Source organism: Lynx rufus, unplaced genomic scaffold (assembly GCF_022079265.1).
Source record: "Lynx rufus isolate CCGP_SWC_20201006 ecotype Redwood Valley unplaced genomic scaffold, mLynRuf1.p SCAF_10, whole genome shotgun sequence".
NCBI classification, from domain to species: Eukaryota; Metazoa; Chordata; class Mammalia; order Carnivora; family Felidae; genus Lynx; species Lynx rufus.
In genome coordinates this window covers 87522992-87660570 of record NW_025814824.1, presented here as the reverse complement: position 1 = coordinate 87660570, position 137579 = coordinate 87522992, and the positions used below count along the sequence as shown (strand labels likewise).

At 57.1% G+C, this 137579-nt stretch overlaps 5 protein-coding genes and 2 long non-coding RNA genes across 9 annotated transcripts; 4 read left to right on the top strand and 3 right to left on the bottom strand.

Annotated features, from left to right (window-relative positions):
* Positions 1-25341: 25341 nt before the first annotated feature.
* IER5L (immediate early response 5 like) lies at positions 25342-28069 on the top strand. Its single transcript, XM_047070740.1, has one exon. It carries the CDS (start codon positions 25536-25538, stop codon positions 26754-26756), a length of 1221 nt encoding a protein of 406 aa, XP_046926696.1. The 5' UTR covers positions 25342-25535; the 3' UTR covers positions 26757-28069.
* An 18862-nt stretch (positions 28070-46931) lies between these two features.
* Positions 46932-77382, bottom strand: PTPA (protein phosphatase 2 phosphatase activator). Its single transcript, XM_047070723.1, has 10 exons — positions 77095-77382; positions 71735-71832; positions 68135-68221; positions 63416-63541; positions 61523-61640; positions 59545-59644; positions 58556-58680; positions 57439-57539; positions 52506-52613; positions 46932-48454 (listed from the first exon to the last, which is right to left on the bottom strand). The coding sequence occupies exons 1-10, from the start codon at positions 77123-77125 to the stop codon at positions 48377-48379; spliced, it is 972 nt and encodes a 323-aa protein (XP_046926679.1). The 5' UTR covers positions 77126-77382; the 3' UTR covers positions 46932-48376.
* Positions 61680-64198, top strand: LOC124505013 (uncharacterized). Its single transcript, XR_006960556.1, has 3 exons — positions 61680-61936; positions 63019-63291; positions 64002-64198. It is a non-coding gene; the product is annotated as an uncharacterized LOC124505013 (long non-coding RNA).
* Positions 77383-77816: 434 nt separating the features above from the next.
* Positions 77817-91267, top strand: CRAT (carnitine O-acetyltransferase). 2 transcript variants are annotated; one of them, XM_047070710.1, is made up of 15 exons: positions 77817-78059; positions 79628-79766; positions 80461-80724; positions 83212-83330; positions 84533-84586; positions 85095-85260; positions 85628-85802; positions 86521-86699; positions 87216-87316; positions 87712-87831; positions 88017-88139; positions 88243-88378; positions 88759-88821; positions 89582-89719; positions 90369-91267. In XM_047070710.1, exons 2-15 carry the CDS (start codon positions 79740-79742, stop codon positions 90582-90584), a joined length of 1881 nt encoding a protein of 626 aa, XP_046926666.1. In that variant the 5' UTR covers positions 77817-78059; positions 79628-79739; the 3' UTR covers positions 90585-91267. The 2 variants fall into 2 exon arrangements, with proteins under 2 accessions (XP_046926666.1, XP_046926656.1); XM_047070700.1 differs by lacking the exon at positions 79628-79766.
* A 3940-nt stretch (positions 91268-95207) lies between these two features.
* Positions 95208-104357, bottom strand: DOLPP1 (dolichyldiphosphatase 1). Of its 2 annotated transcripts, XM_047070688.1 has the most exons (8): positions 104282-104357; positions 100724-100824; positions 100424-100508; positions 100236-100335; positions 99907-100005; positions 99226-99354; positions 98701-98790; positions 95208-96705 (listed from the first exon to the last, which is right to left on the bottom strand). In XM_047070688.1, the coding sequence occupies exons 1-8, from the start codon at positions 104355-104357 to the stop codon at positions 96669-96671; spliced, it is 717 nt and encodes a 238-aa protein (XP_046926644.1). In that variant the 3' UTR covers positions 95208-96668. The 2 variants fall into 2 exon arrangements, with proteins under 2 accessions (XP_046926644.1, XP_046926649.1); XM_047070693.1 differs by lacking the exon at positions 99226-99354.
* A 4954-nt stretch (positions 104358-109311) lies between these two features.
* On the bottom strand, positions 109312-136737 carry MIGA2 (mitoguardin 2). Its single transcript, XM_047070676.1, has 16 exons — positions 136665-136737; positions 133711-133950; positions 132889-133099; positions 130409-130521; positions 129138-129255; positions 128603-128739; positions 122220-122337; positions 120165-120265; positions 119450-119565; positions 118202-118274; positions 117922-118008; positions 113818-113916; positions 113374-113508; positions 112342-112395; positions 111474-111590; positions 109312-111248 (listed from the first exon to the last, which is right to left on the bottom strand). The coding sequence occupies exons 2-16, from the start codon at positions 133804-133806 to the stop codon at positions 111042-111044; spliced, it is 1782 nt and encodes a 593-aa protein (XP_046926632.1). The 5' UTR covers positions 133807-133950; positions 136665-136737; the 3' UTR covers positions 109312-111041.
* Positions 111145-112876, top strand: LOC124504973 (uncharacterized). The gene is made up of 3 exons (XR_006960554.1): positions 111145-111230; positions 111362-111451; positions 112586-112876. It is a non-coding gene; the product is annotated as an uncharacterized LOC124504973 (long non-coding RNA).
* Positions 136738-137579: the final 842 nt, after the last annotated feature.

Sequence of the window (137579 nt, the reverse complement as noted above, 5' to 3'; positions counted from 1 at the left end):
CCGTGGCTTGCCATATTTCTCTCCCTCTCTTATAGGTCTGCAGGTCAGTGGGGCTGGACCGGCTTCATTCTGTGGGTCGGCCTGATTTAGCTCCAGGCCACAGGTCAGATTCAAGTCAAGTCCATGGGTGTCTCCTTCTAGAATCATCAGCCTGGACCCTTTGTGCCTCGTAGCAGCACAGGCAGAAGCTTAAGCAGGCAGGCCAAAAACCCAACCGTATTTCAAGCCAACGCTCTTGTCACATCCACTAATATCAATTTGACCCGAGCAAGTCACATGGCCAAGCCCTCACTCAGGTCAGCGGGCTAGGGAAATATAACCTGCCTATGCCAGAGGGAGGCACTGCAAAGTCACGTAGCAAAGAGCATGGGTGTGTAATTCTATTACAGGAGAGAATGAAGATTTAAAAAATAATATCCAGTCGGGGCGCCTGGGTGGCTCAGTCAGTTAAGTGTCTGACTCTTGATCTCGGCTCAGGTCATGATCTCACGGTTTGTGACATCGAGCCCCACGTGGGGATCCGTGCCGACAGCTCAGAGCCTGGAGCCTACTTCGGATTCTGTGTCTCCCTCTCTCTCTGCCCCTCCCCTGCTCACGCCCTGTCTCTCTCTCAAAAAGTAAACATTAAAAAGAAATTTAAACACACACACACACACACACACACACACACACAGAAAAACGAGGCTATTATGCCTGGTTTCGAAACCCCCCACACCTGTGAAGTTGTCTAACCGAAATCAGCGAGCCCAAACCTGGACCGGCCTCTAGACCCACACGGCAAGTTATGGGAAATACAAGCACAGAAACAGGTTAGGATACACGGTGGGGACGGTGGGGACACAGTCAGCAAAATCCAGCCTGAGGGAGACTCTCCAGGACAAACAGATTGCAAGGAAAAACAAAAACAAAAACAAAAACAAAACACGGGGTCGAGGAACCTATTTAAGAAGTGACTGAAAACGCTCACCAATCTCAATGTGTGGCCCTTAATTTAGATTCTGGTTCAAATGAAAATAATTCTGCCTGAGTGCATGTTGTATATATGTCGTATACATCGTAAACACATAAATACAATTATAGCTTAAATGTCCGGTGTGTGAATACACTAAATACTGTGTTAAAAAGATATGTGTTCGTATTTTAAATATAAGCTGAGGCCGTTGGAAATTTTATGCCACCACCTATGCGTCCCACATATGTAATTACGTGTGAAACATATTTATACTTAAAAGAAATGCAGCGATATTGATTTGGCTGTTGTCGGTATTGTAGCTTATGCGTTCCATTTTGAAAGGCCCTTATCTCTAGAGCCGCACGCTGAAGTATTTCCAGATAAAAAATACATATATAACATCGGGGAGTTGCTTCAAAGTAAATAGGGGCCGGAAGCAGCGGGAACAGAGGTGAAGTGAGCCCGACCACGTGGGAGGGCTAGCACCCCTGGGTGACGGGCACCCGGGTTCATGGTACTATTCTCTCCGTTTTTGGTGAAGTGCCTGGAAAGTTCCATCCTGAGAAGTGAACGCGGAAGAACTCTCATCCTGGAAAAAGCGGAGAAAGGGTTGGGTTTTTCTCCCCGATTCTTTTGTGCTAAAACACACATCACGTGAAAAGTGCCATCCTAACCACTGGCAAATGCACACACAGTTCAGGGGCGGTAAGTACGTTCCCACTGTTGGGTAACCGTCCCCACCATCCGTCTCCAGAACTCTTCTTCCCTTCTTGCAACACTGAAACTCTGTCCCCATCAACCCCTGGCAACTGCCATTCTGCCTTCTATCTCTAAGCATCTGGTGACCCCGGGTACCCCCATACGGGTGGAATCACACCGTATTTGTTCTTTTGGGACTGGCTTATCTCACTTAGCATAATGTCCTCAGGGCTCATCCTGAGAACGCAGCCAGAGTCAGAATCCCCTTCCTTTTGAAGCCTGAATAATATTCCCTTTGTCTGGACAGGCCAAGCACCTTTTGTTTGTCCGTTTGCCCATCATTGATTCCTGGGGCCGTTCCCACATTTGGATTCTTGTGGATAATGCTGCTGCGAACATGTTTTTGAAAGTTTCTCTGATCATTGCCGGGGGGGGGGGGGGGGGGGGGGGAGGGGGAGGGGCAATCTTTCCAAATCAGAAGTGGGGCGGGGCGCCCGGGGTGGGGGTGGGGGGCTCAGTCGACGGAGTGTCTGACTTCGGCTCAGGTCATGATCTCGCAGTTGATGGGTTCGAGCCCCGCGTCGGGCTCTGTGCCGACAGCTCAGAGCCCGCTTCGGATCCTCTGTCCCCCTCTCGCTGCCCCTCCCCCTGCTCGTTCTCTCTCTCTGTGTCTCTAAATAAAGAAATAAATAGATAAACGAGCAAACTTTATGAAACAAAAAATAAAAAAAGAAATAGGACCTCATGGCCTATCGTTCCTGCCACGTGCACAATGAAATGTATCGAGCACCTGCTAAAATGCCAGGCACCACGCTACACGCGTGGATACCACAGCGAACAAGACGGACACGCCCTTGGTCCTAGTGAAGCCGCCTGTCCTGAGGAGCCTGACGGGTCAGGGGGCCTTCGGGGCAGGGGGACGGGGCACACAGGGTCAAGCCCACGTTCTCAGGGGCTCTGGCGGGGGACAGTGCTCGCCAAGGGGTCCCAAGTTCACCCGCCGAGCAAAGGGCAACAGCAGAACCGTTCAAGGTCATCGTCCCGCGCCCATCCAGGAAGCGAGCCCCTCTTCCCCGCTACCCGTCCCTCCCAGAGGCCCCTCCTCTGAACACTGGAACCGGGGCGGTCGGCTGTCAGCCCCACCAGCCCAGGGGTCACCTCTGCTGTAACAGGTGATAAGCCCGCAAGCAAACTTCTGGGGCGAGCAGGGGTGTCCCTCTCTCCTCATTTTTGTATTCAGTGCCCAGGAAACGAGGTGGTTCTTGAAGAGGTGAGTGAAGTGCAGGCCCAGAGGGGCCCCAATCCCCACTGAAAGGGGGCACCTGGGCCGACCCATGGAGGGCGCAAGATGAGGGTGGCCACGGTGCAGAGCGAGGCTGAGCCCCAGAAAAAGGACTGAGAGGTGGGCAGGGCCAGAGAATGAAGAGCCTGTTGGCAAAGGAGAAGAGTCTAGATTCTACCCAAGGGCAATAGGGAGCCATTGAAGCCTGTTCAGCAAGAGAGACCTGAGCAGATAATGCCCTCCGAGCGTCCATCACTCTGGCTGCCTGGGCAAAGATGGGAAGTGGGGGACGGGCAGGCTGGAGGGCGGCAGAGGGGTTGGAGGGGCCACAGCCATCGGCCGAGTCTCCAGTCCCGTCTTGGGAACCGCCTACAGGGCAAGCCCCCTCCCCCCCACACCCTGGAAACTCCAGAACTCTCCAGGGCTTTGTCTTTGGCCTCCACCCCAATAACGCAGGGCCCCCGAAGAACCCACGTGGGCCCGAGCAGTTAAGAACTTGGGACAGAAGTCAGAGACCTGCTGGGCCACTCGGTGTCTGCAAAGCCTTAAGAAGGTTGTCATGTCTCGGGCCTCAGTTTCCTCACCTGTGAAATGGAGATAACACACACACACACACACACACACACACACACACACACTTCCCCTACAGGGAGGAGAAGAGAGCCAAGGAGAAAATCAACATCAAGTGCTAGCACGGTGCTTGCTGGGCAGATGTGGACGGTGGATTATCAGTAGGAGTAAGGAATACTATTACTACCGATGGCCCAACAGTCCCTAAAATCCCCACCTCCCCAGACCGCAGGGTTCAAATATCCCTGGTCCTCTCTACCTGCCTTTTTCCGACCCCTTCTGCTCTATTCTCTAACCAGTGAAACCCTGCCTGTGCCTCAAAGCCCTGCAGAAAGGTCGCCTCCTCCGAAAAGCCCGCCAGGATTCCTCCTCCCCACAACACGGAAATTCGCACACCCATAGCCCGCCCGCGCTCCCCTCTGTGGCAGCTCCCAGTTTCTCCTGCGGCAAAAGGTTTGTGTCACCCTGTCACCTCCCCCTCCCACTGGGAGGGCTGAGGTTCTAGAACAGAGGATGGGTATGGAGCGAGAGTTGAGCAACTGTGGGACGCAAGGGTGGAAGATGGACAGATAAGCGGGTGGAACATGGTTTCTGCATTAGTTAGAACTAGTGTGAAGTATAGAAACCAACTCAACATGCCACGAGCCGAAGCAGAGGGGCGGGCGCAGGCATGGCTGGATCCAGGCGTTCCAACAGTGTCATCTCTCCTTCTATCTCTCTGCACTGCTCTCCACCGTGTTGGTTTCATCTCGGCGGCCCGGCCAGGCCTTATCCCCTACCAGCCTAGACTGCCGGCAGAAAGAGAGCCTCACTTTCCCAGGACTGCATCGCGCTGTGGCGCCTTGGGTCACATGACGGCACCCGCCAAGCCCTCTGGCCAGGAAGATGGCCAGGCCTGGATCACACGCTCATCCACAACGGAGGACGGGGAACCACGTGACCTAGGCACTAAGGAAGAGGGCCGGGGTGGGGGGCGGCTGGGCAGGTGTGAACAACAGCTTCCCCCCACCCACCATGTTCCCAGTCTCAGCCCCGGAGGCGGTTCTGCAGGCGGGGTCTGAGGGAGCGAAAACCCGCCGCGTTCGGGGAATGTGAAGGGTGGACAGGGGGCCCTCGTCAGAGGAAGCCAGCAAGTAAACACATCACTAGGAGCCACACCACTGTCAGAGCCAGAGCAGATGGCCCACAGAAGGCGTCCGCGGAGGAGGCCGGCCCCGCCACCGGGGGTGGTCAGGGAGGGCTGTCCGGAAAAGGAGATGCCTCGGCCTTGTCTCCCAAGCCTCCTCCCCCAGGGCTACCTGACCCCCGGCCCCCTCCCTGGGCAGCATCCCAGATCCAGCAAAAAGAGACCTGATTCTGGGAGGGGGGTTTCCGTTGGCGCAGGAGGGAAGGGCACCACAGCCCACGGCAGATAAGGAGCCTCGAAGGGGCGTCACCTGCCCAGGTTCATACAGTAAGACTGAGCTGGGACTGAACGCTGGGCCTGGGTGCTCCCAGAGCTGGGTCCCCAGAGCTTTGCTGCTTCCTTTCCACTCTAGAGCTGGGTGCAGACAATTCCCATTCCCACTGGGGAAGGGATCTCTGAGGGACAAGTATCACCCTTGTCCTTCCCCGCCCCTCTTCGTGGCCCCACACACCCTAAGTCTGTTTGTTGTTGTTGTTTTAAATATTTATTTATCTATTTTGAGAGAGAGAGAGGGGGGGCGGGGAGAGAGAGAATCCCAAGCAGTCTCTAGGCTTAGCACGGAGCCTGACGTAGGACTCGATCTCACGACTGTGGAGGTCATGACCTGAGTCAGACGCTCAACCAACTGAGCCACCCGGGCGTCCCTCGAACTAGATACTTTTTTTTTTTAATGTTTTTTTAACGTTTATTCATTTTGTGAGAGACAGAGAGAGACAGAGCGTGAGCGGGGGAGGGGCAGAGAGAGAGGGAGACACAGAATGTGAAGGAGGTTCCAGGCTCTGAGCTGCCCCCACAGAGCCGGACGTGGGGCTCGAAGCCACGAACCGCGAGATCATGGCCGGAGCCCAAATCAGATGCTTAACCGGCTGAGCCACCCAGGCGCCCCTTCCCTGTTCCTTATGAATCAAAGACAAACCACAGCGAGCCAGGCCTCTGATCTGGGGAGCGCGCCCACACCGAGAGGGTGCCATCCTTGCTCAGAGCACAGGCACCTGATGCTTCCGACGGGGCCTGAGGCCTTCATTCCTGCCGAGCTTCCTCAAGTGTCCCCAAACACTCCCCAGAAGTCTAAGGACCCAGCGTGCCAGGCAGAAAGCCTGGGTTCCTGGCAGGGAGGACGGTCGAGTGGGCTGAAAACAATTTGCCAAGGTTACCGTGGAAGCAAAGCCCAGGTGCTGTCGGCCTTGAGGCCTGGGCTTCCTGCTTTTCTCCTACATGTGACCAGAGCCCGAGAACACGTCCCTCGGAGTCTCCTGGCCACTGTGTCAGAGCACGAAAACAAGACCAGCAACCCAGTTAGACCTCGCTTTCGACAATAGAGCTCCAATCATGGCCGCCCCCACCCCCAGGCAACTCACCGGGCCTTTGGGCCCCCAACATCTGGCCTGAATCCTTCCTGCTTCTGCCACATCTGGAAGGGGGGGGGGAGGGTGTGAACATGACCCTCCCTGATTTCCCAGGGCTGGCTCCCGACAGTTGAAGAGGCTGAGTAAGAAAAGGCTTTTCTTGGATCTCACATAGAGGCTCTTTCAGCAGAAATCTGCCAAGAGCCTCGGTTTCCCCTCTAAGTAACAAGGATGCCGAACCTTCCCCCATTCCCCCCTCCCTGCCCGGTTCCTGGGACAGCCCTAGGACACCCAGGGGCCTACTCTTGCTGCAGCCCTGCCCTGGGATACCCCCTGCCCCTAGGGAAAAGCCAGGACCTGGAAAGAGGACCCGGGATGGGGCCCTGAGCCCTAGCCAAGCTTGGGCTAGCCAGCCTGCCCCGAGAAATTCACACATTCATCTGAGATCAAACAGACACTCCTCTCTATGGTTCCAGCTCCTTCAGATGCCCACGCTTGCCTCACCGAATTCTCACACCGGCCCCTTCCCCCATTGTTCTCTGCCTTCCAGACCCCCCTCTCTTGCTTCTCCAAAAGCTCCAAGTCCCCTTCCCGCCCCAGAGCCCTCCCCGATGCTGTTCCCTGGGACTGGAACGCCCTTCCCTGCTCCAGACCTGGCCAACCCAGGTCGAGTCTGTCCTGTGGAAGCCTTGCCCATACCTGGGGCCTCGTTCAGACCCCTGTGCCGCCCTCCCCACCACTCTGTTGGGGTCGTCCGATGTGTTACTGATGGTTGAACGTCTGTGATTCCTCGTTCCCACCCACCCTGACCCTTAGCACTGTGTACCCAATGGGCCAGACACACAGTCGACAATAAGTGCTGGGCCAACAGAGAATGGAAAGGTTTCCGCAAGATCACGGGTTTTAAAGCGGGCGGGGTGAGGACGCCGCCGGGGGCTGAGGTTAGCGAGTGGAGGGTGGGTGAGTCAAGGCTGGGGCAGGCGCCCGGCCCCGCCCCTTAAAGGGCCCTGGAGAACGCTACGGAGCCGTCCCAGGATCCCCGGCGTCGTGAGGGTTAATCGAAAGGGCCTTCCACGCATGGGGACCCGACACGGGAGGGGGACCTGCGCTCCCCGACAACAGCGCGCCCGCGGGCTCCCAGCTGCTCTGCGCACGTCCGCGCCCGCGGGGGCGCGCCTCGGGCCGAGGGGCTGAACTACAACTCCCATGATGCTGCGCTCCGCCGCGGGCCCGGGCGGAGCGAGCGCCGGCGGCACCGCCCCTCGAGGCCTCTGGGAGCTGTAGTTCTCCCCGGAGGGGAGCGGCCTGGGGACTGGGGCGTCCAGCCCCTTCTCGCGGGGGAAGTGGGGAGACCACGCAGCTGATTAGTAGGGAGAGGCTGAGAGCGCTGGCTCCCTGCTGGCCCGGCTGGGGCCCCTGCCCCTCCAGCCTCTGCCTCCCTCCGCCTTATTTCATCGCAACAGCTACTCAATTCCGTGAGCACCTACTATGTGCTGGGCCCAGTGTTAATCTCTGGCAGGGCAGAGTTGGAGACCGACATGGCTCCTGTCTTTGCTGGCGCCCAGTCCAAGCGGGGAGGCAGACACGGGACGTTTAATTGCACAAATACTCAATTACTTGTGTTAGATCCAGTGGAGTACATCGTGAGGCTGTAGTAGCGGGGGCTACCGGGAGGGTGGTGGTGACTATTTTCTGAGCCCAAGACAGACACAGAGAGTAGACAATGGACTGGAATTTTTGAAATTCAGAGGGTGAATTTCATGGGTGGGGTGAGAAAAGCCAGACCCGTCCCTGCCAACCTCTTCATCATCCCCAAGAAGAAACTGTCCCGGAAAGATGAGGGGACTTGCCCCCACACACATGCCTCTCGCCCAGCCTTGTGCGCAGTGGGTATGAGGAACAGTTCCAGGCCCAAAGACATCTAATGCCCCGAGCCCTCCCTCTGTGTGGCAGAGCCCAGCCCTTACCCTGGCGAAGGTCTTCACCTCCCTCGGCCTGTTTCCCCATCAACGAACCTCGCGGAGTGATTCTAGCAGAAACACCAAAGATGATGGATATGCCACCAGCGCTTTACCAGTAGGAGAGGTGCCAGTGTGAGTCACTCTCCGTTCTGTGCCCCAATGTGATGCTGTGGGACAGCCAGGAGCCATCTGTGGACCGCCGCCGGGCGCCAGCCGGGGGGACAGGCTGCCAGGGCTGGAGGTGCGCAAAGGAGAAGGACCCTAGGGAGGGGAGGCCCTTCTCTGAGGAGCTGGGGTTTGACCTGAGCCCCGAGGGTGAGGACAACCCAGTCAAGTCTCCAAGGCAAGCCTGGAATGTGTCTCCCTCGGTGACGTGTCACAGGTGCTGTTTAAATAGCAGAGCTTCAGCTCTCATCTGACCCTGTCACCTCTCCCGTAAAGTCACCCATGGCTCCTGCCAGCCATCCAGGTGACGTCCACCGTCCTTAGCCTGACCCTTGCCCACTCTTTGGCCTTCCATTTCAGAATTCACCAAGCCCTTCCCTCCAAGGGGTCTTGGCAGGCCTTTGGCCAGAGCTATGGATCGGCAACCCAAAGGCGTTCCGACGCCTTCTGCCTTTCTTCCCTCTGCTATAGAGACAAGAAAAACTTTAAGCTGCATTTCCTCAGCTTCGATTGCAGTTCGAGGTGGCCATGTGACCCGGCTCTAGCCAATGGGAGTGAACAGAAGTCCCTGGGGAACAATCCCCTTTCTGAATAAAGAGATGGGAGTCTGGCAGGAAGGGGCCTTTTCCATCCTTTGCTCGTTGGCCTTTTGTGCTTTCCCTCCTTTCTGCCTGGGACACAGACACGAGGCCTGGAGGTTTGGCAGCCATGTTATGGTTATGAGGTAGCGATGTGAAGATAGCGAAAAGGAAGACAGAAAGAGCCAGTGTGCCCGGGGGCATCTGTAAGCCACCACCCCTACCCCTTATGGCTCACCTCAGGCTTATTGCTAAGTCAAAACCCCTCATCTATTTAGGCTGCTGTAGTAGACTTTTTGTACTTGCGATAAACACCACGCCGATGACACACAACCCTGCACGAGTGGCCCCTGCTTCGTGCTTATTTTATTCAACTCCTTGAAGCTTACTGTACTCCCGTCTGTCTCCTGGCCCCTTGTAGTTCTTTGACCGGGTGGAACTCATTCCTGCCCCAGGACCTTTGCACTGCCCCCATCTACCCATGGCTGGCTCCTCCCATCATCCAGGTCTCAGCGCGAAGGCCACCTCCTTTGAAAGGCCTTCCCTGCCCACTGCACAATCTGAGGGAGTCTCCCACGTGACCCGCCCTATTTTTACCACGATTCCTTATTGCTAGCTGATACCCTCCCTTCATATTCGTTTCCTCACTTGCTCATGATACGGAACGCGAGCTTCATGGAAGGGGGTCGGGATTGTTGCCTGTATTACTTGCCCCTCTATCCCCAGCGCCTGGCACATAGTAGGCCATTCACTGAAGGTTTGTTGGGTTCATGAATTAAGTACCTAAGCCATGCTGCTGTCTCTAGCCGGTGTGCTCTCTCTCCCTCTTTACCGGGGCACTGGAAATTCCCACTCCGGCCTTAGAGGCGCCTCCTCCCAGGAAAGCCTTCGTGGTACTCCTGACCTTGGTCGGGTCTGGATCCCGTACCCCTGACTTTCGGCGTGCCTCCTCCGCTTCCTTTCACTCATAACTGCAGGGTCGTTGACGTCTTCGTCCGTTAGACGCCATGGCCCGCCCCAGGACATAAAGTCCGAGAAGGCAGAAGTTGTCTCCTGGGTTCGATGTCCCAGCCTACGAGATCTTGGTCTCGAGGGCAGGGAGGGCTGAAGTTCCCCCCCCCCCCACCCCCCTGCTGCAAGTAAAGCAGAATCAAAGCAGCGGGCCGGGTTCAGATCTGCCTTGTTCTGAACAAAGGGGCAGCTGGTGCTTCTGCCCAGACAGGCACCTGCATCAGCAACGCTCAGCAGAGCCGGCCTGGCCGCACAGCCCAAGGGGCCTCAGGACCCGTCCTCGGCAAGGTTTCGCCCCTTGCCTCCAGCCGGGGGCTCCTTCCGCGCCCTCCCCCCCCCCCCCCCAACAGCAGCCCAAACCCTCAACCCTCGCGTGGAATTTTTCGTCTTCAAAGCACTTTTATAAACATGAGCTCATTAGCGGAGCAGCCCCTTGACACCGGGAGGCTGCTCCCTGGGTGTCTTCTGAGTCATAGCGCCAGAGTTTACCGACAAAAACAAGTTTTTCCCATAGAGCGAATGCGGCGCCACAGCCAAGATCACTGTGTCTCAGAAAAAAAAAAAAAAAAAAAAAAGGAAGAAGGAGAGACACGCTGCCTCTGGCGAGAACCAGCTGAGCGCTGGGCCTGGTGTCGGCTCCAAGAACCAGGAGAGCCGAGGGGGGCCGCGCTCAGGGCGCATGCCAGCGGGAGCTTCTGTCCCCCCCCACCCCTGCTAAAACCCGAGCCCTCCTGGGGGAGAAGGTGCTGGAGCGTGCCCCCAGCAGCCTGGCCCTACCTCTGCCTCTCCCCCTCCCCTCCCCTCCCATCCCCACCCCCCCACGCACACAGCCGCAGCCCAGCGAGCCGGTGACCGCCGCCTCCTAATAAAGGGGACGTGGCCTCGGCCATCTGGTACAGAGGGTGGCTGCTTTGGGACTGGACGACCAGAGTTCAACTCCCAGATCTGCCACTTATAGCCCAGGGAGCCTGGGCGAGCTCACCCGAGGCTCTGTTTTCTCCTCCGAAGGATGGGGCCGCTCCGGCCCCACCTCTCCCGGGGTCGTGAGATGGGGTGTGACGAACACCTGTTCTCAGCAAAGGGTGCAGTTTCCGACCCCGTCTGGTCCTGGGGGCTCACGCCAAGGGGCTTCGCGCGCAGAGCCTACCGCAAAAGTGCGGGCTGTCGCCTTCTCCCCGAGACAGGGCCTGCTCTCCGCCCCCCAGCCCCCGGCCCCGGCCTCCGCGTCCCACCCCAGCTCGTGTCCGGGGCAGGCATTTAAGGCAGGCCCAAACCGCACGCCCGGGAAACAGCACACGAGCCGCCACCAAAGCTAGACTGGCTCACGGTACAAACCCTGGGAACCCGGCTGTGTAGCAATCCCTCCTCTCTGTCCCAACACGTGCGGAGTGGCCCTACTGTGCGCCGGACACTGCCTCCGAGGATGGTGAAAGAGCGCTGAGGGCCTCGCCGGAACACCTCCCGGCTGCTTCCTCCTTCATACTAGAGTGAAAAGGTTGGAATGTGTGTGGCCCTCGACCGTGGGCTCCGTGAGGACAGAGACCCTGTTCAGCAGGTGAGCACACGGCTGGCCAGCTGGGTGTCCGTTCCACCCCCTTCTTCCCTCCTTACGGAAACCCGGTTTTGTTCAAGGAGGCAGACAAGGACCTCGCAGCGTCCTTTGTAGGAATGAGGAGTCTCCTGCTTGGAACACCCGGGAGATCAGTTGTCTTTCTGCTAAAAAAGAGAAACTCGCCTGGCAGGGGCCTTCTGTCCTCCGCTCTTCGCTTTTCTCCAGGCTTCATCTTAACTTCCCTGCCTGGAATGCTGTCATGATGCCTGGAGGTGAAGCAGCCATTTTGTGGCATGAGGATGAACGCCCCGTGCTAGGGACGGTGGAGCAGGAAGCCAGAAGGACGTCTCGAGAGGCGGCCCCCGCTCTGACTGCATCCCACAGGACTGCACTTAAAGCCATCACAGTCGGGTGTCTGTGCCGAGCAGCTAACAGCAAATCCTGACTCATCACCGGGCCACCTGGGAGACTCGAGGCGCTCCGCGGAAGGGCCGGCGCAGGGCGGCTGCTTGAGAAACGTGAGTGAGCGGCCCAGTGAATGGACGCACGAGGCCGACCAGACCCCTGAGGTGCCCAGCACCTGGCCCGACCACATCTACACTGCCAACACGGAAGCAGGGAGCGCCGGACAATCCCATCAGATTGAGGAGGCCCGGGTTCCCGGCCAGCCTCCCTTGGGCCCCGGCGTGTGACCCCGAGCAAGTTCCTACCCTTCTCTGGGCCCCAGGGGTTTCCTATCTGAAAAAGTAATGTGTGGGGCTGTGGGTGGGTCTGCAAGACCCTCCCCCCCCCAACTCGCCGCCCCCCCGTGCCTCTTCTTCCTTTCTGTTCCGGTGAGGGAGGAAGGGGGCCCCTCCCACCTTCAAATCCAAACTCCACAGAGGGGGGCAATGAAAGAAGCGTCTGTGGGGTTGGTGGCTAACTGGGAGGGGCTGGCCTTGACGGAGCTGGCCCCTCCACCCCCGCCCCCGTGCCAAACGCCATGCATCATCCCATTGAATTGTCACACCGCCCTGTGAACCAACCAGATGCACTACAATCCCTATTGTACAAATGAGAAAACTGAGGCCCGGGGGTTAAACAGCTTGACCTACCTTGCAGGGGGAGCCTGAGGCAGGGCCAGGACTCTCAGGCTGGAGGGATGAGGCGGGACAGGACCCTCATCCCCAGTTATGGGGGCGGTCGGGGGGGAACTGACAAGATGTGACGTCATTTTTCCCAAGGTTCCGGGAGAAAAGTTCAGCAGGCAGTCCCAGAACTGGACCTCCGGTCTTTCTGCCCCCAAAGCAGGTGCCCCTGACCACCGCACCACCCTGCCGGGAGGAGCTGGCCACGGAGGGCAGGACAGAAGATTCGACAGACAGATTCCCAGTGGGAACCCGAGCCATGCAATGTTTGCTCAGCAGAGATGCTCAGACCCGTGGGGACAAAGAGACGTGAATGGCTCTGCTGGGGACATTTTGAAGGGGTGGGGCAGGGGGACAGGCTCGTATTGCGGGCAGGAGCTCTGGGCCCTTGCTCCACTGTGCTCTCTGCACGTGGGGGGGAGGCCTGTTTCCGCCATCAGACCATGAGCTCTTCTAGAGTCTTCCTTGGGACGTAGCACAGGCCAGGGCCCGGGGGGAGGGAGAAAGGCTGAATGAAATGCAGCAGCGTCCCCGAGAGCGTCTCGGGGTGATCCCGGGAATGACAGCAAGAGCTCTCACAGGGTCCTAGCGTGGCTTCCTCCCTGATTGGTCCTCACCTTTTCCCAACTCTCCCACTTTTTCCGCCTTCCCCTCGCCATCCGGCACCAGGCTGCCCCCAGAGGCAGAAAGTGCTGGCTGGGAAAGAGTCAGTGTGACCTCACCCTCTCTCCCAAGATCCTGCGTGATTAAGGAGCCCTCAAGTGCTTCCAAGGCACAGCCAGGCTTGAAAGCCTCTGACTTAACCTGCACGGGTCTCAGTTTCCTTATCTGGAAAATGGGGGGGCGGGGTGAAAGCGCCCCCACCCCACCTCCCCGACTCCTCCATCACCCCCCCGCCCGCACCCAAAGCTGTGAAACCAGTGAGATGGTGCCTGGGTGTGTTTAGCACAGGCGAAGAGCCCTCCAAATAAACGATGGCAACCAGTAAGCGGCCACGGCAATGAGGCAATGGCCCTGACCTCTCCGTAGCCCAGGAAAGCACCCAGGAGACTCTGCAAGAAACGGAGGATCAGTTTACTTGTGACAAGCAACACTGTGACCAGAGAGTTGCCCCGTGTCCCCCAGATCATTTTTAACATGCAAATTTTGCCAACAAAGAGGAGAGCCTCATGCCGTCATCAGGAGAGGGGAAAGCAGACAAGTGAATAGACCAGAAAGCCCCACATCAGCCACCTCCAACCACCCCCAAACATGCCCAGCAGGAGTCAAGTATTAATTAACCGCTTCTTCCACTTGGACCGCCTATTGGCAGGATCCCTTCGTGTTTGTTGTAACAAACGCGCCTTAGGAGCCAGCCGACAAAACCAAGTCTTCAGAGGAGCCCAGAGTCACCGACAGAACAAGACATCCGGCTGGGGAGGACCTTGGGGAGTTTTCTCTTAAAACAAATGCACCCAGTTGTCAGTTATCTGTACGATACCGAGGAGTGGGGTGGGGGTGGAGTACATTGACCAGGATTGTTGTGAGTACTTCCGGGTATTCAGAACTGTCCAAGACTTGCCCTCTCGAAAACGATAATCCCCCAGAACATTCAACTAACGATCGTGGTATTTGGGCACAAAGACAATTTCAACAAGTTCCGAAGTAAAACACATTCTCGACACAGAGAAATGAAATTTTAAATTACTAGCTAGAGGGTACTGTTTTGATCTGACTTGGTGGGAATTTGAAAACTCTATTCCAAACAAACTCTCGAGATAGAGAGGGAATTCAGAAGGAAGTTATATACTACTTAGACCTTTCATACTTTTTGGACATTAGATCAAATGAGAGCTCTGAAAACTAAAACTTATCAGGGTGCAACCAAAGCAATGCTCAAAGGAAAATTCATATCCATAAATATACGTAAAAGGTTCCTAAGAAAGAGGTTCCTTTAAAAAAAAAAAAAGTGACTTGGGGCACCTGAGTGGCTCGGTTGGTTGTGTCCAACGTCAGCTCAGGTCACGGTCTCACGGTTCGTGAGTTTGAGCCCTGCGCCAGGCTCTGTGCTGCAGCTCAGAGACTGGAGCCTGCTTCGGATTCTGTGTCTGCCTCTCTCTGCCCCTCCCCTGCTCCTACTTCCTCTCTCTCTCTCTCTCTCTCTCAAAAATACATAAACATTGGGGCGCCTGGGTGGCTCAGTCGGTTAAGCATCAGACTCTTGATTTCAGCTCAGGTCATGATCTTGGCGGTTTGTGAGTTTGAGCCCCACATCTGGCTCTGTGCACACAGGGCAGAACCTGCTTAGGATTCTCTCTGTCCCTCTCTCTCTGCCCGTTCCCCACTCACACTCTCTCTCTCTCTCTCTCACAAATAAACATATATATATATATATGTGTGTGTGTGTGTGTGTGTGTGTGTGTGTGTGTGTACACACACACACACACACACATATATATACATTAAATAATATAAATATATATATACATTAAAAAAATTAAGTGACTTATTCATCAAGCAGCCTCAGTAAAGTGAGAAACTTCCGTCTAGTTGTCTTGCCAAGTTTCCTTAAAGCTCATAAAACAGGAAGTATGCTAATATACGCTTTTCTCTCCAAAAACTCTCCATCTCCAGCCTTGAGTATAGTGATGAACTTCCAGGAGTAGCAGAGATATGTAGGTACGCTCTGGGTTCACCGTCTCCAGTCGGCAAGGAAAGCAAGCTAGACAAAGTCCGTGATGCCTACGGAAAACCCTCACCCCCAAGTCTGTTCTCATGAGTGGCTGCCTTTGCCTAAAGTTTCCAGGTACGCACTGGATAAGGAGTATAAGGAGGCCAAAGTTCTCGGCCTTGGTGTTTCCATTCATCAGCTGTGTGACTTTAATCAATCAAGTCACTTAATATTTCGGTAGTAGTCAGCTTTTGCCATAATGATGCCATAACACAAACAGCCACAAGCTCTCGGAGACTTCCTATGCATGCAATTATTCTCACACTCACTGGTCTATAGGTCAACCGCAATTTTGACTGCTCTAGTCTGGGCTCTATCAGGTAGTTCGGCTTCAGGTTGTGGGTCAGCTGAACTTGGTCCCAGGCTGTGGGTTGGGTTCAAGTCTGTTCCCTGTGTCTCCACATTCTTTCGGGATGAGAAACTAAATGGGATATATTTTGTCATAACACATCACAAAGGTGCAGGATGTGCATGGCAAAGACAGGCCGGATCTCCTGATGTCTCCTCTCAAACATGAAGTCTCCGCTCCCCACAGTATCTGGCCAAGGCCAAAGTCAGTGGAGCAAGGAAATCTCTTCTGCCCCGAGGAGGAGGGGATTGAATAATTGCTGAACAATGACTCAACCTACCCTACTTTCCCAGCCTCGGTTGTCTTGTCTATAAAATGAGGTTGACGAAAACTCCTACCTCGTAGGGACAGAAGTCCGGAGCTCTGTTCTAACACCCGAATCCTGCACTGGTTGGCATTGGACTTGGGTTATGTCCCACTGCTGCCCGGTGGGGGGATGGGGCTGCCGGTCCTGAAGCTGGGACCGGGGCCCACGCCACCCAAACCACAGGGCTGTTCCTTGAGGGAGCAGAGCTGGAACCTGTATAGAGGAGTTCACCACAAAGCCCCCTACCAGTGCCCCACGTGTTCTTGTCAACAAATCTGACGGCACTAGTGTTCCCAGCTGCCTTTTCGACTTCAATGGTATCTGAGTCCCTCTGGCCTGATGCTCGGGTGGTGGGCGTCCTCGTCCAGAGCCCTGGAGAGACGGAGAGTCTCCTACAGAGACTTCTACAGAGTCTCTTCACCGTTTGGTCTCAGGACAAGCCCCCAGGCAGTCCAGCCTCATCTTCAACATCACGGGGCAGCCAAAGGCAGGAGAGTCGAGTCGTGAAAATATTTGGATTCCGGGGAAGAAAAAAACGCGGGCGCAAACCCTGCTCTGCCGTTTTCTGACTAAATTTAAGCAAAGCAGGTAAGCTCTTTGCACCTCAGCTCCCTCATCTGGAAAGCCAGGCTGATGACTATATCCTGTGGGCGTCTGCACAGAATGGCAGAAAGATGATTCAGAATACGGGTTCTGGAAGGGGGCGGCATGGGGCTGGAACCGCGGTTCTTCTGATGAGGGGTTCTAGAAAAGGCTTGGTCTTTCCATCTGTAAAATGGGGCTGCCTGATGGGGTGCGCAAAGCCCCACGATGTCAACCACCAAGGGCGGTGCCTACACACACTCAGTTCTCAACAAAGAACGGTCCCCCTCCCCTCTCCACGGTCCCCACAAGATCACATTGTCTGCCTTCATCAACATGGGGACAGAACCAGTCACCAAATGTGGAATGATGGAATATATTGTACGAGGTGCTTTGTAAATGGTAACGGGTCCAAGGAGTAAAATACCCAGATTTTGTCAAGTCTAACATACGTGCAGATTTCAGAGATATAAGATACGGGGTGGGGAATGGAATAGATTCATTCGGCGTCTGGTATTACAGGTGAGAAGTCAGCTTGTGGTTTCACGGCAGTAAATGTTGTCTGATGTCGTTACCTTGGGGTAGCCTCGTCTTCGGAGAATACGCATACCGTTGGAGAACACGCTGTCCCTTCTCCTTCTCTCATGTCCTGTAAAGGGTTTAGCACATAGCAGATACTCAACCCGTATCTGTTGAAAGAGTGAATCAATCTATCCCTCCGTTCATCAAAGAACCAATGAATGAATCAACAGTGCTGCTTATTGGGGTGCCTGGGTGGCTCAGTCAGTTAAGCCCCTAACTCTTGATTTCAGCTCAGCTCATGAACTCTCGGTTGGTGAGATCGAGCCCCACGTCAGACTGTGCGCTGTTAGCACGAAACCTGCTTGGGATTCTCTCCCCCGCCTCTGCCCTTCCCCCACTTGTTCTCTCTCTCTCTCTCTCTCTCTCTCTCTCTCTCTCTCTCTCTCAAAATAAATAAATACAAGCATTAGAAAGCCCACACTGGGGGCGTTTGGGTGGCTCAGGCGCTTGAGCATCCAACTCCAGCTCACATCATGATCTCACGGTTCATGAGTTCGAGCCCCGCATCAGGCTCATGGCTGTCAGCACAGAGCCCGCTTCGGATCCTCTGTCCCCCACTCTCTCTCTGCCCGTCCCCTGCTTGTGCTGTCTCTCTCAAAAATAAATAAAACATTAAAAAAAAAAAAAAGTCCGTGCTGCCTGTTGTTTCCTTCTCAAGGGGGACTTCCCTGCTAGACTAATATTCACATCTTCACATCTGAGACATGCGACGCTAACACACTTGTTCACAAGGATCCTTCCACACAGGCAATGGCCGTTCAGGGAACAAACACTAATTGGACATCTATTACTTTTGGACACTAAGCTGCCAAGCACAGAAACCTACGTCCCTGCCCTCCGCTTACAGTCCAGAGCGGGAGACAGACACGCATGTTAAGGAAATAAATAAACATTTTCTTGGTAGCTGCGGGATGCGTGATCCACGAACTGGTCAAAGCTCCCCTTTAGCTTTCGGTCAAGGAAGTGACAGAGCTGTTCCTTCCCTGAACCTCTCTACCCGCCTGCCGAGCGCATGGGAGGACCACATTTCCCAGCCTCCCTTGCAGCTAGGTGGTGTCACGTGACGCCATCTTGGCCAATGGGAGGGAGGAACGGCAATTCAGCCTTTGCTCTAAAACATCCTGCGGCGCCCTGCGCATACTAGCTCCTACCACCTACCTCAGTCTGGGAACGCTGATGGCCAAAAAATAAAAATTAGGGGAAAGAACCTAAACAGAACCCTTGGATGGTGGGAACCACACAACGGGAGGAGGCTGGAGCCGGAGGAAAGCCGTATGACCCACCCCGGGCCGCAACAGGAGAAAGAAACTCGTATTGGGCCAAGCCTCTTGAGATTTCGGGGATGAGTTCTTCCTGCAGTGGAGCATAGCCCGACCCCGAGCACTGAAAACCAGTGAAATCAAGCTGAAAACATGAACCGAAACAGCATGCAAGGTTCACGCGTCCACACGGACGATCACGAGCCTCAGCTCTCAAAGTCCTGGCGGCCACCCTCTTCCTCCTGCCAGGTGCTTCCACGGGTGTTGGGTCCTGAGGCCAGAAGTGTGACTCTGGGTGGCTCGTTTAGCCCGTGTGTGTGTGTGTGTGTGTGTGTGTGTGTGTGTGTGCGCGCGCGCGCGCGCGCCCAAGGTGGAGGGGACAGGCAGGTGAAGGAAAGGAAAAGAGTGGGCTTTACAGGACCAGTGTGTATCCTGCCCCCTACTCCTCCACTCATTGGTGAGAGCACCCTGCTCAGAAGCTTCTGGTCTCTGTGCCTCTGTTTCCCCAACTGTATGACAAAGGTGATGCTGGCACCTGGGTCCCCAAGTGGCTAGGTGAATTCACCGACGACATGGCTGCTGAGGGTCCTGCCGGACGCCTTCTCACCAGCACAAGGTCCAAAACTGAAATCCTATTTAGCCCCGTGTTTTAAAGACTTAAAAAATAAAAAGGGGCTCGGGAGATGAATTGAGGACAGATGATCGGTACTCACTGGGTGTCTCTCCCTCCCACACTCTCTTCACACTCACACACTCACACACACACACATGCTTGAGAAATGATTTTTTTTTTTGAGAAATGCTCTCAAAACAAAAACAAAAACTCTGCTTTGTTCCGCGTAAGCAGCATTAAAAATTCACCAGTTGTGGGAAGCAGGAGGGGCCCGAGTGCGGCCTGAGCTCGGCACAGATTGCCGGAGAGTTTGAACCAGTGATGCAACCCGCGGGGAGGCCACCCGACAGAGGGCTGGGGTCTTGGGGACCCTCTGCCCAGGGAGCCTGTGAGGCTGCTCACGCTTCCCTCCCTCCAGTCCCCGCCACAAAGCCTCGGTTACTTCCTTTATCACCCTCATTGCAACCTTGTTTATTTATCTGCTGGTTTATTTCGTGTTGGCTTCCCATCTGGCCTGGAATGTAAGTAAGGTCCATGAGCGTGGGGACTGCCGTGGTTCTAGGAGCTGAGGCAGAGCCTGGCACACAGTAGGCGCTTAATATTTGTGAAAGAACAAAAAGGCAAGTCAATAAATGAGCAAACGGATGAATGCAGAAGAGAGCAAGGGCGAGGCGCAGCCGGTGAATGATGAGTGGATGAATGGATGAGTACAGCCTTTCCCCAGCTCGGGCCGAGGCCGGAACCCATGCAGGGACCAGGGAATGGGTGGCGCCAGAATGTCATTTCTCTGGGTCTCAGTTGCCTCAACTGTACAATGGGGATTATAGGAATACCCACCTCATTAGCTTGTTCAGAGGCTTAATGAAAAAACATCCGTGTTAAACATAGTTCGGTGTTTGGCACAACCAGCCACAGTTTTATTCGCCCAGTGGGGACGTGGAGGAGGAGGCAGGCACTACATACCCTAGCTCCCACCACTCAGATGCAAATAATAATAATAATAATAATAATAATAATAATAATAATATTGGAAGATTCAGTTCCTAAGATCCAAGGAGTTTCTCAGTCCTTAGAAACTCCCAGCTGAGCCCGGTGAGGGGACAAAGGTCTGTACTAAGTGAGTTATAAAAACAACTCCCGGCCAGGAACCACTGAGCCGCCCCCCACCCACCCACCCACACGCACACACCCGCCCAGGGCTGGCCCAGGATTAACTCTGGCCTGCCCAGCTTGCTTAGTTTCTGGCAGGATTTTGAGAAAAGAGGAAAGGGGGAAGGGGGACGTCTCCCATTCCATTTCAATACGAATCCCCTCCAGTCTTCAAAGCACGCTGGCGTCACTTGCTGCTCACAGTACCTCCCGGAGGAAGGTGACAAGGGAGGAAACAGAGCCCCAAGAGAGGTGACGCACGTTACCTAGGGATAAGAGGCCGGTCTGGCGCCAGCACCCGTGTCTCCTGACCCCTCAAGCCCCGCTCTGGCAGCTAGACCACCCCAGATGTCCAAAGCCGAACACACACTCCATGCACATCCCAGCAGGTTTGCCATAAAGGCTCCCAGCTGAGCCCTTGGCAGACATCACTAATCAATTGGGGCGCATGCCAAATCCCTTCCAACCCAGAGCTCCAGGCAGACACTACCAATCAATTGGAATTGGCCTGGGAGATTAAGAGCATCCTCAGCTCTGCTCCAGGCTGTACGTGAGGTGCCCGGTGTTCTCCCCAGGGCTTAGCACAGCGCCTGCACGCTGGCCAGCATTTAGTCCGTGCTTACTGAGCGAATGAATGAATGAACGAACGAACGAACGGACATCCAGCCAGTGCCAGGTGCTTGGGCGGAGACCCTAGGTGAAGAGATCACATCTACCCTCTCTGCACCTTCCATCGGTGAGTACAGAATTTGTTCCAAAGGCCAATAAATCCCAAAGTGGTAGCAGGGGTCGCCATTCCTCTCCTGCCGTTCCACTCGTGGTGCTCCCCACTTCCCCAGAGCCCTGGGATTAGAGTCACTTCTTCTTTCTGGTGTGTGACCCCGGGGAAGTCACCCAAGCTCTCCGTGCCTCAGTTGCTCCCTCCATAAAAGGGGGTTATAACCAAGCCCGCCTCAAAGGCTGTGGGGACTCAAGGATATCACCACGGAAAGCTCCAGGCCCAGCGTCTGACACAAAGCAAGAGCTCTGAAGAGCCAAGCTTCCATCAGTCTCCCTCATCACACTTAAGGACCCTGAAGCCAGGGCCACGATGTCTTTCTAGGCACCGAGCCTGATGCTCAGGACCGTGCTGGGCAAACGCTGACGTTGGCGGGCCACTAACATCCACTGGGGACGATGGCAGGGTGCAGATTCTGTGGGGCAGGAGTTGGGGGGCTGTCTGGGTTCCGGGACCCCAGCCGAGCTCCCCAGTACCCACCAACCACAGAACGGCCCTCTCGGGATGCAGCACGGAGCTCCCACGTCCAAGCGTCACTAGCTCCTTGGCCTCCAAGAGGACTCGCCAGTGACCCCTTCGGTCAGCAGCATCTGGCCACCTTCTCTGCCACTTCCTGCAGTCCCCAGTCTCAGTCCCCACGGGGCAATACACACTCCAAGTCTCGGAGACAGTGAGCTGGGGCAGGAGGTGGGGCATCTGGGTTCGCCCCCCCCCCCAGGCTGACACCCTCAGCACATCCCTCCTCCTCTCTGGACCTCAGTTTACCCACGTGGAAATCAGAAGTGAGGGCAGCCTGGTCTCTAGGGCCCTTCCAACCGTAATGGTGCCTTCTGTATACTAACATTCATTGATCGACTTAGTCCACAAGCATTTATTGAGTGCCTACTGTGTGCCACATCCTGTGCTAGGATCTGAGCTGTTCTCTGCTGGAAGGCCCCTCCCCATCCTTGGCCTCCAAGGCCCTGTCCCTCTTCCTATCACAGACTTATCACACTGTTTATCGTGTTCGCTTCCCTCTGAGTCGTGGCCTCCTGAAGACAGGATCACATCTTGTCCCCTTGCCCACTTGCTGGGATTCCAGAGAACGGTTGTGGAAGTAACTCTTGGGGAAATGAACAAATTAATGAATACATGAATTCTAAATCTCCACCCCACCCAACACACCACCTTCAGTTAAGCTTTTTGCCTTTTCATTCCTTTTCCCTAAGTCAAATCCCTAGGAACCCACCAGACAAATCCCACTGCTGACCGGGAACCTTCCTAGCCACGTCTCCCTCCTGCGATCTGGGTGACCAGAAGGTGCCCACAAGCCACATGTGGTACTCTCAAGATGTTAACTGCTCCTGGTGGGGGGGGGGGGAGCTGACACCGCTGGCGGGGGAGGGGCGGCTGATGGGAGCTCAGGTCCCGATGGGTTCTGTGCCCTGCCCCTCACTGTCCCAACAGACACTCAGTAAATATTTAGGCATTAATTAACTTCCTCCAGGGAGCGGTGACTCAGTGCCAGATGCAACCTCTAGGGGGAAAGGTGAGCGCCCCAACCCTTCTCAGGGGCCCAGACAAGTAAGGCCAGCTCTCCATCCTAAGAAGGCTTGTCTCAATCCAATCTGCCCTCCTGCATGGGATGCAGGTCTGAGGGCCCCTCCTCCCCACACGGGGGCACGCGCATGCTCATACACACAGGTGCACACTCACTGCCCTAAACGGTCGGTCTATGGTACTCTGCTCAGAACCATCGTACATCCGAACAGAAGCCTTGCGTGCGAGCCATCCATTCTACAAACATTTGTGAATCCCTACTGTGTGCCCCCCAAGCTTCACTGCTCCCAGGGGCGTCAAATAACTCAGCTGTTCCGTTGCCTCCTTCAGCAACGCTTTCCTTACAACAGCTGTGGCAACCCCCCACCCCGCTTCCCAGGCCACCCCCCGAAAAGACCAAGGGTTTTCATTAATAAGCTTAGACAACTGCTTTGCTCTCCCCACAAGCCCATCTCGATTCTTGAGGAGGAGAGGAAACCAAATGAGTGTGGGCCCCAGACAAGAGGGCCCAAAGAATGGGGTCACACCGATGGGTTGACCACCTTGTAGCTGACCCCCCAGGAGGGCAAGAGCCTTAGCAGAGCTCAAACTCACTTTGGGGCAGGGGCAAGTGGGGGACTGGGAAGTGAGGAGGGGAACCGGCCAAGGTGAGGGGCCTAGCCCCTGCCCCCAGCCTGCGGCTAGAGAACCCACCTCCCAGAAGCATGTTGTGGGCCACCAGCCCCGAGACTGGCTGTGACTGATGAGCTGAAGCTGGAACAGATATTTGCTTCTTTGTGACTCCTGCAGGCACTGGTCTCAGAGCAGTTGGCAGGAAAGTGGTGGGTGTCCATCACATCAAGGTCATGTTCACTGTGTATCGAGCCTCAGGACTGGACTCAGAACCACCCAGGGCAGAAGCCAGCAGCTGATTTCGAAGCACCTGGAGTTAAGTTCCAGTCCTACAAACAGACCTGGGTTCAAATCCTGCCTCTACCCTGTCTTGGCCGTGCGATGTGACCTTGAGCAAGTCACCTAAACTCTCTTAGTTTCCTCCAATAAATTCCGGGCAAGGACAGAAGGCAGGCCTGAAATTCGCATTAAAAATCCATTCTTAGACTCTTGCAACAGGCCAGACGCCGTGGATTCCAGACCTGACTGTTGCACATCGAGGCCTCACAGCCATAAATTCAGGTAGGACCTCCTGCCTCCCTCCACATGCTCGTGATGTCGCAAAGGCGAACTCGAAAAGTAAATAAATGAAGCTTCTGTGTGTCTTTAAAACGGGCCCTAGGGAAATGAGAGGCAATGGATTTTTATTCCTACAGGTACTTCTCATGGACAAGTTCCACTCCTGCGTGACCCTGTCGCCAAACCATCTATCTCTTCCATAGAATGCAAGTAAGATGCCGCTTCTCTGCGGTCACCCTAAAATGTCGCCGTGGCTTCTCTGGGTGGGGGTGGGGAGAGCTGCTACTGGGTGAAGGGCTTGGACCAGACTGAGCACAGAAAGGACAAGAGTGCTGGATCTGTTGAGACCTCGGGCAAGTCCCGCCCACTGTCACTGCCAAGTTCCTTCCCCTGAAAAATGGAGTAAGTGCTCCTTAACTCCGTTTTCACCCTTGATGCTTGGCACTGGGTAGATGCTGAAAAGTGTTTGTGGAAACAAATCTGGAGGATGCTTAAGGCTGACAGGAGGCCCAGAAACTCGAGAATGGACTGGCTGAGTCTCTTCACTCCCACCAAGGGGCAAAATGGGTGCTGAGGACAACGGGCCCAAGGAAAGAGGGCACTCAGAAGAAATCCCGAGGAAGGAGGCCAACTCAAGGGCCTTCTCCTCAAGCAAACCTCCTGGACCCGCGCCCCCCACCCCCACCAACTGGAGTAGCAGCCACCGCCCCCTTCACACCTACCAGTCCAGATGCAGGGCCCCCAGAGATGGCGATCCTGTCCCTCTGTTCTGTTTGTCTCCATCCCCAGCTGGGAGGGGGTGGCCCATGGATGGTTCAGGGCAAAAGGGGAAAGGACATCAATGAAAAGTTAGGTTGGCAAGTTCCAGGGCCCTTGGTACCCGCCTTCCGTCTGGAGCTCACAGACCTGGCATAAATCCTAGCTTTGCACACTGGGGGGCTGTGGGACTACACTCAGGTCCCTCCTCTGCTGGCAGTCACAGTGAGGGATTCTGGGTGTTTCTGGCAAGGGGCTGCCCCACACTAGGCACATAATAATGGTCCTCATTGTCATTATTATTATTTAGGAAGGAAAGGAAAGGTTACAGAACCCGCGATAAGGACACTCCGGTGATAAGGAGTGGCTCAGAAGGCCCGTGAACCTCAGCTGGTTCCGAGGCCATGGGCTCTCTGGGACCAAGATTCACCATGTCTTGGGTTTTCCCACCAGACAAATGGGGAAGACAGCGTTTCCCCGAGTGTCTCCTGAGACCCCTGGGCCAAAAAGTCAGGGAGTCGGGCCCAATGTTTTCTGCGGTTGAGGCACCTCCAAACCTCTCTCCCGTGAGGGTCCCCAAGGTCAGGCCGGCGGCCCCACTGGTCTCCTGCGAAGGCCTGGATCCCGCGGGTCACCCGGGGTCGGCAGGTGAGAAAGGAGGTGCCGCGTGGCCGGGAGTGGGGACTTGCGCGCACCTGCCGCAGGTGAGGCCCAGCCATGCGGAAGGGGGAGGAGCCGTCGTCGCAGCACTCAGGTGAGCCGACCCCCGGCTCCCAGGAGCTAGGCCGAGGGCGGCCGCGGGCTCCAGCGTGGCGGCTACGAGGCGACCCATAGTGTACACAGCGGCCCCAGCGGCTCCGAGTCCCACGCGGCTCGGCAGCCCCGGGAGAACATTCGAGGCAGCGGCGGCGTTGGAGGCCCGGGGTCCGTTCGGTATTTGAATAGCACAAAGGAACCGCCTTGGTCTGATTGGCCAGCCGAGTGGCCCCGGGGCGGGCAGCGCCTGTCACTCGGGAGGCTCTGGCTGCTCCTATTGGCTCGTCAGGTGTGGGGCGGGGCCCTAACGCCCGGCTAAATAGCTGGGGCCGGGGCCGGCCGAGGCTCATTGCTTTGGCGCCGAGCGGGGAGCACGAGCCTGCGGGTGGCGCGCGGCGCATGGTGGCGGCTCCTCTCGGAGCGCAGCCGACCCGCTGACCCGGGCTCCGTTTCCCCTACCCGGCGCGCCCCGGCGGCCGGCTGGAGGCCGAGACAGCAGCAGCCTTAACAGCAGCAGCGGCCGCGGCTGCTCCGCCGCCACCGTCTCCGCGGGAGCATGGAGTGCGCCCTGGACGCCCAGAGCCTGATCAGCATCTCCCTGCGCAAGATCCACAGCTCCCGGACCCAGCGCGGCGGCATCAAGCTGCACAAGAACCTCCTGGTGTCCTACGTGCTCCGCAACGCGCGCCAGCTCTACCTGAGCGAGCGCTACGCCGAGCTCTACCGGCGCCAGCAGCAGCAACAGCAGCAGCAACAGCAGCAGCCGCCCCACCACCAGCACCAGCACCTCGCGTACGCGGCGCCCGGCATGCCGGCCAGCGCGGCCGACTTCGGCCCGCTCCAACTTGGCGGCGGCGGGGACGCGGAGGCGCGCGAGCCGGCCGCCCGGCACCAGCTGCACCAGCTCCACCAGCTCCACCAGCTGCACCTCCAGCAGCAGCTGCACCAGCACCAGCACCCGGCGCCCAGGGGCTGCGCGGCGGCGGCGGCCGGGGCGCCCGCGGGCGGCGCGGGGGCGCTCTCGGAGCTGCCCGGGTGCGCCGCGCTCCAGCCGCCGCACGGCGCGCCCCACCGCGGGCAGCCCTTGGAGCCGCTGCAGCCGGGTCCTGCGCCGCTGCCGCCGCCCGCGCCCGCCGCGCTCTGCCCGCGGGACCCTCGCGCCTCGGCCGCCTGCTCCGCGCCCTCCGCGCCCCCAGCGGCCGCCCCTCAGGCCGCTGCTGGCGCCTCCCCGCCCGCCTCCCCGGCCCCCGCCTCCTCCCCCGGCTTCTACCGGGGCGCGTACCCGGCCCCCTCGGACTTCGGCGTGCACTGCAGCAGCCAGACCACCGTGCTGGACCTGGACACTCACGTGGTGACCACGGTGGAGAACGGCTACTTGCACCAGGACTGCTGCGCCTCCGCCCACTGCCCCTGCTGTGGCCAGGGCGCCCCAGGACCCGGCCTGGCGTCCGCCGCCGGCTGCAAGCGCAAGTATTACCCTGGCCAGGAGGAGGACGAAGACGACGAGGAGGACGCTGGCGACCTGGGAGCCGAGCCCCCCGGGGGCGCCCCGTTCGCCCCCTGCAAGCGCGCCCGCTTCGAGGACTTCTGCCCGGACTCGTCCCCGGACGCGTCCAACATCTCAAACTTGATCTCCATCTTTGGCTCGGGCTTCTCGGGGCTGGTGAGCCGACAGCCGGACTCCTCGGAGCAGCCGCCGCCGCTCAACGGGCAGCTGTGCGCCAAGCAGGCGCTCGCCAGCCTCGGCGCCTGGACTCGAGCCATTGTCGCCTTCTAGGGACCCCCGAGGGCACGGGGACCCGGGGCCCCGCGGGGCTGGGGCCAGACAAAGACTCGGCCAAGGGGCGAGAGGAGGGAACGAACGGGGCGCCTGGCCACCCGGGGCTGAGCTGAGGGCGAGCAGGGGGAGGCGGCTGATGTTTTATAAATTGTAAAATAAAAAAAAAAAAAAAAGAAAGAAAAGAAATCTATGATCTTGGACTTTATTTTTGCAGAGAGAAAAAGCGCCTATTTAAGTATGCTTTGTGTTTCTCCTACTCTTTTTTTTCTTTTTATTGTAGTGATTGCAGTGGTGTTTAGCGAGGAGCCAGCCACGTGAGGGAGGGCTGCTGCCCGGAGGAGGTGCCGGGCAGCCGGGGGCGAGGCAGGGCGCCCGGGCCGCCAGGGCGCGCCGGGGGCGCAGCGCAGGAGGGCGCGGGGCCCGGGACGCCGATTCCAATCAGTTGTCAGACCCGGGAAGCCCGGCGCTCGGTTCTCCCGAGTCCCTCCATGGGGTGAGGAATGGGTCTTGTGAAATCCTGAGCAAAAACAAAGGCAAACTCTCTATCTCCGAAAGGGACGTTTGGGTCACATTTCCTCTCCGGGGGCGGCCTCCAAAGTTCTCAAAATGAGAAGGCAGAAATGAAAACACTTCAACTTTTTTTTTTTTTCTTTCCCGGGGCGGGTGTCTTGAACCCCTCCTCTCCCCGCCCCTCTGGCTCCGCTCTCTTCCCCTCCTCCACCCGTCTCCCGGACTCGGGGGGTGGCGCCCGGCACCCCGACACTCCCGGACACCGTTTGGGGAAGGGGTGGGGGGCGGGCACGGCGGACTACATTTCCCATCATGCCCAGCACTGCGGTCCTCACTAAACAAAAAAGGAAGTCGATTCCTTCACCTGGATCCCCGGCGGCCCCGAGGGAGGGAGGGGCCGGGACCGCCGACTGCGTTGGAGACTTTTCACTAAGTTCCCGGTCAGATGTGGTGTTTGTGTGTGTGCTTCTAAGTTGCACTGTCCTAGTTCAGGCTTCGGTTGCATTTCATGAAACCAGCATTGTTCGAGGCTGTGAGAACCCTGTCCTGTGTCTTCAGCTCGATAGATTTTGTTTAATTTAAAGCCTTTTGTTGTAAAAAGGTGGGGTTCATCTGCAGCCCCTCTGGTTCTCTGCCATCAGCTCCATGTGGACCCCAAAACAAGTTGCCAACCCTTCCTTTCTTGGCCCTTCTCCCTCATTCTTCTGTATTTTTGTGCATACTGAATTGTATATCACCGGGTAAAACTGTTCAGATGATTTGTTTAAATTTATAATCTTAATAAAAAGCCGATTATAGAGGATGGTGGTGTCTTGTTTTCAGATCGGCCCGGAGGTGGAGGGGAGGACAGAGGGAGGTAGGGAGAGACCCCTACCCCCATGCAAATCCCAGCTCTCCGGGGCCTGGGCGGGCGGGATCTGCCCACATCCGCAGGGCCGGGGGTGGGAGAGGGATTGGAAGTGCGGGATGTTGGTTGCTGGGGATGTTAGGGCTGCGCGCCTCCCCGGCCGCCTTCCCCAAAGGGCCCTGCCCCCCCCCCCCCACGGGAACGGCCGCCCCCCGGGGTCTCCCGCAGGAAGCGGAGCCTGCCTTCAACACATTTCCTGCCCGGCCTGGAGCGCGGGGCCTGGTCGGCCTCAAGTCTAAGCCCTCTGCGGCCGGGGAAAGCAGCCTAGGGACCCTGGGGGGGGGCTTTCTGGGCCACCCACACTCCCCGCCCCGCGCCTCCGCCCGCTCGTCCGCACGTCTCGGGCTGCAACTTGGGGAAGTTTTTTCCTTTTCCCTTTTTTTTTTTTTTTTTTTTTTAAGTTGAGTTTGTTATCACTGCTCGGTGCCACTTGGTGGTGTGCTGGCGGCGTCTCCCTCCCTCCTCGCGCCCCTCCCCTCTCCCTCCCGCCTCCCTCCCCCCCGCCTCTCTTCCCTCCCCAGTGGATGGAGGCAGGAAGGCTCCAGGCGCGCTCTCCCCTCTGACCACCTACGGAATGACCTCAGAGTGGGAGAATGTGCCAAGGCCCCGAGGAAGCTCGCGTTCTCCCCACTGGAACCAAATTCACATCTGGAGCCGCGGCTCCGGCCCGGGGGCGCGCGGGGGTGGTTCCAGCTTTACAAATAGGGGATAGGAAAGAAAGACTGAGAAAAAGAAAAAAAAAAGCCAAGTGGCAGCTTGCTGTTTGTTTGACAGTGTCTCTCGGTGTCCCTCGGGCTGCTCTCCCCAGTGCTCTCGCGCTCGCTCTCTCACCCCTGCGCTCCCCTTTCCTGCGCAAGCCACCCCTCCGGACGACTGGCGCCCCCACCCCCCCCCCCCCCGCCCCCTGCTTCACGCCTCCAGCAGCGACTGGAGGGGCTGCGGCCAAGAGGCCCCACCCCAGCCTCTGAGAGGAGGACGCACGGCAGTCCCAGGGGCCCTCTCGGCTTCGGGTCCCCGTGTCGCGCGAGGCGAAGTTCTCGGGGACACTCCAGAGCGCGGGGGGCCGCGAAGGTCTGCGATGGGGGCGGGGGAAGAGAGAGACTACGGAGGCGTGAGTTACGGGGAGGAACGGCACCTCCACCCCAGCCCCCCCCCCCACCCACCCAGGGCTGTTTTCTCGGCCTCCCACGGGAAGAGTCTGGAGCTGCTGGGGAGGGGGAACAGTGCGTCTCCCCGCTCCCCATTTTCTCCCTGCTGCACAGGGAAGTACCAGGAAAGCTGTTTGATGCACGGTTTTGCTTCAATCCACCAAGCCAGTTGCCAGAGCTCCCCCTAGCGCCACTTCCCGGGCGCTGCAGCGGCTGCGGCTGGGAGTGGGCGAGGCACAGCCGCCAGCGGCCGGGCCGCCGGGGGGCGGGGGGCTGCTCGGCGCCCACCTGGGGCTCAGCGCCCGGGCCCGGAGGCAGTCCCGGCTGGAACGGGAGCCCCGGGCCGCGGGCGTCGCCACTCCGGGCCCGCGTCGAGGAGGGGGCACGTGGTCCAGTCGCCTTTGTTGGGAGCGCGGACCTGGGCACGGGAAGGGACCAGCCAAGGGGCTTGGGATCCCGCCCCCGCCCCCCCACGCCCCATCCGTCGCCCGGAGGCCTACGGCAGAGGAGTGCGGCTGGTAAGCTGCCAAACAAGAGCTGTGGACCCAACCGGATCCCGGGACCAGCGTTCCCCTCCCTTTTTGCCAGGTTTTCTGAGCTTCAGCAGTGCCAGGAGCCTCAAGCACATGGGGTTCTAACTGGTGGAGGGAGGCGAATGGAGGGCTCTGAGAACCCCCAGAAGGGAGGTACCCTTCCCCCCCCCCCTTATTTTTTCAGGACTCAGGCATCCACGCAAAGGGTTAATGCCCCGAGCATAATAGGCAGTGACCCAAAACACAACCCACCCGGCGATCTACATCTCACGCTAAGATATTCCTTACAAAACAGTTGCACTTGCTACTATGCTGCCCAACACGCGGGGGTGCGGGGGGGGGACCACACCCGGCCACACTGTCCCCAACACAAGAGCTCTAAGCAGCATCTTCACTCAAACCCCCAGGGTACTGCACAGCACGCAGCATGCCCACCCAGAACATCCTGAGAGACTAATATTCCCGTGCGTAGCACAGACTGAAAGGCTGGGGGGCTGTGGAGGATGCCCGGTTATGACAGTCCCCGGGAAGGGGGAAGGGGGCAGGCAGGCAGTCCATCCAGAAGTCCACAGACCCAGATCCACAGACAAGCCCCTCTTTCTCCAGCAAAAAAAAAGGCCAAGACAGACCCCACAAGAGCCCCCAGGCAGGAGTCGGGGTGCTGCTTGGGGAGGTAGGGAGACCCAGGGAGTGATGGGGTGGGGGGCTTCCAGAGCACAGCAGCTCTGGACGCCAGAACTCCAGCAAACCTCTCGCTCATTCCCCTAGGTCCCCCACCACCACCACCACCACATGCAAACACACACACACACTTCCCCCAGCTCCTAGAACACCGCAGATCCTGCTGCCCTTGATACGTGGCGTAGGGTTGAGCCAGGCTCCAAGCGGCGCTCCCAGCAACATAGAGCTGCTGGGATGACAGTCCAGATCCTCAGGGAGCTCCAGGCTGCCCTCCAGAGAAGCCAGGGGCTGGGGATGCCCAGGGTTCCCAAGAGAGCCACTGTGCAGGGTGCTGAGATCTGAGTGCTTTTATGGGGAGTATGCATCCGTGTGTGTGTGTGTGTGTGTGTGTGGGTGTGTGTGTGTGTGTGTGTGTCCTGTGACTTTCTTCTCTGCACTTGAGATTCCCACTCCCCGACTACAGACCCACTTCTCACTACAGCTATAGACGGCAGCTGCTGGTTTCCCATCTCCCAGCTTTGCCACCCGACCGAGACTGTCCTCTTACTGTCATATCCCAAGCCTGTGTTCTGTCCCCAACCTGGGGCCAGGGTAGGAGGGTGGTTGGTAGCCCCCACGGGAAGCTCCTGGGCAGACAAGGGGCGCTCTTCTCAAGGAGGGTGGTACCCGGTGACAGACCAGAGGTGTCCAGAGAGAGGGGCTACAAGCCAAGCTAAAGGAAGCTTTTAGCTGTGGGACTTGGGAAGACCCAGGACACAGGCATGGCTGCTTCAGGGCTTGGTGACTAAGTGCAGCCAACACAGCCCTGAGGATGGAACATTCTCCTTGCTCCTAGCTCCCAGCCAGGATAAGGAGGCTCCAGGGCCATCTGGGGCCTCCCAGGTTTGCCACTCGGGGAACCCCCAGGGGAAGGGAGGCTGCAGCCCCCAGGGCAGGGGGGCAGGGTTCTCCCAGCAGGCTCCGCGGCAGGGATAGTGACATGGGCCACCGTTGTGGGGCTGAGGGCAGCGAACAACCAGCCGCAAGGAGGCCGAACTGGAAGAACTTCCAGTGCCTTCCAGGCACTCCCAGATACCACTGCAAAGGCTTTGAGGGGAAGCTGGGGTGATGAAGGGGTCTGGCCAGTAGGGATGGAGGGGGAAGGGCCATGCTGAGGTTATGGTACCCACCTTCAGACACAGACACGCAGCTGGTGGGGTCTGGGGACATCGTCGTCAGGGGGCGGGGTACAGGTAACATGATCTTTTCTCACATGCAGGTGAAAAAAAAGGCTGACTAGAGGCTCTAAAATACTTAAGTGATTATTACTAGGTGCGGACTTTACAGACAAGCTTTGTTTGATCCTTCATACATTTCTAGATTTTCCAGATTTTCTGCAATGAGCACGTATCACTTTCATATACTTAGAAGAAAAAACTAACACTACACGTGTCGGAGAAAAATGTGACGTGACAGGTGCCGTAATCGATGTACGGACGGCATGCTACGGAGCAGAGCGGGGGGAGCCGCTGTATTCAGCCTGTCTGAGCCAGGCTCCCCCCTGACAAACAGAACACGCACCAAAAAGCCTTGATTCACCAGAATTCGCCCTCCTGCGCTCTGTCTTTGTTAAAAGAAGCCTGAGACAAAAAACGACAGCTCATCTCGAGGATGTTGTTGAAGAGGCCTTCTGGAGGGAGCCTTGTTAATTCTCACCTCTGACCCCTGGCCCAGCTCCACCCCGTCCTACCCATCAATCATCACCGAATGATTCGCTCAGAGTTGCTAGATTACCTGGAGAGGAGGGTTGTAAGAGGCAAATGTGCTTGAGAAACGTTTGCAGCAACTTAGGCCAAAGAGCACTGGACCAGGAGTCTGGAGACCGAGGGGCAGGCTCTGGGTCAGCCACAGGCTTACCTTGAGACCTGGGCTGAGTCGCTCTCCTAGCAAGCCCACATTCCCTCACCTGTAGGGATAGAGTTAAGAGGAGGGGAGTAGGGGCGCCTGGGTTGAGGCAACTTAACTTAGTCGGTTAAGTGTCCGACTTCGGCTCAGGTAGGTCATGATGTCGCGGTTCCCGAGTTCGAGCCCCACGTCGGGCTCTGTGCTAACAGCTCAGAGCCTGGAGCCTGCTTCCGATCCTGTGTCTCCCTCTCTCTCTGCCGCTCCCCTGCTCGTACTCTGTGTCTCTCTTTCTCTCAAAAGTAAATAAGACATTAAAAAAATTAAAAAAAAAAAAAACCACAGCCACCTATAAGCACGGTCATCTGCCTGTTTCACTCATTCATTCAAAAAATCCATGCATTCAGTCATTCAAATATATATCGAGTACCTATAGGTGCCAGGCAGTGAAGACACAGCCGAGAACAAGACAGACAAGGGCCCTGTCCTCATGGAGCTTACATTCCAGTAGGGGAGACAGACAAGAAGCAACGAAACCAATAAACATTAAGTTACATGTTACAGAAAAATAAAACAGGGCCAGACGGGACTAGGGAGAAGGGGGCGTGGCACCACTTCCGAGTTGGTGTGACATTTGCGCTGAGACCCAGACGGGTCAGCTGGATTAGTCAGTATAGGAGAGGCTCTGCGGTGGTAACAAATCAATCCCCAAATCTCGGAGATTTGGCACAACGAAGATGGATGTCCTGACCCTGCAAAATCCCGCTAAACTGACGATTCTCCGAAGGCTGCTGTCCTCCACGAGGCGACTCAGTGATTCAGGAGTACAGAGTCCCGCAAGGGCCCTTCATCACCTCAGTCAGGAAGCGATTCCCCTCGGGGCGCCTGGGTGGCTCAGTCCGCTAACGGACCCACTTCGGCTCAGGTCGTGATCTCCTGGTTCGCAGGTTCAAGCCCCGCGTCGGGCTCCGTGCAGAGCCCGCTTCGGATCCTCTGTCTCCCTCTCTCTCCGCCCCGCCCCCGCTTGCACTCTTTCCCTCTCTCTTTCAAAAATAAATAAAAAACATTAAAAAAAAAAAAAAAAAAAAGGAAGTGATCTCCCTCACCTATACTCACAGCCAATTGGCCAGGATTAGTCGCACGAACTTGCCTAACCGCCAGGGGCCCGGCAAGGGCAGTGCTCTTGGGGGCCTCGGAAGGAAACGCAAGGCACAGGTGGTGGGGCACTAGAAGTCTCTACCACAGCAGCCGGACAAACGACAGCGGAAGAGCAGTCCGGGAGGCAGCAGCAGCACAAAGATACACAGGAGCTACTTCGGTGTGTGGGAGGCCCAGGAAGACAGCTCGCATGGCCGAGGCAGAGGGCAAGGGGGTCAGTGGCAAGAAATGGGACCAGAAAAGAAGGCAGGGACGGGAGGATGCGGTTATGACCCACGAAGGAACTTGGAGACGTGTCTGGCACCCAGCAAGCACCCGAGAAATGGTATGATTACTGGCGTAGGAACTTCCTCCCTTTCCCCAGGTCAGTGGGGGGAGGGGCAGAGGGAGGAGATAAACCAGTACAACCACAGTCCGGGTCAGTTTCCCTGGTCGCGCCGGGCAGGCTGAGGCTCCAGGCCAGTTGGAGCTCTGTCCCCCCTCCTAATGGATTGAGCCCCACAGACGCAGGCATCCAAGGACCCTCAGCAAAGAGGGACGGTGGCAGGGTTGTCCCAGGGCCGCATGAGTGTTCCTTGTGTGACATCCCCTCCCTGGAAGTTGTAATACCAGATGAGCAAAGGTGGACCAGCACACCTAAGGCCTGGCAACCGAGGGCTTCCCGAGGCCACCCCCACTGGGGACGCCCGTCCGGAGCCCAGCCTTGTGGTTCCAGTTCAGCCTCCAGAGCCACACGGGCCGGAGTGCAAACTGGGTTCTGTCACTTTCTAGGGAACAACAGGCTCTTTACTTCCCCTCTCCAAGTCTCTAGTCCCCTGTCCACAAAATGAGGATGTGCATGAGAACCCACCTGTGCAGTGAGCCTTCTAGAACACCTCACCTGGTACACATAGGTCCCCGATAAGCAAGAGTTTTGATATTGTCACCACTCAGCTCTGCGCAGATAATAAGCTTTCACTGTAAGACGCAGGACAGGCTTTACACGGACTCTTCTGACTCCGAACGAAATTGACGATCAAAGAATTCCGATGATGTATCTTTTTCCAGAGAGACCCACACTGAGATCTTTTTAACTCTGAGGCCAGGGAAGGAGGGCAGAGAGGGTGCCCCATACACTTTAAACTTTGTTGGATTTTGTGTGCGTGTGTCTTTCCATGATCGGCAGTCGTGTTTTCAAATATGCTAGTCTCCAGGAAGGTGCCTAAGTATCTTCAAGGTCTGGCTATACCCGACAGTCAACATTTACCCAAGGTGTGTTTAACAATTTCATTCAGGATGTATGCTTGGTGACTGAATGAATGGATGGATGGATGAGTGGATGGGCTATCCGTCCCATTCATTTTATTTTTTTTTTCAAAAAAAAATTTTTAATGTTTATTTTTGAGGGAGAGAGACAGAGAGACAGAACATGAGCGGAGGAGGGGCAGAGAGAAGGAGACACAGCATCTGAAGTAGGATTCAGGCTCTGAGCTCTCAGCACAGAGCCCAATTCAGGCTTCAAACTCACAGACCTTGAGATCATGACCCGAGCGAAGTCAGATACTTAACCGACTAAGCCACCCAGGCGCCCTTATTTTTAATTTTTTTTATGTTTATTTATTTATTTTGAGAGAGAGAGAGAGAGAGAGAGAGAGCACAAGTTGGGGAGGGGCAGAGAGAGAGAGAGACAGAAAATTCCAAGCAGGCTCCATTCTGTCAGCAAAGAGCCCAATGCGGGGCTCGATCCCACAACCTGTGAGATCATGACCTGAGCTGAAATCAATCATCTGAGGCTTAACCCACTGAGCCACCCAGGCGCCCCCTAAGGGGTGGTTTAAAGGGAAAATAGTTGGTGAGAGATGGCCTGCCTTCTCCTAGCCAGGCCCTTCCCACCCCCAGTCTCCTCCATCTCTAACCCCTCCCCCTCTTGCCCCCACCCCAGTCATTTCCTGAAGTTTCTTGAACATTCCCATGCACCCTTCCCAGGTTTATTCCCCCCCCCCCACGTCCAGTCACCCTCCAGGACACCACACACACACACACACACACACACACGCGAGCACGCACACACAACCCAGGGTGGAACTTGAGGCTCTCCTTCTACACCCACATCAACCAGCCTGGGGAATGCTGGGAAGACTGAGGAATAAAGCCTCCCTTTCTCCCGAGAAAGAACTGGAGTTCTGAGACAGATAAAGGACCTGGCTGAGAACAGAAGAGGTCCTCGTGGGGAAGGCAGTCAGATCTCTGGCCTGCAGACATTCCGAATGGATGGACATCCCGTCTCTCCTTGGCCTCTCCTTCAGTTTGCTCTGGGGCGTGGGCAAGATGGCCACCGGCCAGGCCCAGCTTCACAGGCCTGTGACCAGTGTGGTCACACAGGGCCTCACGTTCAAAGGACCCCATGCTTGGGGTTTAACGCTCTGCAGCTGCTGTCTTGAAATCCATAACCATTTGTCTTTGAATCTGTGTTTTGTAAGTGACATCTGATGGGACAATGGAGCACGCGCCAAGAACTTGGAGCTTCAAGCCATGTGCTGTCCTGCCTCCTGCCACCTCCCTGCCTCCCCGGGACAGGTTCTCAGCTCCCCCTTATCCCCTGGCACCGTGGCCCCGCCTGGCCTCCCCCTCCACTGACGCCCTCCACCCTGGGTACAGGCACAGGGAGGGTGGGGGTCAGGTATCGGGGGTGTGCCAGCGGCCATCACTGCCCAGGATTGGCAGCATGCACTTGGGGTGGCAGGGTGCCTGGGAGGGTCTGCAGTATCCCCAAGCCCAATAGCACTCCCTGAAGCAGCTTTGTGTGGTCAAGGATCTTCTTCCTCCTCCTGTAGCCCTCCCGGGACTGCCTTGTGTTTGTCTTCTCTGGCCAGCTCAAGGCACCCTGGGGGACAAGCCACGAAATAAAAAATTGTATACTTTTGGCGATTCTGCACAGGAACGAAACGCTCTGGTTTTGCATTTAAAACCGCTATTGCACAATATGGAGATGAATGGTAAAATTCATGCTAGTCATTTAAAATTTTTATTTTTCTTTACTTAGAATGACATAAAGCAGCAAACAGAAGACACCGTGACAAGTTGGGAGAGAGTCTGTAGAAGTAAAAGCGTTCTATGTACTTTCAATGGCACTTTTTCCCGCTTTTCTGGCAAAGGGCCCCGCATTTGGCTGGGCCCTACAAGGACACAGCTGGCCCTGCCACTAGCGTCCCCAGGACAACACCGTCCCAGAAGCCCGGCACAAGGGGCAGCTACCCAATAGCTCCAACAGGAAGTACCACGGATCGCACTCACCTGCACAGCCTGGGTCACATGCTCATTTCTGAGCCAATCACAGCAGATGAGGAGGCAGGAGCCCTCTGATTGGTCAGGTCTGGGCATGTGTCCATCCCTAAGACTAGGGGATTGGTCAGCCCACCTCAGTGCCTCCCAAGGGGTGCTCCATGGGGAAGAGGGATTCCATTCCCAGGGGAATGTGGGGGGACTGTCCAGCCACCAACCCCTCCTCCCCTCAACGCTGTCCTTCCTCTACACACTCCTTATGCTTAGTTTAAAAGAGAGAACAGGGGCAGCTGGCTGGCTCAGTGGGCAGAGTGTGTGACTCGATCTCGGGACTGTGAGTTCGAACCCCACTTTGGGTGGAGAGATTACTTAAAAAACAATTTTGACGGTGCCTGGGTGGCTCAGGCGTTTGAGCGTCTGACTTCGGCTCAGGTCACGATCTCAGGGTTTGTGAGTTCAAGCCCCGCATCAGGCTCTGTGCTGACAGCTCAGAGCCTGGAGCCTGCTTCAGATTCTGTGTCTCCCTCTCTCTCTCTGCTCATCCCCTGCTTGCACTCTGTCTCTCTCTCTCTCTCTCTCTCTCTCTCTCTCAAAAATAAACATTTTTTAAATTAAAAAAACTGAATTTTGGGGGGGGGGACCTGGTTGGCTCAGTCAGTTCAGCATCTGACTCTTGATCTTGGATCAGGTCATGATCTCATGGCTCATGGGTTCGAGCCCCAAGTCAGGCACACACTGTCCCTGTGGAGCCTGCTTGGGATTCTTTCTTTCTCTCTCTCTCTCTTTCTGCCCCTCCCCAGCTCACTCTCTGTCTCTGTCTCTCTCCCTCCCTCTCTCAAAATAAATAAACTTTAAAAAAAAAAAAAAAGGGCTTACTCTGGCCTGCTGCCCCTCCAACTTCCCCCCCACCACCACCACCACACTGCCCTTGCTCTCAGTCCCTTGAACTCATTGGCTCCTGCATCTGGAGAGAACAGAGCCTCACACACGGAAGGTGCTCAATAAACTTCCATTGGCTCAACGGCCCCACTTCCTGTGGATCAGGCAGGCATGGGGAAGGCGGCTGTGAATGAACCCTGGCCTCCATCAATGAAACAGAGGAGGCCCAGGGGTGGGGTGGGGGAGGCCTCAGATGTGGAGAGGCAAGTGGGCGGTCTGTTTCCAGGAGGGGCTTCAGTGCCAGGACGGACACTTGCCCTGCGATGCAGGGTGGCATCTCTGTATTACCAAAAGCAGGGCAGCTCTCGCTCGGTGTCTTTCCTTCCCGCTTTGCCGCTCTGCCCTTTGGGATCTCCCTGAAACCCAGCCTACTCAAGGCCAAGTTCACACAGTCGGCCTCGAGGGTGCCGTGTGAACCACAGAAGCACAAAACTCCAGAGCCTAGGACACTGGGAAGCCATCCTGCCAGGGTGGCCCTCCGTGGGGTCCCAGAGCTCCTGCATTAGAGTTGTCCGGGGAGGGACAACCCGGCACCCAGGGCTCCATCTAGCACCTGTTATCCAGAGTTTTCTAGGATTTTTCTATTCATTCATTCACTCAACAAATAGGTATTGGGCACCCACCTACGCTGGGGCAGTCACTATTCCAGGCCCTGGAGACTCACTGGTGACCACAATAAACCTGCTTCCTGCCCTCCAACCGAGCTTTACATTCTCCTCAGAGCGATGATAACCAAGTAAACAAATCAATAGTAAATTCAGATCGTGATGAGTGTCCTACAGGCAACTAGAACAGAAGGCAGGTGGGAGAAGAGCTGGCCTGGTGGAGGCTCCCTCAGCAGCAACTCAGAGAAAGCAGGGAGGGCCCCTTGGAGGTGGCGTCACTTGAGCTGAGCCCTGAGCTACCGGACAGAGCCACTGCTCACCCTGGAGCCCGAGCAGTCCCAGCAGAGGAAACAGCAGGTCCAAATGCCCTGGGGCAGGAAGGAGTTTGGCATCTTAGAGGGCCAGGGGGAGAGCAGTGTGACTGGAGCACAGGAAGTGGGGCAGAGCACAAGGACCAGAGGAGTCAGATCCCGTGGCGGATTGAACCGCCAGCAGGGAGAAGCCCACTTGAAGAATATGATGGGACTTAGAGGGCAGAGTGGAGTCAGGAGACCAGAGAGGAGGCTGCCACACCGGTCTAGTGAGAGCTGGGAGCGGCTGAGATGACACAGGGCAGGCAGGGGAGAAGCGGACAGATGTGGGTTATAATCTGGAGAGGGACCCCACGGGGCCGGTTTGCGGGTTGACTTTGGGGAATGGAAGAGAGGCGAATGCATGGATCTGGGGCCTGACGGTTGCTGTCCAGAGATGGGCTGCCCGGAAGTGGAGGACAATCGGGAGCCCACTGGCCACAGGCAATTTCCACGACAGAGGAGAAGTCTTTCTCTTGCCCAGCAGGAAGTGCCTCATCATGCTGACAACGTAGCTCCCGCGTCAGACAAAGTCAGGGTCCATCCTGACTCACAGGGTGAGCCGGAGACCTTGTGCGCGTCCCCTCCCCCCGCTTCCTCATCCCTACGATGCGGGTGATGCCACTTTCTCAGCTCACCCTGGGGACTCCGTGAGGGCGCGTGGAAAGCTGTCCTGCAGGCTGACACATGGCTATGAGCCAGAACTGTCATTACTGTCCTTGCCATCCTGCCTCTTCCTTGTCTTTGTGTGGCTGGCTCTGCCTCCCGGAAAGAAATGGGGCTCTGGAAGTGGGTGCCTCTCAGATAGGGCCAGGGTCTGGGGCCGGTCCTGGAGGGATGGACGCTGATGCGGGGGGGGTGGGGGGGGAAGGAGGGCTCTCGGGCCGCCCTGAGTGGCGACAGCGCAAGGCAGCCAGGGCCACCCGGCAGTTTCAGGTAAGGCCCAGGGAGGGGCTACGGGAGCGTGAGCTTCAGCAGGAAAGAGACCAGCACCTCCCTGGCGAGCCAGTGTCTTCACCCACCAGGGTCTCATTTTCCTCCTCTGTGAAATGGGGACATAGTCGGCCCATAGTGAGGATTGAAGTGAGACATGCTTTTAAGCACTTCACACAGACACACGGGCTGGGCTCAGGAGCCACCAGCCCCAAGGCCTCTTGGGGACAGCCTGAAGGGTCAGGGTGCAGGCAGCTGCTGGGGTCTGGAGCAGCAGTGGCAGGTGGGGACATGGCGGGGGGGGGCGGGTAAGGAACGTGCACGGAGGACTCACCAGGCCGGAGGTTGGGCCCGGGGTCAGCAGGCGGCAATGGGACGAGCCCCCCGCCCCCACCAGCTACACCTCAGAGCCTTCCCGGGGGCCCTCGACACCCACCAGCAAGCCTCCCCCACCCTGTCGTCAGGCCCGTCGTTCCCTAAACGCTCTCCCGTGTCCTTCTAAAACCTCCACGGGGAGTCGACGCCATCACCGAACTCAGTGGCGAGGATGTCCGTGCTGGGGCCCGACAGCCCGGGGGTGCGTACCTCTTGCCGAGGACGCCCTCGCGCTCTATGCCTCCGTCACTGCGACCCCAGCCATGGGTGGCTCGTGAAGACTGAATGAGCTAATGTAGGCAGAGCCCTGCACTGACTGGTTCCCCTTCAAAAGATCGTGCGGTCACCCCTGTAAGACCAAATTGATTTGTCCCCAATTTATACCTGAGGAAACTGGGGCTCCGACAGGTTAAGCCACTGGCTCAAGGTCACACAAGGGCAACAGAAGAGCTGACTCCAGAGCCCAGGCACACTTGGACCACTCCACTCCCCATCCCCGGCAGAGACCCTAGAAGAGTCTGCCCAGAGATCAGACCAACCCCCCAAAGCCCCCAAGTGGAGGTCTGAGCAGCCTGGTCCAACTGAGGCTGGACTCCGGTTATCTGGGGAAGGGGCATCTGCACTCCCGCCTGCCTTGCCGGTGTCCCTTCTGAAAAGCCCCAACATAGTCCCAAGCACATGAGGAGGGAAAAGGGACTTGTCCACACCCATACCTAGAGGTCGGCACAGGTCCAGCCGGAGCGGGTGCTTGGTGTCCCGGAGCGGTGGCAGTGGATAGAGGGGAGAGCGCTGAGACCAGAGTCAAGGGCACGGCCGGCCGCCCTGTGAGGGGGGTGCACTTCCCACTTCTTTCTGCTTGCGGGGCACCGACTTCCTGCCAGTTTCTCGCTGCCAAGGTTCCGAGAGGCGAGACGCACAGATGCGAGACCGGAGAGGCTCAGAGAGGTGAAGACCTTTGTCCAAGGTCACACAGATCTGCCTGATTCCCGAGACCTCGCTGCCACTGTGTTCCCTAGAGACCCCGTCCTGTCCCGGGTCCCTGTGGTGCTGGGCACAGTGCCCTCCACACCCCCTGCTCAGAGGGCGGTGGCGGATGAAGCCGGGGCTCCGGGCTCCGCTCGTCTGCTGAGTGGGGACTCAAGCCGTAGGGCTTTGCGCTAGGGCTGCAGGCACTGGGAAAATGGAACCATTCCTCCCTTGTTTATCACCACCACAGTCCCCACTCCAGGCTGGGGACGGGAGAAGGGCACCTCGACTCTGGCGGGGGGGGGGGGTGCTCTGAGCCATACCCTGCGCTGAAAGCTCACCTCCCATCCTTTGTCCCACATATCTGAGTAGGTCCCCTCCTCCCTTCTCTCCCTCCTGCCTCTCTGCCACAGGTGCACCAGACTCCGTGCTCTTTAAGGGAAACACTTTATCAGTTTCTTTTTTTTTTTTTCCCTACTACAAAATAGCATGTGGACACCATAGAAAGACTTAAAATTCAAAAATGAAAACCAAAAGGCAAAGCTAAAACTTACCCACAATCACTTTCTCTTTCTTTCGTGGTTCACTAACGTTTAACATTTTCAGAACTGTTTTTCGGGAGCAGGAAAGGCAGTAAGGGTTTCGTGAAAACCCTCACAGCCCCACCACCCCAAAGATAAGCACCTGGAGAAACGGCCTCCCGGCCCTTTGTCCGTGTGGATGGACAGAGAGACGGATGGATCAAAATGTAGATCGTTGGCTTTCTCACAAAAAGGAGTTATACTTTTCCTACAGTCATTGGAGCTGTTAGTTGCCTGCTTGGCCACTAACGGGTCACAAGCGCCTCTCCCGAAGAATAGACGGAGACGCGCATCAGCTGAGGGCTCACTGTATGACTGTTCCGTCCTGCTTCTGATAATCCCCAACCGTTGGACACACGGGGCAGTTCGAATGTCTCATCAGGGCAAGTCATGCTAGGATACGCTCCAGGAGGAAGGGCCCAGTCTGTCTTGCCCACTGTAGCATCCCAGCACCCGGCACACGGCTTGGGAGCAGAGAAGCCTCCAGCGACGTTTGCCAAATGAGTGAACCGACACGAGCTCAGCCCCGACCTGGGCCTCTCCGGCCCCATCTGGCCCCACGAGGTCACCGGGTCCTCAGCTGCAGCTGTCTTCAGGTTTCCCAAGGCTTCCCTCTCTCCTTTCTTTCTCGACCACCCAGACCACACCCTCCTTTCTCTCTCCTCCACGCTCTCTCTCTCCACACTTCTGCCTCGGCCCCAGGGCCCTCAAAACTGTTCTGAGGTCCCCATACCAGCCATCTGGCCTCCCTGCAACCCAGCCTCCTCTCTCCCCGCCAGACTCTCCCGGCAGCCGTGGCCCATTTCCGCACCGACGCCATCCCTCCACGGGGAAGGCTCGGACTCGTGGCGGCCGTTCCCAGATGCGTCCCAGGCCCCACAGCGTGCGGCACCCTCCTAGGGGTGCCAGGAGACAGGCCGGACATGCCAGGAACAGCGACGGTGAGTGCCGTGTGTAGGGGTAGGCCTCAGCCCCCATCAAGGAACCCCACGTAAAGAGAAGCTGTGTCTGCAAACAGTCCCTTATCACCCCACCTTCCAATTAAGTGGCTGCGCCTCTAACGTCCCCCCACCTAAAGATCTGGGGCTGCCACCGCCATACACGTAGCCCCCAGAGCCAGGGTGGGCTGAGTGCTCAGAGCGGGGACAGGCAGGTGGCCATGGGAGATGCAGGGGCCAGGGAAGGGCTCTCAAAGGAAGTTCGGCCTCAGCTGAGCTCTGAAGGATGACCACGGATTCCCAGCGGGGAACGGGGTTCTGGGAAGAGTGCCAGATCCTACTGTTCGGTGGTCCAGGGAGTCTGAGGGACAGAAAGGAGGCCAGAGCAGCCGGAACCCACAGAGCACGGAAGGAAGGGAGCTTGGGGGCTGGAGCACTGCCGGCAGGGCCCGGGAACAAGGGCTCCTGGAAGTCCCTGCAGCCCAGGCTCCCCCACCCCACCGGGACCTGGGTCTCAGCAGCCCTGCCAGGCTTGCCACCAGCCAGGTCCAGATGTCTACCCTACAGAGCTCCTCAAACTCAGCCCCCACAGCTGAGCATACCCACACCCACCCCAGCGGCGGTCCCCTGGGCCACTGAGAACTCATCCCTCTCCCTTGCCACCAGGTCTTACCTGGATCTCCCCCTTCCCAGCCCAGGGCCTCTCTCTGCCCTGCAGACGGCCTCCCACATTTCTGACCTGGGCCGAGTCCCCGGCCCCATCACTGGCACCAGCTTCTGACCCAGCACCCAAATAGCTGTCAGTTCTTCCTAAAACCCAATCTGGCTCTGTCTCCTCTCTGTCTCTGTCTCTCTGTCTCTGTCTCTCTCTCTCACACACACACACAGAGGCACCAATTAAGCATCCTTCCTGGCAACTGATACCATATTTACAGGGTGCCTCCTGCACACCAGTCTCACTGGCTCAGGGATCCAGCATCGAGCGGGTCCCTGTCTTCCTGGGGCCCATCTCTACTAGCCGCGCAGACAGACGTTAAGCATACGGTTGGCTGATAATTACATGCAGTTGTGTTGTGTCGAGGGGATGTGCATTATGGGAGCCTCTTACAGAGGTTCAGAGCCCTCTGCAGACCAGCCCCCATCTGCTTTTCCAGCCCGGCCTCTTGTGACCCACACCGCCACACCTCTGCTCACAGCAGGCCCCACCGGAAGGCCCTTCGTCCTCTGCCCATCATTCAAGGCCCCATTCAAATGCCATCTCCTCCCTGGAGCCTTACCTGAGCTCCCCTTGGAGTCTCTCCTCCGGCTTCTCCCCACGGCTGGCCCAAGATCCCTCTGTTTCCCCCACTAGGTTGAAGTTTCTTTCTTTCTTTTTTTTTTTTTTTTAAAGACTTCTTAAAGTCATCTTTACACCCATTATAGGACTCGAACTCACAACCCCAAGCTCAAGAGTCACACACTCCACTGACTAAGCCAGCCAGGTGCCTCCGTTTAGAAGTTCTTTTTTTTTTTTTTTTTTTTTAAGTTTATTGATTTATTTTGAGAGATAGCAAGCAGGGGAAGGGCAGAGAGGAAGAGAGAGAATCCCAAGCAGTCCCCTCTCTGTTGGTGCAGAGACCCACACGGGGCTCGAACACCCGAACCATCAGATCGTGACCTGAGCCAAAGAAATCGAGAGCTGGACGTTTGACCGACTGAGCCACCCAGGCACCCCTGGAAGTTTCCTAAAGGGAAGAATCTTGCCTTTTTCATCTCCACATTCCTGCAAATGCCATGTACTCAGCATGTGCTTACTGCTTGTTAAACTCAAGAACATGTCGCCTGACTTGGGTGCAGGTCTAGGGCACACCTTTGCTCTCCTTCCAACCGCAGCTCCTGCCAGGGGTTCTGCTAGCGACAACCCCCACCCACCCCCATGACCACGGCCTGGCTTCGGCCCCCTGTGAGCCAGGAACACAGTTGCAGAGTTCAACGTGTTCTCTGGGGCCTCTCTGGCCCAGAATGGGGGGCAGGCGACACCTCCACCCCCAGCTCTGGGAGCCAGCCCCACTCAGGCTCCCTTCAAGCCCGCTGACCCTCAAGGGGGGACAGAAATGCAGCCGTCTTCCGCTGAGCGCCCGTCCCGTCACCCAGGTCCTGGGTGGGCTTCCCCGCCCTGCACTGAAGATCCTGCCCACGTGCTCAGTGTCCAGCTATACCCCACACACCCCATCTCCCGCCCATCCCACCCCACGGATGGCCTTGCTCACACTTCCTTGCAGAAGCGACTCTGGAACAACACGGGAGTCGGGGAGAGGGTCTGCCTTCCCTCTGACAAGGGACGAGCAGCCTGGCACCTTTTCAAGGCCCTCACTGCCGTCAGCCTCCCTCTCCTGGACCATTTCCAGCACGTGAGGGACACGGAGCACAAACCGGCCCCATGATCCTCCTCCCGCAAAGCCTTCCCAGACGTCCAGCCCCCGCCCTCTTCCCCCACCTCTGCTCCCTTTCCGACAAAACTCCGCGAGAGGGGAGTGAGGTGTCGCGTGTGGCTCGGCAACCAGACCATCCAGCTCCACGCTCTTCCTTCCAGGCTGGTGGGCTCGGACCGGGGACCCCACCTCTGTGCTTCCGTGAGCCCCTCGCGGGGCCTCGTGGGGACGCGGAAGCAGTGGCTCCTCCTCGTCTGATTCCCATTCCCTCCCCAGCCCTCCTCGACCCGCCACCCACCCCACTGAAGCAGCCCTGGGCGAGGCACAAAGACCCAGGGCCCATTCTGTCCTCTCAGCCGCGTGCCCAGGGCTCTGACCTTCAGGGTCTCCCACCCCCCATGCCCAGAGCCAGCCAGCCCTCTTTTCTCGCCTTCACCCCCACTCCTGCCCTGGTGACCCGGGGCGGGGGATCCATTGCGTGCTGGCCACTCCCTAGCCTGTTTCAGCAGCTGGACCGGCCCCCAGCTCTAGATCAGCAGACCCAGATGCCTACTCCAGGCCTCCCCTTCGAGGCTAACAGGCATCCGCCGGGCCCCCAACACCAAATCCCTCTTGTCACATCTCCCCCGCCTCAGTAAATGGCATCAAGCTACACAGGCCGAGAATTGGGGCTGCTCGAGGCTTCTTGTCCTTCTCACACCCTCCTTCCTGTCGGTGATAGCTCTAAAGACAGCCCAAATGGGACCACCATTTCTCACCACCTCCACGCCGCCCTCCGTCCTAGCGCCTCCCCTCCTGCCCCACATACTCCAGGCCACTGGCACTGGCAAAGCCCTCCAGCAGCTTCCCGGAGGATACGCAGACACTAAATCCCAATCCTGTCAGAGAGGAGCCCCTAAGACCCTGCTCCTCCCCGAACCACGTGTGTACCCTCCCCAACCCTACTGGGGCGGTGGGCTCCCAGCTGCTCCCCCGCCCTTCAGCCTGCAGCTCTCTCCAGGACTCAGACTCGCGCCTCCTCCGAGGTGCCCTTCCCAACGCTGTAGCTCAAGTAAACCGCGCCTGCCGCCCTCTCTAATGAACTGTGCTATTCGCTTCGTAACACCCACCACTACCTAACGTTCTGGTATTCTGGGGTTGGCCGCTGTCATCCACGCTAGAACAAGGAATATTCGGCCAGTAACCACTTGTGAAATGACTGGGTCCTCACAATCCATGGCCTGAGTATCATTATGCCCATACTTCAGATTAGGAAACCAGGCTCAGACACAAAGTCAATCACGAGGGCCGCTCAGCTGGTAAGCAGCGCAGCGGGCCTTAGGTTGGCTGGGGTTGGCTCCCGGCCACCAGGCTCTCCTGGGCAAGGCCTCCAAGGCCAGGAGAAAGGCCAAGGGCTCATTCTCTGAGGAGACTCCCCTATACACCAAGTCCAGAAACACGTATGTCCGAGGAAGGGTCTAAGAAGCCTCGAGTACTGCAGCCCCCCAAATCCCAACTCCAGCACGACACGGACAGAAGGGGTGGGGTGCATCCCTAAAAGCTGCCGGTGCGTGGGTTGCAACCAAGTCCGGTCCAAAGGCTCCCCCGTCAAGCCTGGAGTCCACAGGGGCTGCCTTCATCTAGAAGGGCCATGGTGACCGAGGGCATTTGCTCTGTGCCAGGCCCTGGGCGGAGGACTTCACATCCTTCACTCACTCCTGGCAATCACCCTGTGATGGTCCCCATTTTGCAGACGAGGAAACTGAGGCTCAGAGAGATTCAATACCTTACGCAAGACCTTGCAGCTGGGGGTGGGGACAGCCAGGAGTCGCCAGAGCCTGCTTGGGTGACCGGTGCACGTTCACTGGCTGCCCAGGAAAAGCTCAGCCCAGACACCAGCTGAAACAGTCCCAGCCCCAGACTCCATGGCCCGAGGGAAGGGGACCTGATGGGGAGACAAACAGGCATGTGGAGAAACAATAAACGTGTGGCATGAAAAGACACACCTCACACAGGTGACAGGTGCAAAACAGAGGCTTTAATCCGAACAGCAATGAAGGCGCACGGGGCCAGGGGAGGCCGAGGGGGCAGGGCAAGAGGAGCCAGGAAGGCGGTGATCTGGACCCTGGGAGGGAGGCCAGCACTGGACCTCTCCTAGGAAAACTATTTCTGTGACTCTCGTGGTCCCCGTCCTGGCCTCTGCCCAGGCCATCGGCCCAGGTGTGAGGGTCAAGTCCCTGAATTGTGCTTCTTGGGAGCTCCCCCTTCCCACAGGGGATGTGGACCCAGATAAAGGGCAGGGGTCTGGAGAAGGGCAGGCCTGGACTTTGGCCGGGGAGAGCCTGTAAGAGCCTGGCCCGGGAGCAGCCCTAGAAGAAAACTCAGGACCTGTCATGTCAGCATCCCCTCACCTGGCCAGGCCCTGCCCATCCTCACAGCCAAAGCCTGGGCTTGGGGGGGGCCACCGCTGCCTCACCTGAAGAACCAGTGGGTAAGTTCGGGGAGAGGGGAGGACAAGGAGGGGGCACTGCTGAGTGCTCCGGTGGCCCCTGGCCCATCGCCCCGAAGGGCAGGCAAACAGGGCCAAAGGGCCCTGGAGAAGCAAGCGGCAGGGAGTTAGGAGCAGAACGGAAGATGTGAGAAGAATCCAGGCTCCCCACAACCAGAGCGGGCCCCGAGCCCCTCCCTGCGTCTCAGCCACCCCCTCCCAGCCTGAGAAACTTTGGAAAGGCGGGCCTCACCCAATCAGCCAGTGGGCAAGCCCTGCCGGGGCCCTCCCGAGCGCCCAGGGGCTACCCTTGCAGAGGGGGACAGGACCGGCTCCGGCCAGGAAACCCAGCAAAGCCAAGGCCAAAGAACAGAGAAGCCAGAGTGAGGAGGCACTAGACACAGGTGCCCGCAGGCCCAGGGGGCAGCCGTGAAGAGGAGCTGGGAGGGTCACCGGCCAGCACAGCCGATGCTTCTCGGCCCCCCGACCCCACCCCAGGCTGGCCGCCTGCCTCCGCCTCCAGCCTTCAGAACCCCCAGGCACCCACCCAGACATGGCTTCAGAAACCGACCCACCCCACAGGGAGCAAGCGCTCCAACCCCTAACAAGGCCACAGGCCTTGGGAAAGGAAAGCAATGGAAACCGCAAACTCCTCCCCTTTCCAGCGGTGCAGAAGAGCCCAGGTCTCAGGCGGGACTGGACAGAAGAGGAAGGAGGAGAGGAAGGCCGAGCACGGGACCAGGGCCCGAGCACACCCTCCCCACCACAGGGAGACAGGGCCCACTTCTCCCTTCACTTTGGGTCCTTCGGCCTCACGCCCTGAGCCTCCGTCAACCACACACTCACCACCCACCCCAGCAGACAGCCTCTCAGCAAACAGAAAGAACAGAGGGAGGGGGCGGGGGCGGCTGGCGTGGGGCGGGGGAGGGCAGGCACAGGAACTGCGGCCTGGGTGGCTCCGGCTACTCAGCCCCTAGCACGAGGTGACCGGATGGATGGGCAGCAGGCTCCCGAACTTGAAGTGCTGGATCACAGGGAACTTCTCCAGGCACTGTGGGGGGGGGGAGGGGAAGAGCAGAGGTGAGGACTGCACCGCACCCCTGCCGGGGCCCACCCGGCCTCTCGGGCCTCCGGGGGAGCCCCAGACACCTCCGGAGGCTCGGACCAGCACAGTTCCCACAAAGTGTCCCCCCAGGGCCCAGGAAGGGGATGATCTCAGAGGAGCACCCAGGCCTTCAGGGAAAAGCAAGGCTTCCGACCCCTTCCCGACCACCCCCTCCTATCCAAAGACCCCCACTCCGTGACAATAAGACCTCACTCATTAGTGAGGGAGAGGGAGAAAGGAAGGGAAGGACAGCAGGCAGCCCAACCTCATTGCAGGGAGGGAGGGGAACTGGGGACCGGACATGAAAAGAACCCTCCAGACCACTGGGGAGCCCCTAGCCCAGGCCCCAGCCCTGGAGAAAAAGTGTAGGGATGTCTGCACACAAGCTTGACGAGGGTCCAGAGCCCATTTTTCTCCAATTTTCAGTTCTCTGGACTGAAAAAAGGTATCCTGCCACTTGAGAGCAAGACAGTAAGAATCAGTTAACATCCCCACACCCCCAGGGCAATTCCCAGCAGCCCTGTGCATGGGGCAGAGGACAAGACACTGAACAGGGGCATGGCCTACTCCCTGAACCCAGCCCAGCCAGGACCTCAGCCCAGGGCTCTGGCGGAGATGGGGATATTGGCAGGGCCTACCACAGAAGCTGGCCTGGCCCATGGGCAGCCGGGCCCCAGGCCACACACCTCTGGCCTCTGGCCCCAGCACTGCTTAGCACCACACAAGTCCAGGAAAAGGTGCGGCGGGGGGTGGGGAGGGGGGGGGAGCGGGCAGCTCCCAGCCTCCCCTCACCGGCCCTGGTCACTGGCGAGCTCTCTCAGGCAGCAGCTCTGGGCATGTGAGGATTTGCCTGCTCTCACACCTTTGACCAAGAAAATAACCAGGATGGCTAGGTTGGAACATGACTTATGGCTTCAGATAAGGTGAGCCCCATTCCGTGACTGCGGTCTCAACATCCATCTAACTTAGGGAGACAAAGGTGTGCCACGACTGGCCCAGGTCCCCTCACCTCAATGGCCAGGCACAGAAACGAGGACGTCTCAGACCAGCTGCGCCTGTGTCAGGTGGGGGCTGATCAAGGCCTAAAGGGGGCCTAGGAGGTGAGCGGGAAAAGGGAAATCTTTTTGTGCAGTGGAAGGACAGGAAACCAGGCCGAGTGTGGGAGCAGAGCTCCAGGCCGCAGCCAGGCTGCTGGGCCCAGGGCAGAGCAAGTGGGGAGCAGGCAGCCGGGGGGTGGTCCCTGGTGTGGTGGAGGGGGGGGGGGGGAGGAACAGCCAGCAGCTCTAGGCCAGAGGCAAAGGCAGCTGCCAGTGTGCTTACGTCATCAAGGAAGTGGTAGGAGTTTGTAAAAGGGGGCCCCCAGGGCCCTGGAATTCCAGAAAGGGTCAAAGGTCAACCTGTTTCTAGCTCTCCTCCAAGAGAAGCTGCAAAGGCAAGCGGCTTAGCAGGAGGGGGCAGGGGCAGTTCTGTGCACTCTGCCTTCAGGGGCCCGGAACAAGCCTCCCCAGGGCCACAGGACAGGAGAGCACCGGGCTAAAGGCCAGAGGCTGCTTGGGGCAAAGGAAATCTTGAGGCTTCAGAACAGCAGCAGAAGGGGGCCTCTGGCCAGGCCTTCTCCCAGCTAACTGTGCCCTGGACCAACACCCCCCTGCCCCCCGGACCCCCCACTGAACTGGGCAGAGCGAGAGAGCGACATCTTCAGCTCACCCGGCCCCCCAGGGACCTTTTAGCTGGATGCCACAGTGATGCAAGGGGGAGAAGGGGCTCTCCAGGCCCCGACAAGGTCCTTCCGAAGGGAGCCCCGGCACAGCGACAGCCCTTGGGAAAGACAGGCCCCGCTGCCCACAAGGGCACCGAAAGCATTTGGTCGATCGGTTCAGAAAGGCAGGGGCAGAGCCTGGAGACGCACACAGTCCATCCCAAATCCCAAGGCCGCCTAATGCCAGGCCCAGTCGGGCCTCTGCGGCAGCTCAGGCGATCAACTCGCCTCCAAGAGCCAACTCTGACTGGTGGCCTTGGCCGTGGGGACGCTGCTCTGGACTTCAGGACTGGTGGCCTCGCTGGTCCTCCCCATGGACAAAGAGCTGACCTGAGAACACGAGTCCTCCTCCTCGGACCTCTGGGAAGGGAGCATGCGATCCCACAGGCTCTCGGGGACCAAAAACTAAGGGCTACTTCCCAGCAACGCACGAACGAGGGCCAGCCATCAGAGACGTGGAGCTCCTAGACCACAAGTCAGTGGGCTCCAGCACCGGCCTACAGAGAGGTCTGGCCGCCACACGGCGCCCGGCAAGGCTGCCAGCTCCTGTGCCTGCGCACATCCAGAGCTGGAGTTTCGGGAGGAGCGCTCCGGGGTCCACGCGTGTCCCCGCCGTCCGGGCCTGAGCTGGGGTCCCGGTCTCCCCACACCCGCAGAAATCCGACAGCTGTTACGCCGACTTCTGTCTCGTTCCTGTAGCACCGCCGCCAGCCATTTGGATTCTTAGCTTGCTCCTCCCTCATCCTGTCAGCCTGGGACTCCTCCTCTGGAAGGGGCAGGTAGGGGAAGGGGGCAGGGGCTCCCGCTCTGCCCCGAGGGGGCCCGGCTCAAGGTAAGTTTAGAGTCACTTAAGTAAGAGCCCTGCGGGAAGAACAGCACTTCAGATCCCAAGCAGGGAAGGCACGAGAGTCCTGCCCTTGGTGCCCTTGGTGACCGACCGGAGTGGGGGTGGGAGGCTGGAGGGCCCCCGCAGTGGGGAGGGCTCCGCAGGGTGACGAGGTCCTCAGCAGCACCCACAGCGGGACCGGCGGGGGGGGGGGGGTGTCAGGAACAACAGGACGCCCGGAGCGCAGTGACCCGCGTGCTCTCTGGGCGGGCGGGGGGGGGGGGGGGGGACAGCCAGACCGGAGGGCCCAGCGGGCCGCAGCCCGGAAGGAGCCTGGCCTGCGCAGCCCCAGCAGACGCTCCTCTCAGATTAGAGAGGTATGTGGGCCGGAACCCAAACACAGGATGTGAAGTCCAGAGGAAGGGAACCGGAGGGGGAGGGGGCGGAAGGGAGACAGAGGGCCGGGCCGGTCGGTTCCAGTGCCGTTAACCCCTTCGGGGCCACGCGGAGGGAACAGGGCCGACCGGAAGCATCTGTGCCACGCAGCCACACCCCGGCCTCCAATACCCTCTCCCCGCTGCTCCCCCTGCCTCCCCTGATGGGATGTGAGTGTAATGAAGCCGACTCAGAGAACCAACCTCCCTCCCTCCACGGGAGAGGGGTGGCCAAGGGTCAAGAGCCGAGGGGTCAAGAGCACCCACGGGACAGCATCGAAGACCACCAGCCTGAGGGCGAAAAAAGGGGACTCCGGGGACTCGTTACTCTCAGTGAGGGACTTTACACCCAGGTCCTTCCCTGGCCAAGGTCAAGCAGCTCCAGGATCGGGGTGCACAGACGTGAAAGAAGCTAACAGAAGGGACGGGATGGAAAGAAAATGTCTCCTCCCTACCTGCAAGAAAAAAAGCCACCTCCTTGGCTGGGAAAAGGTGCCAAAGAGGAGGAGAGAGGACAGGGGACACCCTCAAGAGCTGGGCAGCCACCTCCCAGCAGGGGGAGCTCAGGGGAGCCACACCTCACTCTGCCTCTCAGGTCTGAGAACTAGAACACCACCTGAACTGACTGCTAGAAATGTCAGCTCTGGGCCTCCCTCGAGGGCTACCCGGCCAGGTATCAGACCCACCAAAGTCTGAGAAGCGCCAATTTGGACGGTGCCTCCAAAGCATGTCTTCACTTTCGTATCCCCATGTGAGGCAAAGCTGTGAGGGACCTCTGGCCATTTGACAGACCCTGGGCAGCAGGGCCTTGCCTCAGTCACTGGGCAGAGCCGGGCCTCAGCATAGGGATTCTCTGTCTGCCCACTCCCCAGACAGAGACTGAGGCCTCGGGGATCAGAGGGGCTGGCTCAAGCAGCAGGGTGGGGGTGGGGGGATCAGCGGCCCCAGGACCAAGAGTACCAGCCAGCCCCCACTCACCTCAGCCTTATACATGCGGATCAGACCCTGGTTCACTTTGGACCAGGAGGGGACGGCACTGATGTTCCACAGCTGGTTGGAGTGCTCTGCAAAGGGGCCGGTCTTCATCTGAAGAAAAGAATCCAGAGCTGGAGAGGCGGGCCATCTGGGACCTCATCCCGTTTCCCTGCAGTAAGGCTGTGCACACGTATGTGTGTATACACACGCACGCATATGTGCACGCACAAATATATGCACACGTGCTAGAGCGCACATACGTGTGCGTATACACGCACCTACATACACACTCACACGTGTACGCGTGTGTGCTTAAGGACCAGGCTGCATCACCTGCAGGGGGGAGGTGTGCACACTCACATGTGCACAAGCACGTACACGCGCGTACCCTCCCCACACACACAAGCACACATAAGTACCAGAGACAGGGTCTCTCTCGGCCCGCAAGACCCACTGGGAAAACATAACCCCCAGAGTTATCCTCTTTCTCCCACAGCCAAAAAAAGGAAGCCTGATTCCCACCACCCACCACACTCAGCAGCCTCAGAAAAATAAAATCTCCACCCAAGCCCCTGCTGAGACTCCCGCCAACCCCCCCCAGCCGCAGAGCGCTCCAACGGCACGGGGACCTGCTCCCTTCCAGGTAAACAGCAGCAGCCTCCTGGGCCCCGCACAGGGTGGGCTCCACCACCAGGTACTCAGGCTGCACCTGCCACTGGCGGAGCCGGAAGGGCCGGGGCAGGGGTCCGTGTAGGGGAAGGCTAAGGTGGGAAAGACCAAACCCAGGCACCCAACTGCCTTCCGAACGGCAGGCAAAAGGCAGGGAGGAAAAGAGGGGGAAAAGAGGGGGGAGACGTGAGCCTTGAGCCAGGGGCACCTGCGGCAGATTCGGGAGGAAGGTCTGTTTAGACGGTCTGCCTGACCTGGCTGGGGGGCAGGGAAGGGATGGCGACGACGACAGCGGCAAGGGACAGGCAGGGGCAAGGCCAGCTCCATTCCCGTCCCTCCTCTTGCCCAGAGTTCTGACCCTCCAGGAAGGAAAGGGATTCTGCAGCAAGCCCAGTGAAGTTCCCATGACATCAGAAACCACAGCACTGAGACAGGGAGGCTTGTGTGCCTGCGTGGACCCCTCCGCACAAGGCCGGTGCATTTGTTAACGGGCGCTTCACAAGGCTGCCCGGGGGAAAGGGGTTCGGCGCCCTGAGCCCCAGGCTTCAGAAGAAAGAGTCTGAAAATCAAAGAGGCTGAGCTGGCAAGGAAGCAGAGACTTGGACCCTGGGGGGGTGGAAGGTTCCAGAAGAGGCTGTGCATGGAGGTGGGGCTGGGGCAGGGCTGCTCCAGGGAGAAAGGATGGACCCAAAGCTCCCTCTCCATATTGGGCCTAAGAATAAGGGCCCAGGAGCACACGACACCCCCACCGTTTGGCTGTGGGCTCGTGAGTGACCTGCTCCTACACGCCCCTCACTTCTCCAGCGAGGGCCTCACACCAAAATGCAAGATTTAAGTCCAAAGCGCTGCCATTTACTGCTGCCACCTCCCTTCCCTGCCCGAAGTTCCCCAAAAGCCTGTCTCAACTCCCAGGTTCGGTAGCGAGGACCTCAGGCTCCTTCCTCCAGTAGGGAGGCCACAGCCCAAGGTGCTAAGACAGAGACAAAAACCCACCCCGGTGCTCCCAGGGCTTTTCCAGGATCAGGGTCTACACCCACTTTCTTTCTCTTCCTCTCTCTTTCTAACACTCCCTCCTCCAGGGTGGCTCCCTCCTCTGGTGCCCCTAGCCTGTGGGGCCTGGCCTTCGAGGAGCTTTGTTCCAACCATCCTACTCAAGCAGGCTCCGCCCCCAACAACCCGCCCTTCCCCTCACCCCGCCCCTTCCCCCAAGGCTCTCTGCCCCTTGGGGACCAGCAGCAGGCTCCAGTCTTCTGCACACTTCCAGGCCCTGAGAACCTCAGGGACCACTGGAAATGTGTAACCAGTTTCAGTCTGGACAAGGCCCTGTGAACAAACCACCCCAGGGGCACCCTGCCGGCTTCGTCCCCCAGCACAGGTCCATAAGCCTGCTCAGCCAGGGCCCCGAGGCCAGGGCCAGCAGACGACTCTGGGAAACCAGAGGCTCTGCTTCGTGGGCTAGCCTCAACCACTAGGGGCACAGGAAGGGACCCCAACAGGCCTCTCTGGCCTGCTCTGACCCCATGGAAAGGCCAGAGATGCTATTTCTTTAGAGGGGCTGCCCCACATCCCACGCCCCCCACCCCACCCCCGGGCCTGCGGTGCCCCAAGGCCACCCTAAGTCCTTCAGGAGGGGACTTTGCAACTCTGGGAAAGGAAAAGAGATGAGGGGAAAAAAGGAATCGGGAGCAAGAAGACAAAAAAAAAAATTAGCTCATTCTAGCCACAAAGGGAGAAGAGAAAGAACGAGAACGAGCAAGCAAGCTGCAGTCCCGCAGTGACCCCAGGGGAATCGTGTGAGTCAGAGCAGCCATATTGAGCAGGAAATTACTCACAGACGCTGCGTTCCTGCCTCTCCACTCCCAAGAGAATCGGCCTTTTGTAAATGGTTCCTCTGTCAGTAACTGAGGGGGGATGGGGAGAGGCTCTGCACAGCGCCTTCCTGTCAGCTCCTTCCCTTCCAGCTGAAATCTGATCCCTCCCTTCCCAAAACTCCAAATTTAGAAGCCAGATTGAAACTGAAATTCTTTTCCTGCCTGCCCTGGGCTCTTAAAGGCGCCAGGGCTGCATTTCCTGAGACAGCAGAAGCCCTGCAAGGTGGGGTCCCTCATCCGGGATGCCCAGGGCGACCAGGGCAGGTCCTGGGAGACGAGGAGGAGACGCCCGGTTCCATTTCCCACTTCTTGTTGTTTTGGTTTTTTCTCCTAGTTGCACCAGCCATCCTGATCCCCAGGTCTCCAGAGGCAACACCGTCTTTTCCAGACCGAAGCACACAGAACTGAACTCTGCACAGGCCTCCGGGTCCCTGTGTCCCAGCGACGGGCCTTCAGCCTCCCTGGGTCAGGGTGGGCCAGGCCAGGCCACTCATTCACGGACCAGCAACAGGACACACTGGTGTGAGGTGGAAGGGGAGTGGGGGGGAGGGTGGGAGGGGTGGGGGGGTGGGCGTAGCCCAGACCAGAGCTCCGGAGAACTGGCCCGGCGCAGCCGCATCAGCAACCACACCAGCCAGGTCTCCGCTTGGCCAGGGGGACGGAAGGGAGCCCCCAGCCCTGCCAGCAGTCAGTGTTTGCCACCATGCCCCAGCACCTAGACCCAAAGTGAAAACCAGGCCTTGCGGAGAGGGTGCAGAACAAGCTCTAGGGTCTGCCTCTCGGCCGATGAAGTTACGAAAACCTCCTCAAAGTTCAATGTGCCATTAGTGCCACCTAGTGGCCGCTGTAGGATTTTCTCCAGCAGAGGAACCGCATCCCAAACTTCAGGAAAGCTTTTGGGTTTTTATACCAGAGTAACCAACCAACCAAATAAAAATACAAAAGTTGAACCTGGAATCAATTCCCATATTCCCCGAGGCCCGGCCCGACCTTCTTCCTTGCGAGTCACTGACAGGGACCCCGGGGTTTGGCCAGCCACCAGAGGGAGCCAGAACAGCTTAGTCTTTTACCCCCAAGTGAGCAGAGCAGGGCTCAGCCTAGAACGCGCACCCCTTCTCTCTACGCTGCTCCTCCTGGGGTCTCCCAGGGCTCCCCAGACCCTCACATCCCACTCTGGAAAGGGCAGCACGTGACTGGCTCGTGAGGCAATGAGCCAGGCTGCCCCGAGTCCTTCCGACCTTGGGCCTGCCACACTGCTGAAGGCAGCAGATCTGAGACTGGAGCGGTGGCCGCCCAGCCGTCAGTTCCAGCTCCATTTGCTGACTTGGAAAAACGTGTCATTCCCCTCTGGCCTCTGCAGTTTGGCAGAGGCCTGAGCCGAACGCTGACCATGAGAAGCCTGGGGCTACGGCTGCTTAACCAGGCTTCTCCTCCGTTCAGGGGGCTCAGGGGGCTCAGGACAGGAGCCGAGAGAGCAGCCTCAGTGGGGAGGAGACCACAGTCGTGCCAGGGGCATCACTGGGGCCAGAGGTGCATGTGGGTGTTGGAAGAGAGGACAGTGGCAAGACCCTCTCCGGACAGCAGAATCAGGGCGCCCTTTGAAAGTTTCCAGGGTGAGGGGGACAGGTATGCAGCAGGGAGGATTGAAGGCCCTGACAATTCCTGAGAGAAAGGCCCTAAGAGCAGTGAGTCCCCAAATTCCATGCAAAGTCACCTGGCAGGTGTATTTAAATACGGGTTCCTGGTTCTTGTCTCCCAAGATTCTTGACTCAGAAAGCTGGGGTTGGACCCAGGAACGTGCGTTTTAACAAGTTCCCCGGGTGATCTGGAGGAAATGGGAGACCTTGCCTCAGCGGGCAACAGCGCCCAGTTAAACACCCCCCTGCCAGGCGGGCTAGGGGTCCAGGCCGTCTTGGTTCACCTCCGGCACTACATCTGGTCCATGTCCTCAGGTACCGACACAGATGTGTCCCCAGAAATCTAGCCTGCTGTCCACATGAGTCTCTCCAACTCCTGCAACGGCTTCACCCCACACACATCCCGTGCACGTGGCTGGACAGGCCTCGTGGGCCCCACCCACCCCTTCAGACCTGCCGCACGGGTCACCAAGTCCAGCTAGTGACTGCGTCTCAGTCCCACAGCCCAAAAGTTCCATGGGGTTCAGGAGTAACCCCAGACCACTGATTTAGGGCACGAGATCCTGGACAGTCAAAAGCGGGCTTACAACCTTGCAGAGGCCTAGTGTGGCTTCCTTTCCAACAACCCACCTTCTGGGGCCAACCCTGCTGTCTCCAGGCGAGGGCCCTGGCTCCTCTGTCTCACCCCAAAGCCACCAGACTCAGGTTCCTCTCGGCCTGGATGTTGCCACGGGCTTCTCCCTCACCCCCTCCCCTCACCTCAGTAATAAACAGGATACACTCCAGGAACATGTAGTCCTTGTGGTTCTCGTTCACGGCCTTCTCGTCCACGAAGTGCCTGGGCTCCAAATACGGGTGGTCTGGGAATGGCAAAGAGCCCCGGGGTTCAGAAGCAGGCACTCCCACCACGGAGCACCTCAGCCCAGGGCACTCCACACCCACCCCGGGGCCACAGTCCTGCCCACGTGCCAACACTTGACCTTGTGGGAGCAGTGAAGGACCTGTGTGTGTATCCTAGTGAACGAGCTTTGGCTCTGCCTTTTTCTAGCTACGTGACCTTGAACCAGTGACTACAGCCCTCCGAGGCTCCGTTTCCTCATCCGTGCAGTGGGGACATGAACGGCACCTCCCTCTCACTACCTGATCGGGGATCACTCGCCACGGTGCCCGTACAGGTGAAGTGTTAGTCAAAGGTGGCTGGTCTCGTGCTGGCAGAGACCCTTCCCAGCGTCGTTGAGAAGGTGCTGGGAGATAATCTACCCAACATGCTTAGAGCAGTGCCTGGCACAGAGCAAAATATTCACCAAGGGTCATTTATTAATACTATTCTGTAGGCAGTTAATCCTACGTCAAAGCGGAAGTTACCACCCGACCCTCACCCGCTGCAGATCCCAATGCGCCGCCCGAGCCTGGAAAGCAGTTTCAGAGTGGGGGGAACCGCTACACCGCGCCCACCGGAAGTGGTTCACTGCCCAGCACTTGGTGGCCGCTCCGACGGGCCCCCTGGCACACAGCTCGATAATAACAGTGGATGACGCCAGTCACCGAGTCAAAAGAGCTCCTCGTTTTCAACATAAAACCCCGCAGCTGCTGCCAGGAGCTGGGGCGCGTTTCACACCAGCCCATTACGCGCCAGGAGAGCGCCCTTGCTCCAGCCTGTGTCACTTTCCATTATCTCGGCACACTCTGCCTCCGCCTTCCCGAGCCTGCCTCACCGGCTCGCAGCAGAAGGTCGACAGCAAACAGCCTCCGTCAATAGCCGGTCTAATGCCTGCTTTACAAGCTGTCACCGTCTGCCCGGAGCGGAAGTAAGGGGGGGGGGGGGACAGAGAACGCACCCTGGGGGGCGGAGGGGTAGGCGCCCCCTCTCCAGTACCTATCAACTGTGAGCTGCCCCAGATGAAAGGCAGGAACTGAAAGTCGTCTAGGCCCCACACTCCCTGGCTGCCGGCTGGCTCCATCCTGTACGTTTTCTGGAGTTTCCGCATAACCTCGAGGTACCTGCGCAAGAGGGAGGTGAAAAAAGAGGCAGCACAAAGTAAAAAGCCGGCCTCAAGCCTTCTGCCACTGGGAGCTCATGGAGGCCAGAAATAGCCACCTGAGAGCGTAACTGGTCTCTATTTCAATTAAAATCCACACGCATAAGTTATGCATCAGCTGGCACTCTCAAAATAATGTGGCTTTATTTTCTTCTCCCACGTTCAGCCTTCTTTTGGCCCAGGGAAGGGGGTTTCGGCCCATCGACTCCTGACAACGTGACACCCTGGGCAGGAGCCTCAGGCTCTCCAACTCTGGCCTGCCTGTAGGAAAGTGGCCGGGAGACAAAGCAGATCATCTCCTGGGGCCTGTCGGCTCCCACCCTCCCTGGCATCTGGGGAGCTCTGGCATCGGCATCGCCAGAGGGGGGCCCAGAACAGGCACTGTCAGAGGGCTCCGGTGACCATACCACACCTGTGCTGCCGGGTAGGGGGTTTCGGGGGTGGGGCTGGGGGGGGGGGTCAGAGTCCCACTGCCTGGGTTCAGCTGGCTGTGTGGCCTCAGCTATCACAAGACAGCTGATTTCTCTGGGCCTCTGTTTCTTCGTCTATAAAACAGAAACGAAGGCTGCTGGGGAGGTCAAGGGAGGGAGCCGCATGGCAGAGCCACGGAAGCATTAGCAGTCGGTACGTGACGTTTCCTTCCCTTGTACTTCCTTGAAACTGAACCTGTCAGTCCTTCTGTCTTGGGTGCCCCACCCACAGCCGGGGCTTGATGAGGACGGGCCGAAAGAAGAAACAGGCGCTCAGGAGAGCCCTCCGGCACCCTGTCCTCAGTGTGACAGTGACAAGGAGGAAAGAGACCCCCACTGGCCCTCCTCTCACTCACCGATTGAACACCTTGAAGACAATAGCTACTTGGTCGTCTACCCGGAGCACCCCAATCTTGCAGAGGCAGCAGAGGAAAGCAGCAAAGGCTGCTTCGTGTCCTGGGGGAGAAAAACCAGCTGAGGTCGACGGGCTTCCAGAGAAACGAGTGGGACTGCTCTTGACCTCACCACAGCGCAAATCACTGATACCTGCCCCCTGCGGACGGAGGTCAACATGGAGATAATGGGGCCACCTCCCTTTCTAGAAAGACCCAGGCCCTCTCGAGAGCTACCACTAATGTAATTCTATTCCTCATGGGCCGAGGCTGAGGACTTCTTAAACAGACACTTGCATTTTATTTTGTTTAACTCACTCATCAATTCTGTGCTCTCTACTGAGCACCTACTACGACGGCAGCCACTGTCCATATCAGGCACCAGGGCGACTTAAGTCCATGCCCTTGTTTGACAGTTTATGATCTATCGGGATGACAAACATTAAATAGATGATCACTTCTATAATTCTAGCTCTGAAGGAGGATGGAGTGATAATCGGAGGATATCACAGGGGAATCCTTACATAAGGGTTCAAGAAGGTTTCCCCAAGGAAGTAAAAGTGAATCTGAAAGATGAATAAGAGTTGGCAAGGCACCGGGTGTGAGGGAAGCAAGAAGAGCAATCTAACCGAGAAGAAACAGCATGCGCAAAGGTCCTGAGGCAAAAAAAAAAAAAAAAAAAAAAAGGTATGTTCGAAGAACGCTAAGGCAGCCAGTGTGGCTAAAGCAGAGAGGGCAAGGGAGAAAGTGTAACAAGATGAGGCTGGCGATCACGTAGGCTTTCGCTGCCACAGTAAAGAGCTCAGACTTCATCCTAAGAGCAACGGGAGCCACCGAAGGCTTCCAGGCGGGGAACGCACGGTCACATCACAGGGTCAAAAGGCACCCCCTTCCTTTCCCAGTCATGTCAGATAGGAGTGGGCAGTACTACAGAAACCACTGACTGGATTCCGGACTGAATGCCATGGTTCATAGTGTTACCAAAAAGTATCTATTCGGAGGGAGGCGGGGAGAGAATGTTTCAGCGACCTCCTGTCCCATCTCTGTAGAATGAAGGTGCCTTCAGGGCCCGGGAAGCTTGTGAGCGGTTTCTCTCACCTGCAGGCTTCCCCATCGCCACCCGCCAGAGTCCCAGCAACCCTACTCAGGGGCTCTTGCACCCCTGAGAACGGAAGAAACCTCCCCACTTCTGACCTGGCCAGTCTCCCCTCGGGGTTCTTCCCTGTTGTTCTGAGTCAGAGCCCTACCCGCGGAAGTCCCCCAACACTTGATAAACCTGCTCCCCGGCAACAGGGGAGCAGAAGACAAAACCTCCCCGTGACCCAGGTCCAAGGGGGCCCTTCTCCCGGCCTGCCTCTACGGCCTGTGCTCCTCCTGGAGAACCCGAGCTGCAGGCAAGGGGAAGGCCCAAAAGAGCAGCTGCTCTCGGACTTGCTGCTTCGGGTCAGGTCAGAAAGCTGGGCCTACCAAAGCGGAGTCCTCCTCAGTTACCCCCACCCAGACAACGCTTCCCTCCTGAGGGGCCTGCCTCTCCCGGAGAACTCAACGCAGACGCGGGGCTGGGGAGAGGGCGTGCCGCGATGCTGCCAAAGGCTACTGAGCTCCTTCATTTCGCAAGGGTCTGGGGAGGGGTTGCCTTGAGATATAGTAAGCACTCAATAAATTATTTTGCGATGGCGATGAGCTCACAGAGCTCGGCTTTACAAAGAAGAGAACCGAGGCCGCACACAGACACCATGCACGTGGCAGCAGCGCCCCCTGGTGGACGACGACAGAGCCGCGGAGGGAGCCCCGGGCCTCCCTGCGCCGCCACCCGGGGCGCTGCACCCAGCTGGCCCTGAAAGGCGGCCTGCTCAGAGGGCCCCGAAACGAGCCAGGGCACGAAGGAAGCAGCCCAAGAAGAGGCCGCAGCGAAGCCAAGGAAACACGGAGTGGCGGGTACCTGTGCCATAGTCGATGCGCGTGGAGTTCCCCACGGACTCCTTTAGGTAAACGGCCACCTCGGGCACGGCAGCTGCCAGATGGGTGGGGACCACCGTGGCCACCAAGTTTTCTGCTTCCTGATAACACAAGAGACACAAAGTGGTGGCAGCAGATTAGGCAGCATCCCGGTGGGCAGGCACCCAGGGGCAGCATTTGGCTGGGGCCCGGCTGGCCACGCCAGGCCGGCCTGGCTCCCTGCTCTGACTGGCTGCAGAAAGAGGAGGAGGGAGACATTTCCTCTGACACCTCTCACGCTACAGAGAGACGACCTGGGGCGGCTTTTAGCCTGCTGAGCCTTCCTCCGGGGGACAAGGGTCTAGGACAAGATAGGAGGGAATGGAAAAGAAGCCATCCAACCCCCTGCCCCAATCTGGTAAGTCGCTGACGTCCCCAGGGCAGCGAGGATGTGTGCCACACGTCCACCAAAACACGCGTGAGAGAATGGTCACATCATTTACAGCAGCATCATTTACCGTAGCCCAAATGCGGGAACAGCCCTCAACTGCAGTGTCCATCAGCAACAGATTGTGGGCTGGTTATGTGATGGGGCACCACACCGCAGCGGAAAAGAGCCACTGCTCCACACAACACGGGTGCATCTCAGAGACGTGACACTGAGCAAAAGAAGTCACGTCTGTCGGCAGTTCACAAACAGGTAAAACTGGTCTATGGGACAGAAATCAGAGGAGTTTGGGGGATATCAACTCAAGGAGGCATAAGGACCCTGCTAGAAGGCTGGAATGTTTTATCGCTTGATACAGGTGGTGGGTGCAAGCGTAAAAACGTAGGTTAAGATCTATCGAGGTTGCAGACAGCCTCTCCTCTGCTGTCCTGCCTGCCGCTCCCTGGCGGTGTAGTCAATAAACTTCTATCTCCTTTAAAAAAGAAAGAGAGGAAGGAAGAAAGATCCATCAAGCTGTACAGCTCTGATGTGTTAAACTTCCTTTAAGCCAGTAACTCCACACAATCTTAAAAAAAAAAAGACCATGTGCCCTCTTAGAGTCCAGAGGCAGCCCCAAGCTGCTCTTAGGCAGGGACGGTATTTTGTTGGGTCCTTGGGACTCCCCTCTGCTCCAGGCAAAAACACTGAGCCAGACAAATCAGGACCCAAGTTTCTCTAAGTTCAGTCTATGGACACCCGAAAATCTCCTGGGGACCTGTGGAAAATCTGGCTTCCTGGTCTCTACCCTAAAGACTGTTTTTCCAAGGGCAGGGCCCAGGATCCTGCATTTTATTTTTTTGCTTGCTTTGAACAGGTATCACCGTTACACGATTCAAAAACAAACGCATTATAAAAGGGATGCACTGAGAAGTTTCTGTCCCCCTCCCCACTCTCCCCTGCCTTCAGAGAAACCACAGCTTTATTAGCCTCTTGTGCATCCTTCCAGTGAGTTTCTTTAGGCAAACTGAGCAACACAAACATGTCTTTTTATGTGTCTCTTTCCTGCCAAAAAGTAGCTCACCGCGTGTCAGAGCCCAGACTCCTCTTCAACGGAACAACAAATCCCAGAGCACCTTCCCCTGAGCTCCCGAGTCAGCCTCCTCGTCTTTCTCAGAGCCGCGTAGTACTCCAGGGTGGATCTACAAGCTTATTCAACTGATGCCCTGCACACGGACACCTGGGGCATTGGAATCTATTGCCGATGCAAACGCGGACCTGATTACCAGCACTGTGCTGAGGAATGGGCCTCCACGGCAGTGATTCCCAGAAGACGGCCGGGGTACAGGGTAAACGCGTTCGTATTTTTGGCAAATGGAATTGCTGTTTGACAAACTCCCCGGTGATTTTGAGATGCCCAAAGTCTCCCACACGCCTAGCCCAGCTCCCAAGCATGTCCCGGGGCAGCCTCACCTCGTCGAGTTTGGCATACCAGGTCCTGTAGGCCTTGTTCCCAAATCGAGAGGGCTGGTCCACCGGAGGGGTCTCATCGATCCACCTGTCCAGCGTGTTGAGAAGGGCGACCAGCTTCTCAATGGCCTGTAATGGACAAAATAGAGGGGGCCAAGCCACAATCGCTAGTGGCCTCCAGCTAGAGCCACAGAGCGACGTCCCAACTGCCAGGGGACAATGACCCCTAGGCATGGCATTAAGTGGCGTTCTCCTGGCTGTCCCCCTTTCTTCTCGACCATGCTGAATATGAAGGAGGGGCCGGGGGCGCACAGTGAACTTAACAGAAAGGGACCAGCATGTGGCTGAAGGGACAGGAGTGGCTTCACCACCTGGTCTCCTAGAACCAGCCTATCAAGAAGAAGTTGCTGGATAAGCAAGAACCCCAGTCCTGATCTTCTTCAGTACCTTGTACTGGGGTCTCCTGTTAGGTACACGACACCAACTCGTCACAGAAAACAGTCATGTCAAAGCAAGAGGACAAATCCCGCTACCCGGGAATAGATGCTATTCACATTTTAACGCAGTCTCCAATTTTGTCTTTTTATAGTGTTTTCTACTGTTTCTCGTGGAAAGGATTTAAAGGCCGACGGACCTGGATTCAAATCCGCCTGAAAACGCCATCAGGGGCTGTGAGACACTGAGAAAGTGGCTTGAATTCTCAGAGCCTGTGTTTGGGTTTTTTGTTTGTTTGTTTGTTTAAGTGAAACGATGCTGCCATGCAATATAGGATTAGTCTCTGGTGCAGAACACAGCAATCTGACAACTCTGTAGACATCAAAGCTGTTTCGTCACCTCGGAAATGGGCGTGATGATAAACACCTCCTAAGGTTGGGACGGGACCACACCGCAATCCAGAGGCTGCCAGTGCCGGGCGGGGGCCGCGGCATACGTTTATACACACACAGGCTCCAAAACACAGGTCTCTCTCTCTTTCTCTCTCTCTCTCTCTCACACACACACACACACACACACACACAAAGAGATCTGCCAGTCTTCATAAAAAAGAAAAATAAAACACAGGTCACGGGACACGCACTGCCTTGTAGCCTTGTCAAGTGCCTCATGAGCCTCGTTCCACCTCAACACGTAAACTCAATCTTACAATAGCCTTTAATACGCGAATAGCATTTCACCGCGCCAACGTGCTATAATTTTTTACCAAATCCCTCACTGCTAAATGCTTGGGTTATTTCCAAATATACGCTCACTCCCATCAACAATCTGCTAACTCCCACTCTGTGGACCTGCCGGGTCATAGGTACAAACCCCTGTGAGGCTTTGTAGGGCCGAGTCTGTGTGATGCTCTGTGGGGCTGCGGTGTCTGGGAGCCCATCGCCCTACACCTTTCCCACAGCAGGCAGGAACCAAGGCGTGGACTCGGTGCCGCAGGCCAGGGCAGCGTTAGCACACACGATGTTACTCAATGAGGAAACCAGGTGAGGCTATCCGAGACAGAGGTCTGGGAGGGCTAGCGAGAAAAGGGCTCCTTCTTGCCTGTGGCTTGCAAAATCAAGAAATGAGTAAGTAAATAGGCCACGAGAAAAGGCTAGCAGAGGGCACAAGGGCAGAGCGTGTGCGGAGGTGGACAGCCCTGGGAAAGCAGACCTTCCCAAGAAGCGGGTCTTGCCTGCGTCCACTAGGCACACACAGGAACCCCTGATACTACGAGCTACCAGGGTGGGACCCACATGAGAAGCTGTGAGGAGGAAGGCGAGGCACGGTCAGGTCCACTGCTGCGTTGCAAGGCCCTGCAGAGGAACAGTCTGAGAGCTGGGGGGGCGGGGGGGGAGTGGATTTGAGCCAACAGAATACATGTCAGCCAGCGCCCCCACCCTGCACCCTCCCCGCCCACAGTTCCAGGGGCACAAAAGACACTGCGGTCCACGGCAACGGCGCCCCCTGGTGTTGTGCAACATGACCTTGGCCTGACTGCTGCCATCCCTCACCTCCCTTTCTCTATGCTTGGCGGTGCAGGAGAGTAAAAGTTAACCTGCAAGAGGAGAAGGTCCCTGTAGACCTGGCCGAGGCAGAGGGCCAGGGTGACTAAAGCTGCCCAGCTGAAATGTGACAGAAAGCACTGCCAAAGCCAGCTTTGCGAAGAACCAGGTCACCAGGAACCGATAAGGCCAGAGCAAGCCTGACCCCATGCAGCAACTGGGACTTAGGAGGGACGGCTCAGTAACCCTGGCCCCAGGGAAGCACCAGCCTGGCCAACTCCCTGGTGATCTCCATGGTGGGCAAGGCACTGAAGGGGATAAAGAAGGCGCTGGGAGGCTGCGGAAGCCAGGCCCCAGCTGCTGGCTTGGCTGGGGCGATGAATAATTAAAAGGCTCCTAGCTCCTCCCGGAGAGGGCTTTCAGAACACAGGGGCTGCCTCTATTGTCTGACTGAGGCAGAGGGGCTGAAGGTGGGGGGGGTGCTGTGGGCCGGAGCCCCCAGGAAGGACAAACAACCATTTGAGCTACCCTCCGTTTCCCTAAACCAATGCTTCCTCTTGGATTTCACGGACCAGTAAAATTTTCTCCCAAACGTTACCTGCCAGGGTTTTTTTTTTCTTCTTCTTCTTTGCCTCCAACTTAAAAATCCAACCGAACAGCAGCAAAACCAAGCCTCTTATCTACTCACATTTTACAAAAATCAAACACCTGAACCCCCAAAGATTAGGACAGATAGAATCTCAAACTTAACGAAAGGCTTCTAAATGCTGGTCTAGACAGCCTCACTACACCACCCTTGCTTGTTCCCTCTGCTGCTGCTGGTCTGGAGGCCCCGACACCCAAGGCCGTGCTGCCCTCTCCCCAGCTGCCATCCCGGCAGCGGCAGCAGGAAGCAGGAATGGGAGGAAGTAGGAGCCCCGAGCAGCCGAGCAGCCTGTGGCCCTCGGCACACACACCCCCCCCCCCCCCCCCCCCGTCTGTGGGCTGAGACCACATGCCGTGAGCCGCTCCTTCCAATGCCCTAACAGCTGAGGACCGGAGGCCAAACTAGTCACCTCTGCCCAGCACATGAGAGGCAGCCCATGACCCCGGCACTGAGATGAACCCCACCCAGCTCAGGAAGAGCCTCCAAAGAAGCAGTAACATCACTCCTAGAACTCAGACCTGAGAAACAGCTAGTGATAAGACCTCACGATGACAATGTCACCCCCTGTGTGCAATACGCACCGAGCACTGTACCAACAACCCTACGAGGAAGAGCTCAGTGAATCTCCCCCAGGGGCCATGACTAGGTGTGCTGGCTCCTCCGCCTACAGATGAAGAGCGAGAGCGTGAGAGGGACAAAGCCACTCAGCTCGGAAGGGAGAGGTTATCAAAACCCAGTCGGCCTGCCTCCAGAACCCGAGCACTTAAGCCAAAAAAAACAGCTCCTGAGCCAGGACAACACCTGGCTGGCGTGGAGTCTACCATCAAAGTGTCAGGGGCAATTATGGGACCCGAGGGGGATTTGGCAGCTCAGGATCTGCCAGGGTAATTAGAACATCCCCCTGTAATTAGACTTCCTCCACCATACTTCCCACCCACTGAGCCCAGCCCAGCTTCCCTCACCACAGGCTCAAGGACGAGCCCACTCTCTCCCAACCCACGAAATCACTAGTGGGCCAGCTCCCAGGAGAAGGCTGTCTATTCCCAGCACAGGCCTGGCTCCCCTCCAGTCATAGAACGAGACCTCAGCCACCCAGCAGCCAGTTACGGCCCAGGAAGGGGCAGCTCTCACGGGGCGGGGTGTGAGGGCCAGCGGGGCAATGCCAGCCTTGGGACAGGTGGAGAGACCCGGTCGTGACAGAGCCAGGCCTGGCCCAACAGGGTGGGACACTGAGAGGCCACTTGCACCCTGGTGTCTGAGATAAGAGTCTCAAGGTGACTATGGGCCAACTGGGATAGAAACTGAAGAGGCCACTGGAGGCCTGGGGCCCGGCCGTGGGAGACGGCATCCGGCAAGAGCCAACAGCCTGCAGGCCCCACACCTCCCCGCAGCTCTCGGCCTCTCTTCACGAACACCCTGTCTCCGAAACAGCAGCCAGAGAGCACCCACCCTGCCGTGCGCACCCTCAACTCAACATCCCCACTTCCAGAAGGGCTCCTCAGGGAAGAGCGCCCACAGATCTATACGCAGAGATGTTCAGAGCAGAGACATTCAGAGCAGAGACATTCAGGGACACAACCTAGAAGTCCACAGTTAGGGGCTGTTTAAGCAAATGAGGGCCGGCTCGATGAGGCAACCGTTTCCATGGTGGCAGAGGGACAGGGGGAGCTCAGAGGGCAGGTCTGGGTGACATTCCCCGAACCGTGCCCAGGGCTGCCCCAGGAAGTTGGGTAGGAGACGGAACATAGGCGGGGGTCAGCTCGCTGTTAATACGCTTCTGTTAGTGACCCTTTCGCTAACAGAAGTGAGCTCGCTTCCTTCATTCGCGATCTTTTTTTAATTTAAAAAGTTACGTAAAAACACCAGTTAGCAAAAATGCAGGCTATCAAGCGGCATGTTTAGCTTGATCCCATTTTTATAAACATACATCCATTCACAGATTGAACAAAACAGAACAGAAAAGATCGGCCATACAGACACCAAAACGCCAACCCGCACGTGTGCTTGGACGATCTCATTTTCTGCCCTGGCCCGCCGTGGGCAGCGAGCACACAACCCTATGGGCTGTTTTGGGAGAGGCTCCCTGCTTGTGCCTACCTCAGAGACTTTGTACTCGAAGGTCAGCTTCTTCCCCTTCACACCTTCGTTGAGGGTCAGGATGAACCCGATGTAGTCAGCGTATGCCTACCAAACAAAGCGGGGAGTGGGGACGGGGAGAGGGGTGTCAGACCCACGGCCCCCTACAACCCGGGCCAGCCCCAGCCCCACCCGGCTACCGAAGCACCCCGAGCTGGCCCCGGCCCCCAGCCGGCCAGCAGCAGAGGTTGAAGGCTAATGCCAAACTCGCCACCACTACCCTCCGTCCTACACGGCTGGCAAGCCAGTGACCGCAGTGACACCTGGACCCCGGGCCAGACTTTACTGTGCGCTCACCACTACTGGCAGCAGTTCCTTCACACAACTCCACAGGGCAGACCCGGTCACTCTCCCCATTTCATAGATGAGGAAACCAAGGCTTCAGGAGAGGAGACCCGCCCAAGGTCTCCTAAGACCGAGATCTCATTAGACGTGGATCCAGGACCCAGCAAGGCCGACTCCAAGGCTGTGTGGCCAAGTGCTCAACGATTGTACCCTATCACCAGGAGCGCAGGAATACCGGCAAGACCCGGTGGTCTTCCAGAAGTTTCCCCCACCAGACAGACCAGGCTGTCAGCCTGCAGTGCAGACCCCCTGCTCCCAGGAGAAGAAACTGTTTTCTGCCCACGGCCAGGTCTCCCGGCACACCCATCCCCAGCTTCCAACTGGGCGCTCTCTTCCCCGTTGCTGCCAGCACAGGGGTTAAGAAAGCACCGAGGGGCGCCTGGGTGGCTCAGTCGGCTGAGCAGCCAACTTCGGCTCGGGTCATGATCTCACGGTTCGTGGGTTCGAGCCCCGCGTCGGGCTCTGTGCTGACGGCTCAGAGCCTGGAGCCTGCCTCGGATTCTGCGTCTCCCTCTCTCTCTGCCCCTCCCCTGCTTGCGCTCTGTCTCTCTCAAAAATAAACAAACATTAAAAAGAGAAGAGAAGAGAAGAGAAGAGAAGAGAAGAGAAGAGAAGAGAAGAGAAGAGAAGAGAAGAGAAGAAAAGAAAAGAAAAGAAAAGAAAAGAAAAGAAAAGAAAAGAAAAGAAAAGAAAAGAAAGCACTGAGGTGCAGGCCCCTGAAGAGGGAATTCTGAGAGCAGGTGACTCGGTTTGGTCCTGTTTCCTCTTCTTCTCTCTCGCCTCCCATCTCCTTCCTCCCTCCTTCTCCAAGCCTTAAGGATGCCAGCAGCAGCCACAGCAAGCCCTGAGAACTGACCACTCAGAGTCTAGAAGGGAGTGTTCCTGCACCAGGCCTTTCCTACCGCCCGTGGAACGGCAACAAGTGGAAATGAGGGGTCGCAGAGCAGGTCTGAGCCCTCGGCCCGCCGGCAGCTAGCGTTCACGGTCATTCCTACAAACTACACCGGGACACAGAGACAGGAAGCAGCAAGGGGCAGCGTGGCCCTCCGCGGCCCCTGCTCCCGCGTGGGTCTGGGGCTCTTGACCAAAGCTCCGGTCATTCTTATAAACATGACATGCAAGGTCTCCACCAACACCACCATCCTCGTCACTGTAAGAGTAACAACGCTGCCTGCCGCTCAGCGAGGCTCACGGATGCCTAGCGCTGAGCCAGGTACTTTTTGGCCTTTGTGTCATTATGGCCTCCAAACAAGCCCATTTTATGGTAGAGGAAACAGGCTTGGCCAGGTTACGCAAGTTGCCCGAGTACAAGAAAAGGAATGGCGGCCCTGGGCTTCAACCTCTGACCTCCCTGGCCCCAAGCTCATGCTCTTGGCTGCTGCACTCTGCTGCCTAGTGAAACTGTGTGGGCCACGGCACAGAGCCATTCATCCACCCACAAGAGGCCCGTACACTTGACCGACAGGCGAAAGGCTTCTATCCAGTATCGTTCAACATACACTCCAGAAGAAAAAGTAACCAACACTTCTCGAAAAATGTTGGTGCCTACAATGGGGTCAACGACTTTACCTACAAAGGACCAAAGAGTAACGATCTTAGGCTCTGCGGGCCCCAAAGTCTGGCTCACAAATTCTCGATTCTGCCCAACTCTGCCACTGTATTGGGAAAGCAGCCATGGAAAATACTTAAACAAATGAGACTCACTGTATTTCAAACTTTATTTACAAAAACAGGCCAAGGTCCAGATTAGATGAGCAGGCAGTAATTTGCTGATCTGTGGCCTAAAGCATAGCGGCTCCCAACCCCTGGGTCTCTGGAGGCAGAGGACCCGGGTGTGAATCCCGAACCTCATCCCAACCACTTACCAACTCTGCCACCTTCCTAAATTTCTTTATCTCCTGGCCTCAGTTTTCTCACCTTCAAAATGGGAGATGACCACTGAGCCCACTTCCCAGAGTTCTTGTGAAGATTAAATGAGCTAAAAAAATAATAATACTTGGCCCACCATGAATACCCAATCCTCCTTGGAAAACATCCAGGGGGAAGGCAAGGAACTAAAGTCACATTTGGGGGTAGACTCATGGTTTTCAACCCAGGCGATGGGGCTCCCAGGCAACTTCTGACAATGTCTGCAGACATTCTGGGTTGTAATAACCAGGGGCAGGGGTGCTCCTGGCATCTAGCAGGGGGAGAGGCCAAGGAAGTTACTAAACACGCTGCAAGGCACAGGACAGCCTGCTACAACAAAGAATTATCCGTCCCAAGATGTCAATAGTGCAGAGGTTTAGAAATCCCGAGGTAGAACAATCGAGATGACAAAAGGACTCAAACTGTGCCCTTTGAGCAGACGAAGGGACTAAGGTGTTAATCCTGGCAAAGACTTGGTGGGGGAACACAATACAGAAAAGACATGTTAACCATCTCCAAATATTTAGAAGGCAAGCTTGTGAAAGAGAAGCCAGAAGGCTTGCACAGCTCCAAGAAGGACCAAGCACGGCAACGCTGGGTGGGGGTGCAGGCTCAGCATAAGCCCAGCAGACTCCCCACGGGGAATCTGTCCTTCTGTAGAAGTGACCCTCCCCACCCCCACTGCGCAGACCAGGTGTAGGCACCTGGCTGGAGCTGGGACCAAGGCTTTCCCTGTGGATCTGAAACTGACTTTCTTTTCTTAATCCCAATCTTTCCACAGCCTGTGCCAGAAGCCTGGGAGGCAGAAGCTGTTATTTTCTGCCCACCATTGGACTGAGCAGCACAGAGGGCTGGTCTGTACTCCTCCTTGTTCTAGGTCCCAGCTCCTTGGTATTTTTAGGCTCAGCCGCCTCCCGGGCCTAAGCTTCCACGCGGTAACCTCAGCTCTCTTTGATACGCTGGCTCCCTGACTGGCTGTAACCTACAACCAAGAATCAAAGTGACCCGTGTCATCATCTAGGACACTCATGTTCGGCGAATACAACACTCAAGGGATGATGGTTTATGAGAACCAGGAGCAGAACTCTCCAGCGTTACTCTGGCCCCAGACCCCAGAGACCTTCCCATTAAAGCGTTCTCTGAGTGCTCCCCCTGAGAGACAGGGACAGCCGGCTCCCCTGTCATCTCTCTCCCTAGCTTCTAACAGCTCCGGTTCCAAGAGCAAGAAAGGTCAGGAGCTCACCGTCTTTGAAAAAGCCCAAGTTTGTCATCCCAACTCTGACCCTACAGTGCAGATGTCACTGGTACCTGAGAACGCTTCCATTTGCCCATGTCTGGAACCGTGTGGATCTCCTTTTTTGGAATGATGAAGTTCTGAGTGGCTGGAGGGGCATCCTCCGAAGAATCTTGACAGAGAAAGTGAAAAAGCAAACAGATAAATAGAATCTTAGCCCCAACCCAACTTTCTCCCTTTCCCTCTCTCCCTCCCTTTCTGTCTCCCTCTCCCTACCCCCCCACACACACTTTTAAACCAAGGCTCCAATATCCAGTCCCTTCGGTAAACCAGACATATACTCCCAGGACAGAGTAATGGCTTGTTAAGCCTTTCCTTACTCGGCAAGGAGCCCCCAGTGTACTGGCCGTCCCCTCTACAAGTGGTAAGTTCAGTGGCTCCACCATGCCCCACCCCTCACCTCCAGCTCCCTAACCAGAGAATGGTTAGAAAAATAAAACCAAGTCGACCTTTTAGACATAAACAGGCAATTCAAAGACGAGAAGAAAATACAAATGGCTGATAGACATTTGAAAAAACGCTGCCAACCTCTGAATAAGCAAAGAAATGTAAATTGGATGAGATGGCTTTCCAAATCAGGTTGGCATATTGAAAACATCCAGCAGCGACTGTGAAGGGGAAACAGGAACTTTCCTGCACTGCTGGTGGGAGTCTTGGTAGAATCTGCTGAGGAAGCAACTCAGCACGGGCTTCTGAAGTAGAAACCACATAGGGGCGCCTGAGTGGCTCCAACTTTGGCTCAGGTCATGATCTCAGGGTTTGCAGGTTCGAGCCCCAAGTCGGGCTCTGTGCTAACAGCTTGGAGCCTGGATCCTGCTTTGGTTTCTGTGTCTCCCTCCCTCTCTATCCCTCTCCCACTCATGCTCTTTCTCTCAGAGTAAACATTAAAAAAAAAAAAAAAAAAAAAAACTTAAATAAATTTTAAAAAAAACCACATATACCCATTGAATCAACAGTTCTTTTTTCTTTTTTAATTTTTTTTAAAAATTCATTTATTTACTTTGAGAGAGAGAGGGGTGGGGGAGGGGCAGAGAGAGAGAGAGAGAGAGAGAGAGAGAGAGAGAGAGAGAGAATTCCAAGCAGGCTCTGCACTGCCAGTGAGAACCTGATGTGGGGCTCAAACCCACAAACCATGAGCTCATGACCTGAATAGAAATCAAGACTGAGCCACCCAGGCGCCCCTGAGCCAAGTTCTACTTGTAGGCATCGACCCTTCAAGTGCTCACAGAAATGCACAAGGAGGTATATAAAGGTGTTTACTGCATGGAGGGGCGCCTGGGTGGCTCAGTCGGTTGAGCGTCTGACTTCGGCTCAGGTCATGATCTCACAGTTTGTGGGTTCGGGCCCCGCGTCGGGCTCTGTGCTGACAGCTCAGAGCCTGGAGCCTGCTTTGGATTCTTTGTCTCTCCCTCTCACTTCCCCTCCCCTGCTCATGCTCTGTCTCTCAACAATAAATAAACATTAAAAAAACTTTTTTTAAAAAAACTAGCACACAGTACTTTGGAATCAGACAGAAAAAAAAAAACAACTATTTTAAACAGAGTTTCTATACTGGCAGGAGTTGAGGAAAGGAAAACACAGGGCAGTTCCATGCACTGACCTAGAGGCAAACTTAGCACCAAAACTGACTGCTTGGATGACTGCTTGGCCTCTCTAGCCACAAGTCTCTTCCCCACACTGAAGGATCCCCTTCACTTTGTGATGCTGTGAAAAATAAGCCCTGAATCTCTATAATTCCAAAATCCAAAAAGCTCCAAATACCCAAAGTTTTAAAAAAGTTCGGCACAAATTCATCTGGTACAAAACTTAAGCCTAAACCAACATGAGGACATTGGCAGGCTTTGCAGAGATCTCTTTTAGGGAATTTACAGTTTGCTGCAAAAGTATTTTTGTTTGATTATGGAGCATTGCTTTCTGAAATCGGAGAAACTCTGAATTCCAAAATACACCTGGAGCCAAGGGACCTGGATAGAGGAGCCATGCCTGAATGTACTGTTGAAGACCTGTGGTATTAGTGAATGCCTTCTTTTGAAAACACAAACTCTCTTGGGGCACTTGGGTGGCTCAGTCGGTTGAGCATCCGACTTTGGCTCAGGTCATGATTTCATGAGTTCCAAACACCCCACATCGAGCTCTGTGCTGACAGCTCAGAGCCTGGAACCTGCTTCAGATTCTGTGTCTCCCTCTCTCTGCCCCTCCCCCACTTGTGCTGGCTGTCTGTCTCTCTCTCTCTCCCTCTCAAATTAACATTAAAAAAATTGTTTTAAATAAATAAATAAAATAAAAAACACAAACTCTCCAGAAAGAGTCATTCACAACATATGATAAATGTGTCCTAAAACCAAGTTGACACTGGCTGCATGTATAAAGGGGACAGGGCTCTAAGAAGGTTCTGGAACATGTGATATTTGGGACAATGGAGCATGCCTGGAGAGGCCCTGAGGAAAGGGAAAGCACTAGGATACCTGGAGACCTAAGGAGGAGGATAGAGAATCTGAGATGAGAACAAGACCAACCTCTACCTAATTCAAACTTCAAATCAGAACCCAAAAAACAGATCAGATACTCTCTTCCTCCTCCCACCTGGTCTGCAAGCCCAACTGAGACCTGTACTATTGGTAAATTACTACTTTACGATGCTAAATGATAAGCTTTATAGGTCAAGCTGGTAACCTAACCTCGTTGTTTTTATGAGAAAATGTGTTCCACACTCCAAATAATCAACTTGCAAATGATCTTTAGGAACAGAGAGCCCTTTTGTAAGTTTGAGAGAGAACAGCTCCTTTCAAGGGGACAGCCCTTCTGAAGTTATTTCACAGGTGGGAAACTCTCCAGGCAAGGCCAGGCAGGTATCAGGGGAATGGCCACCATGCAGGAAGCATTGCAACAAGGACTAAAGACATATACACACGTGTTGTTACTGGAACACACGATCCCAAATCAAAGAAACAGGCCTTCAGACTGAGAACTATGTTAACAGTCTCTCCAGCTTCAGATCTAATCTCTGACAAAGGTGCCATGGGACATGTGGATACCCTACAAGTTCACTGTATAAGGTGGAACTATCTAGGGTTTTAGAGATGTTCCCAAAACCCCCCAAAAGAGGATAATGTATTATCATCTATCATTAGAGAACCAGCCTACATGTTCAATCTGTACCATCTTTTATTTATTTATTTATTTATTTATTTATTTATTTATTTATTTATTTATTTTAATGTTTATTCATTTTTTAAATTTTTTTATTGTTTATTATTTTTGAGACAGAGAGACAGAGAGCAAGCAGGGAAGGGGCAGAGAGAGAGGGAGACACAGAATCGGGAGCAGGCTCCAGGCTCTGAGCAGTCAGGACAGAGCCCGACACGGGGCTTGAGCTCACAGACCAGGAGATCATGACCTGAGCCAAAGTCGGCCACCCAACCGACTGAGCCACCCAGGCGCCCCTGTTTATTCATTTTTGAGAGAGAGAGAGAGAGAGAGAGAGAGAGAGATACCATGCCCTCGCACGGGGGAGGGGCAGAGAGAGAAGAAGAAAGAGTATCTGAAGCAGGCTCTGGGCTCCATGCTGTCAGGGCAAAGCCAGATGTCGGCTCGAACCCACAAACCACAAGACCGTGACCTGAGCCGAAGTCTGATGCTCAACCGACTGAGCCCCTCAGGCGCTCCTGTACCACCTTTTAAAAGGCCAACAGCAATCAACATTTCCGGACTACCCACCACGTGCCATGTTTTGCCCACATCATCAATGGAACACACACTGCAACTCGGTGCAGAAGATGTAACAGCCCCAGTTTCTCAAAAATAGAGAATGTGATTTGCCAGGCAGCGCCAGCTCTGTACAACTCTTAAAAATCCAAGGTTTTCACCACTACACTGTCTAAGTCAAGTAGTTCTTTCTACTCGTTCCAAAATGTCCTGTTTCAAACTTCAAAGAGAACCACCACCTCAAGGGACCTGGCTCTTTCCAGCCATATAGATACCTTCCCTTTATCTCTTTCGGTGCCCGGGTCGTCTCTCCAGCCACCCAACTTTGGAGATGCACTCATCTCCCCAGAATTCCGGTTGGCTTATAGCTCTCACAGTCATTACCAGAACTTCTTTTTTTTTTTTTTTTTTTTTTAAATTTTTTTTCAACGTTTATTTATTTTTGGGACAGAGAGAGACGGAGCATGAACGGGGGAGGGGCAGAGAGAGAGGGAGACACAGAATCGGAAACAGGCTCCAGGCTCTGAGCCATCAGCCCAGAGCCCGACGCGGGACTCGAACTCACGGACCGCGAGATCGTGACCTGGTTGAAGTCGGACGCTTAACCGACTGCGCCACCCAGGCGCCCCCATTACCAGAACTTCTAAAGGCACAGACACGGAAGTTTTCTACTGAATGAAGCAAATGGTTTCAAATGCCCTAACAGACCACAGCCAGCTCTTTGTTAATCTGTTGGGGGCAGAGGGGAGGATGAATTTCTCCTTCCTGAGTGAGACCTTCCCAGAGAGCCCCACGTGCAAGACAGAAGGAATATCCAGTGCTTTAAACACAGTAGCTGTTGGCCAACCTATTCGCCCCATCAGAATTTTAAATTCTCTATGGTCAGTCCTTCTTAGCTCGAGAGAGGGCGGCAGGTAACCGCCAACAGACTTCCCCTTCTCCAGGAAAACAGGTCTCTAGAAGATCCCTTCCTTCCCTACTACTTGCATCCGTTATTTGAGATGAACTAAAGCGAGGCCACAGCGCAAGTAAAAGTTACAGATGGCGAGGCCAGGCTCATCTTGCACAACCAGCTTTTTTTAATCAGCGGTTTACACAACCAAGGGCAGGTCTCTCAATAAATTGTCAGCCCACAGCCCGATTTCCAAGAGGGAGAGAGGGGTAGGAGGATGAGGGGTGGGAAGGGTGCGGAGGAGTCTGGAAAGCCGGGGCGGGCGGGCGCAGGCCCACTGAGCACCACCCGTCGCCCGCTGGGCAGGGGCTAATAAAGGCAGCCACCAGAATCACTTTCGCCCCCATCCCAGGCAGTTCCCCACCAGCTCAAGAGCTGACTTCACGCGCAGCCCAGATACGGAAAAGGCCTCCCCTTCTGGCCACGGCGCTGCCCTCCCGGCCCTCTGGCAGCCGGGGCCCCCCAAGTCCCGGTGTCGCGCCCCACCCACCACCCCTTCGCAGTCCCGGGTTCTTGGCCACCCCGCAGGTCCCAACATTTCCCTCTTGGGGCGCCTCCACCGGCTCCTCCTCGGGGCCCAGCCGCTTCTGCCGCTCGAGTTCCCCCACCTCCCGACCCCTTCTCCAGCCGAGCCCCCCACACCACACCCTTTCCCCGACCCCACGCCGGGCGCCGCCCCCGCACCCCCACACCCAGGCCGGGCCCGGCCGGTCCTACCTGGCGGCGGTTGCCGCTCGCCCTCAGCCATCTTCCTCCCGCCAGGAGCCGGCCCGGATACCTGCAGTCCCCTCTTCCCTTTCACGCCTGCACTCCCTTCCTTTCCCCGGCTCCACCAGGCGCTCAGAGCTTTCTGAAGAGAACTGAGCACCGGCCGGCTATAACCGAAAACCGAGAATTAAAGTCACCCCGGTGAAGACGACCGCCATGCTGGTGCGGGGCACTCAGGGAGCATGCCCAGCAACGGCCGGCTCGCGGCCACGGCGCTCACGGGGAGGCGGCGGCCATGTTGGTGCGGGGCAACTGGGAGCATGCGCGGCAGCGGCCCGCTCGCCTCCCTACCAGCCCACTGTCCGCCCGGTGATGGGAGCGCGGCAGCCATGCTTGCGCGGGGCGCTCCCCACCTGTCATCTTTGACCCTATCCCGAAGCATATTGGCGGACAGTCCCTTGTTGACATGGTTGTGTTTTCCTTTCGCTCTAAGAGTAGCGCTCAAGGACACCAAGCGGACTGAGAGGGCTGCACACTACTGCGTCCAACAGTTGAGACAACTTTTGGAGGTGGGAGACGGAGAGGGGCGCTGAGGCCTACGGTTTGCCCCTCTTCCTGGGTTCCACCGCCTCGCGGGGTCTCGGGACCGCTAACTGCGCCCTCGGCCCCGCCCCCTGTCCAGCCCCGCCCCGCGCCATGGCCCCGCCCCGCGCTCGCGCCTAGCGGCCCGGGGCCGCCCCAAGAGTGCTCCTCCTCTGGGTCACCAGCCCGCGGCCTGCCAGGCCCGGTGGGTGGGCGCCGGGCCATCTCTACCCGCTGGGCACAGTGACTCGACGACCTTGGTCCAGAGGCTCTAGCAAGGATCCACCGGCGGCGGCGGCGGCGGCGCGGACTTTGCCCAGCGCGAGGAACCTAGTGGACTCTGTGTGCGTGGGAGGGCCGCAGAGATGTTGGCTTTCGCTGCCAAGACCGTGGTGAGTTTGGCCGGGAAACCGGCCTGGCGGGCCCTGGACGTGGCAGGTGGGTCGGGAGTGGAGCCAGACGCGCGGCTGCGCCGGAATGGAGTGACAAGCCGTCGAGGCGAGGGGGGCAGGAGGCCACCCACTGTCCTGCCTAGCCAACAGCTGCTGGGGTGGGATCGGCAGGGGGCCTAACCCCTCTTGGAAAAGGAGACTGAGGCTCAAGGTCAGAGACCGGATCGAACCACATCGTGTGGTGCTAAATTCCTGCCACCCGGAAAAGATAGTGCGGACCCAGGGTTCAGGCTGCACCTCCACCCTTAGACCCAGAACCAACTTGCTGGGAGGCCAGGAGTGTCTCTCAGACGGTTATTCTCTGACTCACACCCCTGTCACTCGCTCAGCCTGAGCCATCTATGCCCGGTCCAGAGCCACTTCTCCAACCTCACCCAGTTGCTCAGGTCTCCTGGGGCTCATCAAACAGCCCCTGGGGAATTGTGTGTGACTGGAGAAATTCATGTGGAGGCCTCAAGCTGGGCTGCTCTCAAAGTCCTCTGAACTGGCCGGAGGCTTCAGGCGGCAGCCCCCTGCCCTTCTTCTCCACCAGTCCCTCCCCCAGTTTTCTGTGTCTACGCCACAGTGCTCTCCGCAGGGCAGCCTGGACCCGGCAGTGCTGCTCCTATGATTTGAGTTCCTTCGCTGTCCACTCCAAGCATATCCCTGCTTGTATCTCCTTCTGTCCGTGCCAAGAAGGATGTTCAGATACTACTTGGCCCAGAGGGCTGAGGGTACCCATCCGCTGGCCCAGAGGCTCTTCCAGGTCTCCCAGGACCCGAAGGCTCCACTTCACCCTTGTCACCAACACCTAAATAGTGCCCCCCTCCTACAGACAGCTTCTAGGACCTTCTCGGTGGCCTGATCGCTTTACTGCTGGGGAAACTGAGGCAAGGAGTGGCTTGGCCAGAATCCCCTGGCTCCAGTGACTCAAATCTAGCAGAATCCCAAAACTAGCATTCTCCTTCGGTGTATTTTTTTTAGTGCCCAAAGTCCTTCACTCTAAGCCGCCAGCCGAATGAGCCACAGCTCAAGAGAACCAGGCTTTGGTGGAAGGAAGGCCCAGAAGGGCTCCAAGAGTCCTGGAGGAAAACGGGATGGGGTTTTAGCAGCCACTGTCCACTTATGGCCCCTTTTCAGCGTCCGCTCCCTTGCGCCAACCCCAATTTTCAGGTCTAATTTCAGGGTTGTGGTGTAACCTCGGTGGCCGGACGGTTTCTGCCTCCAGCCAGGTTTTTGCTCATTAAACAGACCTACACAGATTCCAACAGGTGGATTTTTTAATCCCTCCTGGCCTGCCTCCCTGGCACCGGGCCCACCCAAAGAAGAAAGGAGAACGTGTTCCAGGTTTCCTCCTGTGCCGGTGTCTACTACCAGCCCCCTCACCTGCTCCCTAATCCTCCGCTCCTGGAAGCTAGAGAGGGTGCCTGCCACAGCCACAACCCGAGGTGTTGCCGTGGCCACCATAGCCATTGCCATTGCCATCCCTACCACCCCCCTGAATCTCGGCTCTTGTCTTTTCTTTCCAGCCCGGGCAAGTGGCTGTCTCTTGCTAGGTTCTGCTCACCCACTTGGTAGCACAGTTAGGCTTAGAGGTCCAGCCCAAGGCAGACAGACAGGGCTCAGAACCTCAGTCCTGCCATGGAGGACGGGCAGCAGAAAGAGAAGGTATGGAACGGATCCTCTGCCACTTGCCTACCCGCTGCTTCCAGCTCCTCGGATCTCCTCTCTTTCTGCCTGCCTCCAGAGCCTCCCAGACTTTCTCTGCCACCTCTCACCACACCCCCGCACCCCCGCCAGGCCATTCAGCTCTCGCTTGCCACAGAGCTGCCCCAGTGTCCCTCTATCCCCACCCCCGGACAGGTAAAAACCAAGCCTTCGCCCTCACCCCAAGGGGCTGTCCTCCTCTGGCTCTTTCTGACTTTCTCTTTTTCCCTCTCGTTTCTCAACGTGGCGAGGGTGGGGGAAAAGGAGGCGGGGACCCCCGGGGGCGGGAGCAGTTGCCTCACTGCTGGCTGGCTGGCTGGCTCCTGGTCCCAGGGGGAGAAAGGCGGAGTCTTGTGCCTCCAGACAGGTGAGAGGCCGCCCTCAGCTCTGCCGCCCCCAGCAGGTGCCATCCATCCCGACTTGGACCAGTGGCCACACCCCCCGTCCCCTAGCCCTCCCTGTGTCTCCAGGCCCCAGAGAGGCGGAGACACTCACTGTGTACAGTTTGAGGGCTGGGAAGCCAGGCGGGCACCATCCAAGAGGCCAGCTCTGACCCCACGGAGTGGCACATAAGTGCCCAGTACTGCAGCTTTTGGGATTGACAGGGCCTTCCAGAGCCAGCGAGAGAATGAGCAAGATGTTCTGCTGCCTGCAGGTAAAGCCCCTGGGCTTGCTCAAGCCCTCCTCCTTGGTGAAGGTTTCCGGCCGCTTCAAGGCACACCAGGATTCGCTGCCCCGGCTGCCCGTGCCTGCGCTCCAGCAGTCCCTGGACCGTTACCTCAAGGCGCTGCAGCCCATCGTGAGCGAGGAGGAGTGGACCCAGACCAAGCAGCTGGTGGAAGAGTTTCAGACCGCGGGGGGCGTCGGGGAGCGTCTGCAGAAAGGGCTGGAGCGCAGGGCCAGGAAGATGGAGAACTGGGTAAGTGGACTTCCTCGTTCCCACAGGGGCCCGGGGAGGAAGGGGGGCGGGGGGCACAGGGCCCTCTCGGAGGCTTATGAGAGCACCCTCGCTGCGGCCCGTTTGTCGCTGGCCTCACACCGAATTTTCCAATACCTGCGACTCAGGGGCATTCATGTGCGCCCTGCAGTTTCTTCAGTGCTTGCTCTGTGCCTGGCACTAGGCAGGACCCTGAGTGAGCAAGAACACAGTCTGTGGTCCCTTGGGGCTGACATTAACGTAGGGTGGGGATCGAGGTGAGGAAACAGGACACAAGTGAGGGGACGAGGTTCTTTCCGGCAGTGAAGCTTGCCAGGAGAAGAGGAGAGGGGAATATGGCAGTGGTTTGAGGCCGAGTGGGCTGGGAGGGCAGGGAGGAGGCGGTGTTGGATCTGAGACAGGGAACAACACAGGGAAAGGTGGCAACGGCCTAGTGTGTCCAGGGACAGAGGCTGGAATTTAGTGCAGCGGCTTGGGGCTGGGGCGGGGGGCATCAGAGCAAGGAAGGTGGGCTGGAGTTCAGTGGGAGGGGGGCCGGCCACAGGATGGCCTAAAGCAGGGCATTTGTGTTGTTCAGTGACAGATCGAATCGCCTGTCACACAGGTCCACACTGACGCCCCATGCACTCTCCTGTGGGCTTCTTAGACCTGAACGTAGTTGGAAAGGACCACCCTGACTGCTGGGAGGGAAGCAGGAATGGGGGCGGGAGGCATGCGAGGAGGCTGGCGCGGGCATCTCCCGCGGCCAGGGTCAGGATATGGTCAGGGTCAGGATGCGTTCTAGAGACAGCACTAATGGCACCTGCTGATAGAGAGCAGTCCTGACTTAAAGCAATGGCAGGGGCATTGGGGAGGGGCAGTTGGGGGAGGATGGGGGAGACTGACCAAGAAGGGGATGGCCGAGCAGGGAGCAGGTTCTCTGGGAGAGAACCACAGCCAGCTTCTGGCCCTGTAAAGTGGGAGATGCTCTTCTGAGTGGGGTACATGGGAGCGGGGAGTCCTCAACGGGTGGGCGTCATGTACTGAGCCTCGGCAGGCACTTAAGGAGTCTGTGGTCTGGCAGTTTCCCTCCATTTTTAGCCAGGAATTTCTTTTTCCAACAGAAACTTCTAGCTAAAAGGGTGGGGCTACCTCCTTCTCCGCTCCCAAGGCCCAGCAGATTCTCAACAGGGGGAATGCCCACATCTGCAGGGTTTCCCTGTATTTCCCAAACTCTGGTCAGAGGCCCTGAGATCCCTGATGGAGTGGGGGCCCCTGGCTGAAGGGCAGCCCGGCTGTCACCAAGGGGAGGGAATTCCTGTCTGCCCCTCCCTGATCCACAGGTGAGGAAGCTGAGGCCCAGAGAGGTAGATTGAAAACCCACAGCAGCTCCCTGGGAGGCCCCGAGCTACACAGGAGAGGGTCTGGCTGACCAGGAGCCTTGTCCTCGGGCCACAAGTCAGCAGACAGCAGTTGCTTGCTGGCCCACTGTGCACCCTGGGCCTGTCATCGTCCCTCTTGCCTTGAGCCAAGAGCCCAAGGCTGGTGGCCTAGCGCCACAGGCTAGCTGTGCCCCAAGGGGAGCCTGTGTGGTGAAGAGGTACGTCCCACGGCTGTTTGAGATGGGATAGGAAACACAGTGGGGGTCTGGGGTCCCTGGGATTGAGAGGCCTGCCAGAGAGGCGCTTGCGGGGGCAGAGTGAGGGGGATATTACAGTCAGCACGTAAGGCTCAAGGGTGATAGTTACTCGGGAGTCTGCACAGCCCCGAGACAGGGGTCTTTAACAGCCTGGCCATGGCTGGTCCCCAGAGAGACTGCTCACCCGATGGAAATAGCCCCTCGGGCAGAGGACAGACCACCAGATGGAGACACAGGATGTGGCACCCACATCTTGTCACTAGGGCAGTGACTTATCCTCGCGGGGAGCTTTCCCTAGATGGCCCTGACCTTGAGATCCAAGGGAGTGTCTGCTCCCCAGTCTGACACCAACAAAACCGTGGCCAGGGAGGACCAGGGTCCCAAGAACTGCACTGAACCCTGGGCTCCTGCCTCCCCAGAGAATGTCTACCTGGAACAGTCAAAAATACATTCATCAGACTTTGACTTTATATATATTTTTCCTTTTCTGTCATTCATATATTTTTCTTAAAAATAGTAAAATCATTGCCCAAAAGTGTGTAAGATGAAGGAAAGTGATTCACATTTCTGCCTCTTCCCCTCACTCCTCCCCCATTTCCTGGCAGCCCTTCAGTCCTTTTCTTTCTAGAATCATTGGCTCCTTTGCTCCGCAGTGTTGTCTAATTTGTCTTGCTAATGTTGATTGCCTCAGGCTAAGAGGAAATGATGAGGTGCCACAGGTTGGTTTTTAAGGGGGCGGGAGGCTCAGAGGCTCTGAGCGTTCACTTTGAGAATCCGTGCAGTATAGAGGGGGCAGAGGGGACCCAGCCACGTCCCCACCCGCTCCTCACAGGCTGTGGTCCTTTCTCCAGCTGTCCGAGTGGTGGCTCAAAACAGCCTACCTCCAGTACCGCCAGCCCCTGGTCATCTACTCCAGCCCTGGTGTAGCCCTGCCCAAGCAGGACTTTGTGGACCTGCAGGGACAGCTCCGGTGAGTGAGTGGCTACGGCTGGGACAGGGCTCTGGGCATGTCCAAGGCCCTGATGTCCAGTCCCCCGGGAGACTGCAGGGGCCCCAGTCCTGTCCATTATCTTTCATCGGCCACCTCCTCCCCACCCCCCGCCGCTCCACACAGCCTTACGAAGTAGGGAGCATCATCCCTATGTTACACATCGGGAAACTAAGGCTCAGAGCAATGAAAGGACTTGCCCGAGGTCACCTTTCAGGATTGGCTGAAGCGGGGTCTTCCTGGCTCTAAAGTTTCATAACTGTTAATCACATTGTGGACCGTATCCCTCCCTCTCTGTGAACCTGAGGCTACCCCTCACCTCATTCTGACACTTCAGCCCCTCCTCTCTCTCCAGCTGGTCCCAGAAGTGACCTTTGTACACCATCCCCTTTTCCACATTCGGCCGTGTCACTTGCCCTGGCCTCTGTTTCAATACTACCAGGGATAAAAATACCAGTGACAGGGATCTCCTGCCCAAGGACCAGACACCCAGGGCCACCACCTGCTTCTCTTAAAGGGGCCGGGGCATCCAAGAATTCAGGCTCAGGCTCTAGCCAGTGGTCCCCATGTTGGGAGCCAGGGGCAGACCACGTGTCAGGCCTGACTGGTGTGGTCCGGACGATCCAGGCAGGAAGGCCCGGTTGAGGGAGATGGCCCGGAAGACACAGCGGCCCCCAAACAGGAAAGTACCTATCAGAGAGGACACCTTGAGCCGCTGCCCTCCCGTTTATACTCCCCATCCCCCAAGGTCCCGGGTCCCTCTCTAACTGACGCTTCAGAGAAGGGGTGACCTCCTTCCAGGCTCCAGGCTGTGGTTCAGGGCCTCAGGCCCTTTGTGGGTGAAATCAGCCAGTACCAATGAATAAACCAGCCATAATCGCGCTCCCATTCATTACACCTACATCCTTCCAGCATGTAGGTGTCCCTGGCCAAAAGCATCTCCCTGGGCCCTCTTGGGACCCTCCCTCTAGAGATAAGAGAAAGCTGGCTCAGAAGGGCAAGCCAGGACTCAAACACAGATCCTACACTTGAACTCCTTCAGGCTTTCTGCCAGCAGTGGGTTCAGAGTGAAGCAATCTGCCTCCTCCCTTGGCTAGGCCTTCCCCTCACCCCACTGGTGTCCCTGGCCTGGGACCTCCCTTGGGGTGTCCCAACAGGTTCTGATCTCTCATTGGTCCCCCCAGGTTTGCTGCCAAATTCATCGAGGGCGTGTTGGATTTCAAAACCATGATTGACAGGTGGGCAGCCTCCCCCGCCCCGCCCCCCCCCCATCCCCGCAGCCACTCCAGCCTGGGCCCAGCGCGTCCAGCGTCTCCAGTGTCGCAGCCGGGTGTTGGACAGGTCCAGATCGCCTCTGTTGGGGTTGGAGAGACAGTATGGGGATTGGGACACTTAGGTCCTCTGCCCCAGCTGCTGGGACCGCCTCCTGGTGACACTGTCCCAGCCAAAGAGGACCCCGGAGGCTGACTCACCGCCTCCTCTCTTCTGTGGCTTAACTGAAGCGCCGAGGGGAGCGAGTTTCCGGGGCGACTCAAGCAGGGCCCGCCTAGGGTGGGATACAGTCCCCCTGAGCAGCCCCGACGCACCTCCCGCTCACACGGAGTCGGGGTAGGGACGCCACTCGCCTAAGCCCCTTCTCAGCCTGGCCCGGCTCCCAGCGGTGCCCAGCAGCAGCTCCCTGGTGGTCTTGTCCTCCGCCCTGCTCGGTTGACTGGTGGCCCCCTCATTGTCCCTCTGCCCCCGCAGCGAGACCCTGCCCGTGGAGTACCTGGGGGGTAAGCCGCTGTGCATGAACCAGTACTATCAGATCCTGTCCTCCTGCCGCGTGCCGGGCCCCAAGCAGGACTCGGTCATCAACTTCAGCAAGACCAAGAAGCCGCCCATGCACATCACCGTGGTGCACAACTACCAAGTGGGTGGGCTCCCCCCACTTCCCCAGGGGAGGAGGGCGCGGTGCCAAAAGTCAGCTTCCCCAACACGCATGCCCCTGTGTCCCTAGGATCAGGCGTGCCCCGGGCATCTCTACTGGGTGCCTGGCTAGGCCCCAGCCGGAGGGCACCCAGGAGGGGCCGTGGGCCTGCCCAGCCTGGGGAGAGCAATGCAAGGACCTCCCCGCCTCTTGCCCCTGTAGCCTGACTCATCCCTCTGCAGGGCCCCGACCGGCACTGGCTGTGACTTCTGGGCTGCCGGGGCCAGGAGGAGGCTGGGGTGGGAGGTGACTGCTGCCTGTCTGAGACCCCCACCCACCTCCCTTCTCCCCACTTGCCGTGCCCGGATAGTTTTTTGAGCTGGACGTGTACCACAGCGATGGGACACCCCTGACGTCAGATCAGATCTTCGTGCAGCTGGAGAAGATCTGGAACTCATCGCTGCAAACCAACAAAGAGCCCGTGGGCATCCTCACCTCCAACCACCGCAACTCCTGGGCCAAGGCCTACAGCACCCTCATCAAAGGTGCCCATGGGGGGGGGGTGGAAGAAGGAGGAGAGGCCCACGTCTTGGCCTCTGCCCACACCAGGCCCTGAGCGGCCACGTTTCTCGCTGAATCCTCTCAACTCGGAGCGGGTGCTGTTGGCCCATTTCACAGATGAGGGGACTGAGGCTTGGTTGGGTTTAGTTTCCCTGTATTAAGTAGCAAGTTACGGTAAGAGTCAAGCCCTCTGGCTGCAGACCCCACCTCTGCCTCCACATTCTTTCCAAATCCTTTGTTGGTCAGGGGCGTCGTCCCTGGAGTTGAACCCCTGTGTTGGATCCCTGACTATCACGCTGGCTCTCCGTGTGACCTGGGGCTTCGGTTTCCTGGTTTTTTTTTTAAAGTTTATCTTTTAGTAATCTCTACACCCAACGTGAGGCTTGGGATCACAACCCCTAGACCAAGAGTCACATGCTCTTCTGACTGAGGCAGGCAGGCGCCCCCGTTGCCTCGTTTCTAACGTGGGTCCGGTATCGGGCCCCCGCTCGTGGAGCGCTAGGGGGCTACAGGGCCCTGTCGGAAGGCAGCTGTGTTCACCGCTCTGCCACCAACCCTGTCACGAGGCCCTGTTGAGTGCAAAGCTGCCTCTGCAGCCCTCACCCAGCGCCCGTGCATGCTCTGGAAGCCTCCGAGGCTTCCCCGGGCCTGACATGCCCCCCCCACCCCCCTGTCTCGCGCCCCTCCCACACGCCACCCCAGACAAGGTGAACCGGGAGTCGGTCCGCTCCATCCAGAAGAGCATCTTCACCATGTGCCTGGACGCACCCGTGCCCCGCGTCTCGGAGGATGTGTACCGCCGTCACGTGGCCGGCCAGATGCTGCACGGGGGTGGTGGCAAACTGAACAGCGGCAATCGTTGGTTTGACAAGACGCTGCAGGTGGGGACTTGGCGGAGCCCCGACTCCCACCCAGGACGCACACCCAAACTTGGCCCACGCAGGACTTCCTGCCCCTCGCCCGGGCGTCCCTGGCCTCCCAGCTAGTAAAGCAGGTGGGAGGCCAGCAGGTGGACGCGGCTGTAATTACCAGGCAGTCAGCCTGTCATTACTGGGCCCGGCCCAGAGACCGCTGTCACCTTGTCAGCACAACCGAGAGAGCTGGGATGTGGGGCCAGGCAGAGCGGCGCGGTCTTGGCCGTGACTTTCCCTCTTTGCGCCTGTGGAATGACTCCCAGGGAGGAGTCATTATAGGGACTCGACGCGGTATACGAGTATGGGACGTGCCGTGGCCTGAAATGGGCCCAAGGCCCCTGGTGAGTGTTAGCTGTTATTAAAAACGATAATAAAGTCAGCATAACCCCTGAGATGGCTTCAGAGAGGCCCTTCCCACGGGACCCAACCAGCAGAGAGTGGCTCCAGGGACCCGGGGCTGACGGGTCCCTCTCCCTTCCACAGTTCATCGTGGCGGAAGATGGCTCCTGCGGGCTTGTTTACGAGCATGCAGCAGCAGAGGGACCCCCCATCGTTGCCCTCGTGGACCATGTCATTGAGTTCACGTGAGTGTGCCTGTCCCACCCTCCACCCGGCTCCCGAGCTCCTGGTGACAGGTGACAGTCACGGAGAAATGCCATTCTCCCTTGTGCCTGCGAATCTGTGTTTTCAAAGGAAGCCAGAAGAAGGCATGGGTTTAGCGTTGTCAGACCCGGTTTGAGTTCCGGCTCTGCCGCTTCCCAGCTACTTGACCTTGGACAAGTCCCTTCCCCTCTCCGGGCCTCCTCCGTGTGGCCACTTGGAAGCTGGAGCGAAGGCAGTTTTCTAAAGAGCAAACGCACAGTCTCCCCAGGCTGGCTCCCTCCGGCCTCAGGAACCCATGCCCCCCGCCTCAGTCCCAGGGGTGGACCCAGGCTCCCGAGGCCCCAGCATGAGGCTGAGGCCCCCGTGTCCCACGCAGGAAGAAACCCGAGCTTGTGCGGTCCCCCATGGTGCCCCTGCCCATGCCCAAGAAGCTGCGGTTCAACATCACCCCTGAGATCAAGAGCGACATTGAAAAGGCCAAGCAGAATCTCAGCATGTAAGCGCGGCATACCGGGTGGGTTAGGTCAGGTTAGGGGACTGTGCTCCTCGAGCCCGGCAGGCTCCTGTTCCCGGCACCTGGCTGGTTCTGAGACCGCTCTCGGGCCTTCCCCGGGGCCTCCCCTGGGGTCGGCAGGGGCTGCCAGGTGCCTGCTCCTCACCCACCTCTCTCCCACGCCCCAGCATGATCCAGGACCTGGACATCATGGTGATGGTGTTCCACCATTTTGGGAAAGACTTCCCCAAGTCGGAGAAGCTGAGCCCGGACGCCTTCATCCAGATGGCACTACAGCTGGCCTACTACAGGTGCGCCGCGCCCCGGGGCCTGCCGGGGGAGGAGGGAGGAGACCTGGGGGTGGAGGGGGGGCAGCCTGCCGGGGGGGGGTGCTCAGCCCCCTCCCGCACCCAGGATCTACAAGCAGGCGTGTGCCACGTACGAAAGCGCCTCCCTGCGCATGTTCCACCTGGGCCGCACCGACACCATCCGCTCGGCCTCCGTGGACTCACTGACCTTCGTCAAGGCCATGGATGACTCCAACGTGTCGGTGAGAGGTCCGGGGCGAGGGTGGGCAAGCCGGCCTTGAGCCATCTCCCTTCCTGTACGTTCTGTCACTACACACTGATTGAGCACCTACTGTATTCCAACCCCCCCCCCCTCCCCGGCCCCCGGGGTGGGCACTGGGAATCTAACAGAAGGTGGAGTCGTGAATTTGGCCCTGAGCTTCCTGGCAGCCAAGGGCAAAAGGGAACTATTGGTTCATTCACTCATCAGCAGGGCGCGTCTGCGTGTCAGGCCTTGGTTGAGGGCCAACAGGGGAGGACTGCTCTCGAGGACCTCGGATCTAGTGCCGGGTGGAGCAGGCCACTGCGGTAGGTGGCAGGAACGGGGAGGGAACATACACTTCAACTCCCTCACCCCTCTTAGGAGCACCAGAAGGTGGACCTGCTGCGGAAGGCCGTGCAAGCCCACCGAGCCTACACGGACCAGGTGAGCGAACCCTGCTGTCCCCATTTGCTTGACTTGACCCTTGGCGTTTCCCAGCCGTCCATCCCTGCAGCCGCTCACCCTTCGCATGAACCACTCCTCTCCAAACCAAGGGGCACCCGGGGCACCTGGAGTAAGGCTGAATATCCCCATTTTAAAGTTGGGGAAACCAAGACTGAGCTCCGTGACTTTGTTTTGGTCCCAGGTTAGCCTCTGGCGCTCACATCGTGTTCTCCCCTCGATGGCCCCGGGGCCCCGGATGCTGAGGGCTTGCATGGTCTGGCCAACAGCGGGGTCCCCGCCCTCTGACAGCTTGGGCTGCAGTCAAGGGTGGGAGGTCTAGGTTCCCATCTGGCTCTGAGCACCTGTGTGTGCCAGGCTCTGCCCATGTTACATGCAGCTGTCCATTTTGCTCCCACTGCCACCCCGGGAGGGACATTCAGTACCCATCCCCATGTTACAGATGAAGACCACGAGACTCCAAGATGTAAGTGACCTGCCAAGGCCCCGTGGCCGGGATGGGGCCAGGCCACCCAGCTGCAGGCCTGTGTCCTTAAATCCTGCCCTGTCCCCTCCCTGGGCAGGTCCCTGAGCCTCAGTTTCTCCATCTGTGAAGCGAGGGCTCTCCTGCCTGGACCCTCTGGTCTCATGAGTCCGAGGGACCGCTGTGTGGAAGGGACGTTGCTGCCATAGGCTTTTCAGGAGGGATAGGGGCGCACCCTCTGGGCCTGCAGCCCCTGCCCCTGACGGTCCCCTCTCACAGGCTATCTGCGGGGAGGCCTTTGACCGGCACCTGCTGGGCCTGAAGCTGCAGGCCATTGAGGACCTGGTGAGCATGCCCGACATCTTCATGGACACCTCCTACGCCATCGCTATGCATTTCAACCTCTCCACCAGCCAGGTGGGTTTTCCTGCCCTCCGGGCCCCTGCCACTGCCCTAGGTGCCCTGGGGTGGGACAGAACAGCCCCCGCTAGAGCTGGATGAAGGCTGCACCGAATAGAGCCCGGGTCCAGAACATGGCCAGACTTGGTGGTGGTGTGACCCATTCGGGCCACTCCGGGTCAGTGCTGAAACGGCTGAGTTCTGGTGAAGAGCAGGGCCCGGGGGGCCTCGCTGTGACTCAGGCAGGCTGAGAAGGGGTCAGGGCCCCCCATCACGGGAGAATCGACGTGGTTCGTTCACCGGTCAGACACGAAGGAACATCTGAGTCAGGCCATCCTATGCCGGGCACTGGGAAACAGCAGGGACAGACCACCATCCCTGTCCCTTGGGAGGAGGGGACAGCGTAGGCCGGAAGCACGGGGACGGAGGCGGCGATGGCCCCCTGCAAAGTGCCGAGGGTCGGGGGAGCCTCCAGGAGGGCGCGGCTCCCTCAGGAGTGGCAAGGAAGACTCCAGAGAGGGTTGACGCCAGAAGTGCACCCCAAGGAGCAGACGAAGTGACCCGCCCGCTGGAGAAGGGGGGAAAGGGCACCTCGGGCAGAGCGCAGTGGAAGCAGAGCTGGTGGGGTAGGACAGAAGTCCCGTGCTTAGTTCTGTGCTGTCCCCAGGTCCCTGCCAAGACAGACTGCGTCATGTTCTTTGGGCCCGTGGTCCCGGATGGCTATGGCGTTTGCTATAACCCCATGGAGACTCACATCAACTTCTCCGTGTCGGCCTATAACAGCTGTGCCGAGACCAACGCGGCCCGTCTGGCGCACTACCTGGAGAAGGCTCTCCTGGACATGCGCGCTGTGCTCCAGCACCACCCTCGGGCCAAGCTGTGAGCCCCCTGTGCTCAGGCCTGCCGGCGTCACAGCCAAGCCACCGGGGGTGGGCAGCCCACCAGGGTGCCGCTCCTCTGCCCCCGACCGCCCCCCACCCCCAGGCCCCGCAGATGTGACTAAGCCAGGAAGGCATCCCCCAGCGGGGCCTGCAGGCCTGAGCCAGTGCCTTCCGTGGGTCATCGCCAGCATTTGCTGGGGCCCGAGTCCCGGGCTAAGTCCAGAGGCTAAGACCCGGGCGCCCGGTGTGCCACCCAGGAGCCCTCCTGCAGGGAGAGGAACCAGAAGAGCCTGTCCCTGACCCTCACCAGGTCACTAGACCGGAAAGTCCTTTTCTTGCTAGCTCGGCTCTAGCCAGCCCCCTGCCCTCTGCACTGCCGGGCTGGTGTCTGTATCCCAATCCCCAGGCTCCCGAGGATCTAGAGACAGGACTGTCTAGAGCCAGGGGCTCCAGGCCTCTCCAAGGCTGAGGCCAGGGTGCAAGGTGTGCTGGTAAGGGAAGCCCAAGGCCTCGCCTCAGCCCGCCCTGCATGGAAGTACGATCTTCCCCTGCCGTGCTCTTTTGGACGATGTGGCCCGTGAGCCCCAACTCACTCGCTTCCATTCAGTTTGATTCCTGAACCACGTTCATGGTTGTGTAACAGTAACGTGCAAGGTGATTAATAAAGGGGAAATTTGTCGGTGAAGAGGTGTTTCGGTCCAGGGGGCAGGCAGTGTGGGGCACACGCCTGGCTCTGCCTTCTCCCAGCTTCCCCTGCATCTGGGAACCGTGGTCCAAGCAGCCGGTGAGTCCAGAGGCTCCCAGAGCAGCCAGGAGGAGGGTCCTCGGACTTAGGCCAGGGAGCCACGGGCCAGCGCCAACCTCGGGGCACTTGGCCAGGAATGGCACCAGACCCAGGGCTGCATCTTCACAGACTTGGGCCTCCCTGTCCCATGGGCTGTGAGTGAGACCGACTCTCCCCGGGGGCTGTGGGGCCACGTAGCCTCTGCTGTGTTGGTGCGTAGCTCACACTCAAGGCCGCCACCCCCACGAACCAACAACAGTGTGGCCAAGCAGCCTTGCTCAGCCCAGCCCAGCCCCAGGTGCTGCCAGGGGCCACCAGACTAGGTCATGCAGCTAGCCGATCAGAGCCCTGTATGTGCCCCCGCCCTCCCATGCCTAGCAGGGCCAGGGTGTCCTCCCCAAATCAAATAGGCTGTTTGTGGAGAGACGTCTCTCTCTCTCTCCGAGGGATGCTGGCCCTAAGGAAGGCGGGGGCGAAACCCTAAGAGCAGGATGCCAAGGGGGTGAGGGTGGGAAAGGCCACTGAGCCTGTGGATGAGGTGAACTGGCTGACTTGTGACAGTCACAGGACGGTGGGTCCTGTGGTTTTCTCCATTTTTCAGATAAGGAAACTGAAGCTCAGGGAGGTTAAGGTCACCAGACCGCTAAATGGCAGGGCAGAGATTTCCAGAGGAGCCCCTGTAGCCAAGCACCCAGCCCCAACACCACACCCAGTCAGACAACCCAGGACAGTGGGTGGAGAAAGGAGGAGGCCATGGCTGGAAACCAGCCCAGACCCGGGCCCATAAGCTGGTGATGGAGGAAGACAGAGGGCCCCAGCCTGGGGGGCACAGGAAGGTGCCAACTGGACCAAGGCACTGATCAAGTGGAACTAACCTATGCCAGGCACTGGGGACTGTCAGGCCTGACTGAGCCTCCTCACAGCCCCACGAGGCTGGGGACTACGTGTCCTCTTCTCTCCGAGGCTAGGAGAGGGACTCCTGTCCCTTTACCCAAAGTCCACGGGAGCCAGAGGTAGGGCCCAGATAATGGGAGGGGGTATGGCCCAGGGCTTGGCCACTCCTCAGGACCCCAGGGCCAGCAGGGCAGGGTAATGCCAAGGGAAGGCGAACGGTAGTGCCCTCTCGGGGCCTTGAGCAGGAAGACCTTCGAGAGAATTCCACAGCACACAGCCTTTGCTCTGCCGCTGGGGCGCTTAGGCTGACCCTTGGCCTCCCTGTGCCTGGGTGTCCTCGTCTATACAATGGAGGTGGTGCTCCTCCCTCTGAGGGCTCCTGGGACTCTCAGGAGCAGGTCCCGCAGCAGGAGTTGAGCGATTACTGGATAACCCGCATGGCGGCGGCAGGGGGCCCACACCCAACCCAGCCTGGGGCAGCAGAAGAGCAGGGAGAGGGATCCAAGCCAAGGACAGTGCCTGGACAGATGCCCAGGACTCCAGAGGCTCAAGTGCTAAGAACTGCATGAGTCTGAATATGAGGCAAGACCTTGTTCCCCAAAAAGCTAGATCCTTCAGGAGTGAGGGTGTCCCCTTGCACTTGAGTGGTCACAGGCCTCATGCTACAGAGGCTCATTCCATTTTCTAGAGCCAAAAAGTACCAGTTGGGGAAGACATGTTTAGCAAAGACAACCCCGAGCAGTGTCATGGGGAATGCATGAAGGTCCCCTAGCGGAACTGGTTGGTGGGGGGCGGGGGGAGATGAGGAAAGGCAAAGAAACTGTGAAGATTCAGTCATTATTGCTGAGGGCGTGACCTGTGACCTCACCCTCTACGAGTGTTAGATGGGGGACAGGCAAGTATTCTAAAGGCCTCTGGACATTTGGGGAGGTAAGTGTTGGGGAGATCGCCCACCCCTACAGGATCGAGTTTTTAAATCCACCTGTTGGGATGTTACACCAAGAGGCACTTGCATCTTGGGAAACAAGTTCTGGGGACACCATCGTGCTCTTCGCCAGCAGACCCACAGCACTGTGGGCCCCCGGGAGCCCGCAGACCCCGAGGCCAATGACACAGATGACGAACTCGGTTTTGCGGGTGGTGGTGGGTTTTTTGTGGTTCGTTTGTTTTCGCAAAATACGAGTGCAAAAGAGCAGCTCTATATTTTGTGCGATACGTCATTAAATTTGAACATGCAAGACAATGAATGACTGAATGTTACTCGATTTTTTTACCTAGATCCATCCCCTAAAAGTTTGTCCACGTTGGCACGAACTTGATTTGGGCTCTCTTCACTGGGAAAGTGCAGGGACAGGAGTCTGGCAGGTGAGGTGACGGCAGGACCACCTGAGGCCCCATCCGGGGGCCAGGCTAAACACCCGGCTTTCTCCCGAGACAGAGGAGGGTGTTTTAGGAAGGTGCTGAGGAATGCGTTGAAGGGGGCCCGGTTGGGCTGGGGGTGGGGGAACCGTACGGGGAGGCTTCACTGCCTCCGGGGGGGGGCGGGGGGGCCTGGCCAGTGGGGGAAGGCCGACATTTCAAACATGCTTATAAAGTAGAGTCGGCGAGGCTTGGGGACCGGACTGCAGGGGACAGGGAGGAGCAGGGCTGCCCGAAGATGGGGATGGTAGGCAGAGGGGGGTCATGGGGAGGGCTGTCAAGGGGGGTGAGGGCAGTGAGTCCACCTGGGACTCAGGGAACCCAGATGTTTATTCATTTTTGAGAGAGAGAGACAGACAGAACACAAGTGGGGGAAGGGCAGGGAGAGGGAGACACAGAATCCGAAGCAGGCTCCAGCCTCCGAGCTGTCAGCACAGAGCCGAATGCAGGGCTCGAACCCACCGACCGCAGGATCATAACCTGAGCCGAAGTCGGACGCTCAACCGACGGAGCCAGCCAGGCGCCCTTTTTTAAATGTTTTTAAAATTTCGTTTTAAAGTCTGTCAGATCTCACTTTAGTTTCCTGTTCCCTACAGATATTTTCAAGTTTGTCTTTTATTTCCTTAAAACGGTAAAAACGATTCAGCCTGTGGCTGACCGTGCCGGTACCATTCTGGTCTGTACGGGTCTGCCTCCATTGCCTGCTTTCCGCGGGCTCTCGGTCACGATGCCGCTTCCTTTTGTACGTGGCCACCTCGCTCTGTATCTTGTGCACCACGAATACAAAACTGTTTACATAAGTAACTCAAATCTGGGGTGAAGGTTCCTCCAGAGATTTGTTCGCTCCTGCTGCGCACCTGGGGTGAGGTCACCGTAACTGAACGTCAAGGTTCTGTGCACTCAACAGGGAACTGGCCCCAGCCTCCAAGCTCCTGTGAGGACACACAGTTCTGGTTCACCCTGACCCCGAGGGTGTCTAGTGCAGCCCTATGGCACCTCTGCTTTGTGGACCAAGGAAGGACTAGACTGACTGCCTGGGGCCAGCCCTTGAGTTGGACTTGTACCCAGCTCACTCCCACAAGGGCCTCCGCAAACATCTGGCTCAGTTCGCAGTTAGTTCTTGCAAAGCAAGATGCTCACCCATCCTCGCGCTCAAGAAAAACAGATTAACTAGAGTGGAGGTGGCAGAGGCTTAGGAAGGGCACCCATGCCCAGTCCTCAAGGGCTGTCACACAGAGGGGAAACGGGCCTGGGAGCAGGGCCAGAGCCAGCCAGGACCACACAGCGGGGCAGAGCAGGACTAAGAAATGGGGAGACTTGTAACTGAACAGCTGACTGCGAGGTCTCCTCAGACACTGGTGGGGAATGTCACAGAGGCGGTTCCGACCCCACGTTCGGGGGCTGGGAGGGACTAGAGGTCTTGGAGAGCTTATGATTTTATGGTGTTTGCCATAGCCTTGCCCCTCAGGGTCACATGTCCCCAAAGGCACCCCCAGCTTTCTCTCATGAGTTCGTGTGCTCAGGCCGCCAGAGTTCAAGATTTTATTTTAAAACAATAGTAAACAATTTCATTGATTTTTTTCTTAAACCACCTCACACTTGGCTTGTCTCAGGCAAAAAGTAAAAAATAAAAGTAAGAAGGGAAGGGGAGGAAAACGTGGGGACTGACCAACCTTCCCCAGAAATAGGCCCCTGGTCCTGGCATCCGGAATGGCTTTTGGACACTGTCTTTACCAAATGAGAAAAGAAAGCACCGGAATATTGTGCTTCAGCAGCAGATTAGGAACCTCCACAAAGAAAAAAGGGTGGGGTGGGGGGTGTAGAACACAGCTCCCGAGCAGCTTGGTTCAATTCTCGAAACTTCCAAAGAGTCTGGAAGCATCTCTTCTCCACAACTCCATTTGAGAGTCAGACTTCAGAGATTGGGTTCCATGCTGGACAGTGGGGATCTGGGCACCCACACCCCAGACACAGGCTTAAGGGCACCCGAGCAGGTGCCCAGGCTCTCGGGAGGGCATCAGAAAGGACAAGGGAACGTTCAGAGCACATGGAAGGAAAGGAAGGAAAGGGAAGGACAGGGACATCACGCACCCACGGCTCCACTCCCCTCACCCGGCTCCTGGTTCCTCTGCCCTTTGTTGGGGTGGAGATGAAAACTAACTGCTACTAGATGGCAGGACAAAAAAAGAGCTGTAAACAGCCTGGGTTTGCTCACCCACATGTGCAGGCTCTTTTGTCAGAAGGGGACCATTGTCTTGGGGACAGGGGACCGGAGAAAGCCCTTGTGGTGCAGGGTTGATATGGGGTAGAGAACAATGATAGCAGCCGCCAGATGCGCGCTCTCTCTGGGCCCTGCCCCCCAGACAAGGAAACACTGAACGAAGTTCTGGAATGGCATTGGTGGCACGGAGGGCGTGGGGGGGTGCTCGTCTCCTCCTGGGCCCCCAGGCCACCTCTCAGGCCCAGGGAGCGGCGGTCTGTCCCCTGGGCCCAGGGCAAAGGGCCCCAGGGAGGCTGACCTCAGCCCCTCCTCTGTGTGCAGGGCATCCAGGGCAGAGCAGATGGGCCCTTCCCGCCCCGTCCCCAAAAGCCCATCTGCCTTTGACAAAACCAAAAAATAAATAGTGTGTATTTTTCACGCCACCTGGATTTCCTGGCCCTGCGACCAGGGGTGCAAGCCCTCCTCCTCTCTACGCCACACCCCGGTGCCCATGCCGAGGGCGCTTTCCGCCTGACCAGGGGCTGGCAGCAGCACAGCGAGGGTCTCTGGCCGTGTGCCCCTTGGCAGCAGGCCCTCCAGGGTCCCGGTTGAGGGGCCAGCTCGGCCCTTTGGTCCACCTTGTTCATTAAAATTAAAAGAAGAAAAAAAAGGCTCCACTTGGTGACTTGGGTCTGTAGAGGTCTCTGCTTCAACCCTCTGTCATTCTGTCCATCCTGCAAGGCATCATGCAGGCCAGATCTGGAGGCTGGACCCAGCCACACTCACCGGTCACTGCAGTTTGGTCCCCAGCTTACGTTGTCTGTTCCTGCAAAGTGGGGGATGGGGGTCAAATGTGAGGAGGATTCCGGGGCGGGGGGCGGGGTCAAATGAGGGGACTCCTGGCACTCAGTGACCCATGCCCTCAGCTGTCCCCTCCCTATCCACGGTCCCATCAAAATGGGTGAATGCCCACCCCGGTAGCCCCAGTGATTGACTCAAGCTGGGCCGATCAGAGCTGTTGCCCTAGCACCTGGGATTTGGACCCTAGAGAGGATCGGTGTCTCTGGCCCGGGACTGTGTCCCAGACATCTCGGCTCTGGAGTTCAGGAACAGAGCCAGGAGACTGCGGCAGAGGTGGGGCCCAGGACGAGAGACCTGAAGCCAGAGGGACCTGGCTGGAATCCAACTAATTATGGGGATTACAGATAGGCCAGCACAAGCAGGGCTCTGTTATCAACAACTGAAACAGACAAAAGATAGCGAGTTCTCCACCTGGAAGCGCGTAAGCAAAGACAGAAGGACCGATGGACGTTATACAGGGGACTTGAGTTATTTGGTTGGAGGAAGGACTATATCCATGATGGGCCCAGCCACCTGAGGGAAGCAGGGATAGCGTCCCCCATCTTCTAACGGGGCTCATTGAGGCTCAGAAAGGAGAATGAATGGGCTTGACTAGAGTCCCACATAACTTTCAGAAAATGGGGGCGCCTGGGTGGCTCAGTCAGTTGAGCGTCCGACTTTGGCTCAGGTCATGATCTCGCGGTTTGTGAGTACAAGACCCGCATGAGGCTCGCTGCTGTCAACACAGTGCCCACTTCCGAGCCTCTGTCCCTCTCTCTCTCTCTCTCTCCCTCTCACACTCCCCTCCGCTGCTCACAGTCTCTCAAAATTAAAGTTAAAAAAAATTTTTTTTTTAATTCAGAAGACGAACCATGCCCACCAGACAGATCCTGCATGACGTGGCCCCAGGCTCATCCCCTGTCCCTGTCCCCTCATTCCCTGAGCTCCAGCCCCATCGGCCTCTGTCTATTTGGAAGACTCACCAAGTGTCATCCTGCCTCAGAAGCTTTTCGGGTGCTGTTCCCTCAGGATCTTGTCACGGGCTCTCAGGCCCAGGGCACCGATCACACAGGTGCTTCATTCCTCCTGTCCCCCCTGCTTGCCGTGACCATCTCGCTCGCTGTGCTACCCAACAGCCCGGCACAGGGCAGGCGCACATGGAAATTTTGGTTGATGAAGGCAGGTGGCGGCCAGCCAGGTGGGGTGGGGCTGGGCCAGGAGGGGCCCTTCCACCAATAAGGGGATTGCCTGCCCTAACCCCCTCAAATCCCCTTTCCTCACGGATCCAGGACTTTACCCTTAAGCTCATTAGGATAATTTGGACCACGATGCACCAGACAGATTTCTCGGATGCCGCAACACCCTGCCCCGGCCTGTCCCCGGGCTCCTCTCGCCAGCATCCCCCAGGAAACCTCCCAGGCTTACTCTGGAGCCTGGCCTCACCTCAGCTTCCCTTCTGAGCCTGGGGAGAAACCAGGCGTTCCTCAGCCCAGCTGACACCCCACCCAGGATTTGGGGTGAGCGGAGAAGGACAGTCGAGTCAGGAGGCTCCAGGGCCCAGCTTTGCTCCCACTTGCTATGCATCCACGGGCAGCCCCTAACTTCCTAAGCCTCGGTTTACCCATCTGTAGGAAAGTGTCTGGACTAAATGACCCCCAGGGGCATCCGCATTCGGCAACCCTGAGAATCTCGGCTGCCCAGCTGTCTGGTTCTGAACTGCGGAGACTACAAGCACAGCTCTGGGCCGGACAGCCTGGGTTTCTTGCCAAGCTCCCCCATCCACCATCTGCAAATCCCCAGTCAAGTGACTCCTCCTCTCTTCCTTTGAGCCTCCGTTTCTCCTCCGTAAAGTGGGCCCCAAGGGAGGTTCAATGAGGTAGTACAAGAAAAGTGCTCAGGCAAGTGCCTGGCTATTGGGGAGCCCTCCAAAACAGGGGGCCCCACTGAGTCAGGACCCAGTGACTGCTGTCCCCTGACTCACCTGGCTTCTGCCCGGGTTACCGTGTACTCAAACCAGAGTACGTTGGGAATGAGGCTCGTGTCTCGGATGAGGAAGAACTCAGAGATAGGCCTGGAGAGACAGACACCCGGAAAGCCAGGACCACATCAGGACGTGAGCCTATCACCAAACCAGACTCCCCCGCCAGTGCCTGGGGCTGGTGATGCACCCTCCCCCACTGCTCAGAGAGCCTTTGCCTGGCCTGTGACCCAGCTGCTGAGAGACCCAGACATGTCGCCAGTGTGACACTCAGGCAGAGGCACTGCCCCACGGTGTGCATAGCCCAGCAGGCCTCAGGCTGCTTCCTAAGTCCTTGAGAGCCTAGTTGAGGACAGAAAATGGTACCCTGGCTTCAGGGCTTGAGAAAACCCCTGGGGGAGGAGGATGCCAGGCAAGCAGGGCCTGCAGCCCATGCCCACCAGACTCAGGGATGCTAGGGCCCTCCCAGGGGGCCCGAGGCTGGGGGCAGAGGCGGGTGGGGCAGCCACAAGGCCAGGAGGCAGTTACCAGGCTGCTATCCTAGGGAACAGCGGGGTGAGGACCTCCTGGGTGAAGACGAACCAGGCGATGGCCATGAGGCTCCCAGCAACGCCCCCATAGAGCACCTGGCTCCAGGTGTGATACAGCAGGTAGACCCTGGGCCAAGGACAGAGGGAAGTTCATGAAAGCCAGCCGGCCACAGGCCTGCACGATCTCCCAGCCCGAGTGCCGGCTTCCCAGGGACCTATGCGTGCACACGGCAGGGACGCATGCAGATGGGACAGACTCCTGTGACTACGCAGCCTCCAAGCTATTTCCAGAAGGAGGCAGGGGGTTGGACCCCAATGGCTGCTCCCCCCACCACAGAACTGAAGGGCTGGTTCGGCTGGGATCTGCCTTCTGTTCAGCCTTCAGCTCTGAGTTTGTCTCCAAGAAGCTCCTCTGGGACACTGGGAACAGATGGCTGATGTGTGCAGGTGTCCCCAGGACCTTGGGCTCAGCCCAGAGGAGAGAGCATGGACTGGGCTAGAAGGGGGAGCCGGAGTCCTAGCCCTTTAAAACAAGGGGCCTGGGACCCCCTTCCCAACGCTGCTCTACAGGCTGTGGGACTCCGGTCCACACGGAGGTCCAACAGGGACCACAAATCCAGCCAGATCCCAGTGGGCGGGGTGGGGGGGGTGGTGGTAGGGGCTCTCCCTCCCTCCATACCTGCTATAGGAGACTAGAAAGGCCGCGGTGAGAAGACCCAGGGAGAGCACGTGCCTCCACAGCAAGTCCAGGAACCTGGCGTTGTTTGTTTGGTGCATTCTAGGAAAACAGGCCCATCAGGTGGCCTCAGCCCACAGCCTGGAGCCCAGGCCTCCCAAACAGCCCCCGGCCCCCTCCAAATACTGCTTGGACATCTCTTCCTTGGTGGCAGCTCCTCCCACCCCTGGCAGAGGCCAAGCCCCAAGTGTGTCCGAAGGGCCGAGAGTGAGTTCCTGGCAGAGCCCAGCCTGGGCCAGTTCAAGGCCACCCCGGCCAGAGCAGAAGCTTACCTTAAATACAGGAAAAGGAAGGAATAGACGGAGAAGAACCACATGAACTGGGAATGGCTGGAGGGCATCCCGTACTTGGTGCCCACTGCCTCGTGGGGGCCTGGGAGAACAGAGCAGGATGGAAGGATGTGGGCGTCGCGGTAGCATCCTGACCTGGGCACCCCCAGACCCCACGGCCCAGGCCCTACCTCCACAGGGCCGTGGCTCCTGGATGACGTGTTTGATCAGCCAGTTGACCCCCTCGTTCAGTGCCAGGCCCCCGAGGAATGAGATCTGCCAGGAAGATATGTGGTCAGCTGGGCCTCTGTGCCTACTAGCCACCACCCAGGCCCAGAGACTGTGGCATCTGATTGAGCCTCCCAGCCCAACCAGTAAACAACCCAGAAGGCGAAGGCAGGGAAAGCAAAGTAGCTGGGATTAAACGGTGCAGAGCCCCTCCTCCCTGGCGTGGGGGCAGCGGACGGCTGGGCAGGGCCGGACTCACTCACCGTGTGCAGTTCCCGCTTGAATATGATGAGGGTCACAAAACCAACAATGACAAATACAGGGCTGAGGCTCAGGTAGGCAAGGAGGTGGCCAGAGAGATCACCTGGGGGGGGGGGCGGGCAGACAGGGAGAACAGGATGAGCCACGCACAGTAGTCAGAAAAGGGGCCAGCACCCAGCAAGTCAAGTGAGGTCTGAGCCAGAAAGGAGGCCCCAGGAGGGCCCAGAGGGCAGGACCAGGCAGCCATGGACGCCTCAGTCAACCAGGGTACCATACCAACTCAGTCATGGGCACAAGCCCTAATATGCATAGTTTAAAGCAGGTGCTTCACTGGCCCCATTCTGTGGATGAACCCATATGGGTTGCGTGACTTCAGCCTGGAGTCACACAGTGAGAAAGCGATGAGGTCTGGACTAAAATCCTAGCCTCGGGCCTGGTCCAGGTAGTAAACCTATCACCCAAAGCAGGAATTTGAACCCAGCCGGGTCTGAGCTAAGAGACCAGGCCCCGTATCCCAAGGCTGCCCGGCAGGCATACAAGGGCCTCTGGAACACAGTGCCGGGCTGGGGCTGTGCCAGCCTCGTCCTGGGCCTCCAGGGGAACCTGATCGTCTCTGGACCCTGCAGGCTCCCGACAGGGCCCAAGTGAGGAGAGGGGGGGCGAGGCTGCTTTGCCCAATATGGCAGCCTCTCCACTGGCAAAAAACTGGCACCTCCTACCCGCTTTTCACCCTGCTAACGGGCCTGGAAAGGAGGCCACGCAAGGATCAGGAACCCTTTTGAGAGCTGAGGACACTGAAACCAAGAGACAAGAGCCGCTTTCCCCTTTGGTTAATGGCAGAGCTGACAGTGAGTCCAAAGGCTGCCCTCACCATCAGAGATTGGATGCTGCGTGGCTACTCTGGGGTCAAAGGGCATGCATGGCTCACGGAGCAGTTCCTGTGGCAGTGAAAAGGGGATATTAGTACCCACATCTTACAGCTGTGTGAGCTTTGATGCGGCCAGGCCTGTGAGACACCCAGCTCAGCCCCTGGCACCCCGGACACTTCCATGTTGGGAGAACCCAGCATGGGAAATGGTCCACACCACCAGCCTGGCTTCACACAGGCAGCAGGAAGGTGCCCACGCAGGGCTGAGCTCAGAGTCCAGGTGGAAGAGAGATGCTCCCACACCTGGCCTCACTCACATCTATCCACGGTAGGACTGGCTTGGAACTGGCATGGGGGTGGGGGATAGGCCAGCAACCTGGGTCAAAGGCTAGTGCTGCCCCAAGCCCACTAGGTGACACTGGGTGAGGCCCTCCCCTTTTCTAGGCCTTTGTCTCCTCCCTCATCTACCTGATGGCCTGGTCCCTTCCAGCTCTGAGACTGTGGGTCTCTTGGCTACCCAGCTGATGCCTGGCCCGTCCCACAGCCGATGCTACCCTTGGACCCTCCCGCAGGTGCTGTAGAGACTTTGGCCTCACCACTCTGATCTAAGCCCCTCCATGGTTCCCTCTGCCCTTGGGATGAACCCCATCTCAGCTCAGCTCATCAGGCCCTGAAGTCCTCCCACCTCTGCCACAGTTCCCAGGACAGAACTCTAGTTCCCTGAATGATCCCGGCCCTGTCCCACTTCTGGACCTTTGCACACACAGGCTCCCCCAATCAAGATGCTGCCTGGGTTAATGCAACATAAATTAAGTACCCACCACAGCTGCAAAAAAAAAAAAAAAAAAAAAAGGAGAGAGAGAGAGACGTTCCTGCCATTGCAGAGCTCTAAGTCTGTGGGGGAATCTGTAACCAGGGCATCGCTTATGATGCACTCGTTAGTATAGATATGGGGCCAGTGTTTCTCCCTCCACACGGTAGGCTCCAGGAGAGCAGGACGGGGTCTCTACACCCTGCTCAATCCCCCAAGCCCAGTACAGCATCTGGCCCTTAACTAGGTTCAAAACTGATGCTAAACGAGTAGAGAAGGGGTGAAGGAAGCAAGGATCAGTGTGATGAGGGCACGAAAGGGGCTACAGAGGAGTCAGCAGAGGACTAGACCTCAGAGGAGGCCCCCAGACTCACCCAGGTCCCTCCTCCAGACACCCACAGTCCCTGCAAAGGGTCCCTCATCACAGCCTGTGTCATGCTGCTCATGAACACCACGTTCCTTCTTCTCATTTGTGAGCAGAGAAGCTAATCAGAGGCCACAGAGGGGAAATAATGAAGGTACTAAGGCTTAGGCAAGTTCCTTCCCCTCTCCAGGCCTCAGTTTCCCTCATGTAAAGTGGGTTTTCTTCACAGTCCATATAGTGCAGGGGGCATATGGGCCTGTTCATCGTTCTAAACGCAGAGCTAGCTCAGGGCCTAGCACCCAGGAGGTGCTCAGCAAATACCAGCTGAATGAATGGTGGGCATAAATGGTGGGTGGGTGGGTGGGCAGGTAGAGTCCAGTGCCTGGCAGGGCTGCCCTGCCCCCAGTATAACCCAGCATACTTAGGGTCAAAGTTCCCTGGCATCCAGCCCTGGGGCCCTCAGCAGGGTCAGGTTCTTACATCTCTGCACCAGAGAGCAGGGTGAGTAGACCCCCCCCCCACCCCACCCCCGTCCTGGGGCAAATCAGGGCTCCATGAGGGGCGCCCAGCCTCACCCAACACCCAATCATCCTACCCAGGGAGGGTGGGTTGGGCCTGAGGGTCCTGGGAAGACAATATTAACTGCAGTTCCACGCTGAATGCTCATTGTGTCCCAGCCATGGCACTCAGCATTTCTCACACCTCGTGTTGTTTCTCACATCGCCACTAGAAGGAACGCACTGTGATCAGTCCCACTTTAGAGATGAACTGACTGAGGCACAGAGAGGCGAAGTCACTTGCACCAAGCCTCAGCCCGAACTTGAGCCCAGATATCTCTGATCCTAAGGCCCAAGCTCTACACCGCTCTACTAGCCTCCAGAACGGTCGCTAAAGGACCTCTCGGCTGGAAAACACTGCACTTCTAGAGATGCATCTGATTGGGAAACTCCAGAAATCAGATCCCAGGGGCCGCCTGTCCCCTCCTCCGGTTCCCTCTGTCGCGGAGCAGGGCCCTGCTCAGGGCGTGGCACAAGTACTCAAACAACGAAAAGCTTCCCGGCCTCGGTTTGCACACTCCCAGCAATGGGGAGCTTTTTGCAGCCCCAAAGCGCTGTTTGAAGGAAACAGGCATTCCCTGCACGCAGACGAGGGAGTCTGGCTTCTCTGATTCCAGGGAGGGCAGGGAAGAAGGACCCAAGTCCAGGCCAGTCAGCCTTCCCCCCCTCACGCGGACCCCAGCCCCATTACAGCCCACCCACGTCCCGGGACCCGGGGGAGCGGCCCGACGGCGCAGCCGCAGAGTGCGCGAGCGAGCCGCTCACAATTTCGCCCAGCTCATCGCCGCACCACTGCGCCTGCGCGGCGCGCGCGCCGGCCGAACCCCTCCATGGCTCACTATTTGACAGTTCCCACCTCGGTCCCCCGGCGCCCCCTCCGCGGGCTCGCGCCGGCCGGAGCGCCCGGGGCTGATGACCCGGCCCCAGGAAGGCGTCCTGCAAGGCGGGACCGCCTTTTACCTGTAGGATATTCGACGTGGGTGAGGGTCACCGGCCGCCATGAAGCGGGGAGCGAGCACTGTCCGTCCGCTGCCATCTTACCCGGAGACCGGGCTTCGCCGAGCAGCCAATGGGGAGCCAGGGGGGCGGTGGTCCTGACCTATCACGCCGGGGAGGCGCCGCGTGCCCAATCGGAGGCCGATACAGGTACCGGCGCAGCCATTTAGCGTGCCGGCCCTGAGGCTGACCCGAGTGGCGAATCAGAGAGCCGGGCCCCGGAGCATGCGAGCCGACCGAGCCGGCGTCCAATCCAGGGCGAGCACAGGTAGGAGCTTGGCCAATCAGAGAAGAGGAGGGTTCCAGCACACAACAGAAAGGAGAACAGCCAATCATAAAGTGAAGCGGGCTCACGATGTGAGCAGGGCGGGCCAATCAGGCTCTAGCTTGGGGGGCGTGTTGAACTTTGGTGGGAGCTTTGGTTTGTCTGCAGAGGCTTCCCCTGCACCCCAAGCCCGGCCGAGTTTGGCGGGCGCTGGGCTCCCGTAAGAAGACGTACTCGAAGCGGGGAAGGAGCCTCGGCACGTTGGGGTCAGAGCCGAACCACTTTTGCTTATGAGTAAACTGAGGCCAAAAACCCAGAAGGGACTTCTTTTTCTCTGTTTACTGGCCGGCGGCACTTCTGTTAAAAGTGTGTGGGGTGGAGGAGGGGACCCGCGGGGGCGGGGCGCACACTCCGCGCCCTAAATGCTTTGCAGAACGGAAGCTTAACTGATGCTCGGCGAGGATGTGTAAGTGAAGTTGAGAAAGACTCCTTTCTTTCATTCCATTAGTAAAGATGCTTTGATTCAGTTACGTTTATTTTGCTTTAGGCATCTTGAGAGCATTTTAAACAAGAGGCCGGTTTTCCACCTACAGCTTAGTTTCCCGGAAACATTCCTCTCAATGGCCACAAGGCACTGCGTAAACAGCCACACCTTGCCACCCACCTTTCCGTCTCCTGTCCCCACGGTCTCTTCGGTTAGATTGAATTACTCAGGCCAAGCAAGATGCCCGGCCCTTCTTGTCTTCTGGCCTTAGTACAGGCTGTTCTGCTACCTGGAAAGCATCACCCCTTCTGCCCCACTTTGCCTAGCCAAGTCTGGCTCAGGTGTCTGTTCTCACTTAGAAGATTCCGTGGCCAGGTGAGAGGCCCACACTGGGTTCACAGTCGCAACCCCTCTTCTCCCTCAGCACTGACCACACTGGACCATTATTGGTCTTGTCTGTCTTCCAGGAAGTAATGATTCTCTGACTTCATGCAGAACCAAGATCAGCTTGTAGAAATGCAGATTTCTGGGTCCCACTGGGGCCTGGGTTGATCCAGACTCCTGGGCCGGAGTCTTGGAGTCTGCATTCCTATGTACTCTGGGGGCCCTGATATAAGTATGTCTAGCCACACGTGGAGAAGCCTGGGCAACTTGAAGACAGGGCCTGTTACGGATTTGAGCCTGGCCCAGACCAGTGCTAGAAGAAATGCTTGATAAATAGCATAAGACCTTGTGACAAGAATAAAGCTGAGGGTTCCACCGACCAGAGGGGCTCAGTCTGCCACAACCATGTGAGCCACAACCATGAGCTGAGGTGGGCTGAGTCCAGACAGGATGGTGACTCCACCCACCAGCAAGCCATGAGGGCCCACAGATGCTCTCAACTGTACTCAGCTCCCATACGGCCCAGCCTGAGTTTGTCTGGGTCAGCTGGCCCCATCTCCCTGTCACCTGCCCTCCACTCCCTCAGGCACTGCCATTATTAGCCTGTGAGAAGCAGGAGGTGTGAGGAGTGAGCTGTGAGTTTCCCAGAATAATTCTCTGGCGCAGGACAGCCATCCCAAGCCTGGCTGCTTTGCCCCTCCCTGGTTGGCAGCCATTTCACTGATGAGCAAATAGGCCTAAAGACGCAAAGCCCCTGAAACCCAGACCTATCTGACTCCAGAGTCCTCTTGCCTCAGGGAGAGTGTTCTGGAGGAAGTGACAAAGATGAGGAACTCTAAATTGAGAGGGAGTTGTCCAGAGTGGGATTTTCCTGGCAGAGGGAACAGTATAAGCAACTGTCCTGACCCCACAGTGTGGCTGGATGGAATGGGCAAAAGAGAGGGAGGGGGCAGGTGCTGGGGGAGGGGGACGGGCAGGGGCGTGGCCACCTAAAACTCTAAAGATTACCACCGATGGTGAGGACAGAAGAGAGCTCTGAAGGATGGGCTGGTTATTTGATTGGGCTTTGCTTCTTAAAAAAATTTAAAAAATGAGGGGTGCTTGCATGAATCAGTCGGTTGTGTGTCCGACTTCAGCTCAGGTCATGATCTTGAGGTTTGTGGGTTCGAGCCCCACATCAGGCTCTGTGCTGACAGCTCAGAGCCTGGAGCCTGCTTCAGATTCTGTGTCTCTCTCTCTCTCTCTCTCTGTCCCCCTCCCCCCATGCTCAGGCTCTCTCTCTCAAAAACATAAACATTAAAAAAGTTTTTTTAATACAATGTAACATTCATATAGGAGATTCCGAGAATTGAACGTGTACAGCTTGATGAAGTCCCATAAACTAAGCATATTTGTGTAAGCAGCCCGCAGATCAAGAACCAGCGCTCTGGGAGACCCTGACACCCTGTCTAGTCACTCCAGGGTGACACCATACATTAGGTTGGTCTGAATTTTGTGGGTTTTTTTTTTTAATTTTTTAATGTTTATTTTTGAGAGAGAGACAGAGAGACAGAGACTGAGCGGGGGAGGGGCAGAGAGAGAGGGAGACAGAATCTGAAGCAGGCTCCAGGCTCTGAGCTGTGGGCACAGAGCCCGACACGGGGCTCGAAACCAGGGACTGCGAGATCATGACCCGAGCCGAAGTTGGACACTTAACCGACTGAGCCACCCAGGCACCCCTGAATTTTGTACTTTCTATAAGCAGGATCCTACAGTAGGTACTTTTTGCAGGGGGCTTCCTTCACTAGCATTGCATTGGTGAGATGTATCCATGCTGTAGCCTCTAGTTATGATTTGTTCACTCTTGCCGAGCGGCATTCCATGGTGTGAACACCCCACAGTTTATTTTCCATTCGACTCTCGATGGACATTTTGGGGGGGGTCAGGTTTGGGGAGTTATGAGTAGTGCTGCTCAGAACATCCTTGTGCATATCTTTGCCGCGCCAGAGGACGCATTTCTGATGGAGACATGCGCGGGAGTCGTGGCAGGGTCCCAGAGACGGCAGAGATGGTGGGTCCAGCTGCCATGTGGACGAGAGGCTGGGCAGTGTGGATGTGCACGCTGCAGGGAGGCTCCTGGGAGGCTGCAGGAGCCACCTGCCTCCTCCCTGGGCTGAGGGGTGGACCAGTGAGGCCCCCGGTATCGCTCCCAACAAACCGGGAGGTGCTCCACTCTTGGTCACTTGCACTAACTTCACTACAGCCTGCAAAGCAGCTCTGAATGCGCCCAGTTTATAGCTGAGGACAGTGAGGCTCTTGAGTGTCACCCCCCAGCGCCCATTGGCCAGGTCACCGGGCTAGTGTGTCAGAGCCAGGATTCAAACCCAGGTCTGTCTGCTCGGCAGGCCCAGGTTTGGAACCAGCCTGCATCCGATGAGCCCAACTGCTGGCTTCCTGCTCCCACTTGCCGGGAGGAGTCCTCAGGGGAGTCCTGAGACCCAGGCTCTTCCAGAGTCCCCAGGTGTCCCAGGCAGGACTGGTCTTTCTTCTGGGAGGGAGCTCACAGGGCAGTCCTCAGAGGCACAAAGTCCAACTCTGTGCACCGTACCCCAGCTGCACTGGTTCGTGCTCAGAGTCCTTTAGGAACCTCCCCATCTCTGGGCCTGGTTCCCCAAAATGTGCTGCTGCCCTCTAGATTAGAGGTTCATCCGTTCACTTCAGAAACCCAGTTCTCCGGCAGTGCCAGACCAGGAATGGGCACATCAGGGATGAAGAATGAACATGACCAGTGGGGCGCTGCCCTCAGGAAACTCATTCCAATGAAAGTCTATGGAACTCCTGGACCCCGAAGATGCCAGTTAGAAAGACAAATAAATGGTCTCGGGGCACCTGGCTGGCTCAGTCGATAGAGCGTGCGACTCTTGATCTTGGTGTCGTGGGCTCAAGCCTCACGTGTGGCATAGAGTTTACTTAAAAAGAGGCGGGGGAGGCGCCTGGGTGGCTCAGTTGATTAAGCATCTGACTCTTGATTTCAGCTCAGGTCATGATCTCACAGTTCGTGGGTTAGAGACCCACGTGGGGCTCTGGGCTGACAGCATGGAAGCCTGTTTGGGATTCTCTCTCCCTCGCTCTCTGCCCCTCCCCGACTCGCACAAGCTCTCTCTCTAAAATAAACAAACAGGGGCGCCTGGGTGGCGCAGTCGGTTAAGCGTCCGACTTCAGCCAGGTCACGATCTCGCGGTCCGTGGGTTCGAGCCCCGCGTGGGGCTCTGGGCTGATGGCTCAGAGCCTGGAGCCTGTTTCCGATTCTGTGTCTCCCTCTCTCTCTGCCCCTCCCCCGTTCATGCTCTGTCTCTCTCTGTCCCAAAAATAAAAAAATAAAAAACGTTGAATAAAATAAACAAACAAAAAAAGAGTATCTTTCCGATAACCTACCGATGTCTGACTGCCTGTGGAAACATCTACAGATCTGGCAGGCTTAGGTCTGGTCCATTCCTACCTGCTCCAGCCTTTTGCACTGGCTCTCACGGGCTCAGCCGTCTACATGACTAAACCTGAGCCTGCCCCCTGCCCCCGACAGCTGGTCCAACACCCGTCTTACAGACAATGGACACAGGGGCCCGGAGAGAAGTGACCTTAGCTAGATGCTGCCTGAGCTGGACCCAGGCTGTCCCCCACCAGTGGCCTTAAGCACTGTGCTGACCACTCCCCCACCTCACCCCCAACCCTAGGGGCCCTCCACGCTGCCGGGTTGCGAAGTAGCCTCAAAGGGGCTCGCCAGGCTTCCCTCGGCCTTTGCCCTCCCGGAAACTCCACCAACTGCACCCCAAGGAGCGAGTCCCCAGCGGTGGCCCAGGAAGCAAATGGACCCATCAGCATGGCAACGTGGAAGGACATTGTTTAATAAATCATTTATTTGACTTGAGGTCGATGCACACACGCTCTACCATACAAAAGTTGGAAGCTGCAACAAATCAAGTGCCAGAGGCAGTGCATGGACGTGTAAACAAAGACAAATGAAAACACTACTCTGAGTGATCTGGGAGCAAACCAGAGTAGCTGGGGGGGCCCAGGCTCAAGATGACGTTCAGAGTGCAGGGGAAGTGCAAATGAACGGAATGTGGGGCTGGAGGGGAGGAGGGTCCCCCCGGGCCTTCCCATGCAGGAGGCTGCTCCTTCCTGGACACCAGCCTCGGGGGGGGGGGGGGGGTTGGGGCAGAGCCCTGGCTCAACACAGGGTCCTCCAGCCTGGGGGAGCAGGAGCGAGCGTGCAGGGAGGTGATGGGCCGGATCCGCACCACCCCTCTCCATTTCCCTTCTCTCTCCCTCCCAGGACCCCTTTGCCATTCGGGGGAGAGGGGCCGTGGTCTGAGGAGCCAGTCCTCCGGGGTACGGAGAACAAGGAGGAAGAACTCAGTTTCTCTGGGAGGCCTCTCAGCATGAAAGGGGCAGAATCACAAAATAAAGTGTTAAGGCAATAAATAAAACATCCCACCTCCGGTGAAAACACTGAGTGAAGTCAGTCTGCAGGGCTCACAGCACCCGGCAGATGTGGGGACAAGGTGGGGACGGCTGGAGGACCAGCCGATGCACAGCTGGAGCGTTTGTGCGTCGAGCCAACGGCAAAGCGCCCGGCAAAGTTTCTTGTCCTAATGAGGGCAGGGGAGCCAGTCCAGCCCTGTACATCCTCTGACCCGCCCGATGTGGTCCCTGGGCCCGCCACCGACGGCAGCATAGGTGACAGGCCTGCGATGAACCCTGGTCAGAGCCTCCAGCTCAGCCCTAGCACCACCCAGGGGGTTCCAGGCTCACAGAGGCAGGTGGGTGGGGCGGGAGGACCAGCCCCACCTGTTCCATCTTTGGTGGTGGCAAAGGGGAAGAGAAGTGACAGTCTTTGGCAGGACGAGGGAATGTCAGAGGACAGCATCCTGGTTTCCTGCTTGGGTTTGCCAAGGGCCCAGTCCCTGCCCAGACGTGAGCACAAGGAAAGCAGACCCACCCCGTCCCACCCTTGGATGGCCCAGGCCTGCCACCCGTCTAAGGTACCCCTCCCACACCAGGCACTCTGTGGCCCCCACCCTCCCAATCTGGAGCTGCAAAGTCTCTAGGGTGGTGGCAGGGGTGGGGGCCAGCAGGCACTGGGCACCAAGAGACGGTCTAAAGCCCAGGTCCCTTCTAGCTCAGGCCATCCGTGGCCTTCACCAGAGCCCCACCACCCCGTCTTCCACCTCTACCTTCCCAGCCCCGTCGTCAGCAGCCCTCCGGCTCTGCCTGTCCCACCCCTCCTCACAACAATGTCTCTCTCTGACCACCTTCCTCTCCCTCAGGCCCCACAAGCCGCTGGTCCAGCTGCTGCTTTGCCCAGGGACAGCTGAGGGCAGTCAGGCAGGCCCCCAGGGCTCCAACCCTCTCCAAGGAAGTTTGCAGGGATTCCCAGATGATCAGGGACAATTGCCCTAGGCCACCAAAGCCCAGGCTCTGCCGATGGTGACAGCCAGGGACACCCAGGCCCTTCGACACCAACCCTAAGGAGGGGAGGAGACGGCCTTTTCACTACCATCGCCATGTGGACAAGACCCAGGCAGCATCCCTCCCCGAGCGCCCACCCGCCACTACTGGAGCAACTCCGGGGGGCCGTTCTCTCGGGGCAGCGCCCCGTTCAGGCCAATGCTGCTGGCCACCGGCGCCCCCAGGTAGCCAAGCAGGATCTCGCTGCGGCGCCGGGACAGCTGCAGGATGTCGTCTGCCAGCGCCGGCACCGAAGTGTAGCGCACATTGTCCAGGTCAAACATGTCCCTCAGGTACTGCACGATCTGGTGCTGGGGGGAGGGCTGGCGTTGGGCCTCGGCCACGGCCCCTGCCCCCCTGCCCCCCGCACTGACATCCTCTGGACCACCCAAAGCCCCTTGACCCTCCCCCAACCCGTCCACAGGCTCCCGCCCTCCTGGTGCTTCCTCCGGACCCACGTCGGCCAGGCTCCCCCCAGGCACCCCCGCTCACCCCTTCTCGGGGAGCAGCCCAGGTAGGCCACGCACTCCGTTTACCTTGAAGAAAGCACAGACTTCAGCAAGCTGGGGTTTGGGTCCGAGGAAGCCAAAGGCTAGGACGGGGCTTACATGCTCCGATACGGAGTAGAAATGGGAGATGAAGCCATCAGGCACCTGCAAAAGTGGTGAGGCTGAGGGCTGGGACGCGGCCAAGCTGGGGGGGGGGGGGGGGGGGCCTGGCTCAGTCACGTGCTCGCTGGGTGACGCCGGGCAAGTGACAGGGGCTTTCACCTCTGCAGAATGGGGGGTAACCTCGGGGCTGCTGTGAGGACTACACGAGGAAGGGGGCGGGCTGGGCTCCACACCAGAAGTGCCCAGAGTACTCGGCAGTGGCAGCTGGTATCAGCTGGGCAGCAGGGCCTGGCTGGCAGAGGAGAGCGATAGATCACGGCCCAGTCAGAGCGCCAGGCACTGCCTGGGAGTACAGATACCAGCCGCCTGTGGGTGGGAGGGAGGTGACTCCGCCAGCCACACCCAGACGCCTCCGCCATGCCGGCCTCCACCCCTCTTGTGGGCCCTTCCTCCCTCAAGGATGCCCTTTTCCCCACGGGCCCTTCAACAGTTTCCAGTGGCCCACGCTGTGCTGGGTCCTGGAGAGATTAAGCGGACCTATGTGTGCCTTCGAGGTCCCCCTGGGAAAGGGAGAGAGAAAGGGCAGGACAGGTGGCCAGTGCTGTGACAGAAGCCAGAAGGGACAGCAGGGCCTGGGGGCTCAACTGGACCTCCTCGTGGGGGGGGAGGGGGGCATTCTTCTGCCGGGCCCCGCCCACCCTGCCCCCAGCAGCCCCGCCCCCAGCTCAGGCTGTGCAGATTGGTCAGCAGCACTGGGGGCCCCGCCCCACCCCGCCCCGCGAGGGTCACTCACCATCAGCAGTCTCCTCTTCGCTTTCAAGACTGACCAGCAAGCAGTGGCCAGGGCCTAAATCAAAGATGGGACCCCACCCAGGTTTCAAATGACAGGTCGGGCCTGCAGTCCCTCCCTGATCCCAGCTCTCCCCAACCCAAGCAGGAAGCGGGGGCCTGGTGCCTGAGCTCTGTTGCTTCCTTCCCCTCAACTAGGAACCAGTCACACCTAAATCTGACCTGGACTCTAACCCTTACTGCCGCAGGCCCCTCAACTAGCGGCTGATCTTCCCCGGGTCGCAGTTCCCTTCGCTGTGAAACGGCCATGGCCGAGCACCTCCACCTCATTCAGAGGTCGTGGGGGTCCATGGTCACCGCCTACAAACTGCGGGTAGAAGACGAGCCCCAGGCCATGGAGCACAGCTGCCTGAGGGGCCCTGCACTCTCCTGCTGTTCCTTCCTTCTTCCTATGTCTTAACTTGACTTAATAACGTGCATTAAGGGGCGCCTGGGTGGCGCAGTCGGTTAAGCGTCCGACTTCAGCCAGGTCACGATCTCGCGGTCCGTGAGTTCGAGCCCCGCGTCAGGCTCTGGGCTGATGGCTCAGAGCCTGGAGCCTGTTTCCGATTCTGTGTCTCCCTTTCTCTCTGCCCCTCCCCCGTTCATGCTCTGTCTCTCTCTGTCCCAAAAATAAATAAAAAACGTTGAAAAAAAAATTAAAATAAAATTAAAATAACGTGCATTAAAACGGAGCAGAATTCACCACGGGACACCACAGTGCAGAAGGAAATGCCCCCCACTGCGTGGGTTCTAAACAGGCGCAGAGAACATCAGCCTCCCCTGGGAAGCTGCTCCAGCGCAGATGCTGGTCTGCCCAGCCCACAGCCCCACATCGAGCGGGGGAGGGAAGCCTGCCCGGCAGGGTGACCGCTGCCTGACGGCGGGGGTAGGGGGCCCAGCCTTGGTGCCCAGAGCCAGGGACGGAGGAAAGCAGGGTCCAGGCCAACGCGTGGGTGACGGGAGCGTGTGCAGGATGTGGAGGGCGGCCACCCACCGTCTCCTTGAAGCTGTCTGACAGCCAGCGGTTCCTCAGGACGGCGAGCACCGAGGACGGGGGGTTCTCCAGGTCCTCGAAGGCGTCCATGAGTATGAAGTCCAGCACAATGTCGAAGAAGCTCATGCACACCACCTGTGAGAGGGCAGCAGGGATGCTCTGAAGGCTGCAGGGCCACTGTCCAGGCGGGAAGACCGAGTCCAGAGAGGCGTGGGTGTGTGGGGGCCTGGGTGGGAACACACAGGTGAGTGGGCGCATCCCTGGGCCGCAATGGGGTACAGCCGGGGCCATCTCCCCAGCAGCCTGGGCCCGCTGGCAACAGCAACGGAGCCACCTCAGACCCTCAGAATCAAGGCAGAGCTCGGCACAGGCAACCCTTCCCTGCTCAAGGATGTTCGGTGCAAGGGACCCCAGGGCACTGGGGCTCAGCACAAACCAACTCACCCCACGGCCCTCCAGCTCCAGCCGCGTGGTGGCCCAGGTCTCAGGCTGCAGGGCATAGCCCATCATCTCCTCGTAACTCTCCAGGAAGCCTTTGGGGCTCTGTGGGGAGAAGCACAACCCACTCTGGTCATGAGAGAGGCTCTAAGACTCACTTGGACTAGATCACAGGGGCAGGCCTGTGCATGGGGGACGAGCCAAGGCAGGGCTGAGGCCTATCCCCGAGCAGCGGCCGTGGAGGACACCCAGCAAGAAGTGTCCTCTACCCACCGCTACGCGCCTCTGCAGACACCAGGCCACGTCTGGGAGAGGTTCAACAACAGCGCACCCTGCAACGTCTCAGACCAGCTCACGACGGAGTACCAGGTGCCTTCCGGCAGATGCGCACGACACCATGAGCTCACTTTGCAAAGATGCGTGAGGACAGGAGGTTGAGTCAAGCAGCCAAACATTCCAATCTGCACGACCCCGGCTGCCACTGGTGAGACGGGAGAACCTGCGGCCCACACTCACGGGCCGATTCTGGGGGAGTTGGGGAGCTCCGGCTTGTTACACAACCAGCCTGGTGCCTGGGCCTAAATGATAAATAGCATACGAGACCTGCTGCTGCCAGCACACAGGACGGGCTCTCCGTTCTCTGGGGCTGTGGGGCAGAGCTGGGGCTAGCGACGCCACGTGCACACGTGGACGTGCATCCACGGACACGGAAGGCTGGGACGTGCCAGGGGCTGTGCTGATAGGGGCCAACTCAGCGAATTCGTGCAGTCTTAAGAGGAATGGTCCAGCAGTATACCCACTTTCTAATTAGGAATACCGAGGCTGCGGGAGATCAGTGATGTGCCCAAGAGCCAGGCAGGGTGGAGCTGACACACGACCGCACAGGCAGGTTGCCACCCCTTATAAAGAACTATGGGTGGAGGGGCGCCTGGGTGGCGCAGTCGGTTAAGCGTCCCACTTCAGCCAGGTCACGATCTCGCGGTCCGTGAGTTCGAGCCCTGCGTCGGGCTTTGGGCTGATGGCTCGGAGCCTGGAGCCTGTTTCCGATTCTGTGTCTCCCTCTCTCTCTGCCTCTCCCCCGTTCATGCTCTGTCTCTCTCTGTCCCCCAAAAAATAAATAAACGTTGAAAAAAAAAATTTTTTTAAAAAAAAGAACTATGGGTGGAGAAGCCACCAGACAGATGTTCGCCAAAATGTGAACATGTGGAGTTGGGGACGGTTTTTCTTTTTGCTGTTATGTATCTGTTGGGTTTTTGTAAAATGAGCATGAGTATTTCTATAATCATTTAAAGAAAAAAATAGAAAAACCATTTATGTTAAGTTTCAGAGAGAATTTGCTAGGATGGCCTTGACCACGACTTAACCTCCAGAAGCCTCAGTTTCCTCATACGTAAAGGAGGACGATGAAGATAAGGGCTGGCCAAGCATGTCTGACACCATCTCACAAGGTCCCTGGGGCACACCCACTCACACTGGAGAGGGTGCATGTCTGGCCCATGGACACACAGTGACGAAGTGGTCTGACTTCTCAAGTCTAGAGCCTGGGTGCTGTCCACAGGACTGGCACCCTCCCAGCTCTGCCTGCCTGCGACAACCCAACAGGGCTGTGTCGGTTCCCGCTCCAGTCCCAGGGCTCCGCATAGGTGAGCTCCGCTCTCCAGAGTGCTAACCAGCCATTCACCAAACCTACGTCCCGCACCCGAGCGGAGGCAGAAAGAGGAGAGCTGTACTCCTGGGCCTCGCAGGGAGCGGCCACAGAGATCAGGCCATCTGCTAAGCTCCTGGCACTCACCTTAGCCTCACCTGCCCACCCTTCACTTGTCCGCGTCTTCACTCTCTTGGGAGCCCACAGAGAACAGGCCAAGGGCACAACTGGGGTCAGGCCAACCTGGGTTCAAATGCCAACTCTAGCCTTCCCACACTTAGAGACCTGCACAAGTTCCTCTCCTTCCTCAGGCTCTGTTTCCTCATCTGCTGAGTGGACAGTGTAGTCAGGACTAAAGGAGCTACTAGAGGTAGAGACGTGTCTAAAGCTCAGGGCCCGCTGCCGGGTAAACAGCGGCTGCTGGGAGAATAATTATGCACCCTTATGGAGCACCTGCCCCGTGCCAGGCCCTGGGGCTGGGCACACCTGTGCCGGGACAGCTGTGGTCCTGGCCCTCACGGAGCTCACAGAGCAGTGACAAAGAGCAACCCACAAATGGGGTGCAGGGTGGGTGTGCTGGCGGGGTGAGCCCAAGGGCTCTTGGCAGAGTCCTCCTGAGGAGACAGACGGGCCAGCAGGGGCTTAGAAGATGGGGAAGCAAGGAAGAGCAAAGAAGGGGGGGGGGTGAGGGGGGCTTCCAGATGCTGGTGTAAGTTCCACCTCCTAACCTCGGTGCTGGGCACACAGGGGTTGATCTTTTCATTAAATCCTAGATATCTGTTTTTATACCCTCGTGTGCGTATTCGACAGTAAAGTAGTTAACAACAACAGCATCGAGGATCAGTGTTCCAGGTGTTTAGGGACCACCCTGTGCCATATGCGAAGGCCCGGATCAGGGAGAACGTCTGGAAGAGCCTATACGCTAAAAGCCTGAGCCCTTCGGTCTGGACGAGGCCAAGTGCACATGGCAGCCGGTCACAAAACGAAACTCGGTCTTCCGAGTTTCAAAGGCCTTCTGAGTTTCAAAAGCCTCAAAGGCAACGGAAGCGAGGGAGCACGTCAGGCAGTTGGGTAACGAGATCAGAGGCGTGTTTTGGGAACCATTACTCAGACAGTGAGGTGAAAGTCCTGGGGGGTGGGGGGAGGCATTTTCAAGGGCTTTGCTCCAACAAGGGACCGATCAACATGACAACTCAGGCAACCTTATTAATGAAGAAATGTGAAGGAATGGATACAACAGATTAAAAGGATCACTGAGACCCAGCATCGGCCAAGACGTAAGGAGACGCACTGTTACACAGCTGGCAGGAGCTTCGGTCATTAAGTTGCTGAGGCGTTTCAGACAGCACACCGGGAAGCCCTTCTAACTGGGCCCAAGACACGGGATTGCCACATCTGGGTTTTGCCCCACGGAAAACCAAAGGTACCTAAAGAGGTCCGTAGCAGACAGACTAGAACAGCAGTGTGACGGGGGAACATCAGACACAACCGTAACGTCCACCCACTGGAGCACCAGCCGAACCACAGTCAGCCCTCCCGACGGACTACTGCGCAATCAGTAAAAGTAACCATACCTGCTGACACGGACAGATAGACAAGATACGCTCTTACACAACACAATAAAGCTGCCCAACAGTTTGCAGGGCGCTTTGGAAATTAAACAACCATGTCCAAGGGTTATCAGTCCATGAAACCGAGCAGGAGAAACACCTCGGTCTCTGGCAGGTGGGGCTCACGGAGACCGATGATGGTTTGCATTTTAGAGTCACTAAATTGTGTAAAACCGCGTGATGGTATCATCAGGTAAAAAGCAAGACAGGTCTTTGGGGCGCCTGGGGGGGCTCAATCGGTTAAGCGGCCGACTTTAGCTCAGGTCACGATCTCGTGGTCTGTGAGTTCGAGCCCCGTGTCAGGCTCTGTGCTGACAGCTCAGAACCTGGAGCTTGCTTCCAATTCTGTGTCTCCCTCCTCCTGCTTGCTCTCTGTCTCTCTCAAAAATTAAATAAACATTAAAAAAAAATTTTGTTTTAAAGCAAGACGGGTCCATATTTTTAAAAATTAGTACAGGAGGGGCGCCTGGGTGGCTTCGTCGCTTAAGCGTCTGACTTCAGCTCACGTCATGATCTCGCGGTTTGTGGGTTTGAGCTCCGCGTCAGGCTCGCTGCTGTCAGCTCAGAGCCTGCTTTGGATCTTCTGCAATTCCCCCACACACCCCTCCCCAGCCCACGTGCATGTGTGCTCTCACTCTGTCTCAAAAAAAAAAATTAAAAAAAAAAAAAATTAGCCCAGGAAACCCCCCTAAGCCTTTTCCAGCAAACTCCCCTAGAGCTTTCAGGATGAAGTCAAAGTTCCTCAGCTTGATTTCAGATTAGGTTTTGTTTTTTTTTTTTTTAACAGAACCAAATAAAAGTTACAAAAATAAAAATAAAAAAGACAAGGTGAGAAGAAAACCTGAAAAAAGCTACCTTCTCGGCCTTGGTCATCAGGCCCGTCACCATCTGCCGGCCAACCTCCCCGAAGAAAAGCTGGTTGCTCTTGTCTTCCAGAAGACCCTAAGGAATGAGGAACGGAGGGGAGCGAGCCGTCGGGCTGGCAATCCCCCAAAGCTGGCGGAGAGGTCAGTATAATGGGCCAGGCAGGTGACTCTGTCTGTGCACAGGAGCCAGGGGCGGGAGCAGGCCTGGCAGACCCGCCTGACTGTCCCCAGCCCCAGCTTCGTCCTCCCCAGGCGTCCCCGACACCCACCTCGAAGGCTTGCCGCACACAATGCAGCTTGGCCAGAAAGTCCTGGTCACTGTAGCAGCCCAGCAGCTCAGTCCTGTGGGGAAGCACACACAGTCACACCCCCTGGGCCCCGTCCAGCGACGCCCCTGTGGGGTCGGGGTGGAGCCGTGCGTGGCCCCGCCTCAGCCAGGCAGCGTGACTTTGGCCAAGTGCCTGCCCTCCTCTAGGGCTCGGCTGCCCCCAAACCAAAGGAAGAGGCTGACTAGCTGGTCTCTGAGGACATGTCCTCAGGAGCACTGAGTACAGCTGGCCGGTCTGGACACTGGGAGTCGGGCCGACCTCGGCCTCCTTCAGGCCCCAGCCAGCAAGGGCCCCTCACTGGCAGGGGACTGGAACGGCCAAGCAGGTCCCAGCTGGCAGAGTGCCAGGACGGGGGGCTCCCGCCCATTCTGGCCACCCTCATGCGCCTCACTAAGGCTTCAACCAGGCTTTCCAGCCACGTTCGGTCAGTGAACTTTTTAAAGTTTATTTATTTTGAGAGACAGAGAGAGAGACAGTGTGTGTATGCACACGTGCGCAAGCACAGGGAAGGGGCGGAGAGTGAGGGAGAGACAATCCCAAGCAGGGGATTCGAACTCACGAACAGTGAGCCGAAATCAAGAGACGGAAGCTTAACCAACTGAGCCCCCAGGTGCCCCTCAGTCAGTGAACTTCAAATGCACATGCTTAAATCTGGAGTCACGGCCAAAAGTCAAGTTCTGAGTTCCATATCAAGTGGCAAAACTAATTTAAGATGAACAAGAAACCGAATTATGCCACAGATGAGAAAACTGAGGCCAAGAGAGGTTAGGCAACCTGTCCTACGCGCGACAAAGGGACAGAACCCGGCAAGGATCGGGTCTGTCCCCAGAGCCCGGCCTCGGGGCTGCTGCCAGGACGGATTCCTTTGGGACACAGGGCTCAGAGAGAGTGCCCACTAACAGAATGGCTAGAGCCCTCTGACAACTTCGCGGAAGTAGAAATCATGGTTAACTCACTAATTACACGGGTCTGTGGTTGCTAGTTTCGGGCCCGTCTGTCTCGGAACCTAAGGCCGTCCTCAGCCCTCCGCATCTGGGTCAGGAGCACCGTGGCCCTCGGCCAGCCTGTCCAGCTGAGTCCTCACCAAGCACTGCTGGCTGGCTTCTCCGGCCTCTGAGGGGGACAAGGTGCACCCACCTGCCCCCTGCCCGCCCCCCCAACCCCCCGCCTCCTTCCACACACGCTCACCTGAGGGTCCGGCAGGGCACCTTCCCCTCCTTCACCAGTTGCAAAGCCTCCTCGTAAGCGGCGGCCGGCCTGGAGAGCGGGATCGAGTAATCTCCCACCTGCAGGGACTCAAAGAGCTGGGGGGAGGGTGTGCAGGAAGAGGAAGGTCGTGTCAAAGCCTCTGTCGACCGCATCCCAGCGGGTGAGGGTGCCTGCCCAGGGGACACCCGAGGGCCAACATCTCAGAGGGGATGCCAGAGGGAACAATGAGCCAAGAGGCCAGAGGCCTAGATTTCAGTCCTCAGCATCCCCATCTCCAGGAGCCCTTCCCAAAGGGACCATCTGCTGGACAGGTGCCCACACTTTCACCACCCCCCCACCCTCCCCCGGGCAGGACAGCTGGGCCTGACACGTGTGGCCGTGACAGGAGACTAACGCCAAGCAACAGGCATGCAGTCTAAGAAGGGAGAGGTCAGTGTGGGCTGGAGCCATGGGGGTGGAGACCCCTGCCCTCACCCACAGGACCTATGACCCCAGCTTCGCAGGCTCCCCTGTCCCCAGCAAGTGCGTGGAGTCCCCAGGGAGCCGCGCTTGGTAACTGCCAAGTTCCGCCCCTGTCAGAGGAAATGCCTTCGCTTTCCCGTGACCCAGTGCTCACGGTGAGAGTTCACACAGGGGCCTGGACTTCACTCCACCCCGTCCTCCCTCTCTGCCCATCCACCCCGTGCCAGGTCACCTCTGTGGCAGAGAAGAAGGAATCCTCAGAGGTCAGGCTGTCTTCATCGTCCGCCCGTAGATGCAGGGAGCCCTCTGTCAAGGGGAGCATGAGGGTCCTCTCTGGGAAAAGCAGGAAGAGAAGGGCTGAGCTGAGAGTCCGAAATCACCGGGCTTTTTGGAATGCGCACGTGCCCAGCTACCAACAGGCGATGCCGGGCCAGATGCCGCTACTGACCGCGCAGCTCCTATTTACTGAACACTCGCGCGTGAAGATTCTGGGCTCACGGCCTCAAATGAATCGCTTCTTTCAACGGTACGCCATCCTTGGAGGTGGGCGCGGTTAGGCGCGGAACGAGGCTGCTGAGGGGGCCATGCAGCCGCACCCTGGGCCCGATGGCCCCTGAGCTCTGCACGGGCAGGCTCCGCTGTACTGTGCGGCCCCGAGCAAGGAGACTCCCCCTTCTGACAAACTGAAACTTAGCCACTGGTCAGAACTCAAGGGAGTCCACGGACCACCTGGCATTGCCAGCCCCACCCACGCAAGGCCTGCAGGGGTCCGGACCTTCAAGGGCTCTGAGGAAAGGTCTCTCCAATAAGCAGAGACCGTGGCCCTAATGGCCCCACCAGCCTCCTCTGCCACATGGGGAGGCCACAGGGGGCAGGGTTCCTCCTCAGGCAAAGCCACTTGGAGACAGGCCATGGCGGGGTATGTCGAGGTAGCCAGCCCTTGCCAGGCCCGCGTCGCCGCTGGCAGAGCCGAGGGGCCGGACACGGGAGTCTGATACACCCCCTCGGGGCTGACAGCACCCAGAGAAGGGTCCTGGGGCCCGCTCACTGCGTGCGGTCTGACACACGGCGGGCACCAGGAGAACGATGGCCGTCTGGCTCAACATCTTCATGACCTCTCGGCGACATCATGTACTTGTACCTCAGAGGAGTAGGCAATAAGACGACTTTTTCCTTGGCCCTTTGGCCTGTTTTCAACTAATCTCCACATGAACCATCCCTTCTGCCTACCTGGTGCCCACAGAAGAGGGCTCAAACCAAAAGCCTGGAGCAGCCGTCAGGGGAGATGCCAACATCCACACCTGAAGGTCTGCTCCGAGGGGATGGGGCAGAGCACACTGGCCAGGGACTCCCAGGGCCACACCAAGCCCTGCTCCTGTCTGCTACGTGTAAAAGACCGCCACCGGGGCGCCTGGCTGGTTCAGTCAGTAGCACATGTGACTCTTGATCTCAGGGTTCAAGCCCGACGTCGGGTGTGGGGATTAGTTTAAAATGAAATCTTTAGGGGCACCTGGGTGGCTCAGTCAGTTGAGCGCCCAGCTCTTGACTTCGGCTCAGGTCATGATCTCACAGTTCGTGGGATCAAGATCCACGTCGGGCTGGCTCTGCACTGACAGTGTGGGGCCTGCTTGGGATTTTCTCTCTCTCTGCTCCTTCCCTGCTCACATTCTCTCTAAGTAAAAAATTAAACTTTAAAAATAAAATAAAATAAAAATAAAACTTTTAGGGCACTTGTTGTGATGAGCACTGGGTGTCATGTAAGAGTGAAGAATCACTAAATTCTACTCCTAAAACCAAAGTTACGCTATATGTTAACTAAATAGAATTTCAATAAAAATTTGGAGGAAAAAAACGTTCTCAATAAAAAAATGAAAACTTAAAAAAAGAATGCCTCTTTTTTTTTTTTAAATATACACAGTAAGTCTTCACCTTGCTTTTGAGTCGGTTTATTTAGAGAGAGCGTGCACACACGAGCGCAGCAGAAGAAAAAGGAGAGGGAGAATCCCAAGCAGGTTCTGCGCTGTCCGCACAGAGCCCAATGCAGGGCTTGATCTCAAGAGAACGTGACCTGAGCCAAAATCGAGAGTCGGATGCTTAACGGACTGAGCCACCCAGGCACCCTAACGCCTCTGCCCCTTGAAGCCTCAGTTGCCCCATCTATGCAATAAGGCAGTGATCAAATGAAGTCCAAAGGCTCTGAGGGAGCCCACACCCCGGTCTCTCGCCACCTCCCACCTCCACCCTGCCCCCACCCCATCCCACCCCAGCCTGTACCGGGCCAGCTCACCAAGGTCCAGCAGCACGCTGTCGGAGGGGAAGGTGGACCCGAACTCCTCCTGCAGGTGGTAGGCCCGGTGCAGCAGGGACTCCAGCTTCTCTGCAAACTCCCTTCGCTGTGACTCTGGCTGCAATTAAAACAACGGTTCGATACTCCCCAGGCCAACAGCCCCTTCCCTCACCAATGATGGCGGGGAGGGGAGCAGGCTCTGGGGCCCGGCAGCGAGAGTACGTATCTAGACCTGAGCTGCCCAACACAGCGGCCGGCCAGTCACACAGAGCGACTGAGACTTGAAATGTGGCCTGTCCCAACGGAGATGTGCCGTAAGTAGGAACACATGCCGGATTTCAAACACTTAGTGCCGGAAACCCACCAACGAACGAACAAAAGTCCTCTGAAACATCTCCATGATGTTCCACGGTGATCGCGTGTTGAGATGACAATATTTTGGATGTACTAGACCACAGAAAATGTATTACCAACGTGATTTTTACCGGTTTCCTTCCGCTTTTGAGCATGGTCTCTAGGAAACTTTAAATGAGCTATATGGCTCCGCACGGAACAAGGCTGCTCTGGACCCCAGCAGACCTGGGTTGTGTCCTCGGCACCACCAGTTCCAAATGGCGTGACCTCGGGTAGACGACCTCCTCATTCTAAGCCTCTGTTTCCGTATCTGTCAACTGAGATGAGAGTACCTACTTCCTAGAATTTTAGGGAAAACTTGAAGGAAAGAGGGTATGCAAAGCCCTGCACGCGAGACTGGCCTGTGGTGATGACCAGTATGTGTTGGCTGTTGTAACAATCATCGTGATACGATACACAACATGCACGTAATGTGGAAGCTGTAATATAATACTCATCATGTAAGACATCTGATATATATACATGTGTAGTAACACTAATACAGTCCCTATTCCACAGTTCCCAATTCCACTGTTACTACTAACCGCGTGTGCTCGGGAACGTCCTGCACCTGAGGGGCAGCAGCCTGTGGCTCAGTGACCTCCCCACTGCCCTTGGCCTCCAGGCTGGTATGTGGAAAGAAACACCACTCCTTTGACCCCAGAAGCTTCTCAACCAAGGGGCCAGGCACGGGCAGGCCTGGCTCTGTTTTCCACCAATGCTGCCAGATCCTATAACCGCAGGTAACCGGACTCTGGGGAGGAGACGAGGGCCGGCTCTGGCCTCAGGCGCCTGGGGACAGAGGTGGAAGGGCTCAGAGGAGGACGGCGATGACGGAGATGGCTGCTTACACTGAGTGCTCACCCTGAACCAGGCACTTCGCTGCTCAGCCTCACGGCATCCTCGAAGGCAGGTGGGCCTACGACCCCGATTCACGGAGGAAAACTCAAGGGAGGTTAAGTGGCCCAGCCTGCCCAGCTAGAGCCCGGCAGAGCCCAGGGAACCTCAGACCCACCGTCCACTTGGCCCAACTCCCCGAGAGGACCAGACCCCGCACAACGTGGCAGGCAGAGCCTTGTAGCTCTGGAAGAGGCCTGCCAGTTCTCTCTCTGCGAAGCGGCCTCGGGTTAGGGAGCGTTTCTCTGCCGTCACGGTCACACCGAAAGCGCAAATGACAAGAGAAAAAGCATAGGCTGAACTTCATTGAAATTAAGAACTTCTGTGCTTCAAAGGATGCCATCAAGAAAGTGAAAAGACAATCCCCAGGATGGGAGAAAGTATCTGCAGATCCTGTCCCCGATGAGGGACTTGTATCTAGAATGAAGAGCCCTTACAAGTCAATAATAAAAAAATATAACCATTCATCTATGGGTAGACACTTGGATTGCTTCTGTATGTTGGCTATCGTAAATCCAAGTGTCCATCCACAGGTGAATGGATAAAGAAGATGTGGTCTACGAGGGTGCCTGGGTGGCTCAGTTGGTTAATTGTCCGACTTTGGCTCAGGTCATGATCTCGCAGTTTGTGAGTTCGAGCCCCACGTCGGGCTCTGTTCTGACAGCTCGGAGCCTGGAGCCTGCTTCGGATTCTGTGTCTCCCCCTCTCTCTACCCCTCCCCTGCTCATGCTCTGTGTCTGTCTCTCAATAATAAATAAACGTAAAAAAAAAAAAAAAAGGAAATGTGGTATATAAATACAATGGGGTATTATTCAGCCATAAAAAAGAATGAAATCTTGCCATTTGCAACACATGGATGGATCTAGAAAATATAATGCTAAGTGACATAAGTCAGACAGAAACGAACACCGTGTGATTTCACTCATATGTGGAACTTAAGAAACAAAGCAAAAAAAAGACACAAACAAAAAAACAAACTCTTAAATACAGGAAACAAACTGCTGGTTGCCAGGGCAGCGGGGAGGGAAACGGATAAAGGGGATTAACAGTACCCTTAACATGATGAGCACCGAGTAATATATAAAATTACTGAATTAAAAAAAAAAAAAAAAGACAAATAGCCTAATTAAAAATAAAGCAAAGGATCCGAATAGACATCTCTCCGTAGACCTACAAATGGCCAATAAGCACACTGTTAGCCCAGGGAAATGCAAATCAAAACCACAATGAGATAACCATTTCATACCCACTAGGAGGCCTAGAACCAGAAAGACGCAAAAAGGAGTGTTGGTGAGGACATGGAGAAATCAGAACCCGCCTACACTGCTGATTGGAACGTAACATGGCACGTTACGGAAAACAGGCTGGAGGGTCCTCAAAATGTCAAACGTAGTGTTACCACAGCACCCAGCAACTCCACTCCTAGGTACACACCCAAGAGAGTTGAAATCTCGTGCTCACACAAAAACCTGCACACAAATGGTCGTAACAGCGTTCCTCCGGAGAGCCACAGAGTAAAAACAACCCAGGGGCTCGGCTCTGTTGAGCGTCCGACTTTGGCTCAGGTCATGATCTCACGGTTGGTAAGTTCGAGCCCTGAGTTGGGCTCTGTGCTGACAGCTCAGAGCCTGGAGCCTGCTTCGGATTCTGTGTCTCCCTCTCTCTCTCTGCCCCTCTCCCGCTCACGCTCTGACTCTCCCTCTCTCAAAAATAAACATCAAAAAAAAACCCCACAAAAACCCAAATGCCCATCAACGGATGAATGGATAAATAAAATGTGGTACATCTATACAATTGAATATTACTCAGCAATAAACAGAAATGAAGTAGTGATCCAAGTTATTAGAGTGAACCTTAAAAAAATATGCCATAGGAAAGAAGCCAATCATAAAGGCTACTAATTGCATGACTCCCATTTATAGAAATGTCCAGAACAGGTAAATCTATAGAGAGGAAAAGTAGATGAGTGGCTGCCTAGGACTGGGGGGCACAAAGGGACGGAGGGGGTCTGACGAAGTACATGGGATTCCTTGGGGAAATGATGAAAATGTTCTAGAGCTCATTGTGGTGATAACCACACAACCCTCCATATACTAAAAGCCAATGAATTACACAATTCAAAATGGAACTGGATGGAAATGAATCGTATGGGATACGAATAATATTCTAAGAAACCTGTTAAAAATTCTTTAGCACAGAAAACCGCCTGGAAGGATACCAAGTGGTTATGTCTGGATGGAGGGTCATAGGCATCAATATACTGACACTAAAGATCATTTCTTGAGCAACTACTGTGCGCCGGGGTCCTACGGCTGGCAGTGGCATCCCGCCGAGGGCCCCAGCATGCAGGGAGGCGGAAGGCCTCTGCCCAAGTGACACAACACGAGCTGCGCATCAAACACTGGGCATTTTTTCCCCCCACTCTTTTCCATTCCTATCGTTTTCACTATTCTTTAGGGAATTCTTCATCGCTTTCAGGAAGAAGACGATGAAAGTTCTAGAATGTTCAGATGCAGTCTTAGCAATCAATACCATTTTGGAACTAAAACTGCCTCTCTTCCCTTCCACGACCTGACAGAGTCCTGCAGGTGTCCATCAGCCGCCACAGGCAGAGGTGACCTGGTGCAGCTCTGCCCTTGGGCACCAGAGGCTTTGTCACCCCCCCGGGGACTTTCTCTGATGTTCCTGTAGCGACACTGCTCCTTTTGTGTGGCAGGCCTCTGAGCCAATGTCCCTAGCTAGAGAAGAGGGCACCACACCTTCAGCCGGTGCCAGGCATGTCCTCATCCTTATACTTCAAACTATTTCCCAGGCTCCCCTGCCAACTGGCTCATGGCCAACCAAGGCGCAGGTGGAGGAGGTGTGGAGTGGGGCAATGGGCAGAGAAACTCCTCTCCCAGTCCTGACTCACACCGTATCTCTGCCCCACCCTGCCCAAACGGGGTGACCCCTGCTGGTAAGCCCCCTCCATGGTTCTGGGTTCTGTGGCTCCTGCGCTCTGGGCACACCCCTCCAGCCCGAAAGCTCTCGGCTCCTCCCTCACCTGGGCCACCTGCGTAATTCCCTGGGCTAACCTCCCTTTTTAACACCCGAAGTTGCTTCCGTTTCCTGGCTAGACCCTGACTGACCCTCCAGAGACTGTCAGACTGCTCCCCAAAGAGCCCCCGCTTTGTCCTCGCCCCAGCAGAGGACAGGAGCTCATAGGTTTGTCGTTGTTGTTGTCGTTTAAATACAGAAAAGTACAAAAACTCAACAACAGTCCATGGGCGCCTGGGTGGCTCGGTCGGTTAAGGGTCCAGACTCTTGATTTGGGCTCAGGTCATGATCTCTCATGGTTCATGAGTTCGAGCCCTGCATCAGGCTCCACACTGAAAGCACGGAGCCTGCTTGGGATTCTCTCTCTCTCTCTCTCTCTCTCTCTCTCTCTCTCTGCCCCTCCCCTGCTCATGCTCTCTCTCTCTCTCTCTCAAAATAAATAAATGAACATTAAAAAAATACTAAACAGTCCACAATCCTATCACCTATACAAACCCTCCCCATAAGCAAGGCTTGAAATCAGGAAAGACAAATGATAAAGTGACATGAAACCCCTTTCCCCCCTTTCCTTGTAGACCCTCTCCTCACAGACCACAGTTAATAATTTCCTGAGTTATCTGTCCAGAGGAAAGGAAAAATCCACATGCATACCAGCAGTTACCAACTGGCACACATGTACCTAGATATGTCTTTAAAACAATTTTTTTTAAAGTTTATTTATTTTGAGAGAGACAAAGACAGCTCGAGTGAGAGAGGGGCGGGGGGGGGGGGGGGCGGGGGAGAGAATCCCAAGCAGGCTCCGCACTGTCAGCACAGAGCCCAATGTGGGGCTCAAACTCGCGACACCATGAGATCATGACCTGAGCCAAAACCAAGAGTCAGACGCTTAACCGACTGAGCCACCCAGGTGCCCCTGGATATGTGTCTTTTTCAACATGGACACACACAGGTCATGCTATACACATTCCACACCTTGCTTTTTTCGCTTAATGACATATTGTGGAGGCAGCAGCCTATCAGCCTATATAGAGTGTCCTCAGCCTTTTAACGTCTGCATGGTACTCCAAACCACTTTTTAATTTTCTTTTTTTAAACGTTGATTTACTTTTGAGAGAGGAAGACAGAGTGCGAGCAGCGGAGGGGCAGAGAGAGAGAGGGAGACACAGGATCAAAGGAGGCTCCGGGCTCCGAGCTGTCAGCGCCGTGCTGGACGCAGGGCTCGAAATCATGAACCGCGAGATCACGACCTGAGCCACCCGGGCGCCCCTACTCTGGACCACTATTGATTTGACATGTAGATAGTTTCCTTTTTTTTTTTTTTCCTGGTCTTTAACTGTTACAAGATAACGCTTCAGTAAACACCTATCCCAAGAGGTGTGTTTGCTATGCTTTACGCCAAAATTTTTTATTTTAGCTTTCTTACTATCTCCTTTCTGACATTGAAATAAATACTGACTGGGGCACCTGGGCGGCTCAGTCGGTGAAGCGTCCGACTTCGGCTCAGGTCATGATCTCGCGGTTTGTGGGTTCGAGCCCCGCGTCGGGCTCTGTGCTGACAGCTCAGAGCCTGGAGCCTGTTTCAGATTCTGTGTCTCCCTCTCTCTCTCCGCCCCTCCCCCACTCACACTCCGTCTGTCTCAAAAATAAACATTAAAAAAAAAAAGAAAGACAGAAATACTAACAGTGCCAAACACACCATGTAAAGAAAAGACAGGACACAGGCTGTGTGATCCACTCAATCGAACGCAGGCTACTTTTCCCCCCAGTCCTTCATAAAATGCCCCTTTTCCTCACATAGTGGGGATCGGGGTGTGATCATCACCATGGATTACTGGGCAATTCCTAAGCGTCGGGCATGTGCTAGGCACGTCACGTTGAGTATGTGACCTGGCTGGATCGACACCCTGGTCGGGGGGAAAACTCCCACCCAGGACAAGCGACTGCCTGGCACAAGGCCAGGCTGCCACCCTGCCTCCCGCGGCTGGCTGCCGCTCCAACCCCCCACCGACCTCCTCCACGGCTGGGAGCTCAGAAAGACACAGGAGAGGACCACCTACCTCAGACAGCACCTCCGAAGCAGTCTCGGGGTTCCGCAGGCTGTCCCCCGGCGTGGGGGTGCTGCTGCTGTCCCCTCTCTGCCCCACGCTCAGCGCCTGCTCCCACTTCTGTAGAGCCTCCTCGAACAGCTCCATGCCTGAGCCCGGGCAGGAAGAGAAGCAAGAGTCCGACCTCAGTGGCGGAGAACAGGTGGGCCCCACGCAGTGTCACTCGGGAGGGGGCTCAGGAGACCAAGGAGGCGGGAGGACCCCCAAAGGACAAAAACGGGCAAGACTCTATGAGCCCGGCCCTGATCACTTTTCCACCGTGGCTCAGGTGACAGGCCTCCGTTCGGACCAGGGTTGTTCCTGGAGACTGTCCCCTGTCCAGAAATGGCTGAACAGCCCTGAATGAGGGTTTGGGCGTCCAGGAGCGGGGTTGCAAAGCGGCACCCGGAAAAGTGTTCTGAGCCCAGCCTGGGCTCCCGAGAGGAGACCATTCTTCCCCCGACTCTGCTCCAGGAGAGCCCCCAAGGCTGGCCTCTTGGCCCCATACCCTGCATGTAGAGACTCTCCGCATCGCCGTCACCGGCGGTCACAGACTCTTCCATCCCTCTGGCATCCCATGGTCCTGAGCACGCAGCCGTGGGGCTGGATGAGTTCACTGCTACCATCTGGGCACCAAGCAGCACAAGGACCCGAGGGCAAGGGGTAAGGCCCTCCCAGGCTCTTCGTAGGACCCGAGCCCCTCCCACCGCCTGATCACGTCGCACACCCTCTCCGAAGACCGTCCCCAAAGCCGGCCCCTGGCACGGCGGCCAAACCCTCAGCACGGCCGGCTTCCACCAACTCTCAGCCCCTGACGGCCCCTTACACAAGATGTAGAAGTGGGAGGAAATGGAGGCCAACGCCCGGCCCGGGAAGCAGCAGCCTCCAACAAAAGCCGCCCTGGGTCCATTCCCTGCTCTGGGGTTCTGTACTGGGAGGACTAGGAAGACTGAGGGAGCACCCACCACGCACAGGGTGGGGCAGAGCCCGCACTCGCCACAATTTCTTGCCCTGCCAGGACGTGGGCTCCTCCAGGCCAAGAGCTATTTCTTGGTCACCCCTGAGTCCCCAGGGCAGAGCCCAGCTCAGAGCTTGCTGAATGGATGGGTAAAGAGATGAGCAAATGAGCCCAGAGCCACTCTCCAGGAGAAAAAACGCCCTGTATCTCACTGATCTCTATATCCTCAGCAGAGTCCCCAGCATAAAACAAATGCCTGCTTGGTGCCTGATGAATGAATGAATGAGTGAATGAATGAATGTTCATAGACCAGTATCTTCCCCCACAAGACCACAAACCTCTCTTCTGCAGCTATCCACCTTTCTCTCGCCAATGCCTGGCACTCAATAAGTGATCAGTGACAGTCTCTGAAAGCCTGCATGGATGGGGCGCCTGGGTGGCTCAGTCGGTTAAGCGTCCGACTTCAGCTCAGGTCATGATCTCACGGTTCGTGGGTTCGAGCCCCGCGTCGGGCTCTGTGCTGACAGCCTGGAGCCTGGAGCCTGCTTCGGATTCTGCGTCTCCCTGTCTGTTCTCTGCCCCTCACCCACTTGCATTCTGTCTCTGTCTCTCTCTAAAATAAATAAACACTAAAAAAAATTTTTTTTGAAAGCCTGCATGGATGGACGAGCGAATGAATGAATGAATGAACGAAGAGACCAAATGAAATCTCTTCTCCTGGCTTCCCACCAGTCTGTAAGCTCCCCGAGGACAGCAACTAGGGCCTATTCTGTGCCAGGGACTGAGCCCAGAACCCCTGGTGCCCTCCCCCAGGTAGTTACCGAAGCCAGGCTGTGGGAGGAGCCCGAGCGCTTGCTGGGCTCGATGGAGGAAATGCCACTCAGAGTGTCGTTGCTCTTGCTGCTGGGGCTCTGCATCCTCCGGCTGGCGTAGCCTGTGAGGAACAGGAGGGCAAGGGTCACGCAGGCTTTGACCCGAGGCTGTGCACAGGCTGTTCCCACCTCCAGGCGATCCTCTCCCTCACCTGGGAGCCTGGACTCCCCACCCTTCTAAGGCAGGGTGACGGCTGCCTAGTGCACGCACCTAGCACAGTGCTACACCCGTGCATGTCATCCTGCTCACTGCCATGTCCCTGTCACCCAGTGCAGGGCCTGGCCCAGAAGGCCAGGTAAGTCTGAGAATGAGGACTGACAACTTCCCCAACTCCTCCTCACTCAGTTTCCCCTGTGTCGCTGACTAACTGATTTGGAATTCTTCTCCTTCCAAGAAGAATTTGAGACAATGACTTTTTTTGGGGGGAGAAGCAAAGAGAGGGAGACAGAGGATCCGAAGCAGGCTCTGTGCTATCAGGCTGACAGCAGCGAGTCCGATGTGGAGCTCAAAGTAACGAACCCGAGATCATGACCTGAGCCAAAGTCAGACGCTCGACTCACTGAGCCACCCAGGTGCCCCGGGGTAGCTAGGTGGCTCAGTGGGTTGAGCGTCTGACTTTGGCTCAGGTCACAATCTTGCAGTTTGTGAGTTCGAGCCCCGCTTGCGTCGGGCTCTGTGTTGTCGGCTCAGAGCCCGGAGCCTGCTTCAGATTCTGTGTCTCCCTCTCTCTAGCCCTCCCCCTCCTGCACTCTGTCTCTCTCTCTCTCTCTCTCTCTCGCTCTCTCAAAAATGAACATCAAAAATATTTTTTTTAATACACACATAGGAAAACATTTTTAATAGGTTTTTTTAAAAGTTTATCTATTTTGGGGTGCCTGGGTGGCTCAGTCGGTTAAGCGTCCGACTTCGGCCCAGGTCATGATCTCACAGCTCGTGAGTTCGAGCCCCGTGTCGGGCTCTGTGCTGACGGCTCGGAGCCTGGTGCCTGCTTTGGATTCTGTGTCTCCCTCTCTCTCTGCCCCTCCCAGCTCATGCTCACATTCTGTCTCTGTCAAAAATAAATAAACGTTAAAAAAAAAAAATTAAAAAAAGAAAAAAGAGTTTATCTATTTGGAGAGACAATGCAAGTGAGTGGGGGAGGGGCAGAGAGAGAGGGAGAGGATCCCAAGCAGGCTCCCCGCTGTCAGCACAGAGCCCGATGTGGGCCTCAAACTCATGAGCCATTAGATCACGACCTGGGCTGAAGCCCTGCACTTAACCGACTAAGCCAGCTGAGGCACCCCCACACACACACAAAATTATTTTCAGTGAGAATAGTAGGGAGGGGATAATAAGATAACACCAGAGATGGTGCTGGTGGTAGAGGGCAGGCGAGAGGCTGGCGCAGAAACGGCTCCAGGTTTCCCAGGGGTCAGTGCCAGCCAGAAACCCAGCCTCCTCAGCAATTCTCAGGTCCTAATCTAGACTAGCCAAAAGATTCGTTTTTCCACTTGCAAAGGGAAAACTTCCCTTTTGCAAGGAGAATTCACAACTAAAAATCATTTTCACCTTGGGGAGTTCTTTTTTTTTTGCTTCTTAAGCCAGGTTTCTCCCAAGATGTGAGCCTGTGAGAACTTCCTGCCTTGGGAAGAGGGCCACAGGACACTCAGGTCATGGCCAACGCTGGGTTGCTGGGTTACAAGATAAACAGGGGCCACGAGGGCTTTGAAAGCCACAGCAGCACACACAAAACAGTTCAGAGCCTACCAGGCAGGGGCTGGGTTAGAGGAGAAGGGCTGACCGCGAGGGTCATGGCGGGTGGGGATTGAGAGCATGGCTACGGGTGTTACACAAAATTACGTGAAGAATTGTATGCTAAAGAGGCGCCCAGGTTTAAGCGTCTGACTCTTGGTTTCTGCTCCTGAATCTCTCGGTTCGGGAAATCGAGCCCCGCCTCAGGCTCCACACTGATATCGCAGGGCCTGCTTGGGATTCTCTCTCTAAATAAATTAATAAACTTAAAAAAAAAAAACAAAAAAACTGCACACGAAAAAGGGTGAACTTACTGTATACAGAGTCAACCTTAACTTTTAAAAGGGGGGGGGGGGACAGAATACCATATGGCTCTGAAAGCACATGGCCCTTCTTGCTCCCACGCCAGGGATTTCCCTCCCTGGGCTGCGTGCCACCTGCCCCCTCTGGACCCCCAGGTGCTCCCAAAGGGTCCTCAGATACTAAGAACAACCGCCGACAGGACATGTGCGCCCGGGCGCATCACCCACCAAATCCTCAAGGCGACTCAGGGAAGGGTCTATTGCCATCCCTGCTTCACAGACGAGGGGAGATCAGCTTGGAGGCGGGACGTCACTAGCCCAAGATCCAACAGCGAACGTGGGGCCCAGCCGGGACTTGACTCTAGGTCAGGCCCTCCCCACTGCCTCACACCTACCTTTCTTCACCGATGGCACCTTCCTGGCCATGAGGATGGGGAGGGGCACCGTGCCCAGATGTGCGCCTCCGATCTCCGGGCCGACCTGCTTCTTCCTCCGCCGTCGCCTTTTCAGCTGGTGGGCGGCCAGGGCCAGGGCCACAGTCCCCAGGGCTGTGGCAAAAAGAACCTTCCGCAGGCCTGGAGTCAACCGTAGCTGGGAGAACGCAGACTGCAGGAAGAGAGGGAGGCGGCGGGGCCCAGAGCTCCGTGGCAGGCAGAGCTGCTCTGGGGAGCACCCGAGGGGTGGAGGGTGCCTCAGGCACTCAGGGACTGTTTGCTGACCAGGAATGATAGAGAGGCAGTCGCCCCAAGGGGAGGGACCTGGCCAGGACTTCTGAAACGTGGACCACGGAGATGTAAAGAGGGGGAACTGGGGACAGCAAAATGACAAGGCCACAGGGATCACATCTGGGGTCCAGGAGGTGTCCCTAACTCCACGGGTCATGATCCTAACAGCTGCAGTGGCTTTAAGGAAGTGTCAAAAGACCTGGTCAGTGACAGACATTTGAGGTTGGCAGAGAGGGCATCACTGACCCCTCTTATAGACTGAAAAACTGAGGTCAAGTGCTCATACAGCCCTAGGGTGAAGAGCGGGCTTGGGGCTCCAGACTCCTAACCTAGTCCTTCTTGCTGTGCTGAAACAGGAGACCCCAGAAACCTGGGGTAGCAACAATGAGGGAGAAGCTTTCCCAAATGCTAGGGACCCTGAGATGAGGGCCTCAGTGTTTTGGAGACCAGAGGGGTAAAGGCAGGACCACAACCCCCCGCCCCAACCTTTACCTGCCCGAATGTCGTGTACAGGAACACAGGGATCTCGGCCACCGTCATGGCCAGGGCCTGGATCACGGACATGCCCTCGGTCCTCCGGAACGCCATGGCAGGACCAGCACCCTGGGCAAGAGCCGTTGGGTCCAAGAGCTTCCAAGAAGAACGTCTTCAACTGGCTGCTGGCTGGGTCCCAGGCACCGTCCACGCCTCAGAAAGACAGAAATGCACATACCAGAGGGTCCTTCCACAGAGCTGAGAGACGAATGACCAAGTTAGACACAGTGAAACGCTCACGTGAACACAACGAAATGCCCCTAAGAGTGTCCTGCGGGATGAGGTGGGCGCAAAGCCTACCAGTGCAATGCCAGGCCCAGAATCGGGCCCCTATCTTCTGCGCCCACCAGCAAATGCCCCACAGACCCTCTGCCCGCCCTGAGTCCTAGGAGCAGAGGACAGCAGCACTGGCATGTTGGCCCAAGAACGGACCCAAGGCCTGGGAGATGGGACAGTCACCCTCAATCCTGGGGCTTTACGCCACACTTTCACCATCTTTTCAAACCCCACGGTCCATCGGGTAAACAAAAATGTCAAGCCACCTGACATTCAAGCCACCTGACAAAGGGTCATGCCCCTGACTGGGAATCATTATACCTTTTTCATCTCCCGCAAAGCCAAGAATGTTTTTATTTCCTGCGGGCTGTATTATGAGAACAAGCAGGGTATTTCCTCAAATAACAACAGCTCCTACACGTGACGTGTGCCCTTTGTGCTGAGTTCTTTGTGCTGAGCTCTTTACGTGTGTATGTTAGTTCACTGAATCGTTACAATTCTGTGAAGGAGATGCTAGCTAGCCGCCCCCCCCCCCACCACCCCATCTTTGCCAATTTCCAATGAGGAATGTGAGGATCAAAGTGGTTAAGTCAGGAATCCATGGTCATACAGCTAGTATGGGGTAATGTGGACTTGGGCCAAGATCTACTGGACTTTAGACTCTGGGCTCAATAGAACCCTTTAGCTAAATCCGACATGGAGCTGGAAGCCACAGGACCACACACTACCGGGGCAACATTCCCCTGGGGCCTTCTGAGACCCCCTGGGTACCCCCCCTGCCCCATCCCAAGCCAGCGAATAAGCGTAAGCATCTTAAGCACACTTTGCCCAGTCTCCAAGATCCTGCAGAGTGCTCCCCGCCCCTCCCCCCCCCCTCGACAAAGACCAAGGATGCCTTCAAGGTCTCCCGGGACCTCAAGCGGAAGGAATACACAGGCCAGGACAGACCCCATCAACCTGGGATGGCAGCCAAAATCACTGGAACGGCACAAGAAACCGTTTATCCCCAGTGAGCGGGAAGGATGGACGAAGGATGGACGATCCCACCAGTCTAACTCTGGCGCTCGGCTGTGTGCATGAGGGGGCGGCAAGCAAAGGCACAGTCTAGGACCAAGGAAACGGTCATGTCGTCAAGGCTGCGAGGCTTAATTTGCTTAGCTGCAATTTGCTTAGCTGCAAATTGAGCTATGCAACCTCCAGAGGTCGGGGCCCAGGTTAATATCACAAACCAGCCCTCTCTTCCCCCGCTCCCCCAACCTGGCCTGGACCTAGGAGCAGGGGAGACGAAAACACCAGAACACCGGGGGATCAGCAGCTACTATTTCCCAAGCGCTTACTACCGTAGGCCAGGCTTGGAACAGGCGCTCCCTGGAAAGCGGTGGCCTGTGAGTCTAGTCACTCACAGACGCCCATTGCTTATGATGGGAAAACCGAGGCCATGAGAGGCAAGCGGCCTGACCGACCTCGCTAACTGACCAAGCTGGGGTGTGACCTCAGCTGCAAAGGATCCCAAAGCTCTGGTGTTTCCCCTGAGCCGTCCACTACAACTGCCACCTCCCTCTCCATGCCACACCTGAAAGATTTTGGGGCGCAAGCGAGAAGAGCCCACAAGGAGTAACAACAGTGAGCCTGAACACATGCTCCAGGAGTGAGAGAAGCCTGGGAGGCCAGGTGTTTGCCTGCAGGAAAGTCAAGAGCAGCCTCAGCTGTCCCAAACGAGAAGAAGAGTCGCACGTGCAAGGTGACAACAGGGGCCCCCAAGCCTGCTTTGCTCCAGGGACGGATCCACAGACTCAGCTCAACTGTGCCCTATTCACCCCCGACACAACCCAGGAGAAGCCTCCTCTTCTCTATGACAGCCTGTAGCAATGCTCCCCACCCTTGCATATTTCCAATGCCATTCCTACCTGGACAAGTCACTCTATAACCTTGGACATAAACATCCTCATTCTACCGCCACTGTGGCACTTACAACACCCTCAGCCCGGATGCCCACATCTTGCGCAGGGGCACCTCCTCCCTTGAAGTGGGCAACCCCATTAATGACTCTGGCCTGAGCATCCCGCCTTTCCTCCTTGACCCCATCAATGTCCCGGACCCAGGCATTCCTCTGAACCACCCTCTGCCCAGTCTCTCTTCATTCCACATTAGGTAGCTTACAAGTCTGACCAAGCTGGGCGCTGGGCACGGGCCACTCCCACACTGGGCCTCAGCAACATCCCCTTCTTCAGGGTCTGTTCATTTCATCTTGGTTATCACCCTGCGCAGCCACAGTTCAGGCCCCCTCCCCTCTTACCCGACCCCCGGAATATCCTTGAGGGTCGTCCAGATGCCCACCGGCGACACCTCGGCCGGTGCACCTGCTTTCCCAGCCCAGGTTCGGGTTCCCGCGCCCCTGCAACGTTCCAGGCCCGGGCATCTCCTCACTGACCTGGTACCTTCCGTTCCACCTCTCGCGACGCCCACGGCCCGGGTACCCGCTCATTCCAACCCGGGCCCTTCTAGTCCGGCTGAGCCCGGACACCTGCGCTCCCACCCAGTCTTTTGCTCAGACCCGGTTCCCACCAGCTGCAAGCCTCCGTCCCAGGCCCTGCCGCGACGCCCGCCGGGCGGGCTCAACCAAAGCCGCCACTCACCCAGGATCCCATCGCTGCGGAAGGGCAGCGTCTCCTTCTCCAGCGCCCGCGCAACCAACCTCGAGGACACCGCGGGGGGGCGTGGCCCCACGCAGGGCCAACCCTTCTTTGACCAATGAACGTCGCCGAACTGCCCCGTGCGGCGTCGGCCTCTCTCCAATGGGCTGGATCACGTGATCGGTCTGGTCGCGCCTCTCTCGCCCTCTGCTCCGCCCCTTAAAAGTGCGGTTGAAGCGCGGAAGTGCTCTCTTCTCGCTTACCATTGGCCGTCGGGATTCGATTGGCTGCTGTGGCTGAGTGGGGCGGAGCCACTCTTAAAGAAGCCGAGGCGAAGTTATCAGGGCTCTAAGGGTCTTTCTAGGAGGAACCTGCGAATGCTCGGATCCCTATTGGGATTTTCTGCCCGTGCCAGTCCTCAAATTCTGCCCGCCTTTTAAGGGCCCACTTTCAAATGCCACCGCCTCTGACTTCCCCAGCAACCTCTTAAACTAAACTTGCCACTCTCCACTTTCTTATGGAGTTGTTTGAAAGTCTCCCCTACCAGAGACATTGCCTCCCTGAGAGGTGAAGTCAAGTTGATTCAGTTCTGACCGCCCAGCCCTGCCTCGCACGAAACACTGGGTTTGGGATCTGGCGGAAGTTCTGCCACTTAAGCTCTCTGGGGTTCACGCGGTTTACCCCCTCTATAAACGGGAGTGGAATTCCTGCCTTGCCAAAGTCACAAGGCTTTGGTGAGCCTTGGAGAAAATAGTGCGGCAGCCCTTTCATAACTGCGAAGAGCTAGGCATCTAAATTTTTTAAATTATCGGTAATGTCATATTCCTTCATTCACTGGACTACTAACATATCTGTGTGCCAGCCTTTTGGCTGGGCATGGGTGCACAGTGATGGGCAAGATACATGGTGCCCCCAGGG

What these genes read in the sequence shown, in the direction of transcription:
- IER5L (XM_047070740.1), top strand. Translation starts at nt 25,536, where the DNA reads ATGGAGTGCGCCCTGGACGCCCAGAGCCTGATCAGCATCTCCCTGCGC.
- PTPA (XM_047070723.1), bottom strand. Translation starts at nt 77,125, where the DNA reads ATGGCTGAGGGCGAGCGGCAACCGCCGCCAG. An exon ending in GCAAATGGAAGCGTTCTCAG is followed by an intron (nt 68,222 to 71,734) that starts GTACCAGTGACA and finishes TTTGTTTGGTAG; the next exon opens with GCATACGCTGACTACATCGG. An exon ending in GCGCATCGACTATGGCACAG is followed by an intron (nt 59,645 to 61,522) that starts GTACCCGCCACT and finishes TTTCTCCCCCAG; the next exon opens with GACACGAAGCAGCCTTTGCT.
- CRAT (XM_047070700.1), top strand. Translation starts at nt 78,033, where the DNA reads ATGTTGGCTTTCGCTGCCAAGACCGTG. An exon ending in GACCTGCAGGGACAGCTCCG is followed by an intron (nt 83,331 to 84,532) that starts GTGAGTGAGTGG and finishes TGGTCCCCCCAG; the next exon opens with GTTTGCTGCCAAATTCATCG. An exon ending in CCGTGGTGCACAACTACCAA is followed by an intron (nt 85,261 to 85,627) that starts GTGGGTGGGCTC and finishes GTGCCCGGATAG; the next exon opens with TTTTTTGAGCTGGACGTGTA.
- DOLPP1 (XM_047070688.1), bottom strand. Translation starts at nt 104,357, where the DNA reads ATGGCAGCGGACGGACAGTGCTCGCTCCCCGCTTCATGGCGGCCGGTG. An exon ending in TTCCTTTTCCTGTATTTAAG is followed by an intron (nt 100,006 to 100,235) that starts GTAAGCTTCTGC and finishes CTGTTTTCCTAG; the next exon opens with AATGCACCAAACAAACAACG. An exon ending in GTAACCCGGGCAGAAGCCAG is followed by an intron (nt 96,706 to 98,700) that starts GTGAGTCAGGGG and finishes CCCACTTTGCAG; the next exon opens with GAACAGACAACGTAAGCTGG.
- MIGA2 (XM_047070676.1), bottom strand. Translation starts at nt 133,806, where the DNA reads ATGGCGTTCCGGAGGACCGAGGGCATGTCCGTGATCCAGGCCCTGGCC. An exon ending in TGATGACCAAGGCCGAGAAG is followed by an intron (nt 113,917 to 117,921) that starts GTAGCTTTTTTC and finishes TTCTCCCCACAG; the next exon opens with AGCCCCAAAGGCTTCCTGGA. An exon ending in AAGTCTGTGCTTTCTTCAAG is followed by an intron (nt 111,249 to 111,473) that starts GTAAACGGAGTG and finishes CCCTCCCCCCAG; the next exon opens with CACCAGATCGTGCAGTACCT.